This window comes from Lacerta agilis, chromosome 6 (assembly GCF_009819535.1).
Source record: "Lacerta agilis isolate rLacAgi1 chromosome 6, rLacAgi1.pri, whole genome shotgun sequence".
NCBI lineage: Eukaryota > Metazoa > Chordata > Lepidosauria > Squamata > Lacertidae > Lacerta > Lacerta agilis.
Window position 1 is genome coordinate 92,478,701 of NC_046317.1, and position 130,752 is coordinate 92,609,452.

The window sequence follows — 130,752 nt, forward strand, 5'->3', positions numbered from 1 at the left end:
ACTTTGATGTGCTTTCGAACTGCTAGGTGGGCAGGAGCTGGGACTGAGCAACGGGAGCTCACCCCTTTGCGGGGATTCGAACCGCTGACCTTCTGATCAGCAAGCCCTAGGCTCAGTGGTTTAACCCACAGCGCCACCCTTCAACCCCATGTAATCACAGCTAAAGACTCCCTCACAGTTGCCCCCCCCAACCTCTGTTTAAAAATCTCCAGTTTAAAGGAGAGTTAAGTCTGCTCTGCTGCTGAACAGTTCTTTCCATCAGAAAGGTCTTGCTAAGGTTTGATCCGAATCTCCTTTCTTGTAACTTGAAGTCATTAGTTCGGGTGCCCCCCTGTGGACCAGGAGAAAGCTAGTTTGCTCCATCTTCCGTGTGACAGCCCTTCAGATACTTAAAGATGGTTATCCTGTCTCTTCTCAGTCTCCTCTTTTCCAGGCTAAACATACCCAACTCCCTCAACCGTTCCTCATAATCAATCAATTTATTTATTGCATTAGCCAGATGGCCATAGCACATAGTAAAAGACCAGGCAGTGGCCTGGCGCGATTATACAAGGAATACTACAGATACAGTTAAAACATTGGATGTAAAATCGTGCTGGATAATACAGATAAAATAGAGAACAACCCCAGCGTCATCCGTGACTGGACCTAATGGTCAGGGGTCCCTTTACCTTTACCTTTTACATGGGGTTGAAAGGAGAGAAAGAGAGAGAGAGAGAGAGAGAGAGAGAGAGAGAGAGAGAGAGAGAGAGATGGGGGTTATGTTCTTTCGTTCTATTGCCTAGTGTTTGTGCAGGTAATACTATGAACTGGGATTCAGACACAGACTGCTTCAGAATCACATGAAAGCTGTTCACGCCTCTTGCTTACCTGGCATCGAGAGTTTCATTTTGTCACTCACCACAATTGAGATGCCTTCAAGGTGAAGGAGCACTGGGATGGGGGTGGGGAATGTACTCTGCACATGATCAGAGGAACTCCCCCAAGACTGAGGCGAACAGGCATTGAACTGGCCCGGCAAGTCCCAGGACTCAGCCCTAGCTCATCTCGAGCCTTGCACAATCTTTTCACGAGAAGCGAATGTTCTTGCAGTTCTTTGGGAATCGAGGAGCGGGAGGCAACGATGTCTTCTCCCCCGTCCTGCCCATATCCTGAGCAGATGGGCCTGGGGGGCATTTCCCCACCCTGTCACGGATCCAGCACCATCCGAAGCCTCTGGGGATACACTTCCCCTCCAGCTGCCCAAGGCGAAGCCCAGCTGGCGGCCTGGGCTCCTGGCCGAGAAAACAGCAGCAGCCGATCCCGAGACCAGCATGTTAAATTGGTTTGCTTGGGCATCACCTATGGGGCAAAGCAAAGGCAGTTTTTGGGTGCCTGAAGCAGGTGTTCTCAATCCCCCCCCCCCGCCGCCTCCTCTCTAACTGTCTAGACTCTAGAGGCCTCCTGATCCGTCATAAGGTTTTCCAGTTCAATCCCCACAGAAACGAACAGGAGTGGCAGAAGATCCCACATCAGTGAGATTTTTGCACGGGAAAATTTCCCCAGGGGTGTGTGTCATCTCTCCAAACCCCCGCAGCTGAAGGATCCATCCACCTCACTTTGTGGCCAGGTGACCTGTTGATGGAGAATTCATCCTGATTTGTTTGCAGGGAGACTGGGTAACACCGGCTGTTTAATGAACATGCATTTGCGATTTCTATCTTAATGCAGTGGTTCCCAAACTTTTTTGAGCTGCCTCCCCCTTGGCTCCATAATTGCTGTGGACCCCTGTGCCCTCCACCCTATAGAAAGCATCAGCCAGAATAGTGGTTTGCATGTCCCGCTAAGAAAGACAATAACACAATGAAATTCAAAGCAGTGACAATTAATTGCACAAAATCCAATTGAAACAATTAAATTCAATTAAATCTGATGATTTCGAAGTCTGATAGTCAATGACCTCTAGTGTCCCCTGCCTCTATGTGTCCCCCACTGCCCCCCAGGAGTCGCTACTACCCCCCTGAGGAAACCACGGGCTCCTTTTAAGGAAAGGGATGGTGCTGTGATGTTTTTTGTGGGAATGTTCTGGGATGCAGGAGAGGATATATTATTTAACTATATCCTATTCCAACTTGCGTTAACAAGTTTCACAATTTAGCAGAGTTACATTCCCCTTTTAAACTTACACAGCGGATGCGTTTGCTCAGGCTCGCTAAAGCCTCTATAATAACTGTCCTGGTATTTCCCCCTTTATTCCCTCCTAAAAGATAAGACACGACACAGTCTTCTATAAAAGTATAAAAAGAGTTTACTTACAAACATCTGTTCACAATAGGATCCCAGAAGGCAGACTTAGCTTAGGAAAAGTTACATACACGTGGAGACTATTCCATAAGGAGATAGTTCCTTTGTCCTCTCTTGGCTGAGCATCTTTGGCTAAGTATGTGATGCTTCCTCGTCGAGTGTAGTCAAAAGAAGAAGGGAGATCGCGGCCAGCCCTATGCCTTTTGTTACCTGCACAGGTGAGGCCACACCCACCTCTAGTCACATGTAGAGGAAGTCTGTCCCAGCCCAGGAGAAACAGGAAGTTCCGACTGGCTGGTCCAGGCATCCCCTTCTATGTCCACTCTAGGGATGTTGTACTTGACTGCTCCCGTGTTTCACATCCCACATTTTTATGATGATCTGATCTGTATGTTTCAATAGATTATAGATATAGATAAATTATATTAAGGTTTAATTGTTGCCTGGGAAGCATGGGGCAAATGGTAAATGTGGATGAGCCCTTAATGTGTGTAACTGGGTGAGATTAGCTGGAAACTAGGCAAAACCTCTGGAGAGAGGAAGGGCCTACCTATTTGCTTTCTGGGAATGTGAGAGGAGGGTCTGTGCGGGGTGACAGAAGCTAGGCTTCCTTGCCCAATGTCATTTCTTCTTCCTTCCTGTTGATTGCTGTAGCAGGAGCAAAGATAAATAATGCAAAATATAGGCAATGATATGCAAATTGCATTCAATTAGGCTGCAGGCTTTTTATTTCCTTGATACAGAACTTAATTTGGCCTTCTGGCAGAGAGCGCGCTCAGAGCCATCTGCATTCATCACGGAGTCTGGACGAAGCCACGGAATCATAGGGTTGGAAGGGACCCCCAAGGGTCATCTAATCCAACCCCCTGCAATGCAGGAATTTCAGCCAAAGCATCCGTGACAGATGGCCATCCAACCTCTGCTTGAAAACCTCCACCACCTTCTGAGTGAATCCGCTCCACAGTCCACGGTCAAACAGCTCCTAGTGTCAGAGAGTTATTCTTAATGTTTAGTCGGAATCTCCTTTCTTGTCATTTGGATCCATTGATTCAACCCTTACCTTCTGCAGCAGCAGAGAACAAGCTTGCACTATTTTCCATGTGATTGCCCGTCAAATATTTGAAGATGGCTATGTCTCCTCTTCTCTAGGCTAACCATACCCAGGTCCTTCAACCGTTCCTCATCAGGCTTGGTTTCCAGACCCTTGATCATCTCGGTCGCCCTCCTCTGCACACCTTCCAGCTTGATCTAAAGACCAGGGTTTCCCAAACTTGGGTCTCCAACTGTTTTGGGACTATAGTTCCCACCACCCCTGACCACTGGTCCTGTTAGCTAGGGATGATGGGAGTTGTAGTCAAACAACAGCTGGAGACCCAAGTTTGGGTAATCCTGGACCAGGCACTAGACTTCTGTTTATGCAGCCTGGGATTGCATCGGTTTCTTTTGCTGCTGCATCGCAGTGTTGGCTCGTGCTTGCAACGAGGGCACCTGCCAGCATCGGGGCCACCTGCAGCCCGTTCTCCATCACCCTCCTGTTGTGACTTCACTGATGGGGCCTCCCCTTCTGCCTGCTTCCCCAACAGGGCTTGGTGTCACCCATCAAGAGGCTAGTCTTCCCAAAGGCAGCCCGAAGGCAGGCCCTCAAGAGCAGCCTCTGCCGCCGCCCTCTTCACTCTGTCCCGCTCTACCCTCCCGACTATCTCATCGACCCTCAGATCCTCCTGCACGACTACGTGGAAAAGGAAGTGAAGGTGAGGGCGCCCAAGGGGTCTGAGTGCGAAACTTGCTGGTGTCAATGCAGCATCTGAGGGCCATGTGACAATATTTTCTGCCGGTGTGGATTTTTGAGCCCGGGTTTTTTTTTCCTTGGTTCCGCATTTGTGAGAATTCAAGCTTTTAGTGTGCTATACTGTTGTTGTATTGATATTGGGTCATAAAACCTTTGACCCAAGTGGTGCTGCTGGCCGGCACTGCAATCAATCACCTTTATGATCGTCTCCGACATCAATGGCGCCCAGGCACACTTCTCGCTGCGCCCTGAGCGTGCTTCAGTAGCAGAGTGAATCGCAGCGACGAGATGGCTTGCTGAGGTCTGCTCCGTGGCGTCTTGAAATAACTTGACAGACGCCAGTGCTACTCAACTAAACTAGGCTTTATTTAGTAGCATATACACAAGTCCTACAGACCCGAGCTGCATGCTTGCAGCAAACAAAGAACTCACATTCAGCAGTAACACAAAGCAAGGCACGCTGAACACAGAGTAAGGCGAAGGGGAAAGTGAAACCAAACCTCCCCTTTTCTAGACAAAGGAAAAGTGCCCGTATTACAGTGGGCAAGGCTCCCAGGATCAGAACGCCTCTTGCATCATTAACTCTAAGATGCCCAGAAAACCTGACACCCCCTCTCGTTCGCAATCCTGGGTAAATACATATATACATTTCATCCAACATTTAACCCATCACAGAAAACTTCGTGTTTCTGGAAACTTAAGGGCTTTGTGAATCCACCGGCAAGATTCATTTCGCTAGGACAATATTTCAGCTTGACCACATTTGTCCTAACGCTCTCATGCACATTTTTGAACCGAATATCCAGATGTTTGGTTCGTGCGTTGAATTGACCGAATTCAGCCAACTTCAGGCATGGCTGGTTATCCTCCCATATGATGATGGGTAGGTAACACTTCTCACACACTTCCTGCACTAGGCACTTGTAGAATTCAAGCTCTCGACAAATTTCTGAAAGAGCACTGAACTCTGCCTCAGTTGACGATAGAGCAATTAAACTCTGCTTTTTGGACCTCCAGCCAATTACAGAACCTCCAAATTTTATCACAATTTCAGAAATTGATTTTCTGTCTGAGCCGCTAGCCCAATCAGCATCAACCCAACATTGAAGCTGAATACCTTATGTTCCTATGCAATTAAAACTTCCAAATCATTTGACAGCCTAAATTACGAAAACATCCCAAAATGACGCAAAGTGTGTTCTGGATCTGCGCAATCTGTCCTCCTCGCCACAGATCCATCCAGATAGACTCCTCTGTTTTCAGTGTGGAACCATCACTTAGGACCATCTCCCAAAGATTGGGTGATATTGAGCTGCAGCGCAATATTATGCTGGGCGGGGGGACATGCTCACCAAGATCTCTGGGCATTGTACCCCCACTTCAGACACCTGCCTATCTATCAACTCTTTCTATTGCTAGTCACTGTTTCGCTTTTATTAAAGCACGGTTCAATGTCTTCCCTTCAAATGTTCTTTTACACAGTTTTTATGGGGGCCAAGTTTCAGTCTTATGTGCTGTGATAACCGCTCAATTGAATCCTTACACCATATAGCGTTTGTCTGCCCCTTGTATTCTGATGCCCGAAAGACTTTACTACTTCCATTAATTCAAAAATCACCGGGGTATTTGGAAGAGACTTACCTTGCTCTTCTGTTGCAAGATACAGACCCAATTGTAACTTTACATATGGCAAAATTTCTGACCTCGGTCCTGACACTTAAGAAACGCAATGGTTTGCTATATACAGCTTGAAAATTTAATTTAACTTTTATCATATTCTACACAGCTGAGTATTTTTTAAGCTATTTTAGTGTTAGTAATTGTAAACCAGTCTGTGATGTTCTGTTTCTGTTTTTGGTTGTTATGTTTATGGACTTAAAGCCGAAATAAAATGAGTTGAGTTGAGGTACCATCACTTAGGAGATCCCTGCCTCAGCCTCGTCCCACTTTATTGTGGCTTCTTATCTCTTTCTCTCCAGTTTTTAGGTCACCTGACTTGGGTAACAACTTCCTTGAACCCCTCCAGCCGCGACGAACTGTTGCAGCTACTGGACACCGCAAGGGTAACCTTCCCAATGTGCTTCAATGCGCTTTGGTGCTGTTCAATTAGCAGTCATATGCTTGGAACGGAAACTGCCTGCTTGGGAGGGCGCAAAGGGATGCAGAGGTGCTGAAGAGACTCACGACAGGTGCCACTAGGGAGAACCACTAGGATGAAGAATTTATGTCCTCATGTCTCGGATGCCAAAATAACGATTATATATATCCCAGGTGCTCCACCCCAGGTGACAAAACATCTTGGGCCAGTCCTTCTAATCCCTTTCTGAAGCTACCTATCTGGTGGTCATCATCAGCACATCATGCGGCAGTGAAGCATGTATGTTTAGGCTCAGAGAGTGTTCTGCCTTTCCCTGTGGTGTGTGGCTTGGCTGACTTGCCTGAGTTATCTCAGTCAATTTCATGGAAGTGTGGAGTTGGGAGGAACCCCAAGAATAATAGAATCATAGAATCGTAGAGTTGGAAGGGACTCCAAGGCTCATTTAGTCCAACCCCCTGCAATACCTACCTGTGCTTTCCTGCATTGATGGGATAGTCCAGTTTCCCCCAACTTGGAGTCCTCCAGGGGCTGATGGGAATTGTGGTCCAGAGCAGCTGGCCTGGAGGACTACAGCTTGGGGAAGGCTGAGTCCTCCCCAGGGATGCGAAACTGGGCACCATTTAATGGTCTCCTCCCACCCCCTTTTTTGCTCCACCTTTCCTGCAGCAATTGAAGGAGCTTCCTCTGAAGACAACCCCAGAGCAGGATAGCATCTTGAGCCTTTCGGCCCGCTGCCTGCTTCTTACCTGGAGGGACAATGAGGAGCTCATCCTGAGGATCCCCACACATGAAATCGCAGCTGCCTCCTACCTGCGGGACGATGCCCTGCACCTCCTGGTGCTCAAAACAGGTAACCTGGAGGATCCCCGACTAGAGAATTCCCACCTGGTTGAAAATGGATCCGGCCACTTCCAAACCATGGGCCTCAGGGCAGAATGCGTGTTTCTGCATTTGCTGGCTCAGTCGGTGCACACTATTTGCAATATCTTTCCCCCTTTTCTCTTGCAATAATTTTTATTGGGATTTTTATGGAATTGGTGCAAGAGCAAGTACCAAGAACAGGACAAAAAGTTAAATAATAAACAACAGTCAAACCAGATAGGATCAGGGTGGAGACTCAAAGTAACCAGTGGGGGAAATTATATCAGGTAAACTATATATTATGCAAATTAATCTTTTTTTGTTTTTTTGGAAGCTGTATTGAAAAGCAAAAGCAAAGTCAGTAAAGGGTTGAAAAGGCAAGTGACTCGAAAGCTTTTCCAGATGTCAAGCGAGGTTGACGGAAAAGATTGGCACAAGTGTTCAAAATCTTTCCTTTTTCTTCGCTGCTGCTTCTTCTGCTATGAAAACATTTCCCTCTAATTTCTCCTGAGTTCCGATGTTCAGCCAGGATAACTGACTCTCCTCTGCTGTAATGTGTGAATGCGCAGGATTTGCTCACCTGGTCAATTATAGCAGCATGGGTCTTCCATTGCCAAAACGCAGCCTTACAGTATTTTGCAATGAGTGTGCCCTCTTGTTGCCAACTTGAAAGCAAATGAGCATTGCTATCTCTCAGCTTCACAAGTCAAAACAAAATAAAAAATAAAAAAATCCTTCCAGTAGCACCTTAGAGACCAAGTTTGTTCTTGGTATGAGCTTTCATGTGTATATAAGGGTCTGGTGACTTCTGTTTCAGTGTATCTGAAGAAGTGTGCATGCACACAAAAGCTCATACCAAGAACAAACTTAGTTGGTCTCTAAGGTGCTACTGGAAGGAATTTTTTATTTTTTATTTTGTTTTGACTATGGCAGACCAACATGGCTACCTACCTGTAACTGCTTCACAAGGTTGTTCTGAGGTTAGACCAAGAGAAACCCATTCACTGTTATCCTGTCAGGTTAGAGATAAGCAAATACAGCCTCTTCTCCATTGGAGTTCCCAAAGCACCACCACTTGCTGTGCATAAAATTAGAAAATTGCAGAGGCGGAAGGGACCCTGAGGGTCATCTAGTTCAACCCCCCCTGCAATGCAGGAATCACAACTAAAGAATCCCTCTGCTTAAGGAAAGAGAGTCCACCACCTTCCAAGGGAGTCTGTGATAGAGTTGTTCCCTGATCTGGACCTTGCGTACAAATGATGCGTCTCCACTGCAATAAAGTGCTTCAAAGTTTGACTGAGGTTCAGTAAACCTTCCTCGCTCTGGTCCCAAAGGGAGACCCCAAGCTTGTTCTTCCTTGCAGAAGTTCTCTGCAACTAGCTTCTGCTTCTGCTACAGTGGAACCTCGGTTTTCGAACGTAATTTGTTCCGGAAGACCGTCCGACACCTGAAATGTTCAAAAACCGAGGCACAAAGAGCTGTTGGCAAATTAAATTGAGAAAACTGAAAAACACGCAGCGGAAGCCGTCAGACTTCCGAGGCGCGTTCGGAAACGGAAGCATCTACTTCCGGGTTTTTGGCGTTCGGGTTCCAAAACGTTCGTCAACGGAGACGTTCGAGAACCAAGGTTCCACTGTACTAGCTGTCATGGACTGGCTGGACGCAGAGGAGGGGTGCAAGGCACGAGCTGGGGAACCCCCAAGGGAAGAAAACTCAGAGCCAGGGGTTTGGTGGTGGGACGGTGATGAGCGGTCAAAGGGAGAAGAGGGAGAAGACTGAGAGGAGGAGGTTTTAGCAGCATTTAGTGAGCTTTTCTTGGACACTGCACTTCGGCTGATGCAGCTTAGAATAGCATGGGCCTTTTTTGCTGCTGCATCACAACGCTGGCGCAGGTTAAGCTTGTGTTGTTGTTGTTGTTATTATTTCCAGGCTTGGGTGTGGACCCGGTCCCTGCAGGAGGTAGCTTGGATGTTTATCCTGGAAGCACCCAGGAGAAGAAATTCCCCGGAGGGCCAGCTGAGAAGAGACCGGCAGAGCCCCGGCAACTGGGGGGCACGATGGAGCGACGCCACACCATCTGCAGCCTGGACTGGAAGATGGCCCGGGGCGGGCTGGAGGGCAGGCCCAGCGGAGGGGGGAGCCTGGAGCGGAAGCAGGGCACGGGCAGCTGGGAGAAGAGGCAGTGTCCCTCAGGAGGAAGGCCCTTCGGCAGCTGGGAGCGCAGGCAGACCTACAGCGGCAGCTGGGAGCGCCGCCCCACGGGCAAAGCTGGGAGCAGCTGGGAGAGGAGGCGGCAGGCCTACAGCGGGAGCTGGGAGAGGGGCAAGACCTGGGGCAGCTGGGAGCGCCGGTGGCACACCGGGAACAACCCCCTGGACCCCAAGGAGCCCAGCCCTGAAGCCTACTGCAATCTCATCATCCTGGCTGTGGCTAACAGGGTGAGTGGCCAGAAGTCCAGTCTCGTCATCCCTTCAAAATAGACAATCTCTCTCTCTCTCTCTCTCATATTTTCAAAAGCTTTTTTTATGAATCAACAAGAAAAAAAATGATCTGTATAAAAACAAAAGCGGAAAAAGAAGAGGGGGAGAGTGTGTATATGAAAACAAAAAAGGAGAAAAAAAGAAAGAGGCAGCCCTGGATAGGGAAGTTACAGGTGGGTAGCCGTGTTGGTCTGCCATAGTCAAAACAAAATCGAAAATTCTTTCTAGTAGCACCTTAGAGACCAACTGAGTTTGTTCCTGGTATGAGCTTTCGTGTGCATGCACACTTCTTCAGATACACTGGAAGAAGTGTGCATGCACACGAAAGCTCATACCAGGAACAAACTCAGTTGGTCTCTAAGGTGCTACTAGAAAGAATTTTCGATTTTGTTCTGGATAGGGAAGTTTTTAAATGTTTAATGTTTTATTGTGTTTTTATATATGTTAGAAGCCACCCAGAGTGCCTGGGGCAACCCAGTCAGGTGGGCGGGTTAATAATAATAATAATAATAATAATAATAATAATAATAATAATGGAATAGGACATCCCTATTTTCATCGGAGGAATGTTGGAGGGTATGATAAAAGGTAAAGGTAAAGGGACCCCTGACCATTAGGTCCAGTCACAGACGACTCTGGGGTTGCAGTGCTCATATTGCGCTATAGGCCAAGGGAGGTGGGGTTTGTCCGCAGATAGCTTCCGGGTCATGTGGCCAGCATGACTAAGCCACTTCTTGCAAACCAGAGCAGCGCACAAAACGGCGTTTACCTTCCCGCCGGAGCGGTACCTATTTATCTACTTGCACTTTGACATGCTTTCCAACTGCTAGGTGGGCAGGAACTGGGACCGAGCAACGGGAGCTCACCCCATCGCAGGGATTCGAACCACCAACCTTCTGATTGGCAAGCCCTAGGCTCTGTGGTTTAGACCACAATGCCACCCGCGTCCACCCATGGAGGAATGTTGGAGGGTATGATATACCACCTAAATAACCACGTCCTCTAGACCTGGTCACAAATGATCAAGCAACTCTGGAATGTGGACCTGACTTCCCTTTCTCTCTCGGGTGCAGGACATGGCAGAGGAATCGTGTGCTCTCATCTGCCAGGTTTTCCAGATAATCTACGGGGACCAAACCATTGAGTGTGTGGACCGGGCTGGCTATCACTACACGTCCACCATGAAGCGTCCTTGGCTGTCTAGCCGGAGTGAGTACATACGCAACCGCCTTAGACAGAGTCTGCTCATTTATTTGTTATTTGAACAATTTATATACCACATAGCGGCAATCGTCTTTAAACAGATTATGAAGTTGCAATGGGGAGGGGGGCAGGGAATCAGTAAAAACTATACAAACAAATTTAAACACATGCTGGAATGAATGAAGAACAATGAGAGGGGATGTGTCTGACCTCAACTGGAAAGGAGTTCCATAAAATTGGGTACATGATACTTTTGCTTTCTGTTTCTTTGGCGATCCCTCGTAGCCAAGTAAAATTGACTTCCATGAACACGGTCTTAACCGTGAGTCCGTAAGTGGCTGTGGAGGCCAATTCTGGACCCACACGTCCTTCCACAGTGGGGACATTGGTTCCCGGGCAGGAGTCGATCACGGTGTGGATTTGCCAAGCATTCCTTCCTCTTAGCACGTTTCTCCCTTGCGTCCTGAGTTCGAGTGTCTTCAAAGCCCATGACACCTTTGGTAAAGGCTGTTCTCCAATTGGAGCGCTCGCAGGCCAGTGTTTCCCGGTTGTCGGTGTTTATACTACATTTTTAAAGATTTGCCCTGAAAGAGTCTTTGATCCTCTTTTGTTGACCACCAGCATTACGCTTTCCATTTTTAAGTTCGGAATAGAGTAGTTGCTTTGGAAGACGATAATCAGGCATCCGATTATCCAACGAAGTTGATGTTGAAGAATCAATACTCCCTCAGTACTGTATTGTCTGCTGTGACCAGCAGTGACTGAACTGTTGTGCCCAAAACTAGGCATGGGTCTTCAGATGAGTAGAACAGTGCCATTGGTTCCTGAATCGCATTGCAAGCAAACATTTTTTAGCATTGCAAACACCCTTTGGTTAGTGAGAAAAAACTGGTGGAAATAGGTTTATGGGTGCCTTCCATATGCTTCAGGCTATGACTTGCCTCATCCCTGACCATTGGGCTTGGCTGACTGTGGATAATGGGATTTGTAGTCCAAAAAATCAGCCGAGTACTGCATGGGCTGCCCCGGGCCACCTGGTGGTTGCAAAGTGATGAGCCACAGATTTGCAGCGGACAGGATGGAGGGTTGAGGTCTGGCAGCGCAGAAACCTGTTTTCCTATACCCCGTATCACCCCTTGTGTTGTCTGCTTCCAGGTGAGAGCTGTCGGACAGATGGGACATACGGCTATGATGCTGATTTCAGCTGCTGTAGCTCTTTGTGAGTCCTGCCCCCCCCCCACACACACACATACTGGTAACAAACGGGATATTTGGCTGGGGCTGATGGGAGTTGTAGTCCAAAATGGCTGCACCAACTGGGGCTGATGGGAGTTGACATCGGAACAGTACCTGGTTGTCGAAGGCTGGCCTGATTTGTCATTTAATTGGTTATGTTAACCAATTAAGCACCTTTTCATCTGCTAAAAAGGTACCCCCACTTAATCCGCCGTGGGATTCTTTAATAAATCATTTCTAAATTTAGTGCAGATAAGATAGCAGGTACCATTTGGGAAGAGCACTTTTCTCCAAAGGCATCTGCCTTGGGCAGCTAGAAAGTGCCCTGCTAGGTGTATGCATAGTCTGAGGTCACTTCCTGTTCTATGATCCCAAGGCAGATTTCGTCAACCTGGTGCCCTGCAGATATTTTGGACGACAACTTCCACTAGCCCCCGTGCTCACTGAGGGGGCTGGTTGGAGTCGTCGTCCAAAATGTCTATTGACAGGAGCGAGTCAGCAGTAAATTGCACTGAGCAAGTTAGAGTTAAATCTTGACTAGCAAAAGCAGGATCTGCACAGGAGCGTCAGGCCTAATGAGAACAGCAACTATTCTCCGGCAGATCTTGCCCCCAAGAAGCATTTGCTGAGACTAAAGGTCCCTGCCCCTCCCCACAGCTGCCTAAGTCCCCACCTCTCCAGGGTTTTCCCCAAGCAATCTGAGACTGCGACTGCATGAAACTAACTTCTCCTCCGCCCTCTTCATGCCTCTCCTGGTTCTGGAAGACCAGAGCAAAGGGGAACTCTCTTTCTCTTGGCGTCCCTCCCTCCCGCTTCAGCTTTTGCCTCTGGTTCTGCACTTCTCTCTGCCACAGAATCTCCCTGCTCACCAAGCCCTGTTAACTCTTCAGCTTCCAACACCTCTTTCCTCCCATTCTTCCCCCTCTGACGACTCATCGCCGTCCCACAACCAGTCCCCTGACTCTGAGCCTTCTTCCCTTGGCAGTTCCCCAGCAGGTGCCACCTAACATTCCTCTGCGTCCATCCAGTCCGCGACAGCTATGTTGGCTGAGGGGACTGATGGGAGTTGTAGTCCAGAATGGCTGCGCCGGCTGGGGGCTGATGGGAGTTGTAGTCCAGAATGGCTGCGCCGGCTGGGGACTGCTGGGAGTTGTAGTCCAGAATGGCTGTGCCGGCTGGGGACTGATGGGAGTCATAGTCCACAATGGCTGTGCTGGCTGCAGGTGCTGATGGGAGTTGTAGTCCCAGGGCACAAGACTGGGGAACGCTGACCTCATCCAACGCCTCCCCTGCTCTCGGCAATTGGGGAGCGGGGAGGAGAGCAGACCTTCTTGACAGCATGAGACGGGAAGGGTTACTGATCCGCTTCCTCCCTCCCTCAGCGACGGTTCCCACGACACCTTTGAGGCCTGTTGCAGCGACACCTCGTCCCCCTCCTTCCATCAGTCCCATCAAAGTCTGGCCACGGCCTGCAGTGGCAGCGATCAGAGCAACGCTGGCCTGGAGCAACTGCAGGATTACATGATCACAGTGAGTTGGGCTTGCGGGGGTGGCCTGGGGGGGGGGAATGCACTTTGGTTGTCCTGAATCCATGAGCCTTGCAGTCACCGGGTGCTTCTGAAACCTCCCCTGGGAACTGTCAATTAGCATTATTATTGCAAAAATTAAAATCACTACAAAACAAACTACCGGAATTTCACCTATAGATGTAAACGGAGGCAGCATGATAGAAGTTCATAGCATTAAGATACACAAACACACACACACACACACACACACACACAAACACTGCTTTGGGGGGGGATGCAGGGGTACACATACCCCTAAACATTTTGTGAATCTTAAGTTTGGCCTCATTGAGGTGCAGTATTTCAATATGAGTAGGAAAATGAGAGTACCCCTAAACATTTTTTTAAAGAAAAAAAGCAGTGTGTGTGTGTGTATTACTAAATTTTCTGTTTTACAATTTACAATTCTCATTTTGCGTCCTAAAGATATCAATGACTTCCCTTCTTCTCTTTCCATGGTTCATTTTTCATATCATAAATCCCTGCATATTTTACAAAAACTATACCAATCAGTATTCCATTATTGCATCCATCAAAACTTATTTACACCGTTGAATTTATCTTTTTTTTTTAAATTAATCTTTATTGAAAATTATAACATTCATACATTAAAAACAAAACACAACAAAACAGACAACAACACAAAAAAACCTAAACATAAAAGTAAATATCAAACATAACAAAACACACCAAAAAAATACAACCAAGACAAATCATGCATATTCATTCATTCTTTTAGTAACAAATCAATATTCACTACTTCCGTTAAATAAATCATAACAAATCAAAATTAATCATAACTCATAATACCTGATTGTAGACTTTTTTGTAGAAAGCCGTTGAATTTATCTTAATGCTGCCAGCGTTTTCAGGTGTACACAGTTATTTCCCCTATAAACGTTTTTCAATCTTCTTTAAACGTATGTTCTTCTTGTTCTCTTGTTCTATATGTTAAGAAGAAGAAAGTTTCTCTCCGTCTCTAGAAACCTTGAACTCACGGTCTTCCAATGAAGCTGAAGATTCGAGGCAGATGAAAGGAAGGGCTTCTAAGGAATTCCTTCCCCCAGGAGGCAGTGATGGCCACAATTGGGATGGTTTTGAAATAGGAGTCCATGGAGCAGAAGACTATTGATGGCTCCTAGCCAGGATGGCTCTGCTCTGCCCTCCACAGTTGGGGGCAGCAAGGATTCTGGATCCCAGTTGTTGGAAACCACAAGAAGGGGAGAGTTGATGTTGTGCTTGAATCCTGCTTGTGGGTTTGCCACTGGCATCTGGTTGGACCCCGTGAGAACAGGATGCTAGCTGGACCAGGTGTGCCAACATCCAAACACAAGAAGTCCAGGTGTGCCAACATCCAAACACAAGAAGTCAACCTTGGTTTAAAGAGCGTTGTAATGCTCTTACTTGGGACACGGGTGGCGCTGTGGGTTAAACCACAGAGCCTAGGGCTTGCTGATCAGAAGGTCGGCGGTTCGAATCCCCACGACGGGATGACCTCCCGTTGCTCGGTCCCTGCTCCTGCCCACCTAGCAGTTCCAAAGCACGTCAAAAGTGCAAGTAGATAAATAGGTACCGCTCTAGCGGGAAGGTAAACGGCGTTTCCGTGCGCTGCTCTGGTTTGCCAGAAGCGGCTTTGTCATGCTGGCCACATGACCCGGAAGCTGTACGCCGGCTCCTTCGGCCAGTAAAGCGAGATGAGCGCCGCAACCCAGAGTCAGACACGACTGGACCTGATGGTCAGGGGTCCCTTTACCTTTACCTTTAATGTTCTTATTAGGTGTCTGCGGTTGCTATTATATTTTAAGCAGAACATCAGAGTATTTGAATAAAAAATAATACATAAGCTTGAACACTGGTCTTGAAATTTACATTCCATTAGCAAGCAGACTCCATTTTCTCAATGAATTTGTTTGGAGTACATCCTTCAATAGATCTTTGCAAGACATAATTAGGTTTGCCAACAAAGCTGTATCTTGCGTGTTTTTATGATGTTCCAAGATGTCAGCTGGTTTCATTTCTTGCTGTGACTATTCTGAATAGAAGCAGAGTCTGCTGGATTGGGCCAATGGCCCATGTAGCTCAGCCTCCTGTTCTCACAGTGGCCCACAGTTGGAAAAATGCAAGCAGGATCCTAGCACAAGAGCCCTCTCCCCTCCCCTGGCTTATTTTCCTACCAGTAATTTTATTTATAATCCTCATCACCTGCTGCCAAAAGGACAAGCCCGAAAGAGGTGCAAGACGTCTGTTTTTACAGTTCGCTCCTTGCAAATGATAAATGTTCGTCGTTGCAACGTTTGGCGTGACTGTCCTGCCTCTTTGCCTCTCTCTCTCTCTCCCCCCCCCCCCCCCGACAGCTCAGGAACAAGCTGACCCCGCAGGAGATCCAACAGTTTGCCTTCTTGCTGAGAGAGTACCGGATGGGTCTGGCGGTGGAGGGGTACTGTGCCGGCCTCCTCCAGCTCTATGGAGAAAAGCGGAAGTTCCTTCTGCTGGGTAAATGAAAAATCTCTGCTTTTGGTGGGGCAGAAGAGGGGAAGAGATGGGGAAATCACCACTGGGGGAGGTATCATGGGAAGTAACAGAGGACGTCAGCAGGGGCGTAGCAAGGGGGGGTGAGGGGGGCGGGCCGCCCCGTGTTCCATAATGGAGGGGGTGACAAATTATCAAGAATTTTATTTTTGTAAAAAAAAACTTTTTGATTTTTCTTTGAATTATTATTTTTGAAAATGCCTGCTCCGAAGGTCTTATCTTGCTATACTAGGGATTATATAGCTATATATGAAATTTCATGCATATCGGTTAATATCTTGACCCTCCTCCACCAAAATAGCTGTTCACTTGGCTGTTTTCCTATGTCGTGAAGGCTGAAATTTCAGTTCAGTGGAGCACTTACTGTTCCCAACCCTAACCCTGTGGAAAGCCATCTAATTAGACTTAAATTTGATTTAGAGGTGGTTTTAGGAGGTAATTGAATTGTTGTTTGATTTTATACCAATGTTATGTATCTGATGTTAGCCACCCTGAGCCCGACTTCAGCCGGGGAGGGAGGGATATAAATAAAAGTTTTTTTTATTATTACTTGTTATTATTCCTTTGTAAGAAAATATGAAATAACGTAAAACAATTTTTGTGGTGTGTGTGTGTGTGGAATCAATAGGGGGGTTGACAAGAAATTTTCTGCACCGGGTACCACCTGACCTTCCCATGCTTGGGGGGGGGGGGGTGACAAACAATTTTTTGCCCCCGGGTACCAATTTACCTTGCTACGCCCCTGGACGTCAGGTCAGGTTGTCTGATCATTTAGCTGTGATTCCTGCATTTCAGGGACACGGGTGGCGCTGTGGGTTAAACCACAGAGCCTAGGGCTTGCTGATCAGAAGGTCAGCGGTTCGAATCCCCGCAACGGGGTGAGCTCCCGTTGCTCGGTCCCTGCTCCTGCCCACGTACCCGGAAGCTGTACGCCAGGTCCCGCAGCCAGTAATGCGAGATTGCAGGGACGGGCTCCTGGTGCCCCGATGGGCCAGGGAGCCTTTGCCCAATCTCCCTCGCCACCTTTCTCTGTCCCGCCTCCCCAGGGATGCGCCCCTTCATTCCCGACCAGGACATCGGTTACTTCGAGGGCTTCCTGGAGAACATCGGCATCCGCGAAGGGGGGATCTTGACTGACAGCTTCGGGCGCATCAAGAAGAGCATGAGCAACACCTCGGCCTCCGCCGTGCGCAGCTACGACAGCTGGTCCTTGCGCTCGGAGTCAGAGTCCTTCAACCGCATGATCACAGACATCACCCACGACATCGAAGCCCTGGCGAGGGATGGGGACGAAGAGGAGGAAGGCGACAACAACAACAGCAGCAGCAGCAGCGGTGACAATGGCGGTGAAGACAACTACCTGTGAGGAGGGGGGGACCACCTGGGCCTGAAAGGAGAGCCAGGAACAATGAAAGCTCTTTGATATGAAGTCAGGCAATCGGTCCACCTGGCTCAATACGGTCTGTACTGACTGACAGCAGCTTTTTAGGATTTCAGATGGGGGTGGGGTCTCTCCGCACCCTACCTGGAGATGCTGGGGGTTGAATTTGGATCTTTCTGCAATTAAAGCAGATGCTCTACCATTGGGCTGCAGCCCTTTCTTTTTAGTGGAGGGGCAGCCAATCCTTATTTGAGCCTTCTACTCAGCGAATATCTGGATCCGGCACACCCTCCAATTGCCCCTATTTGCCAGGGACAGTCCCAGATTTACAGAAGCCATCCTGGTTTCTGATTTGATCCCAGAATGTCCTGCTTATCCTTATTTTCATCGGAAAGATGGAGAATAAGTACCGAACCAAGGAAATAAGTGATAGCCTTTAGAAGACACTTGAAGGCAGCCCTGTAGAGGCAAGTGTTTTTTAATGTTTAATGTTCGATTATGTTTTTATATATGTTGGAAGCCTCACAGAGTGGCTGGAACAGCCCAGTGTGATGGACAGGGTATAAATATTATTATTATTATTATTATTATTATTATTATTATTATTGAATAAGACATCCCTATTTTCATCGGAGAAATGTTGGAGGGCATGGATCCTGGCGAGCAAAGGTGAGCCACATCTTTCTCTCCCCACCTGCTCCCCAGTTGTGAAACCGATCTGCGTTGGAACATCCATGTTCGGAGGCAGTCTACCATTCAATATCATTTGCTGAGTGGTGGGGTTGGGAGAAACCTGTGGAGCTCATGTCCTGCCTTTGAATATCCCAGAAGGATCTGGTTGCGCAATGTGAGAAGCAGGATGCTGGACTAGATGGACTTCTGGCCTGTTCCACCAGAGATCACAGAATTATAGAATTGTAGAGTTGGAAGGGACCCCGAGGGTCATCTAGTCCAACCCCCTGCAATGCAGGAATTCTGCCTTTGTTCTTGCACCTGTCCCACCCATGGTTTGCTCTCTGCAGCTCGAGTTCATCCCGCTGGTCTGCTGGGTTCAGGAGAGTCCCCCTCGGATGGACTTCCGATGTCTTCTCCTCTTGGCTTCTGCCTTGTGAAGTTGGTCAAGCGCCAAGCAGTTTTTAATAGAGCAAGGTTGCCCTCTGCTGGTCTCTTGGAGAACCTATGCAGTGAGCTTCTAAAGTGATCCCAGGACAAGTATCAATCACATTGCACCCTCATTTGCAAGTTCTGTTTCCAGACTCAAGCTTTTACAATTGGTGCAACGGCAGGGCTTTTATTTTGTTTTTGAAATGAGGTTAGAACTTCTTTTAGGAATTGCAATATTTATTTGTTTTCATACTAACAGAAGCTTTTCTGGACTGGTTCTCAGCCCTATGCAGTGGCCCCCCCACAATAAAATCATTAAAAACTTAGGCAGAACCCAACATTTCTGCAAGTGGACCCCCACTCCTGCAATGGGGCTTCATCCATCCTATCCTTCCCTATTGCCCTACCTCTAACGCAGGGAGCGGAAACTGGGGTCCCTGAAACATTGCTACACTCCAAATCCCATCATCCCTGCCCACTGGGCCATTCTGGCAGGGGCAGATGGGAGATGGAGTCCGACAACATCTGGAAGCCCCTGGGCTCACCATTCCTGTTTTGCAGCTCTGTGGATAGTCCTTAGTTTAGCAAGAGAGTCCTCTAAGCCAGAGTTCTTCAATCTTGGACCTCCTGGTGTCGTTGGACTATATCTCCCATCATCCCAAGCCAACTAGTTGGGGATGATGGGAGTTGTAGTAGCCCAACAAAACCTGGGGACCAAAGGTTTTCTCTGACCTGCAGCAAAGCAGAGTGGATTCAGTATGAGTCCGTTTGGTGGTGCTTTGAGGAACCACGAGAGGGTGCTGTCCTCTCTTTGTAATACTCTTCCCTTTTAAGGTTTGTGTAGGGCAGAATGGTTTTCCCTCGTGGAGCTACAATTCCCAGCGCCCTTAGCAAACTACAATTCCCGGGATTTTTTTGCTGGGTAAGTCATGTGCTTTCAGTGAGTGGCTTGTGTGCTACTACCTGTGTTTCTTGGCTCAGCAGTGGCCCTTATAACCCGTGAAAATCATTCCTGGAAGGTGTTTTCCACATCAAGGTCTGTCCCTGGAAAATGTGAAGGGCAGGAGAAAAGCCCTGCGGCTGGATCAGGCCGAAGGGGGTCCACCTTGTCCAGCACAGATGCTGGGGGCAACAATGATCTCTGGTGGCTAAGTACTTTCCCTCTGTCTCCTTCTTCCTCAATTCTCGGGTTGACTGAGCAGCGAAAGAAAGATTCGTGGGTTGCATCAAAGTGTAAACATGGAGCAATTTGCATTTCAGAAAAGGAAGTCCCCTCTCTTGCAATTTCCGAGAAGAAGCCCAGGCCTCCTGCCAGCTGGGTGGGGCTAAGGTTGCTTCTCGTTTGGTACCTGCTGGCCCTGCAGATGCCCCTGACCAGGCTGGAGGGTGAGTCACCAGGAGGACGCAGTTGTGACATCATTCCGGAATCTGCACCAACTTCCTCTCACCACTTCGGGCAAAGCTTTGCATTTTTGCAACGTGGCAAAAACCACGTTTTGCAGGGAAACTCCGTAGAAATACTTAACAATATATTCGTAAAAGAAAAGTCCCAGGTTTTGAACTCTGGTTCCATTGGATCACCACCCCACTGTCCACTCCCCTAACCAAAGTCTTAAATCCCCCTTTTCATAGAATAGAATCCTAGAGTTGGAAGAGACCCCAAGGGCCATCCAGTCCAACCCCCTGCCAAGCAGGAAACACCATCAAAGCAGTCCTGACAGATGGCTGTCAAGCCTCCGCTTAAAGACCTCCAAAGAAGGAGACTCCACCACACTCCTTGGCAGCAAATTTTAAATTTATATTGTTAAATATAGCTCAGTCAGTAGAGCAATTAATCTAAAAGTTGTGGGTTCAAACCCCACGTCAGGTGAAAGGATCCTACATTGCAGGGCATTGGACTAAGATGACCCTCATGGTCCCTTCCAACTCTGTGATTCTATGAAATCCTAGGTTAAACTGGTCTGGCTAAGCCTAGCCTAGCAGATCTCCTTTGTGACTCGATCCCTGGCTTTTTGAGTGTTTTGGGGTGGCTAAGAGACCATTGTGTTTGGCGTGGCTAAGAGACCATTTGGCCACTTCATGAGAAGAGAAGACTCCCTGGAAAAGACCCTGATGTTGGGAAAGATGGAGGGCACAAGGAGAAGGGGACGACAGAGGACGAGATGGTTGGACAGTGTTCTCAAAGCGACTGGCATGAGTTTGGCCAAACTGCGGGAGGCAGTGAAAGATAGGCGTGCCTGGCGTGCTCTGGTCCATGGGGTCACGAAGAGTCGGACACGACTGAATGACTGAACAACAACAAGAGACCATTGAGTGTTTTGGGATGGCTAAGAGACTGGACCTAATGGTCAGGGGTCCCTCTACCTTTACCTTTAAGAGACCATTCATCCACACTGATTCCCAGCCGAAGACATCTGTAAATCCCAGTGTCTGTGGAAAAGAACTGCAGACTCGCAGTTTTGAGTCAGAAATTGAGGACCGGGACATAGCTGAGTTCTTGAGCTCTGCAAGCAGAGTGGAGGTGCTGGCTGGTCCTGTCAATCAGGGACGGGAAGCTTGCTTGCCTCCATCAGATGTTGCTGGACTCCAGCTCCCATAAACCCCAGCTTGCATGGCCAATAGACAGGAAAGACGGGAGTTGTAGTCCTGCAGCCCCTGCCCTAGAAGACCTGATGTCGGACCAGTGGACTTCAGGTGTCTGTTGAGTTCTTCGGCCGCATTCCTCCAACTATGCTCAACCTGTGTTAAAGGCAATGTTGCAAAACATCAGTACTATTATTATTATTATTATTATTATTATTATTATTATTATTAGTGCCCCGCCCATCTGGCTAGGTCCCCCAAGCCACGCTGGGCAGCTTCCAACAAATATTAAAATACATTAAAATGTCACAGATTAAAAACTTCCCTAAACAGGGCTACCTTCAGGTATTTTCTGAATTTCAAGTAGTTGCTTATCTCTTTGACCTCTGATGGGAGGGCATTCCACGGGGCGGGTGCCACTCAGTGCTGTCAAGTATCCCGTTTTCCCCGGGATTCTCCGTTATTTTAAGCAGTTTTCCGCTGCTCTCCCTTATTTTTTATTTCCCTTAAATTTCCCGTTTTTAATGGAAGCAGCTCCTCCCCTGCTGGCCAGGGACTGGGTGGGAAGACCTCACCTACTTGGAGAGAAAAGCCTCAGCCCTCAAAGCAAGTGGGAGCCCTTTCCCGTGCTTACAGGGGGGTGTATTCCTCCCCCTGCATCAGCCCCTATCTGTTGCCACCGAGCCCCTCAGCCGGCCAATAGGGTTAGCTGGCAGTCGGAGCCTGGCTGCCTTTGAGCAGCTACTGCTTCCTGTCCTGTTTTGATGGGATCAGACAAGAAGACGATGGGGCTCCATTGCGTGGAGCACATGGCTGCCCTCCTCTTTGCTACGCTCCGAGCTCAAGCCCGCTTGGAGTTTACATTGCTGCTCCGCCCACTTTTGCTTCTGGCTCCACCCACCGCTGACATGTGAGTGTCCCCAGGATAGGTGAGACTGCTGATCCCTTATTTTCAAATCTGAAACTTGACAGCTATGGTGCCACTACCAAGAAGGCCCTCTGCCTGGTTCTCTGTAGCTTTGCTTCTTGCAGTGAGGGAACCACCAAAAGGCCCTTGGCGTTGGATCTCAGTGTTCGGGCTGAATGATGGGGGTGGAGATGCTCCTTCAGGTATACAGGACTGAGGCCATTTAGGGTTTTCAAGGTCAGCACCAACACTTTGAATTGTGCTTGGAAACGTACTGGGAACCAATGCAGATCTCTCAGGACCGGCGTAATATGGTCTCGGCAGCCGCCCCCAGTCACCAGTCTGGCTGCTGCATTCTGGATTAATTGCAGTTTCCGGGTCACCTTCAAAGGTAGCCCCACGTAGAGCCCATTGCAGTAGTCCAAGCGGGAGATAACCAGAGCATGCACCACTCTGGCGAGACAGTCCGGGGGCAGGTAGGGTCTCAGCCTGCGTACCAGATGGAGCTGGTAGACAGCCGCCCTGGACACAGAATTGACCTGCGCCTCCATGGACAGATGTGAGTCCAAAATGACTCCCAGGCTGCGCACTTGGTCCTTCAGGGGCACAGTTACCCCATTCAGGACGAGGGAGTCCCCACACCTGCCCACCCCCTGTCCCCCAAAAACAGTACTTCTGTCTTGTCAGGATTCAACCTCAATCTGTTAACCACTATCCATCATCCAACCGCCTCCAGGCACTCACACAGGACCTTCACCGCCTTCACTGGTTCTGATTTGAAAGAGAGGTAGAGCTGGTTATCATCCGCATACTGTAAGCCTCCAGTGACCTCCTCCCAAAGGAAAGAAAAGCTGAGTGAGCGCTGCACTTTTGTAGCATTTCACAGGAGAAGTGGGCTGTGCAAAACGGCACGTTAGGTCGATGGGGCGGGTGGATGTAGGGTTCAGCGAAGAGAGAAAAATCTGTCACCTCATTTTCTGCAGAAGAGCAAAGGCTTTCTGTTTAAACCTTGTATTCAGAGGCTTTGCTAGTTCCTTCTTTTAAACAGAAGAAGGTGTGGGTACGTGTGTGGGGGTGTATTTATATAAGTAGTCCATGAAAATAATAACCAGATTTCAGCAAGAAGGGCTTGACAGGGCCTCTCTTGCAGTGGGGAAGTGCATGTGGTTTGCATGGCGCCAACCTCAGCTGAGTTCTTGCAGGGAACTGATGACCTCCTCTTGTTGGATCGCAGGCAGGAAGGGTATCAGGCACAAGGGATGGGGAAGAAATCTGGGTTTTGCAGCACAGCTCTCCGACGAAGTTGAGTTGAGTTAACCTCTGTCTGTCTTCGGAGACAATTGAGTGCACCTTCCGGCATGAAGTGAAACCGCTGTGTTAGCAACGCCAAAGTGACATCCCCAGGGCATGAACACACCGCCAAGCCAAACCCCATGTTAAAGGTTACTTCTTTGGCAATCCCAAAGCCAAGTAAGATTGTCTTGCATGAACATGGTCTTAACAGTGAGTCCATAAGTGACTGTGGAGGCCAATTCTGGATCCACACGTCCTTCCACAGTGGGGACATAGGTTTCCGGTCAGGAGTTGATCATGGTGAGGGTCTGCCAAACATGACTTCCTCTTATTATGTTTCTCCCTTGCGTCCTGAGTTCACAGAATCCTCAAATCCTAGAGTTGGAAGGGCCATCCAGTCCAACCACCTGCCAAGCAGGAAACACCATCAAAGTATTCCTGACAGATGGCTGTCAAGCCTCCGCTTAAAGACCTCCAAAGAAGGAGACTCCACCACACTCCTTGGCAGCAAATTCCACTGTCAAACAGCTCTTACTGTCAGGAAGTTCTTCCTAATGTTTGGGTGGAATCTTCTTTCTTGTAGTTTGAATCCATTGCCCTGTGTTCGCTTCTCTGAAGCAGCAGAAAACAACCTTTCTCCCTCCTCTATATGACATCCTTTTATATATTTGAACATAGCTATCATATCACCCCTTAACCTTCTCTTCTCCAGGCTAAACATACCCAGCTCCCTAAGCCGTTCCTCCTAAGGCATCGTTTCCAGGCCTTTGACCATTTTGGTTGCCCTCCTCTGGACACGTTCCATCTTGTCAGTATCCTTCTTGAACTGTGGTGCCCAGAACTGGACACAGTATTCCAGGTGAGGTCTGACCAGAGCAGAATATAGTGGTACTATTACTTTCCTTGATCTAGACGCTATACTCCTATTGATGCAGCCCAGAATTGCATTGGCTTTTTTAGCTGCTGCATCACACTGTTGACTCATGTCAAGTTTATGGTCTACCAAGACTCCTAGATCCTTTTAGTTTGAGCATCTTCAAAATCCATGACACCTTTGGTAAAGGCTGTTCTGCAATTGGAGCGCTCGCAGGCCAGTGTTTCCCAATTGTCGGTGTTTATACGACAATTTTTAATATATGCCCTGAAAGAGTCTTTGGACCTGTTTTGTTGACCACCAGCATTACGCTTTCCATTTTTAGGTTTGGAATAGAGTAGTTGCTTTGGAAAGACGATAATCAGGCATCCACACAACACGACCAGTCCAACGAAGTTGACATTGAAGAATCATTGCTTCCACACTGGTGATCTTTGCTTCTTCCAGTGCACTGGTGTTAGTTTGCCCGTCTTCCCAAGTGATGTGTAAAAAATTTTGAAGACACCGGTGATGGAATCTTTCGAGGAGTTGGAGGTGGCATTTAAAAGTGGACCATGTTTCACAAAGGTTGCTACCACCTAAGAGCTATGCAATGTTTGCAGGTTGGAGAGAATTGGACAACATTCCAAAACTGCTAATAAAAATATGGTGCTGAGTTTGCCCCACGGCATAATTGAGATGAGATTGAGTAGATTTAATATTTCCCAAGTGGCTCACAAGAACCCTAGAAATGTAGATTTGGAAGCACACTGTGATCACTGTAATATCAAACACAATAGCATATAAAGCAGACGACAACAACACATTCATCGACACAATCAGTACAATTCAATAAAGTCAAAGTAACTCATAGTATTGCCAGGATACCTCCCCCAGAACAACAAAGAAGTGGACTAGCTGTTGGTTATCAGACGCATTCACTGTACATGAATTATAGACACTTACAAAGATTTTTAAAAAAACATTTCAGGTGGGCAGGCAAATTCACTGGATCCATGGTGGCTGATCAGCTTCAGATGTGGTTGTAGGAAAAGGATTATTCTGGGCCTATTTCAGTCTGGTTTGCCGATGTAGCAACATGTTAGAGATCTCAAGGAAGCACCACATGGACTGAGCTTTCACTGAGAAACCTTGAACCAGTTGCAGTCTCATCACCTGGCCCACCTCACCAGATTGTTGTGAAGTTAAAATGGGTCAGGGTGGAGAATTGTGTGTGCTACTCAGAGGAAAAGATGAATATAAATTATAAATTGACGTAGAAGTCTGTGATAGAACGAAGGACCCTTCCTCTCGTCTTACACCTTCGTCCTCTCACTTATTGAAAGAACTAACAGGGCTTTCTTAGTTAAAACTAAACTCCCCACTTATCCCTTTAGCCTTTCTGTAAACCTTTCTCTTTTGAAATAAAAGAGAGTCCCTTTCCAGCACCAACGTGGCCAGGTATCCTTTTAAACTCTAGGCCAAATATGAGACTATCCCTTGTGTCCACAATATAAGGGGTTCAGCCACTAGAAATCCTCTAATGTAAAAGCTTGCCTCTTCCCTGAGGTAACTTTGTGACCCCCCTGGGTCCTTCTGCCTATTTCGCCCTCACAGTGCACCTCGAAGACACACCCTCACAGTTCCACTCTTGAAGGAAGTTTTGTCTTTTTAATGAGTGTCCACACAAATGAGTTTCGTGTACCTTTGCTGGAAAATAACTCGGACAACTTTCTGACTGGCACTTTAACGATGGAAATTTATTTGCTTAAGATCGTAATGGTTGCATTAAGGTTTCTTTGTGTACAAGCTTAGTTTCCGTGGTAATATCTTTGTTAATCATATAATAGATTCCATGATCACTGCAGATGGTGACAGCAGTCACGAAATTAGAAGACGCCTGCTTCTTGGGAGAAAAGCAATGACAAACCTAGACAGCATCTTAAAAAGCAGAGACATCACCTTGCCGACAAAGGTCCGTATACTTAAAGCTATGGTTTTCCCAGTAGTAATGTACGGAAGTGAGAGCTGGACCATAAAGAAGACTGGTCACCAAAGAATTGATGCTTTTGAATTATGGTGCTGGAGGAGACTCTTGAGAGTCCCATGGACTGCAAAAAGATCAAACCTATCCATTCTTAAAGAAATCAGCCCTGAGTGCTCACTGGAAGGACAGATCCTGAAGTTGAGGCTCCAGTACTTTGGCCACCTCATGAGAAGAGAAGACTCCCTAGAAAAGACCCTGATGTTGGGAAAGATGGAGGGCGCAAGGAGAAGGGGACGACAGAGGATGAGATGGTTGGACAGTGTTCTCGAAGCGACTGGCATGAGTTTGGCCAAACTGTGGGAGGCAGTGGAGGATAGGGGTGCCTGGCGTGCTCTGGTCCATGAGGTCATGAAGAGTCGGACACGACTGAACGACTGAACAACAACTACTACTACCTAACCTAAACCTACTCTCACAGACCTTCTTTTCAACCACCCCACACTCCCTCACCCAAGCACCCTCTCCACTGACAAAAAAACGGCTGCCCATTCACTCTCTTTAGCCCCGCCCCTCATGGAATGTTCAGTCAGTTCAATCTGGAGTCTGCGTTAACCCTTGATGGGCCGGGTTGAAAAGGATAGAACAAACAGTGCAAAAACCGTCACAAAGTCCAAGTCAGTTTCTTAACCTTTTGGAATGCCAGGAGTCTCAGCTCCGTTATCTGAAGTAATAATCAAGTGAGCGCCTCTGAGCATGTGTGAAATGCCTTTCCCTCATCTCCAAGCAACCACAAACAATTGTGTGTGATTTGCAGACAACCTCTTGAGTGACTTCCCTTCTAGGAATCGAGGGCATGACTCTGGTCCAACTGGACTGGCTCTCAATTTTTAAGAGAAACTTGAGAGCTAAAGGCAGCCCTGTTTAGGGAAGTTTTTAATGTTTGATGTTTTATCGTGCTTTTAATAATCTGCTGGGATCCGCCCAGGGTATAAATGAATTATTATTATTACTACTACTACTACTACTACTACTAAGGTACTACTAAAGCTGAACAAGTTCCTTATCATCTTGGAAAAAAGTGACAAGTGGGGTGACTCAGGGTTCTGTCCTGGGCCCATTTTTGGAGAACTGGGCCAGAACTAATAAAATGAATTTCAACAGGGACAAACATAAGGCTGGAAGAACCAGCCACACAAATATAAGGTGAGGGACACCTGAATTGCCCATAGTATTTGTGAAAATGATACAAGTGTCTTAGTAGACCACAAGCTGAACATGAGGCAACAGTGTGATGCAGCAGCAAAAAAAGCTAATGCTATTCTAGGCTGCGTCAACAGAAGTCTAGAAAGTCCAGAAAAGAAGAGGCTGAGAGGAGATATGAGAGCCATCTTCAAATATCTAAAGGGCTGTCACATGGAAGGGGGAACAAGCTTGTTTTCTCCCACTCTGGTGGGTAGGACTCGAACCCTTGGCTTCAAGTTACAAGAAAGGAGATTCCCACTAAACATCAGGAAGAACTTTCTGACTGTGAGAGCAGTTTGACAGTGGAAGGGACTCCCTCGGGAGGTGGTGGACTCTCCTCCCTTGAAAGTTTTCTAAACAGAGGTTGGGTGGCCCTCTCTCATGGATGCTTGAGTGGAGCTTCCTGCATTGCAGGGGGTTGGACTAGATGATCCCTGGGGGTCCCTTCCAACTCTACCATTCTATGATTGTAAAGAAAAATACTTGCGGCCAGTGGGCAGCTATTTCACATCAGTGAAGTGGCAGAGTTTGTGTCGGGAACCTTCTTCAGCTCGCCGCAATCAGGGCAGTGACTGCATAGAGGCGTGGAGGAACTGAGAAGATAAGAAAATTGGAGAAGTGCCTTTTTCCCATGCCAGTGCCTTGTCAAGAGGCGAAAATGACTCATGGTGCTCTTAGATGATGACCCCCATACCGTCCTGTTATGAAGTGCAGGAACTTGAAATAATAGAATCCCAAACTTTTTCTAGCTACCACCCCCTTGGTTCCATAAACTCATCTGCATGCAGTGCCCCTTACACGTTTATTCAAAACAAAATAGAAAATTCTTTCCAGTAGCACCTCAGTTGGTCTCTAAGGTGCTACTGGAAAGAATTTTCTATTTTGTTTCGACTATGGCAGGCCAACACGGCTACCCACCTGTAACGTTTATTCAAAATTCAATTTAAACCATTTGTTGTTGTTCAGTCATTCAGTCGTGTCCGACTCTTTGTGACCCCATGGACCAGAGCACGCCAGGCACTCCTGTCTTCCACAGCCTCCCGCAGTTTGGTCAGAATCATGTTGGCAGCTTCGAGAACACTGTCCAACCGTCTCCTCCTCTGTCGTCCCCTTCTCCTTGTGCCCTCCATCTTTCCCAACATCAGGGTCTTTTCCAGGGAGTCTTCTCTTAGAATCATAGAATCCTAGAGTTGGAAGAGACCACCAGGGCCCTCCAGTCCAACCCCCTGCCAAGCAGGAAACACCATCAAAGCATTCCTGACAGATGGCTGTCAAGCCTCCGCTTAAAGACCTCCAAAGAAGGAGACTCCACCACACTCCTTGGCAGCAAATTCCACTGTCCAACAGCTCTCACTGTCAGGAAGTTCTTCCTAATGTTTAGGTGGAATCTCCTTTCTTGTAGTTTGAATCCATTGCTCTGTGTCCGCTTCTCTGGAGCAGCAGAAAACAACCTTTCTCCCTCCTCTATATGACATCCTTTGATATATTTGAACATGGCTATCATATCACCCCTTAACCTTCTCTTCTCCAGGCTAAACATACCCAGCTCCCTAAGCCGTTCCTCATAAGGCATCGTTTCCAGGCCTTTGAGCATTTTGGTTGCCCTCCTCTGGACACGTTCCAGCTTGTCAGTATCCTTCTTGAACTGTGGTGCCCAGAACTCTTCTCATGAGGTGGCCAAAGTCTTGGAGCCTCAGCTTCAGGTTCTGTCCTGAGCACTCAGGGCTGATTTCCTTCAGAAAGGATAGGTTTGATCTTCTTGCAGTCCATGGGACTCTAAACCATACCCTCCAACCTTTAAACCATACCCTCCAACCTTTAAACCATACCCTCCAACATTTCTCTGATGAAAATTGGGGCATCCTATTCAATATTAATAATAATAATAATAATAATAATAATAATAATAATAATAATAATACCTCACCCATCTGACTGTGTTGCCCCAGCCACTCTAGGCACCTTCCAACATATATGAAAACATAACATCAAACATTAAACATTAAAAACTTCCCTATACAGGGCTGCATTCAGATTTCTTCTAAAGTTTGCATGGTTACTTATCTCCGGGTCACATAAATCCATACCTTCCAACATTTCTCTGATTAAAATAGGGATGTCCTAAGGAAAATAGGGGGACGCGGGTGGCGCTGTGGGTTAAACCACAGAGCCTAGGGCTTGCTGATCAGAAGGTTGGCAGTTCGAATCCCTGCAACAGGGTAAGCTCCCGTTGCTCGGTCCCAGCTCCTGCCCACCTAGCAGTTCGAAAGCACGTCAAAAGTGCAAGTAGATAAATAGGTACCACTCCGGCGGGAAGGTAAACGGCGTTTCCGTGTGCTGCTCTGGTTCGCCAGAAGCGGCTTTGTCATGCTGGCCACATAGCCCAGAAGCTGGACGCCGGCTCCCTCGCCCAGTAAAGCGAGATGAGCGCCGCAACCCCAGAGTCGTCCGCGACTGAACCTAATGGTCAGGGGTCCCTTTACCTTTAAGGAAAAGAGGGACATTCCATTATCAAATCAGAAAATGGGAAGACTTATGTAAATCTGGGGCTGACCCTGGAAAATGGAGGCACTTGGAGGGTCCATTGAAACTACTTAGTTCGATTAATTCAACCATGTTAATGAACTTGATCCAGGGATGCCAGCTTTTCAGAGATTGATTGTCATTTACACCTCCAACAGCCCTTGAAACTCTCTTGCCTCTTTGCCCCCCTAGGAATTCTTAGGCCCCCATAGCTATGAATATATATCCTTTGGGCCACAGCAGAGAGGCTGGGGGGGGGGGGAGGTCGTCGTCTGGGTAGCCCAGGAGCCCCAGACTCCCTGCCCAGTTTTGCACCCGGGGAGATCATGTCAGTGCAGCAACCCCCCCCCCCAGAGGTGCACTCCATGATCTCTTGAGACGGACAGATGCCAACATTCGTAGCTGCATAAATGTAAGCGAAATTGCATTGAGATCACGTGTTTTGGGCCACCCAGCCAGGAGCTGCCGTTATGCACTGGTGCGATACTTCAACCACAATCTGGGTTTCAGTCAGTTAAAAAAGTAATGTTTATGTAACCCTTTGTAAGGTTCAACTCAGAGCAAGACAAGCCTCTGTGTCTCCAGCCATAATACTACTACTAATAATAATTAGTATTATTTATTTATTTATTTATTTATTTGAACCCCCGCCCATCTGGCTGGGTTTCCCCAGCCACTCTGGGTGGCTTCCAACAAAATATTAAAATACAGTAGTCCATCAAACATTAAAAGCTTCCCTACGCAAGCCAGTGTGGTGTAGTGGTTAAGAGTGGTAGACTCGTAATCTGGGGAACCGGGTTCGCCTCTCCGCTCCTCCACATGCAGCTGCTGGGTGACCTTGCGCTAGTCACTCTTCTCTGAAGTCTCTCAGCCCCACTCACATCACAGAGTGTTTGTTGTGAGGGAGGAAGGGAAAGGAGAATGTGAGCCGCTTTGAGACGCCTTCGGGTAGTGAAAAGCAGGATATCAAATCCAAACTCTTCTTCTTCTTCACACATTGCTCCTCCTTGGCCTATTGCTCCCCATTCTAGGATGAGTTGTGAAAAGTCCCGTCCATTTGCCTCTATGGCAACAGAGCTCATTCTTTGGCCCTGTAAACTTCCGTCTGTGCTTACCTGACCAGCTAAGGCCATTATCTTACCAATAAACCAGTCTGACCGATTCACCGTGCTTCCTCTTGTGGAATCACAATAGCAGGATCATCACCGGTGTGCAAAGGAGTCACGGGTTATGAGCCGTGACTGACCAGTCGCCCACAACCTATAACACTATTCTCAATGTGCATTTCCTTGTGCATTTCCTTTCTGTAAAGGGTGTTGTTGTTGCACAGTTAGGTGAGAGATGCTTGTGGTTTTTTCATTCGCTTTTTGTTTTGTAAACCACGTACCCTGGGGCTTATTTTGGTATAATCAGCACATAAGGAACAAATAATGAGCCCTTAAAAATGCAGTGCATTTTGGTGGAGAGGTGGTTTGCAGGACAGCAAGAAGCCCAGGCTTTGCTGTAGCTTCTAATGCTACTCCAGAGTAGTTCTGCTTCAAAGTGCATCAGCCCTTAAGAGCAGCCTCCTTTTCTCCACGTTCCTGTTTTAAACTTTTAACAGAGAAGCAAGCCAGCAAGACTCCCTTCCTCTTGACCCTAGTAGATGAAACTCCCAGGGGTGGGGGTGGGGGGTGGGTTGGGCTCCAGAGTTGTCATGCTTTTTTGAGCTAGAGAGGGAAGTACGGGGGAGAGGGATATTTCCTCTTTTCTTCTCCCCAGAGAGTGCAAGGTTACTTATTTATGCAGTAGAAATACAGTAGACTGAAAGAGCATCTCCACCCCCATCATTCAGCCCGGAAACCGAGGTCCAGCTGCGAGGGCCTTCTGGTGGTTCCCTCACAGCAGGAAGTGAAGCTACAGGGGAACCAGGGAGAGGGCCTTCTCGGTGGTGGCACCTGCCCTGTGGAACGCACTCCCATCAGATGTGAAGGAAATAAACAACTCTATTACTTTCAGAAGACATCTGAAAGCAGCCCTGTACAGGGAAGATTTTAATGTTTGAGGTTTTATTGTGCTTCAAATATTTTGTTGGGAGCCATCCAGAGCAGCTGGGGAAATGCAGTCCAGTGGGTGGCATATAAATAGTAAAACAGAAATCAACATATAGATGGTCATTAAATGAAGGATTATTAAAGAAGCCGGAGATATTGGGGAAAGGAATGAAATACTTTGAAATAAATTTAAGCAAAGGAGCAGACTTAAATATGTATCTGAAGAAGTGTGCATGCACACGAAAGCTCATACCAAGAACAAACTTACTTGGTCTCTAAGGTGCTACTGGAAGGAATTTATTTATTTTTTAGACTTAAATGTGGTATAGGATACTGGTAAGGCAGCAGTAAGAGGCTTCTTTAAATACAACAAAACGCTTTCCAAAAGAAATCAGGAGAAGCCAAGAAGCAAGAGATAATAAAAGAACTTACTATGAATGAAAATAAATGAACTGAAGAACTGGGAAACACGGTTGCAATGCAGACTATTAAAATGCTACAAACACGGTTATCAATTCTGACTCCACATGAAATGGATCAGAAATTAAAATATCCTAAACGGAAGCAGTCTGAATTTGCAAACAAACCTGGAAGATTGTTGGTGTGGCAATTAAAGAAAGAAAAGAAATCTAATGCGATTAACCCACCCACCAGCCACGGACACTCTGGAGGGAGAAAAGAAAGTGACATTTTGGTTTAAAGTGACTAACAAAGCAAAAATTGCAACACTGAACTGGGTATTTGGTGGCTGGATTGTCCGACCACAGGTGGCCCATCTAGCACAACATCCTGCTCCCAGAGCGGTGAACCTGATGCTCCAAAGGGAAGCCCGTGAGCAGGATCCGGCCGCAAGAGCAGTCTCTGCTCACATTCAGAAGCAAACTGCCTCCAGCTGTGGAGGGAGGTAGGAGCCAATGGTGGCCTTATCCTGCGTGATTTTGGGGTGTTCATAAGGGGCAGAGCACATTTTTGGGAGGAGAAACCTAGACAGCATCTTAAAAAGCAGAGACATCACCTTGCTGACAAAGGTCCGTATAGTTAAAGCTATGGTTTTCCCAGTAGTAATGTACGGAAGTGAGAGCTGGACCATAAAGAAGGCTGATCGCCGTAGAATTGATGCTTTTGAATTATGGTGCTGGAGGAGACTCTTGAGAGTCCCATGGACTGCAAGAAGATCAAACCTATCCATTCTCAAAGAAATCAGCCCTGAGTGCTCACTAGAAGGACAGATCCTGAAGTTGAGGCTCCAGTACTTTGGCCACCTCATGAGAAGAGAAGACTCCCTAGAAAAGACCCTGATGTTGGGAAAGATGGAGGGCACAAGGAGAAGGGGACGACAGAGGATGAGATGGTTGGACAGTGTTCTCGAAGCGACTGGCATGAGTTTGGCCAAACTGCGAGAGGCAGTGAAGGATAGGCGTGCCTGGCGTGCTCTGGTCCATGGGGTCACGAAGAGTCGGACACGACTGAACGACTGAACAACAACAACAACAACAACAACAACCACCCCACATTTCTGAAAGATGAACAGTAGCACATTCCACACAAACATCTGGCGCTTATTTTCTCCGAAGGAAGCCCTGTTGGTTTTTTCAGGAGTTAATGTTCCATTAAGTCTGGTTATGGCGGCACCCTTATTTGAATTTGCAGTTTGTGATTTGGATACGAGCAGTGAAAGTAACAGCAGGGGTCCAGTTGTGGGGTGGGGCAAGCAGAGAAATAAGCTGCTTGCCAGGGAGGGAAAGCACCGTTCCCTCCTCTCTCCCCCCCCCCACCTGCCGCAACCCTTTAACCTCTGGGGAACCTCTATGCAGGGTTCACATTTCCATATTGCAAGGTAAAAACATAATAAGAGCTTACTGGGTCAGATGCCCCCATGGGAAGCGCACAAGCAGGACCTGAACACAAGACCCCCCCTCCCCTCCTGTGGTTTCCAGCAACTGGGATTCAGAAACATTTCTGCCTCCATCGTGACTGATAGCCATCAAAACCCATTTCCTCCACGAATATGTTTAGTCCTTTTTAAATGAATATGTCTAATCCCTTTTTAAAGCCATCTAAGTTAGTGGCCCTGTCTCCTGTGGGAGGGAGTCCCACAGATTTAATTCTGCCTTGCATGAACACGTCCTTCCTTTTCTCTGTCCTGATTCGTCCAACCTTCAGCTTCATTAGATGCCATAGAATTCTAGAATTGTAGATCTGGGAGGGACGCCCCCCCCCCAGGGTCATCTAATCCAACCCCCTGCAATGCAGGAATCTTTCGGCCACCAGGACCCTGAGATTGAGAGTCTCATGCTCCTCCACCGACTGAGCTAAAGAGTTCTAGTGTTAGGAGAGAGGAAGGAAAACTCTTCTATCCAACTTAGCCATGAATTTGCCTAGTCTCCATCCAAAGTGGTGACCGCCCTTTGCGTCTTGCGAGAGTGAAAGGTAAGTATTTGCTGAGAGAGAGCCCTCTTTTTAAAAAGTGGAAGGGCTGGGGAAGACGAAGAGGCTGGGGGGCGAGGCCTTCGGGAAAGAGGCGAGGCCGCCGTGGGGCTGGGCGGTTCTTAAGCGCGCGGCTTCCCCATCGCGGGTGCGTCGGCTTCTGCTTCTGCTTCTGCTCGCGGACCGCGAAGCCGTCGGGGAGCCGCAACAGCTGCTGTTTCCCTGCTTTACTGCAGCAACTGCACGGGGCAGAGACCTTCCCCCTCCCTTGCCGGGCATTTTTGTGGGGTGCGTCCCGCCCGAGGACTGCGTACAGGCGACGAGAGCCACTCTGGAGATGCTCCTGGCCCCCGAAGAGGCACCAGCGAGCGCGCAGGAGCGGCCGGGCTGCTGAGAACGCGCCGTCGAGGGAACGTCGGAAGGCAGCAGGCAGGTGAATCCGGGGAGAGACGGCGGGGACAGGGGGCAGCCGCGACCCTTCGCTCCCCCGGGAATGTCAGGAAGGAGATGGGTCGTACGAGGGAAGCGTAAGGATTGCTTATCCCGGAGTCTTGTCTGTGTGTTTAAGGCCCTGGAGCCAGTGAAATGATAAGGCAGCGGAGAGCGTGCTCTAGAGCATGTGCAGAGTTTGTTTTACTCTTTCCCCGTGTCATCACTCACCTACGCTTTCGGCTCATCTGGGCAGTTGTGAGCCCCGGTACTTCTGTTGCGAAGGCTCTGGGTAATTTGATCAGACGTCTCCCTTTTCAGGGGGGTTTGTAGGGGACATGCCAAAAAACAACAACAACAACCCTCTATTGTTTGCACTGTATAGCTCATAAGTCACTCCGCTGAATTTCAGCGGCGGCCGCGGCAGGAGCTGGACCTTGCAGCAGAGTGTTCCCCCTGTTGCTGATGGAGAGTTGTAGTCCAAAACGTCTGGAGCCTGGAGGGCACCAAGTTGGAGAAGGCTGCTGGAATATGTAGCCAGGTGGTGAAAGAAAGTAGTTTCACAATGACTCAACTCTCCCTTTCAACTAAATGTTTAGCCCTCATCCATGCTATTCAGTGTGCACATGAGAATGTGCTGTACACTGCAGTTGAACTGGAGTTAAGTCGCGCAAGCTCTGGTGCCCCAAGGCTTTTCAGCACATCATAGTTTCTAGAGTGAAGATATTCTAAGGGAGGGAACAATGGAGGAAATCTATCATCTTGATTCTGTTTTAGTCTGTATCACAGCTCTGGGGGAGGGATGTCCAGCTCTGTTCCCTTGGTTGTTTATACACACCTCCCCCCCTGCAAAAGCTGCAATCCACTGCTCACCCAGTGGGGGGGGGGGACAAGTACCTGTATTTTTCTTCCAATAGTTGTGTGAGGAAAGATTAACCATTGGCCTGGCCGCCTCAGAATGTTAAACCTTGGTTTATTAAAATCACACACACAAACTTTGTCCAGAGGTATAACTATGGTTTCTAACAAACCATGGTTTGTTATTGGTTTATGAACCTTGGTTTGTTTTAACTGTGACTTGTCATCATGCTTGAATTCGACATCCCTCCTGAACCAAGGTTTGTTTGGCCACACCACCTCAGTTGCAGGAGCAACTGGAAAAACAACAACAAACAAACAAACTTTGGAGAAATAAAATTTTAAAAAATTCCTTCGTGAAAACTCATACCATTAACAAACTTAGTTGGTCTCTAAGGTGCTACCGGAAGGATTTTTTTTTAAATTTTGTTTTGACTATAGGAGACCAACACAGCTACCTACCTGTAATTTGGAGAAATAAGCCATTGTTTGTCTGATTGTCTGTGCAGCATCTCATGGTGACCTTGTAGTTTGTTAAACCACGGTGTAGTGTTACATGCAAACCAAACAATTTTCTCCTCCCACACTGCTGCTTTTGGGGGTAAAAAACTGACCCCACATCTCTATGCAGGTTTCCAAGCAGTTTGCACTGGAATGTGCACCTAATATTTTTTATTGTTTCCTTAGTTTTGGTATATTTGAAAATCATCTCTCTTCCTCTCTCATAAATAAAATGAAATATTGGCTTGCTTCTGTTACCCAGATGGCACGTCACAGTAAACCATAGTTGATGGCGGGTTGTGTTAGGAGTTATTCTGCAAAGAAACAGAAAAGATGATTGTAACTTTAAGAACTGTTTCTGTGAGTTCTGGGCTGATTAGATACAGCTGGTGATGAGTACAAAAGGAGGAGAAGTTGCAGTTTGAATTTGCCTGCAAAAGAAAACACCCACATGCTTTGTGTCTGTAAGGTTGTAGGGACGTGGGTGGCACTGTGGGTTAAACCACAGAGCCTAGGGCTTGCCGATCAGAAGTTCGGCGGTTCGAATCCCTGCCACGGGGTGAGCTTCCGTTGTTCGGTCCCTGCTCCTGCCCACCTAGCAGTTCAAAAGCACGTCAAAGTGCAAGTAGATAAATAGGTACCACTCCGGTGGGAAGGTAAAAGGCGTTTCCGTGCGCTGCTCTGGTTCACCAGAAGCGGCTTAGTCATGCTGGCCACATGACCCGGAAGCTGTACACCGGCTCCCTCGGCCAGTAATGCAAGATGAGCGCTGCAACCCCAGAGTCGGACACGACTGGACCTAATGATCAGGGTTGTAAATAAAACTCTTGCTTGAGTATTTTACACCTGTCTCATGGTTCTGTCATCTGCTGCCAGGAAGATACAGCTCCAATAGGTTGTCCTGTCCCCTCAACGCACAGAGGAAACAAACCACGGTTCCTAGTGTCAGGCACATTGCACATGGGTCTAGGGCACAAATTTACATTAGCTGTTGCATATGTATGAATGCTTCTGAGCAAATTGTGCAGAGTGTGTTGTGTGTGTCATATATATATCTCCACTGGGCTACCCCCTAACAACTCTCCTGCTGGGTGAAGTGTGTCCATTGTGGTTGGTTTTGCTCCAACAGAGCACAAGGTCTCTTAGAGGCCAAGGGAAGCTCAGCGCATGGGCTCCAGGAGGCCAGGGATTCTCATATGAGATCTTGCGGGAACTTGGACGGCCCAGCCAGATCTGAAGAAGTGTGCATGCACACGAAAGCTCATACCAAGAACAAACTCAGTTGGTCTCTAAGGTGCTACTGGAAAGAATTTTCTATTTTGTTTCAGCCAGATCTTGTAAGAGCATCTCGGAACTGGTGCACCAAGAGGGCTTTGTCGTCGTCGTCCCCCCATCCCCACCCCCCAAGCAAGGCAGATTGCTTAAGAGCTCTGACCACGCTGTTTCTGCTTGGGTTATGTGGTGCTTGCATTTAACTTGCAGAATTCCAACCAGCCGGCCCCATACCGCATATGGTTGAAACTGCGCGATCTAAATGGCCAAAAGATTCCATTGTACTGTAGCACATTCTCTCTGCAAATGCAGGCAGCTTTAGCGTGACTCGGCAGGTTCGATATATCAGGCAGGTGAGCCCTGCTGACGCTCCTCAACTTCAGCACACCTTGAAAATATTCCCCGTCCTGTCAGCAACTTTTTATTTGAATTGATCTCATAATTTGTACTTGCACACACTTTTGCCAATTAAAAAAAATATTTGTGCAGTGGTGCTTAAGTGGAAAAACGTGTTGGTGCAGGTTTAAAAACAGATTTCCTTTTTTTCTTTTTAGAAAATAGCAACATGCACCATTTCCAACTTGGGACAATTTCAGGCCACATTCATGCCATACTTAAAGTTCTGTGATACCACTTTTTAGACAGCCCTAGCTTCCCCCAAAGAATTTTGGGAGCTGTAGTTTGTGAAGCTTGCTAAGAGACACCCCCCCATTACCCTCACAGAACTACAATTATCTCACCGTGTGGCAGTGAATGCAAACAATTAATTCCCCACCTTTTTGAGCCAGCGCACCCATTTGGAAACTTCAGAAGGAAACTTCAGAAAGAACTTCCTGACAGTAAGAGCTGTTCGGCAGTGGAATTTGCTGCCAAGGAGGGTGGTGGAGTCTCCTTCTTTGGAGGTCTTTAAGTGGAGGCTTGACAGCCATCTGTCAGGAATGCTTTGATGGTGTTTCCTGCTTGGCAGGGGGTTGGACTGGATGGCCCTTGGGGTCTCTTCCAACTCTAGGATTCTAAGGTTCTGTGGGTGCCAGCCAGAAAAATGGCTGCCGTTAGGCAGGAGCGTAACACCTAATACCTGCCACATCTAAAAGATCAGAAAAAAGAGATTGGGGGGGACCCAAAATGGAGCAAGCATCCCCTACCCCCCTGTCTTGGGCATTGTAGTTTTTTGAGGGTATATTTACTAAGACACTTGTGGCCACCATAGGAAAGAGGTGCTGGCCTTTTGGGCCACTTCCACAGTGCTGGCAGGGCCCCTGAATCAAATTATGCACCGTGGGGGAAAGCCTTAATTTCATGAGAAAGTTCTCCTTCCTCATGCAAAAGCATGATCAGTGCACAGGGCCGGCCTTGTCTGCAGATCTGATGAGCCAAAAGACAACTTCTCTTTTTAAATTATTTTTAAACCACTGCTAGGAACCAAAGGTTGACCTGGCTCTCTTGAGACAGGAACACTGTTTAGCGGAAGAATGAAAGTATGGCTGTAGAAAGGAAGCTGCCTTATACAGAGGGAAACTATCTATCTATTTAGCATACCCTCCAACATTTATCCAATGAAAATAGACTTATTATTATTATCCTTTTATTTATACCCCACCCATTGCTAAAGTACTACACTTGGGCAAAAAAAATGAAAGGCACAAATACAGGATGGGTGACACCTGGCTTAGGAGCAGTACATGTGAAAAGGATCTAGGAGTCTTGGTAGACCATAAACTTGACATGAGTCAACAGTGTGATGCAGCAGCTAAAAAAGCCAATGCAGTTCTGGGCTGCATCAATAGGAGTATAGCATCTAGATTAAGGGAAGTAATAGTACCACTGTATTCCGCTCTGGTCAGACCTCACCTGGAATACCGTGTCCAGTTCTGGGCACCACAGTTCAAGAAGGATACTGACAAGCTGGAACGTGTCCAGAGGAGGACAACCAAAATGGTCCAAGGCCTGGAAACGATGCCTTATGAGGAACGGCTTAGGGAGCTGGGTATGTTTAGCCTGGAGAAGAGAAGGTTAAGGGGTGATATGACAGCTATGTTCAAATATATCAAAGAATGTCATATAGAGGAGGGTGAAAGGTTGTTTTCTGCTGCTCCAGAGAAGCAGACACGGGGCAATGGATTCAAACTACAAGAAAGAAGATTCCACCTAAACATTAGGAAGAACTTCCTGACAGTAAGAGCTGTTCGGCAGTGGAATTTGCTGCCAAGGAGTGTGGTGGAGTCTCCTTCTTTGGAGGTCTTTAAGCAGAGGCTTGACAGCCACCTGTCAGGAATGCTTTGATGGTGTTTCCTGCTTGGCAGGGGGTTGGACTGGATGGCCCTTGGGGTCTCTTCCAACTCTAGGATTCTATGATCTCACTGGGTTGCCCCAGCCACTCTTGGCACCTTCCAACATATATAGAAACAAAATAAAACATTAAGCATTGAAAACTTCCCTATTCAGGGCTGCCTTCAGATGTCGTCTAAAGGTTGTATAGTTACTTGTCTCCTCGGCTTGGGAGTTGCATAGCTCCATACACTCCAACATTTCTCTGATGAAAATAGGGACGTCCTAAGGAAAAGGAGGAAATTCCGGAATCAAATCAAATCAATTCATGGTTTCTGTAAATCTGGGGCTGTCCCTGCAAAATAGGGACACTTGCAGGGTCTGATGTAGCTTAGTTTGGTCTACATACTGACAGCTGACAGCTCAGGTAGGCCCACCTGGAGATGCCGAGGATTAAGCCTGGGACCTCCTCTCCATACAAAGCTGCTGGCCCTACATTTGCAAATGTGCAATACATTAAAATGCTTAATATCGCACTGTTGTCAGTTTTTTTGGGGGGGTCAGTCTGGAGTCCTGAGTTCCTTCCAGTTCTTGGGGTCCAGGGAGGGTTAGTTAGAATCTAACAGATGAGTTCACCAAACTAGTCAGACAATTCTCTTAGGACAATGACCTCCACAAGCCACTTAAGCGTCCTGGTCAGCACCCCCAAAAAATGAGCTAGGTTGCAAGAACCTACAAGAAACTACAACTGAGTGTTGGTGCCATCTGGGCAGATGGGTTCCCCTCATCTCCTAGCTGCTAGGTAGAACAACAGCCAGAGTTTGGGGGTGTGAGCTGAGCTAGAAGCAGGCAGGAAGCTGGATACACAGAGACCTGCTTGCTCTGTGCTGGATCCAAAGCAGCGACTCATGGAGAAGGAAGATCCTTTGGAGTATTCATGCTGTCAGCCCCTCTTATCTTATGCTCAGGTTGTAGATACAGTTGTACCCTGGTTGTTGAATGCCTTGGTACTCGGACGTTTTGGGTCCCGAATGCCGCAAACCCAGAAGTGAGTGTTCCGGTTTGCGAACATTTTTTGGAAGCCAAATGTCTGTTGCAGCTTCTGCGGCTTCCGATTGAGTGCAGGAAGCTCCTGCAGCCAATCGGAGTCGTGCCTTGGTTTTCGAACTATTCTGGGAGTCGAACGGACTCCCGGAACGGATTAAGTTTGACAACCATGGTACCACTGTATGTGTAAATAAAGCCTTATATGCAAAAGACTAGGGACACAGGTGGTGCTGTGGTCTCAACCACTGAGCCTCTTGGGCTTGTTGATCGGAAGGTCGGCGGTTCGAATCCCCGTGACGGGGTCAGCTCCCGTTGCTCTGTCCCAGCTCCTGCCAACCTAGCAGTTTGAAAGCACACCAGTGCAAGTAGATAAATAGGTACCACTGTGGCAGGAAGGTAAACGGTGTTTCCATGCACTGCTCTGGTTTCTGTCACAGTGTTGCATTGCGCCAGAAGCGGTTTTAGTCCTGCTGGCCACATGACCTGGAAAGCTGTCTGTGGACAAATGCCACATGACCCGGAAGCTGTATGCCGGCTCCCTCGGCCAGTAAAGCAGGATGAGCGCCGCAACCCCATAGTCGCCTTTGACTGGATTTAACCACCCAGGGGTCCTTTAAGGTAAAGGTAAAGGGACCCCTGACCATTAAGTCCAGTCGCGGACGACTCTGGGGTTGCGGCGCTCATCTCGCTTTACTGGCCGAGGGAACTGGCGTACAACTTCCGGGTCATGTGGCCAGCATGACTAAGCCGCTTCTGGCAAACCAGAGCAGCGCACGGAAATGCTGTTTACCTTCCCACCGGAGCGGTACCTATTTATCTACTCGCCCTTTGACGTGCTTTCGAACTGCTAGGTTGGCAGGAGCAAGGAGCGAGCAACAGGAGCTCACCCTGTCACGGGGATTCGAACTGCCGACCTTCTGATCGGCAAGCCCTAGGCTCTGTGGTTTGACCCACGGCGCCACCCGCATCCCTTTACCTTTTACCTATTTACAAAAAGGCACTGCAGTCTCTGCTGACCTCTATTCCAAGGAAATTGAACCCTGGGTAAGTGCCCAGAAACCCTTGGAGTTTCCCTGCTTGGAGATTGAGGTGGCGTGAAACAGCACTTTATAGCAAAAAAAAACTTCACGTTTTGAAGTTCTGCTAGTGCGAACCCCTGCAAAGTGGCAGGCTGAGCTAGATGGACCAGTGGTCTCTGGCTCTATGTGTGGAGCAGTTTATGATGGTGCTGCAAACAGGGCTTAATTGCCCCAAAACACACAGTTCCACCCCAGCAGTGGCTTGGTCTATTGCTTCAAGTATGTTCAGAGGCACTTTTGGCCTGTTGTTGCATGTCACCCTTCCCCAGCTTCTGACCAGCATTCGAAATTAGCCAGGCGCCAGGAATTGTCCGATTGCAAGCAGTTTGAGAAGTCTCGGCGACTGAGACTCAAGATTAAAATTGCTGCCACTGGCACTGAAGGCGCAAGAGGAGAAATGCCTCGCTGATGCTTTTGGGGGCAACTTGCAGCCGTGCTGGCCGGAGCCGGCACGAGTTGTCATCCAAACGCCTGGAGGCCGCCATTGCAACAAATGCAATGTGTGAAGATCGAAACCCAAAATACTGGCAGGCAGAGGCCAATTGAAACCGGTAGCTTGTGTGTGTGTGCTTCTTCCTGTGTCCGGAGAGAGAGAGAGAACTTTCTCTTCCTCCTAACCAACTTCCGCTGCGCCGAGGAAAGCTTATCTCGTATCCTTGTGGCCCAAATTCTGTTCCCTGTGTGCCATGCCTCTTGATGCACTGAGTTCACAGGCTGAGAGGGGATGTCAAATGTCTACAGGGAATCATGTCAGTGGGGAAGGAAATGCCACTTGCCTCCTATCACAGCTCTGTGGTTGTTGTGGTGGCCATGGTTCGTAAGGAGATAATGCTCCAGGGCGAGTGTTTTTTCCTGAGAGCGTAAGGTATTAAGAATAGTCTGCTGGATCAGGCCAATGGCTTATCCGGTCCAGAGTCCAATTGTGTAAGCTGGATTCGAGCGCAAGGGTGTAGCACCCCATGAGTGAACGCCTCCACCTGAACTTTAAAAACAAACCGTAAGCACACAGCCAACACTTCCCTGCACACGGAAAAGACATTGGGAAAAGTTGGAGGCAAGATCATCTTCCCGAAGGGCTTGCTTTCTGCATGCAGGGAACTCAATTTCCACTCCCAAATTTTTCACCTGCTGGGCAGCCTCACAACTCTGACCATCTGTGAGGGAAAAAATCCTGTTCCTGATAGCAGCAGGAGCACCGCCGCTGGGTTACCCTTTTAAATATCGCTTTGCCTATATCAATAATGATGGACAGGCTGCGTGAATAGCTTGAAGCCTCCAGAAATATGTTGGCTTTAGTTACAAGGACAGAAGAAGAAAGGGTCTGTTTGGGATGCAAATTGGATGCAAAATAAAAAATATATAAAAAATCCTTCCAGTAGCACCTTAGAGACCAGCTAAGTTTGTTCTTGGTATGAGCTTTCGTGTGCATGCACACTTCTTCAGATATTCTTAAGTATCTGAAGAAGTGTGCATGCACACGAAAGCTCATACCAAGAACAAACTTAGCTGGTCTCTAAGGTGCTACTGGAAGTGTTACTATTAGCTTGTAAAGCCCTTAACAGCTTGGGACCAGTTTACTTGTGTGGGATATGCCCTCTTGACTGCTTTGTGGAGCTAGCACTGGCACGACATCATACTTGTTCTGCATTTGCAAGAAACCAATCTTTTAGTGTGGCAGCACCTGCACTTTGGAACTCCCTGCCTCTTGACGCCCTTGGCTGTACTTTTTGACCGTTGCCTTAAAACATTTTTATTTAGGCAAGCCTACACAGATGTGTAGAAGTTACACGTGTTTTATTTCTTCTTAGCTGCTGTTGATTTTAACAATCTCTTGACTATTTTAACCACCTGCTTTTCATTGTTTTAATCAGCAATGTTAATGTTTTGTTTTGTTTTTCTGTAACCGCTTGGAGATTTCCTTACAATCAAGCGGTACATAAATTTTATTAGATAAAGAAAAATGCGTATTTCGTCTATAGCCTGGGCTTAGAATCTTCTTCTTCTCTCTCTCTCCCCCTCTCCCTTCTCCCAGAATGGGCTGCATGAAATCTAAAGAAATCAACCTCAATGAAAAAGTCTCAGAAACTCGTCCGAGCTGGGTGATCAGAATAATTACATGCCAGATCCCACGTCCATTGCCAACAGCGTAAGTCTAAATTGCTTGCCGGTCTCAAAGAGAAAGTCAGGAGAGATATTTTACGAAGTTTAAGGGTTTTTAAGGAGTGTTAAGAACTTTCTGGTGGTATGGTGGGTATCACCATTAGAAGTACAGGTGAAACTCGAAAAATTAGAATATCATGGAAAGGTTCGTTTCTTTCAGTAATTCAACTTAAAAGGTGAAACTAATAAATGAGATAGACTCATGACATGCAAAGCGAGATATGCCAAGCCTTTATTTGTTATAATTGTGATGATTGTGGCGTACAGCTGATGAAAACCCCAAATTAACAATTTCAACTTTGGGGTTTTCATCAGCTGTATGCCATAATCATCACAATTGTAACAAATAAAGGCTTGACATACCTCGCTTTGCATGTCATGAGTCTATCTCATATATTAAACTCCAGTAGCTAATGAAAACAATTGCTTACATAAATGGACTTTTCCACGATATTCTAATTTTTCGAGTTTCACCTGTATTGTCAGTAAAAAGAGTAAATACGAAGAAGGGCTGGCCAACATATGAACAGTTATAACTAATAAAAGAGCACGGTGAGGTAAAAATAAGACCCTATGAAGAGGTTGCTGGGATGTGGGTGGCGCTCTGGGTTAAACCACAGAGCCTAGGGCTTGCCGATCAGAAGGTTGGTGGTTCGAATCCCCGCGACGGGGTGAGCTCCCGTTGCTCGGTCCCTGCTCCTGCCACTCTAGCAGCTAGAAAGCATGTCAAAGTAGATAAATAGGTACCGCTCCAGCGGGAAGGTAAACGACATTTCCGTGTGCTGCTCTGGTTCGCCAGAAGCGGCTTAGTCAAAAATGTAAAAGTCGCAAGGAGACACGATAATAGTATATTGAGGAGGGAATAGTAAACAAAGTGAGTAACGCAACAATAACAAAAAAAATTATAGGCAAAAGGAGATCGCACACAGGTGAAGCTATTTTGGGATAAGCTTTTGGGGGTGTTAGAGATCACCATTAGAGGAAGCAGTCTCTAACCCATAAGACCTGATGCCATCTTCCGTAAGGCCGGCAGTGATGTGACTTGTCTCCTGAAACAGCTGGAGGGCACCAGTTTGGCAAAGCGTGCTGCAGAGACTGTGGAGCAGAAGACTGAGGATTAGAAATGCTGTATTGTTGAGGTACTGTTTTCCTGTTCATAAATTATTTCTGTTCTCTTGCATCCCAGCTTGGCGCAGCACCCAGCAAGAAAAAGCCTTCCGGAACCGATGGTACGTAGGCCTGCCTCTATGGTCCGTCTTGGCGGGAGGGAGGCCCAAATATCTATAGCCCCCAGCCGACACCAGAGAGCTGTGTGCTGCAAAGACATCCTTTCCCTCGTCAGCCACGGGCTCTGTCAAGGAGCCCAGCTTTCCACATTCGTACCTGCCTGTCGACCAGCTGGTTTTGTTTTATTTCGTAACGTTTAGATACCGATTGCAAAAGCAAAAATAAAAAAAATCAGAGTGGTTTACAAAAAAAAAGATAGAACAATAAAATTATCAATAAGGAAATTCAGCAACAATAACTTAGCAATAATTTAGCTGCCGGCGAAGTGGAAGTTTTTAAACTGTGATATTTTAAATGTATTTTAATGTTTGGTAGAAGCCGCCCAGAGTGGCTGGGGAGACCCGGCCAGATGGGCGGGGTACAAATAAATTATTATTAATTATTAATTATTAATTATTAATTATTAATTATTAATTATTAATTATTAATTATTAATTATTAATTATTAATTATTAATTATTACTTATTAATTATTACTTATTACTTATTAATTATTAATTATTAATTATATTATGCGTGCAGAGTAAACGCTGAGTTTGTGTGAATACAACCCTTGCTCATTCTCTCAGGAACAGAGGAGTTTATCGTTCTGGCTCTTTACGACTATGAAGCCATCCACAAGGAAGACCTGAACTTCCAGAAGGGCGATCACCTCAAAGTCCTAGAGAAGTAAGTACAAGACCCCCTCTGGTTCAGCTGTTTCTTGAGCGAAGGGAGGGGATCCAATCTGGGAGTAAGTGGTGGGGGGCTCTGATCTGCTGCCTGCTTTCTTTGGGAATCTGGTTGACCCCATTTGTTATTTCCTGTCTACTCTGGACCCCCCTAAGTGTTAGGGCAGCTCTGCAGGGGTGGGGTGTTTTTTTTGCCTGCTTTCAGTTTGATGTGGCAAATCCACCCCCGCCCCTCGCACAGTGAGGAGTAAGGGTTATCTATTCGTTCGTTCGTGTTCTTGCTAAAAAGCATCAAAATATGTTTAATATACAATACAGTACGTCTGCTGGAGCCGCACACATTACTCAGTGAGAAGCGAAGGAGCATAATTGTTAAAAGTGTTATGCACACATTCGTTCCGTTGAGACACCTTCACAAACACAATGACACAAGAAGCTGAGTGAGAGTCTGTTGTTGTTGTTGTTTAGTCGTGGCAGGATTCCTTTTCACTTATGTTTCCTCTAAGGCCCACAAGGAGGGGAACATGGTTCTCCTCACTTCGCCATTTTACCCTTACAGTTACAACAACCTTGTAAGGTGAGGTTGAGAAATCATGGGGTGGTTGATAAATAACACCTTCTCTTCCCACAGTGCAGTCATGAGTACTTCTAAAGCTTCAGTCAACTGCAGCTTGCTGTACCTTCCAAACCCCAAAGAACTATGTTCATTCTCAGCTATGGCCAGAGCCAAATAAGCAAACTCCAAACCCAGAAAGTTGGGGTCACGAAGAGTCGGACACGACTGAACGACTGAACAACAACAAAAACCCAGAAACAGCATTATGAACCCAGTTGAAACTACTCGTACCCGAATATGCCAGTAGTAGATTTGAAAAGGATTTAGGGGTCTTAGTAGACCACAAGCTTAGCAAGAGTCAACAGTGGGATGCAGCAGCAAAAAAATGCCAATGCTATTTTACAAGAGTATAGTGTCCAGGTCATGGGAAGTAATAGTACCACTGTATATTGCCTTGGTCAGAGCACACCTGGAATACTGTGTCCAATTCTGGGCACCACAGTTCGAGAAGGATACTGACAAGCTGAACGAGTGCAGAGGACAGCAACCATGATCGAGGGTCTGGAAACCAAGCCTTATAAGGAACAGTTGAGGGAGTTGGGTATGCTTAGTCTGGAAAAGAGGAGACTGAGAGCCGATATGATGTTGTTGTTGTTGTTGTTGTTGTTTAGTTGTTTATTTGTGTCTGACTCTTCGTGACCCCATGGACCAGAGCACGCCAGGCACGCCTATCCTTCACTGCCTCTCGCAGTTTGGCCAAACTCATGTTAGTAGCTTCGAGAACACTGTCCAACCATCTCATCCTCTGTCGTGCCCTTCTCCTTGTGCCCTCCATCTTCCCCAACATCAGGGTCTTTTCTAGGGAGTCTTCTCTTCTCATGAGGTGGCCAAAGTACTGGAGCCTCAACTTCAGGATCTGTCCTTCCAGTGAGCACTCAGGGCTGACTTCCTTCAGAATGGATAGGTTTGATCTTCTTGCAGTCCATGGGACTCTCAAGAGTCTCCTCCAGCACCAGAATTCAAAAGCATCAATTCTTCGGTGATCAGCCTTCTTTATGGTCCAGCTCTCACTTCCATACATCACTACTGGGAAAACCATAGCTTTAACTATACGGACTATAGTGAGAGTCTAGAGGAGAGCAAACTTGGCCTTCTACCAGATCTTAGCTGGAACCTGTTAGACTGAAGACCAGGGCTGGAGAATGATGTCTTGTAAGGAATGATGCTGCCAATTCATGGTCACTGAGTCCATGGAAGGGGAGGGGGTCACAGTCATACTTGTTGCTCCCATCCCCTATGCTAACATGTCCACGATTTGACCTTCCCTTCAATGCAACCTTCTGAGGACCATATTCCCAGAGGACTACATTTAAGATTGGGGAAATGAGAAAGGAGGAGAACCGAAATGGACAGACCCTCCCACCCTTAGTTTGGGATCCAAGTACCAGTGCCATCAAACCGCCAGCGTTGCTCTTAAAATGTTTTATCTGTCACCGTCTTAGTTATTCACTTAGAAATCAACGTGCAGTTTGAAAAGCAGGAGTTGGCAGCAGGAGGATATCAAAGGAACATGCTACAACTCTAAGACACAGAGAGCATGTAGAGGCATTCATATCCTTATTGTGCATACTATTTACAGTGCAGAGCTACAAGTTCATGTCTGTATCAGTCACTCACAGAATCCGGGAGTGGCCCCTTCCGGCTGTGACCCCAACATAAGAGCTTCAGTATATGAAATCTCTGCCTCCCCTCCTTACGTTTCACCCCTCTGCGCACTTGGGGTGACAGAAATGGCGTGTCTCCCCTCTTGTCCGCTGGGCGAAGGGAGTGCAAGGTCTCTCCAACATCCCCAGAGCCTCTGCTCTCCCGCCTCTGAGCTGCCTGTCCCTCCCCACTGGATACATCGCTGCTTTCTCTCATATAATTTTTATTATTTTTACACTATACTACTACAATATAACATTCAATCCAACATTTTCATACATTTTCCATTTTGGCTTACAAAGCCGTGACTTCCCTCAATCCCTCCACATGGCTTTCAAAGTTATATCTTGATATTATATTTCTTTAATCAACCATTGCTTACATTATCGTAAAATTCCTTCTTACTTTTACTATCATACTTACAATAATAATTCTACACATTAACTACAAAACTTCTTGAAATCCTATTAGCGTATTCAGTTGTAAATTGTCTTTTAGATAGTTCGTAAACTTTAACCAGTCTTTGATGAATTTCTGGTCCCGCTGTTCCCGGATTCTTCCCGTCATTTTGTACATTTCTGCATATTCAGTCAATTTCACTGTCCATTCTTCTTTCGTCGGTAGTTCTTCTGGGCGGCTTCCAACAGAATATTAAAATACAATAATCTATTAAACATTAACAGAGACCAGGGCCCTGCGGGATTTGGCATCTTTCTGCAGGGCCTGCAAGACGGAGTTGTTCCACCTAGCCTTTGGGTTGGTTTCAGTTTAATCCTGATGTTTCGTTCTTTTGGTGTGATTGGTGGGCTACTTTAAAATAAGGCTGCAGTTTAGATTTAATTTTAAATTGTATTTTAATCTGTATTTTAATGAACTGTTTTATGTTTTTGTTGTGATTTTATTGGTGTTAGCCGCCCTGAGCCCGGTTTGGCGGGGAAGGGCGGGGTATAAATAAAAATTTATTATTATTATTATTATTATTTATTATTATTATTAAAAGCTTCCCTAAACAGGGCTGCCTTCAGATGTCTTCTAAAAGTCTGGTAGTTGTTTTTGACATCTGGTGAGAGGGCGTTCCACAGGGCGGGTGCCACCACCGAGAAGGCCCTCTGCCTGGTTCCTTGTAACTTGGCTTCTCGCAGTGAGGGAACCGCCAGAAGGCCCTTGGCACTGGACCTCAGTGTCTGGGCAGAACGATGGGGGTGGAGACGCTCCATCAGGTATACTGGACGTATGCCTAGAATACGTTTTGGCCTTTGGCAAACCTCAGCAGCAAGCAGCCTGCATTGCAGGGGCGTCGCTGCTGGGAATGCTCCTCTGGGCACCTGTTTTTGAACTTGCCGTTTGGAGTGTGTGATTGCTACCCCTCAGTGACAGAAGACTGATATTCTCTACCTCTTTCCCCCCTCTTTCTTTCTCTCTGCAGCTCGGGCGAGTGGTGGAGAGCAAAAGCCCTCTCGACAGGCCAAGAGGGTTATATCCCCAGCAACTATGTCGCCAGAGTCAACTCCCTGGAGACGGAGGAGTGAGTCTGCTCTGTGGCTGGGGCGGGCAGGCAAGGGGGTCTTCTCTGCATGGTGCTTATCTAGGACTGCAATTAAAGTGCCCTTTGTGCTGGGGGGGGCGGGTATAGTGAACAGGGGCAAGAGTCTCTCCGCCTAGCCGTGCCACCTTCCACCAGCGTAGAATTCCCTAGTATCAACCCAAACGTTGATGAATTTTCACGAGGACTTTAAAAAACAATAATAATACAAAATTGCAAACTGATGTGGAAATGTGGAGAACCAAACTAAAGTATGTGAAAATGAGAAACTGAAATGGACCGATTCGCCCCTGCCTGCTTGGGAAGGTGCGCAGCGCATGCAAAGCCAGATCTGGCTTGCTCACCCTCCTGTTTTGTGACTGTTGCCCCCCCCCAGGTGGTTTTTCAGAGGCGTCAGCAGGAAGGACGCTGAGCGGCAGCTGCTTAGCCCTGGCAACGTGATAGGCTCCTTCATGATCCGAGACAGCGAGACAACCAAGGGTGAGTGGCGCTGGTTCGTGTGTGCATGTGCCAGGTCAGCTCTTCCCCACGAACAGCTGGACCCACTGGAGAACAGATGCCCTGTTGTTCAGAGAGGCATAGAAAGAGCCTGCTGGGAAACCTACAAGTGGGGCAGAGCGAATGTTGCCCTTGTTCGGTTTGCTTTCCTCTCCCACCATCTTGATACACCAGCTTCCTTTCCTCTCTCTTCCCGCAGGGCATTCCCAGAGGCCCCATAAACCCAATACATAACACCCCACTTGTTGTGTGAGCCTCTCCAGTGCAGGGGGTCGACATTGGATTGGGGAGGAAGGGTTGGCGACCTAGTGGCACTTCCCAATTCTTCCTCCAGCTGCTGCTGCTGCAGGACAGCTTGACCCACCCACCTCTGCTTCCTGCAAGCTTTTCCCTGTGTATGACTTGCAGGAGGAGGAGGAGGAGCAACTGACAGCCACAGGGAGGTTAGAAGGCCAGGTCCCTGCCTGGTGCTTGAGGAGGACAGGTCCTGCCCGGCGCTTGAGGACAGGTCCTGCCCTGCCATCTGTATCTCTTGCTTGAGCAGGATGTTCTTCAGCAAGGACCACAGGAGAACCCAAACGGCCACTTGCAATCTTCCCCAACCCCTGGGTGAGTCAAGGCAATAATAGGGCGGGGGTCAGTAGGCTGACTTGTGAGGGTGGGGCTTGAACATATGAAAGACCGACTCTGGCCTGGTTTGTGTGTAACACAGAGTTTAGGAAAGCATTTTTTCGTTGTTCAAACGCTGCCTAGTGGTTTAACTGTGGTTTGTTTCCTGCCAGCAAACCACAATGGGGCTTGCTGGTTTACAAACCTTGGTTTGTCTTAACTTATGGCTTGGCATTGCATGTGAACCATGGTTTGCTTGGCCAGCCCACCGGAGACATATGGCCAAGCAAAACAGGCATGAGGTGAGAGCAGCTGGTAGAAGAAGAAGAAGAAGAAGAGTTTGGATTTGATATCCCGCTTTATCACTACCCGAAGGAGTCTCAAAGCAGCTAACATTCTCCTCCCCCACAACAAACACTCTGTGAGGTGAGTGGGGCTGAGAGACTTCAAAGAAGTGTGACTAGCCCAAGGTCACCCAGCAGCTGCATGTGGAGGAGCGGAGACGCGAACCCGGTTCCCCATTACGAGTCTACCGCTCTTAACCACTACACCACACTGGCTCTGGTAAACAAACCATGGCTAACTTGTGGTTTGCTAAACAAACCATGGCTTGAACCAGCCTCCCCCAGCCTGGTGCCCTCCAAACATTGTGCACAACTCCCATCAGCTGTGTGGCTGGGGCTGATGGGAGTTGTAGTCCAAAACTTCAAGAGGGCATACCAGGTTGGGTGAGGCTGCCTTACACAAACCATGGTGTAGTGTTACATGCAAACCAGGTCACTGTGCCCAGCCTGAGGCAATGTCCATACGGCAGATATCATCAGTAGTTTGATTTGTTTCTGGTTGAAGCCGGCTCCTTAGAAACAATCCCCTCCTCCCATTTATAATGGACTGGATCCAAAACCCCAAGAGCAGGTGTGGCAGAACTGGTGAAAGGATCGCGTGAGCACCCTTTCTCAGTTTGCATTCCTCCCTCTTGGCCCAGGTTCCTACTCCTTGTCCGTGCGAGATTTCGACAACCAGAACAAAGTGGAGACAGTGAAGCATTACAAGATTCGGACGCTGGACAGCGGCGGCTTCTACATTTCTGCTCGGAACACCTTCAGCACCCTGCAGGAGCTGGTCGGCCATTATAAGGGTGAGCCTGTTCTGGGTGCTCCCTGATTTCCATTGGGGGAACGCCTCCATCTCTTTGTGACTGGCTCACGGTCACCCGGTGCGTTTTACAGCCGAGGGGGGACTTGAACCCTGGTCTCCAAGGTCTCTGGTCCAGAACTCTAACCACTACTCCACGCCACTCTCTCACGTATCTGCGATGGGTTCATATGAAGGCTTCTCCATGGCGGCACAAGTGCTGCTCTTCTCGGTGTAACAAAATTAGTGGTCCGTTTGGGGCCTTGTTTCCAAAAGCACCAGCCTGCAGCCTTACCTTGGGATCCTGCAGGGTAGAACAACCTGTGTTCTCTTCCAGGGCAAAGTGATGGTCTGTGTCAAAAGCTGACTTACCCGTGTATCGCTCCGAAACCTCAGCAGCCCTGGGAGAAAGATGCCTGGGAAATCTCCCGCAGCTCTCTGAAGCTGGAGAAGAAACTGGGAGCTGGGCAATTTGGAGAAGTCTGGATGGGTAAGAATATCGGAACCGGCCTGTCAAGTGAGGAGACTGAGTGTTCCTCTAGTCGTCTATGTTAGTTCCCTGTAATGGCCAGCCAGATGGTTCTTCTGGGAAGCAGAGTTATACTGCCTCTGAACATGGAGGCTCCATTTGGTAACCATCCATTGCAGCCAATTCCATATGTTCATGAAGAAACCCCAGGAACCGTGCTGCCTGATGTGCTAGCTTTCTAGATGCAGGATGTTTCTGACACTGGGTCTTGCCAAATAATGCCCGTAGGCTTTATGGGCCTGTTGTTTTAGTCTAGAAACTGTTCTTAGCTAAAGCTGAAGAATTCCATAGCCCATTCCACATTCTGCTTTTACCCCTCAAATCCAGTGCTTGCCTGGAAATCACAGACTGCACAACATCCCTGCCTCTGTAGGGCAGGGCGTGAGCTAGCATAGTGTTTTGGGTCTCATATGGTCCCCCTGGGTATGATGATGGATGGCTCCTTTTCCCATGATGGATAGCTCACTTGGTAAAGCATTAGACCCTTGACCTCAGGGCAAAAGGATTCCTGCATTGCAGGGTATTGGAATGGATGATGCTCTGTGATTCTGTCGCTCTGAAACAGCTCCTTCTCTCCTCTCCAGCCACCTACAACATGCACACAAAAGTGGCCGTCAAAACTATGAAGCCAGGGAGCATGTCTGTGGAAGCTTTCCTGGAAGAGGCCAACATCATGAAGACCCTGCAGCACGACAAGCTGGTCAAGCTGCATGCCGTCGTGACCAAGGAGGAGCCCATTTACATCATCACCGAATACATGGAGAAAGGTGAGACGCAGGAAGAAGCGGAAGGTTCCGCGGCAGCCTTTGCCAACCTGGTGCTCTCCAGATGTTTGGGGCTACAGACTCAGCCGGCACATCTGGAGGGTGCCAGGTTGGTGAAGCCTATTCTACACTATAGCAAGCTTCTATCCCCAAAAGGAGGTTTTTGCAAAAGTTACCTGCCCAGCAATAACTTTTTTGCTCATCCTTCGCTCTCTGTTTTCAGCCTTCTCATCATAATCAAGAAGGCTAGAAACTGGAAACGTTTTTTTTAAAAAACAACATGAAACCCGAGTTCCTTAAGAATCGGGGCTATTGCCTTGTTCTCGGCAGCAGGCAGCCTTCCTTGCTGTCGCCCGGTATCCACAGGGCTGGTACAACTTAGCAGCATTCTGTGGAGGCGCTGCCAGCTCCTAGGACACGAGTGCCACGTGCCACGGAGGTTGCGCAGGATGCAGCACACAGCTGGGAGGAAGAGATAGCTGGGTGGGGACGTCCGATACTGCATGGGAAGGAGGAGGAAGAAGGTAATAGAATTGCAGAGTTGAAAGGGACCCCGAGGGTCTTTCAGTCCAACCCCCTGCAATACAGGAATCGCAGCTAAAGCATCTCTGACAGGTGGCCACCCAACCTCTGCTTAGAAATCTCCAAGGAAGGAGAGTCTATCGCCTTCCGAAGGAGTCCGTTCCGCTGTCTGACGGCTCTTGCCATCAGAAAGTCCTTTCTGATGCTTAGTCAGAAACTCCTTTCTTGTAACTTGAATGCATTGGTTCAGGTCCTGCCCTCTGGAGCAGCAGAAAACAAGCTTTCTCCATCTTCCATGCAACAGTCCTTAAGGTATTCGAAGATGGCTGTCAGATATTATGAATGTGCCTTTATCTCTAAGGTAGGAGTAAGAGCCTCCGGAACAGAGGAGATTATTCCGGAGTCCAGATGCAGAAGACTAGGCTGCATAATTGAGAGGCCACCTTACCAGGTGCCCCTGCAAAACTCTTTGGTGCTAATTATGATATAGGGCAGCCTTTCCCAACCTGGTGCCCTCCAGCCGTTTTGGACTACAACTCCCATCAGCCCCTGGGAAAGGCTGATTATAGGGAGACAGGGTGGGATAAGCCAGTGTCTCTGAGCATCCAGACAGCCCATGTCTACGTGAGCCTGGGAACATAGTATGTGCTGCCCCACTGAGCAATGGGTCCCTTCCTAATGGAAGATCTGGCCCCCTCTGAAGAACACAATGGACTGTGCCCTGACTGAGTTTCTTTCCTCTCCTCAGGTAGTTTGCTGGATTTCCTGAAGAGTGATGAGGGTCACAAGCAGCGGCTCCCTGTATTGATAGACTTCTCTGCCCAGGTGAGTGTGACCTGAAGAAGAGACCGGCTGCTGGATCAGGCCAAGAGGAGCTCATCTAGTCTAGCACCCTCTTCTCACAGTGGCCAACCAATGCTTGTGACAAAAGCACAAGTAGTACTTGGAGACAGGAACATCTCTCTCCTCCAGGCGGCCAGAACTGTGCAGAGGATTCCAAATGCAGTCGTACCATAGATTCTCACGACGGCAATATGTTTTGCTCACTGCCCAAAACAGCTCTATGAGGATTGTTCCAGCTCTGCAGGGCCAAAGAAGCTGCCCAACAGGTCTTTAGGTGTGTGTGGGTCATTGGGACATGCCAGCTGCAATGGCTGCTGGGAGTTGGAGTCCTACGACTTCTGAAGGGCCACAGGTTCCTTCCTCTGTCCCTGCATGAGCAACCCTGCAGGTGTGAGAGTTCCTAAGCTTAGAGACCCACCAGTGACCAAGAGTTGGGTTCCTAACAGCTAGGCACCTCTTCTTTTGTGGGGTTCCATTGCGTTTAATCTCTAGGGATGTGAGAGGGTTGGGCCATGGCTGTGAGAACACATTGTTCCCCCGCAGCGATGCAGATTTGAATATGCAAATCTGCCTAGTGTGCTTTGTTTGTTTGCATTGACTCCTAAGGAAGTAGGAAACCTGGAACGGGTCCAAGGGCATTTCCTTCCTTTGGGTCTCCCTCCACTGCGGAACAAGGAGGCCTCTGTCACTGTGGTCCGTGCTCTCCCTCCCTCCACCAAAACCAGTCCATCAAAAGAGCAGGTGTGCCCAGGGTGTCATCCGTCTTACTTAGGTTGGTGGGGCTGACAGTTAACCCCTTGGCTTCAAGTCTCCGCAGAGCCCCAGAGACATGTCGACTGATAATCGCTCAACGTGAATCTCCGGACCAGGAAGTTTTGAGTCAGAATCTCGCCTCACCCGTGACATTACATGGTTTTTGACAAGCCACTCTCGGGGCATAGAATCATAGAATTGTAGAGTTGGGACCCCGAGTGTCATCTAGTCCCACCCCCTACAGTGCAGGAATCTCCACTCCAGCATCCATGACAGATGGCCATCCAACCTCTGCTTAAAAACCTCCAAGGAAGGAAAGTCCACAACCTTCCAAGGGAGACCGTTCCACTGTCCAACAGCTCTTAAAGCCAGAAAGTTCTTCCTGATGTTGAGTCGGAATCTCCTTTCTTGTAACTTGAAGCCATTGGTTCGAGTCCTACCCTCCAGAGCAGGAGAAAACAAGATTGCTCCTTCTTCCATGTGACAACCCTTACAATATTTGAAGATGGCTATCCTATTGGCTCTCAGTCTCCTCTTTTCCAGACTAAGCATACCCAACTCCCTCAACTGTTCCTTATAAGGCTTGGTTTCCAGACCCTCGATCATGGTTGCTGTCCTCTGCACTCGTTCAGCTTGTCAGTATCCTTCTCGAACTGTGGTGCCCAGAATTGGACACAGTATTCCAGGTGTGGTCTGACCAAGGCAATATACAGTGGTACTATTACTTCCCATGACCTGGACACTATACTTTTGTAAAATAGCATTGGCATTTTTTGCTGCTGCATCCCACTGTTGACTCTTGCTAAGCTTGTGTTCTACTAAGACCCCTAAATCCTTTTCACATCTACTACTGGCATCTTCGGGTACGAGTAGTTTCAACTGGGTTCATAATGCTGTTTCTGGGTTTGGAGTTGGCTTATTTGGCTCTGGCCATAGCTGAGAATGAACATAGTTCTTTGGGGTTTGGAAGGTACATCAAGCTGCAGTTGACTGAAGCTTTAGAGGTACTCATGACTGCACTGTGGGAAGAGAAGGTGTTACTTATCAACCACCCCATGATTTCTCAACCTCACCTTACAGGAACAAAATAGAAAATTCTTTTCAGTAGCACCTTAGAGACCAACTGAGTTTGTTCTTGGTATGAGCTTTCGTGTGCATGCACACTTCTTCAAATACACTGAAACAGAAGTCACCAGATCCTTAAATATAGTGAGGGAGTGGGGAGGGGTATTACTCAGAAGGGTTGTGGGAATGGGTGATCAGCTGATAGGTGTGGAAAACCTGTTGAGTCTTGCAGGGAAAGGCAAGGGGTGAGATGGCTAAAGATAGCTTTGTTATGTATAATGAGATAAGAATCCAATGTCTTTGTTCAGACCAGGTTTCTCCATGGTTTTAAGTTTGGTGATCAGTTGCAATTCAGCCACTTCTCTTTCCAGTCTATTTCTGAAATTTCTTTATATTAAGACAGCTACTTTGAGATCTTTTATAGAATGTCCTGGGAGATTGAAGTGTTCTCCTACTGGTTTCTCTGTCTTGTGATTCCTGATATCAGATTTATGTCCATTTATCCTTTGGCGTAGGGTTTGGCCTGTTTGTCCAATATAGAGAGCTGAAGGGCACTGTTGGCATTTGATTGCATACACAATGTTGGAAGATTAGCAATTAAATAGTCCTGAGATGGTATGTTTGATGTTGTTGGGACCAGTAATGGTGTTGTCCGGGTTTATGTGGCAGCAAAGTTGGCATCTGGGTTTATTGCAGGCTCTGGTTTATTGCAACAACCTTACAGGGTTGTTATAACTGTAAGGGTAAAATGGCAAAGTGAGAAGAACCATGTTCTCCTCCTTGTGTACCTTAGAGGAAACATGTGAAAAGGAATCCTGCCTGCCGCAATGCTCATCAGCATCACAAATCCTTCACTTGCCCTTCTGTAAAGTATTATTTATTTCATTTATTAACCGGCTTCTCATGAGGCATCCCAAAGCAATTTAATATAGCAACGTATATACAAATGTTGCATACTAGAAGGGTCAGCCGGTGTCTTGGTTTGCTGTTCTGTTGTGGAGGCTGCATTGGTTTGCGTTTGGGGAGTGTGACATGAGACTTTTTTCCATCAACATAGTCTGGAAGCAAATTCCTCCTCCCAAAGTGGGGAATTCCGTGCACCTGCAAGAAAACTTGTTTAAGGAAAGCTCCAGACTTTGCAGGTCACCCTAGATTTCATTTCACAGAACATACTTGCCAGAGGCTGCTGCAAAGATTTACTGGTGCCGAGGAGGGATCTGAACCCAGGTCTAAGGGTGTGTCTAGTGAACCCCAGTGGTACTCTCAGCACACCAGTCATTTATGTTGCCCCAACCTCCCCAGGTGCTGCACTATCGCTCCCCTTACAATAGATCTCTCTGTCTTTACTGCAGATTGCAGAAGGCATGGCTTTCATTGAGAAGCGAAACTACATCCACCGGGACTTGAGAGCTGCCAACATCTTGGTCTCGGCCATGCTGGTGTGCAAGATTGCCGATTTTGGCTTGGCTCGGGTGATTGACGACAACGAATACACAGCCCGGGAAGGTGCAAAGAGAGGCTTTTTGTATGCTGGTTGCACAAGCCAGCCCCTCCTGCTTTTGTCCTCTTAATCTTTTCTGTGTACAGTATGCATGCATTAGGGTTTAGACACTTAATAAGGATGGAGGCCAGAGAAATTTCAATCCAATTTGCACTGAAAGGCAGACCTACTCAATCTGCACTTTCTGAAGCAACACGCGAACCAAAATTCACACTTCTCCAAATTTTGCAAGGCGGTTCTCCGGAGTACTCTGAGCAATCACAGGCAACACGCGGCTAATAATGTTTTAACAAAATATTTGTAACATGTATTATTTCACAATAATTCTTAAACAGAAAAAATGTAATGAGAGTCACAAATAATAGAAGTCAATCAATGTTGCATGAACAAAATTAGAAAATGTAGCCAATCAGTAACAAAGAGGCAAACAAGCCTTTCAACAGTCACAATCCTGTAATCACAATTACGTGTGGTAATGGATGCTCCAAACGTAGAACAGTTTTTCCGGATGCCAAACTGTTTCAATAGTCACTCTTCATCAGCGAAGAAATGGTCCTAACAGGTACATCAAGTAGCCAAGGATCAGTACTCACTTAGAAGTGTAGTAAGCTGATGTGCTATGGAATAAACACACATAGCTTATCACTTGCTTTTTCTCTAAACTAAAAAGTCCCAAACACTGCATCCAGAGGAAGAATCGCTTCATCCCCTTTAGGATGCAGCTTCATGAACCTTTAGGAGCCAGATTTCCTTGCAGTAAAAGACCAGTAGTGCAGGCCCGGCCTGTGTGCACAATGCAGTTTGGGAAGCAAACCTGTTATCTGCTGATAAGCCACTTCTTGCTGCGGATACCATGCCATCTTTCTGAGCCTCACCTTCTTTGTTTTGATCATTCTGGGCAGGTGCCAAGTTTCCCATCAAGTGGACTGCGCCCGAAGCCATCAACTACGGCTCCTTCACAATAAAGTCTGACATCTGGTCTTTCGGGATCCTCCTGATGGAGATAATTACCTATGGGCGGACCCCATACCCAGGTGCGTAATAAGGAAAGTCTCTTTGCAGACAACCCACACCAAACATTTAAGGCATATGGATTTTCCTCGGAACTGTACTTTGTTAAGAGCGAGTTTGAGGAGTAAGCTGCAATTCTCAAGATTCTTGGGGGGAAGCTGTGACTGTTAAAGTGGTGTCAATGTTCTTTAGATACAGTGGTACCTCTAGTTATGAACTTAATTCGTTCCACAAATCCGTCCTTAACCTGAAACTGTTCTTAACTAGAGGCGTGCTTTCGCTAATGGGGACTCTTGTTGCCGCTGTGCCGCCAGCACACAATTTCCGTTCTCATCCTGGGGCAAAGTTCTCAACTTGAGGTAACTCTTCCAGGTGTGTATCTGAAGAAGTGTGCATGCATACGAAAGCTCATACCAGGAACAAACTCAGTTGGTCTCTAAGGTGCTACTGGAAAGAATTTTTGATTTTGTTCTTCCAGGTTAGCGGACTTTGTAACCTGAAGTGTTTGTAACCTGAGGTGTTTGTAACTCGACGTACCACTGTATATGGTGTGGTTTTGATGTTCAAGTCTCCAGATTTTTTTGGCTCATGGCTGTGAAGAGTAGGGATACTTAGTGGAAAGGAGGAGCAGGGGGTGCTGATGGTCGCAGAGAACCCCACAAGAACTTTTTGGGTTGGGGCAGCTAGTTATCCACCCTTGGTAGAAACAAACATCCAAATAGCTCCACCAAGAGATCTTAGTTTAATAAGAGCATCCTGGTCGACCTTCCAAGAGGAATCAGCTAGGAAATAAAATGCTAGGTAAGAAAACGATTTAACCTCTTGGATAGGGCTATTTTAAACTGCCTGATTAAATATGGGAGATTGTTTACCAAATACAACCGTGTGCCCTCAAATATCTCTTTCTGGCATATTTGTATGTTCATATTTGCATGCAGTGTTCCAACTTTTCTGGTTTCAGAAGGGATGTTATTTGGTGAGCAGATGGGTCCAATTTTACTTCATTTTTTAGTGGGCGATATCCAATGCACTTGTTTCCATTAGCAGGAGGACTGCACTAGCACATCCAAAATCCACCCCCACACACACACACCCTGCATGTGGGCTGTGCCTGTTGACATTCAGACAGAGTTGGGAGGGCAGCTGGCTAGCCCCCAGCTGTATCAGGCCCTTCCCGGCCAAACTGCCGGTCGAACTCCAAACCCTGGTGCAATGAAAATAGCATCCTCTGAGACCTGAGCACACTCTAACTAGCAGATTGCACTGAGCAGACAGAAGTAGCACAAGAGGCTTGTAGGAGCATATTTACAAGCAGTTTATTAAGCATAAGTCAGGACAAAGACATGGCGTCTCTCCTTCTTCTCCTCAGAGAGACAGACTAAAAGCAAAAGCTACACACAAATGGAAGTTCCCAGCAATCTGTGCTGGTGTGTGGCAGACATGTGACACATGTAAAAGCCCCATGCCTGCAGCTTAAGGTGGAATGGAATCTTAACATTGCCCTCCTCAAATCTGCTCCAAAGGGTTGGGGGCAACTCCTAGAACAGATTTAGGGGGCACTCAGGGGAAGGAGAGGAGAAAGGTTCAAGTGCACAAGGAGAAATCCTTGTGCTGATGGGATGAAGAAGAAGAAGAAGAGTTTGGATTTGATATCCCGCTTTATCACTACCCGAAGGAGTCTCAAAGCGGCTCACATTCTCCTTTCCCTTCCTCCCCCACAACAAACACTCTGTGAGGTGAGTGGGGCTGAGAGACTTCAAAGAAGTGTGACTAGCCCAAGGTCACCCAGCAGCTGCATGTGGAGGAGCGGAGACGCGAACCCGGTTCCCCAGATTACGAGTCTACTGCTCCTAACCACTACACCACACTGGATGAGTCACACAGCTCTACTTTGGATGCAACCCTTAGCTTCTACAAGCCCATAGGAACATAGGAAGCTGCCTTATACTGAGCCCAAACCATTGGTCTATCTAGCTTAGCATTGCCTACAATTGACTGGCAGCTTCTCTCCAAGATTTCAAGGGTGGGACCTCTCTCAGCCCAACCTGGAGGTGCTGGGGATTGAACCTAGGACCCTCCGTGTGTGCAATGCAGGTACACAACCACTGAGCTATGGTTTCTCTCCCTTCCGTTTGAATTCAGGGATGTCGCACCAGGAAGTGATCCGTGCCCTAGAGCGTGGCTATCGGATGCCACGCACGGAGGGCTGCCCAGAGGAGCTCTATGAAGTGATGGTGCAGTGCTGGAAACGCAAGCCCGAGGACCGCCCGACGTTCGAGTACAATCAGAGCATCCTGGAGGATTTCTTCACTGCCACCGAAAGCCAGTACCAGCAACAGCCTTAAAGTAGATGGAGGACCTGACAGCAGAGTGGGGCAGTCCATGCAGTACGATGCTTGAGAGAGACCCAGTGTTTTGATGTCAAGATCCTCCTGTGGCTTAGGCAAAAGTAGCTGCCTCCATCTGGGGAGCTTACAAGGAACATTTTATTGACTGCTGTTGGGAGACGGGACTGTACTTGATGGACCCTCCAACATAAGCAATTGTTGTGCTCATAGCTAAAATGCCTTTAAAAAACTGCATTCAGTAGGTGCCATTTCTGCTGAAGCATGCCATGCACTTTTTGTCTCAAGGTTTTGGTGCCTGCTGGAAAACCACTGGCTGTTGCTCTAGAAGTGTTGTGTGTGTGTGTGTGTGTGTGTGTGTGTGTGTGTGTGTCAGAGAGAGAGTGTGTGTGTTTGTCATTTGACTGAGGGGCGGGGTGGATCTGACTAATTGACCAGGCAAATAATAATATAAATATACAGCACCACTAATTACAGGCAAGCTAAGCTCGCCACCTCTTTCTTAATGCAAGGGATGGCTGCTTATTTAGCAATATGAAATTTTAATTCTGAATAGGAAACTGTTCCCTGGAATAAACCACAGATGGTGAGCCTAATTGGCTTATATTGATCGCAGGACCCCTAGTAGCAATGAGATTAAATCCTAAACTATTCTAATCAATGTATTATTTATAGGGTATAATATTATAGCAGTATCAGTGTGTGCCAACAATATTCAAAGGAACAAACTGTTATTCCTGGTTTTTACTTGGAGTGCCAGGGGAGGTCTGACTGTTACAGATGAAATGCACGAAGCAATGAGAAGCAGGTTTATTTTTTAATTATGGTTGCAGTTGTGTGTGTTTGTGAATCTATATTCTTGAAGTAGGAAGGAGTTGCTGAGAGTATTCTATCCTATCTTTCAACTTGAATAATGCCATGATGGCATTAAAAGGGCACTGAAAAGCTATCCTTAGATTCATGGAATACCTGACTGCAGTCAAATATCAGGCAACTCTGCTGCCAGTCTGAGTAAACAATATGCAGCTGGGTAGAGAAACAGTCTTCCCTGGTATAAGGTGACTTCCTACAACAGGTGGACTGGACATTTGTATGGTCTTTCTTGTGCTGAATCAGAAGTTTGCAAGACTCTTGTGGTTTACGCACCCTTTGATCCTCGTGCAAGAGAAAGGGCACTAAGACCACATCTGTTCACAAGAGCAGGACAGCACTGTTTTCACAATTGCATTTCAGGTTTGGAGCGTATGTATTTTATAGAAAATTCCCAAACCAGGTAACAAAAAACAACAACATAGAAAACAGAACTGCCAAATTGCAGAATCCTAAAACATAAGATTGAAAGAATGAGATTTAAAAAAAAAATATGGCAGAGAAGTAGCATAAGGAGCAATTCCCAGAGACGACCCACCTCCTCCTCAGGGCTGTCCCCACTGCTCATTCCCTTGCCCCTCCCAGACCCAATCCAAACGGAGGCAGAGTGGCATTCCTTCACTTGCCCTACTATTCTCTCTCTCTCTCTGGACCAGAGGGAGAATGGAAAACCAGTCAAGGCTGCTGTCCCATCTACATGATTTTACATGCTCAGAGGAGTGGTGGAGCCAGGAAGCTCTGGAGGTCAACAATGCTCCCCCCCCAAAAAAAGTGTGGATAATGAAAGTTGGCCAACAGTGCTGACCCCTGCCGCCGACTCTGTATCAGATAAAACAGCAGATTAAAGTAATTCGAAAAAATTAGCCAGTTAAATATCCATATTTCCAGGTTCTATCTTTTCAGATTCAAGGTAGGTATTGCTCACATTTCATGCCAAATTATACATTTTCACAGTTGTGATTTAAAAGGGGGGAGGGGAGCTGTCAAAGGGTTATTTCAGAAAAAGGGCTATATCAGTTTCCTCTTTCCTCCACCCATCTGCTCTGCAATTTTGTTAATGTTTTTCTTTAAAAGTTAATTAAAACTTTAACCTCACACATGAGGTGTAAATATACAGATATTTTATCTAGTGTAGAAGGGAGGAAGAGGAGAACCTTGCACTTTTCACACATCCTTCGTGTCTGTCCATTTTGTTAGTATCTTTGTGACGTCATCCGGTGAGCTGTCCACAGGCTGGACCCAGAGAAGGTGAAATCCAGAACCTCCACGGCTTGGGAGGTTTGCATTTTTAATGCCAGTGAAAGTTGATGAAATACTTTCCACAGATAAACTGAAGCACCCTTACAGCCAGCCTCTGCCTTGTCCTCTTTTTTGTGCCTGATCTTAACAGCTCTGCAAAACTCGGATGCTCCATAATAAATGAAACAGGATTTGTTTCAGGATATTTTGTCTATATTTTGAAATGTTTGGATGTAAACTTTTTTGCATGTTTTATAATGATAAAAATGTTAAGTCAAACGTGTGTGTGTGTGTGTGTTGGACACAGGTTGTGATAATTTTGGAACAGTGCATTTGGAAGCCAGTTTATATTGTTGTTGTTGTTGTTCAGTCATTCAGTCGTGTCCGACTCTTCATGACCCCATGGACCAGAGCACGCCAGGCACGCCTATCCTTCACTGCCTCTAGGATCTAATTAAAGTTAGATCCTATGATGTCCATGCATTCAGAAGCAACTCACCGAATTCAGTGTGGGATACACCCCCATGTAAATGTGCCTACAATTCTCTTTTTAAGGAAATGCAGTCCCAACAACCCTAAACGTCAACAGGACACCCTCTTACTTTTTCTAAAGGTTTCCAGGCCTTAAAATACTATAGATTCCACACAAGTATGAGCAATGTGTGTATCTGAAGAAGTGTGCATGCACACAAAAGCTCATACCAATAACAAACTTAGTTGGTCTCTAAGGTGCTACTGGAAGGATTTTTTTGAAATTTTGTTTCAACTATGAGCAATGTCCAGCATAACACTAAAAGACAGCAAAGTGTGTCCTTTAACACAGTGTTTTTCAACCTTTTTTGGGCAAAGGCACACTTGTTTCATGAAAAAAATCACGAGGCACACCACCATTAGAAAATGTTAAAAAAATTAACTCTGTGCCTATATTGACTATATATAAAGTAATTATCTTGAATTTTTCAATTTTCCCCACGGCACACCAGGCAACATCTCGCGGCACACTAGTGTGCCACGGAACAGTGGTTGAAAAACACTGCTTTAACATGTACTAGATCGAGCTGTCATCCCCCTTAAAGATCAGGTCAGCAGCTATGTATATACCCTATGCCCTTTTAAAATAGGGATTTGGGGGGGGGGTTATTGGGTTGTTGTTTTTATTTTGATTATATATTTTGTGGTTTTATATTTTGATCTTGTTCAGTGAACTGCCCTGAGAGCCAGTGTGGTGTAGTGGTTAAGAGCGGTAGACTCCTAATCTGGTGAACTGGGTTCGCGTCTCTGCTCCTCCACATGCAGCTGCTGGGTGACCTTGGGCTAGTCACACTTCTCAAATCCAAACTTCTTCATCTTCTGAGACCTCCGGGTATAGGGCGGTACCTAAATTCAGTAAATAAAATAATAATGTGTTTAGAGGTCTAGATGCTTGGAATTCTCTGGTGCTTTCCCAGTGAACTGCTGTCACTCCTAACAAATAATAATAATTGCACATGGCGTCTGAAGTGCCCAGGGAAGATCAAGGAACTAATGTTCTTTCAACTGAGTCGAGCATCCTTCGGGAGAAACGGCGCCCCAAAGACACCTGCCCTTTGCAGCGCACACCCGCCGCCCTTACCAAAGATGGCGACTATGCTTCGACGAGTAAGGTCACGGTGGGGGTAAAACGCCCTCAGCAGCCAATGACGCTCCACGGTCTAAACAGCGAGCGTTTGCCAGCACTAAAGATGACGTTCCGGTCAAACCGCCGCATCTTACCCACGAAAAAGATGGCTGCCTCACTTATCGCCTCCATTGCCCCTAGTAAAGATGGCGAGGAGAGGGTGGGTAGCCGTACTGCCAATACCCAAAATGGAGACGCGGAAAGGAGGTCCGCTTATTTCCTCCCCCTCTCAACAACAAAAAAAACCCCCACGGCTAAACTGTTCTCGCGAGCTGAGACTCCTTTCGCGGACGCCGAACGGCTTCCCGCCTTTTCCAGCAGGGCGAGCGGGAGAGAACGACTCCGCCGGGCAGAAGCGGAAGGCAGAAGGCCCTTCCCCTCAGCGGCGACGGCCTGCTTCCGTCTCCATGGCGACGAGCCGCCTCGGCCAACCGCGAGCCGCTTCCGCTGACGTCGGCGCCGACACGTGGATCCAAGATGGCGGCGTCTGGGGTGCTGGTGAGTGTGGAGGCCGGGGACCCTCCTTCCCCTGGCGCTCCCTCGCGGCCGACGGGGGCTCCTCGGGCCCCTTTCTGGGGCGGGGGTCGCTTCACATCGCGGGCCCAGACCCCTCCCCGGCCCTTTTCGGAGGGGGAGCGGTGGGAGGGGCATGGGGTGGTGGAGATGAGGGGGCCGCTCGGGGGGGGGGCTGCCTTGTTTGCGCGCCTGACGGGACCCTCCTGAGGTGACACACACACCCCAAAGAAACCCCTCACCAAACCCCCGAAGAAGCCGCCGAAGGCGCCCCTCTCCCCCGTGTACAGCGCCGGGCGCTCCCTCCGAAGGTCTCCCCGGGAGACGGGAGCGGAGCGAGGCCGGGAGGGAGCCCGGCAGAGGCGTCCCCGGCTGCTGCTGCTCTCGCTTTGGGACACGCGCGCGCCGGCCACCCGATGAGCAGCAAGCCCTGAGGGCTCGACTCGGTGTTTGCGTCCCGATTCCCCGGCATCCGGCGCGTCCCTTCCTTGTAGGGGGTTGGGCTGGATGACCCTCGGGGCCCCGTGCCCCCAAGGTCCGCGGTTCTGAGACAGGCAACAACGGCTCGTCCGCTTTTTGTTGCTCCGGAGTAAGGTCCCGCGTGGCGATCCTGCGACTTTATTGAATTGCCTTAGATTGTCTTGATGAATTGAAAAACCAACAAGACATTGCGATCTCTGTAACGTCAAACACGTTAGCATACAAATGAAGCCAATGGGAATGAATTCCTCAAAAAAAAAGGCCTAGTGATTCGAAACGATATTCTGTTGCAACTGTTTCAAAAACGATGAGTAGCAATGCTTTGTCACCTGTTTTGTGAGGTCTGCCTGAAAAGCAGTGTGTGAAAATTGGTGCTGATGGCACTAACAGACGCAACAAAACCGAAAAGGTGGAAACTACAACAGGAACCAGATGTCAGCTACTGATGGGACATCATCTTTTCCCATCCTTGCTAGCTGTATTTCATAACATGCCTTGCTGGTTCACTCTGTTCTGTGTGCAACTGGATTCCAGTCTCAAATCTCACATTCCCCATAGAGCTCTTGTTTTACATAGCCAGATTGGGCCAGGAATGATGCTGTAGTGCATTGGTAGGCAAACTAAGGCCCGGGGGCTGGATCCGGCCCAATTGCCTTCTAAATCCGGCCTGCGGATGGTCTGGGAATGAGCGTGTTTTTACATGAGTAGAATGTGTGCTTTTATTTAAAATGCATCCCTGAGTTATTTGTGGGGCATAGGAATTCGTTCATTTTTTTTTTCAAAATATAGTCTGCCCCCCCCCACAAGGTCTGAGGGACAGTGAACCGCCTCTTGCTGAAAAAGTTTGCTGACCCCTGCTGTAGTGCTTCGAAAGAGGTTGCCATTTTCAAGGACTCCTGCTGTGTTTAGACAGCTGTGGTCCTGCTTGCAGGAAGTTAGAATCATAGTTGTTGGGGGGTGGGTGACCAACCTGAGATTGTGTTCCTGTCTCGAGGAAGAGTACTGGTGGACTTGCTCTGAATCGAGATTGTGTTCTGGATCCCATGTTGCAGGAACTCCTTGCACACCCTGAAACGAAGTTTGTGTTCTTTGTCAACCTTGTGTTTGCATTCAGAACTTTCTTGCAACATGCCTGGAGGCAGAGAGTAGCATCACTTCCTTTTCTGCACGCTAACAACCAGAAGCAGCGAGTTTCGGTGCACTGCACACCAAAGCTCTGCCATAAACTTGATAAGCTGCTCCAGCTCAAGCCTGTGTGATTCTTAACAGGCTCTGTCATGGCAGTGGAATTTTGTTGGGCAGGGCACCTTGTGGTCACTTGATGATCTCAAGGTTGAGTCCACATGTCTAAAGACTAACAGTTTTGTGTAACAGTTTTTTCTAGCGCTGGTGCTTGTCTTCTGTACTGTTAACTTGCAGAACATGTTGTTTCTGCAAGGAGGAGGATAAGTCAGTAATGATGTGAGAAGGTATAGAGAGTTCTTATCTCATCCCCTTTCTACAGAGGATTATCTCTGTGGGAAGGAGGAGGGGAGGCCTTATTCCTATTAATGCAAGGCCAGAGGTCCATGTGCTCCAGCACCCTTTTCACCACAGAGACCAGCCATATACCGTACTTTGGGAAAGACAGCAGCTCTCTCTTGCTGTTGCTGCCCAGCAGCTGGTATTCAGTGATATATTTGCTTAGAACATGGGAGTTTCCTGATTGGTTGATCAGTCTATCCATTTCCACGAACATGCCTAATTCACTTTTGAAGCCATTCAAACTATTCATTATTATTTTTATTATTTACAGAATTTCTGTACTGCCCTTCATCTGAAGATCATCAGGCGATTCGCAACATAAAAATTAAAAAATGAGAACACAAAATACATAACAAAAGCAAACAAAAGTGACAACCCCACTCCCACAAACACATTTAAAAGGTCATAGAATGGTTCATCAGCCAAAGGCCTGGTTACAGAGAAACTTTTTTACCTGGCCTCTAAAGATATGTAATGATGGCACCGGGCGAGCCTCCCACCAGGGAGAGCCACTGCAGAAAGCCCCGTTCTTGTGTTGCCACCCTCCAGACCTCTTGTGGAAGAGGCACACAGAGAAGTGCCTCAGAAGATGGGCTCAGGGTCCAAGTTGGTTCATATGGGGAGATGCGGTCCATGAGGTATTGCGGTCCTGAGCCGTTTAAGGCTTTATAGGTCAAAACCAACACTTTTAGTTGGGCCTGGAAAATAATTGGCAGCCAGTGCAATCCAGCCATGATCTTGTGACCATCTCCTCACCTTGTGACAGCAGATGCTATAAATTAACTATGCATGGTGTGAAAAGGCACTCTTTTATCTGCCCTGCATCTCCTGCCAGTTTCATTAAGTTACCTCTGCCCACCTTCTCCACACAATGCTTGCTGGTGTCCAGCTTTTGTGAACTTGCCACGAGGAGGTGAGGACAAGAAGAAATTGCCAAGGGAGATTCTGTTCCTCAGTTTTCGCAACAGTTTAGAAATCCCCATTGGATGCAGTGGAACTTGCATCTCAGTAAACATGCCTAGGATTGCCTTTGCTTCAGAGAGCAGGACAATATGTGGAAACGGTGAGGAGGCAGATATAGGTTTAAATGAAACAGTAAAAACTGTTTGGCAGTGGAACCTTTGGGTAGGTGTGGGTCTCTCTTGCTGGAAATGTAAACAGAGGCTGGATATCAGTCAGTGAGACTGTAGATGCAATATTTTTTGTATTGAGCCAGGAATTGGACTATATCCCCTTTGAGGCTTCTCCCAACTCTGAAATTATATTACAGTATTCTGATGAGACTTGAGTCTCGTCTCCTCCTTCCCTACCACACCATCAAATTTTCTTACCTAGTTACATTAGCTTCTTGAGTTGTGATGTTTGCATAGTTTTTAACTGTCCTGGTTTTGGAGAAGTGCGGGTTTACCGTATTTTTCCGTCTATAAGACGCCCCCATGTATAAGATGCCCCCTGTTTTGGGGACTCAGATTTAAGAAAATGTGGGAAGATGGCCCCGTGTATAAGTTGCCCCATAATTTTTGACATTATTTTAAAGGAAAAAACCCTAGTCTTATACATGGAAAAATACGGTATATTATTTTTTAAAAATTCATATAGCCTAAAAATGCTATATATGGTTGAGACTTTTAGGGCGTTATTTGTAAAACAAGTGACTGCTCTACAGCACCAGCTTGAGGCTCACCTCTGTTGTCTTGCTTCCACTGCTGTTCCCCTGCCTCCCCCTTGTCTTTGGTTTTTGTATATATAGAATTTTTGAACCCTGTTTTTGTTTTGAGCCATGCGTTTACATTGGACACAATCAGTGAGGAACTTTGCCTCACATTCTGTTGAATCAATGTGACTTGAGCAAGAGCTTGCTTCTGCTTCAAATGCAGCTGTTTCTCACACTTGCTGAAAAGCTCCTTAATTCTGACACTTGCTCAACAATCCCAAGTGTGGCCTAGAAAGGTTGCTGACCCTGGTAATAGATAGGCTGATTGGTTAGGAACATAAGAAGAACACAGGAAACAGAGTCAGACTGGTGTTTCATCTAGCTCAGTATTGCCTACACTGACTGGCAGTGGTTCTCCAGGGTTTCAGGCAGGGAATTATTCCCAGCCCTACCTGAAGATGCTGAGAATTGAACCAGGCATCTTCTGCATGCAAGGCCAGTGCTTTTCCAGTAAGCTGCTGCCCTTCTCAGTTACGGTTGTAGTTGATTTATAGAAGTGGCTGCCAGTATGTTTTGTAAAAAGGGTATTTTGCTACTCTTGCTTGGTTAGGATTTCTAAAGTTTTGGACAAGAGTTGCTATCTATCCTCTGCTGCTTTTCAAGACTCTGTGTGTTTGTGTACACAGTGCACCACTTGATGTGTCAATAACTCTTTAATTACTTTTTTATTTAGCTTCATTCAGTTACACATTTTAACACTCTTTACAATACATTCAAATTATAACTGTTTTCAATACCATGTTTGTGTGTGTTCCTTTTTCTTATCCTTGTGACTTTCCTCCACCACATTGTAGCTTCTTCTACTTACATTTCTATTGTGTTGTGAATATTGTTTTTATTTTTATCCATAAAACATCTATCCATATTTTACCTTTACGAAATTTAATCAATGCATATCAATGGTTTTGTTTTGGAGCAATGTTTTGTCATATATTCTTCCACACACTCCCATTCTTTCCTAAATTTCTGATTTGATTGATATCTAATAGCTGCTGTCATTCTGGCCAATTTTACGAATTCACATACCTTATTTTGCCAATCCGCTTTTGATGGGACTATGTCCCCTTTCCAATTTTTAGCTATTAGTATTCTGGCAGCAGCTGTGGCATATAAAAACACCTTTTCCCCTTGTCGTTAGGGATATCTATTGATAAGATACCTAATAGGAACGCTTCTGGGTTTTTTCCAAATGATGTTTTGAACATCTTTTTCAGTTCCAGAATTTTTTAGTTTTTTCACATCCCCACCATACATGACACATCGTTCCTTCTACCATATTGCTTCTCCAGCAAGTGTTAGATTTTAATTTATAGATCTTAGCTCGTTTAGTAGGAGTCATGTACCACCTGTACACCATCTTCATGAGATTTTCTCTTACTGTGTAACAGGCAGTGAATCTTATGTCTTGTTTCCACAGTTTTCCCCATTGCTCCATCTGGGTGGGGTGTCCAATATCTTGGGCTCACTTGTGTCAAGATCTGTGAGGGTAGCTGAGCGACTGTTCTTTAGTGCAATGTCTGAAGATATGAGTCATGTTGTTTATGGATACATGTCAACTTTGCCTTCTTTGTATTAGAGGAATTAGTTACTAGATCAGTCATCTGGGTCCTCTCCTCCCCTAGTCATCCTGGAGTTGAAATTGTGAAGAAATTGACTTTTGTAAGAATGGTGGTGTGTCACTTAGAAGCAGGAGTTTGAAACTAAGGCCTTAGGGGACTTGTAGGCCACAAACCCTTTCTCCGGATGACACCCTTCAGCTGGACCTGTGATGATGCCTCTTGCTTGCCTGGATGGTGGCAGGTGAGATGTTTGTGCTTCCAGAAGCTTCCAACTTTTGCGTGGCTGAAATCCAGCCAACTGTACAAAGGCAAGAGCCCACCCTGGCTCATGGCCCCTTGAAAGTTGCCCACAGGGGAATGTGGCCCTTGGTTTTCTCTTGCTTGCTTTAAAGTCTGTAGTTTGAGATGCTGACCTATGTTGTGGATTTGTTTCTGTACCATTTGAGCCTGCAGGTGGGTGAACAAAATGTTGGAAAGTGTGTGTGAAATGCTGTAGTCCAATGACACGTAATCACATGGTTCTTCCACTTCTCTGCTTTAGCTCACAGTTATAAGTAATAGTCATTCCGCAAGTGTGTATGAGAGAGAAGATACTCGGGGAAGGGGGTTTAAGGCAGCAGTGGGGAATCTCCACCCTAAAGGCTTACTTAGGCCCACGAGGTCATTTCTCCCAAACCTCAGCTGGCTGCCCAACACATGAGATATGGGACTTGCTGTTGCCAGGGGAAATGCAGCAAGTGGATCCTGGAGAGGAGGCCTTCTCAGTGGTGGCACCCAGTTACGGAATAGCCTACTCAGAGAGGCTCACCTGGTGCCCTCTGCATGGTCTTTTCAGCATCTTGTTATTACCTAGGCATTTTAAAACAAACCCTGGGTTTCTTAAATAAACTGTGTGTTCTTGGTCCTCGAGTATGCTTTGTAGCTGAGCTGAAAATATGTTTTGTTCTAAATTTTTACTGATTTTTTTCAATTGTTTTCAATTACTGTACTTCTAAATACTATTTGCTTTTTGTCTTGTAAGCTATAGAATTTTAGTGATTTTAATGATGGATGAATGTATAATTTGAATAAAGGATGTTGAAATGGCTCATCTTGAATGGGTAGACTGGATTCCTGCCCCCAGAGAGAGTGGTGGTAGATGAGAGAGCTACACACTGACTTCGATACCCTGCATTTCTTAAGGGTTTCTCTTTCCTTAAGAATGGAAAGTTTTCTGTCTCTATTAAAGACAGGGTCCAGCTTCCTGACCTGGCCTACATCTGAGAGGCTTAGATTTGTTGCCTACTGCGTGAGGCCTCACGATTGGTCTCTGTTTCTCAGCTAGAATTCCCTCTTTCTTTTAAACAAGTCTTTCAGGGTTTTAGTGGCAGCAAGTAGATTAGGTATCACTCTTGGTTTTCCCCCTGTCTGCGACTTCTGCAGTTCTTGCAGATTTACGGTACCCAAAATTACTGAGCCAGCTTTGTGGCTCAGTTTTGTGTTCAGACTTAAAAGCAAACAAACAGCCAACCAGTGTTGGGAATTGCTTGCATCTCCCTGAATGCCTTTGGCTCTGGAGACAAAATCTCCTTTCTCGTTGCAGGAGAAGCTCACGTGTCCACTGGCGCTACTGCTCTTGTGCCATGGGGTGAGCAGCTTCTACGTGCCGGGGGTGGCACCCATCAACTTCCACCAAAAGGACCCTGTAGAAATAAAGGTAGGTTGGTGATGTGGAATATACACACACACCAAATACATATATGTGTGTGTGTGTGTGTGTGTGTGTGTGTGTTTGTGAAATAATAATTAACAGTGGTACTTATGCCAACCTGGAAAACCATTAGTTAGCTGTATTTGCAAAACAGTAATAATGCACTCTTTAAAAAAAGGATGAATCATTACGTTAAACATTTTGTACAGCTACTTTCCTTCCCCCATAAGAGCTCAGAGTGAAATACATAGCTTTATTATTACTTATTATTTTATTTTTATTACATTTATATCCTGCCCTTCCTCCCAAAGTTGCCTGTGAGGTGTGTCTCATAAACATCCTCCTGCTCTCGTGTTGGGCTGAGTGTCTGTGAGACTGGCTTGATGCCATCTAATGAGTGAGGGTTGCCTTCCAGTTTGGAGATGCTTGTAGCTCTAGCCAGCAGGAGGAACGTCTGCTGTGCATCTAAGTTGGCCCCAGCTGCCGTAGGGCTAGCGAGCAAGCTGCCCTTAGGAAAGAAGAAGAAGAGTTTGGATTTGATATCCCGCTTTATCACTACCCGAAGGAGTCTCAAAGCGGCTCACATTCTCCTTTCCCCTCCTTCCTGCCCCACAACAAACACTCTGTGAGGTGAGTGGGGCTGAGAGACTTCAGAGAAGTGTGACTAGCCCAAGGTCACCCAGCAGCTGCATGTGGAGGAGCGGAGACGCGAACCCGGTTCCCCAGATTACGAGTCTACCGCTCTTAACCACTACACCACACTGGCTCTCAAGGAAAGGAAAGGGCTCGCTAATGATATTGTAAGGAGAAAAGGTACCTATGACCACGATCAAACAATAGATGATCAGCCGGCAATATCTGACAGTTCGGCTGGGCCATTTGTGAACCATGGTGGGAGTCTTGAAGGAGCTGAGAGCGCTTTGCAAAGTGGTGACAGCATTCCCAAGGGACATTTTCTTGAGCTGTGGCTTCTGGACACGAATACATCTCTCACGCCCTGTAACATGAGCTGCTAACATGGCACCCACGGGTGCATGGGTGGTGCAGGGTCTGATCCCCCAAGCCTGTTAGTGGTGTGGGGGTACAGCTGATCAGGGGAGAGTCGACCCCCTGACCATTGGCCATGGTGGTTGGGGCTGATGGGAATTGGAGTCCCACAACATCCAAAGGGCCACCACGCTGATTTCCCTTCCTCTAAAGCGTAGGTCTGTGTAGATAGGCCTGGCAAAAGAGAGAGTGCAAGAGAAAGGGCAAAGGGACATTTACTTAAAAATAATAATAAAAACTGGGAATCGTGTTGCAATAAAACTGCATCCCAAACCTGAAAATGTTGAAGTCTGTTCTAAAGTGTTGTAGAAATGCTGAATGCTCTGTGAATCCTTTTAAAGAATTGTAGGTTCCATTCCCATAATGTTTTCCTTGCAGCTATAGCAAGCTGAAAACCACAGTGGTTTCCTCTGTCTGTGCTTCAGCATTTTTGAGGGGTGTGGGTAGGATCAAGTGCTACAGGAAGTTAAGTTCTCCAAGACCATTAATACATGCTTCTGGGGTTGTTTGCAGCCTCTTGGGGGTGCGTCAGACATAGGCTAAAACCTTCTGTGGCCTCTTTGTTTTATTTTTTTACTAAAGCTGTGGGCTTTATCTTGCCATGTAAGCTTCCACACCGATGCCAGCAAGGTTTGGCAAGTCCTGCTGAGTGTAAAAACATTTTTATGGGGCCAAGCCCTGGTGTCTCTGTGGCCATATCCTGTCTTGTATGTTTCCTCTGTGTTACATAATTTATCTCAGTGGAAGGGGTAGAGGGGCCTTGGTCCTATTGTAAAGGTGGATACTAGGGAACTTCCTTCCCTCCTGGTAGAGCTGGAACAATGAATCTGATATCCCACCCCCACCCCTTGTTTTTCCAGGCTGTGAAGCTCACCAGTTCACGAACGCAGCTACCTTACGAGTATTACTCCTTACCTTTCTGCCATCCTCAGACAGTCACATATAAAGCTGAAAATCTAGGTAAGGGCACAGAGTCCTCCATTTTTCTTTGTGTACTTTGGTGTCTGTGGTTGACTGCAGGATCCGTGCACTGTGTACATGAAGTAGGGGCACCCATTCCAGCCCTTTTTCCAAGGCCCTGGTTCCTGCATATTGCAGTCTCCACTTGCTCTACTATTGCCTGTAGTCTAGAATGCAATGGGCAATCATTTATTCATTTGGGCTGATGCTCTTTGACTCTCCTTGCATGGAATGCTTTAATCATGGGGGGTGGATCTCTCTAGGGAAACTGGTAGTTTCTAAAGGGAGGGATGAGATGCCAGTTCCGCCCAGAATGCCTGGTAAAGAAGAATAAAGTAAGCACATTGTCCTCCCAATAACACGGATGGTATATTCCAGTGGTTCCCAAACTGTTTTGCGCCACCGCCCCTTGGTTCCATAAAGTGATCCCCGTGCCCTCTACCCTATGAAAAGCATTATGCAGAATGGCCGTTTGCATGACCCGCTAAGGAAGATAATAACACTATAAAATTCAAAACAGTAACAGTTAATTGCACATTTATTCCAAATCCAGTTGAAACTATTTAGCTGAGTTAATTCAACAATAGCAATGAACTGAATTTGGTGATACCAGCTTTTCAGAATATGATTGCCATTCATACCTCTAGCGCCCTCCTGCTACTCCCTTGCCTCTTAGTGCTCCCCCCCCCCCCGTAATCCCCCCGCAGGGGTGGTCCCGTCCCCTATGGGAACCACTGGTTTGTTTGAGTGATTTAACCTATAAATCTGCCCTGTCCTGAATCTGACCATTGGCCCATCTAGAAGAGCGATGGGGAACCTGTGTCTTTCCTGAAGTTGCTGGAGGGCAACTCCCATCATCCCTGACCATTAACCAAGGTGACTGTGGCTGATGGGAGTCATTGAAATCCAAAAACTTTTGCAAGGCCACAGGCTCCTAGCTCCTGATCTTGCCCAGTAGAGTCTGCTCCAGCTGTCAGCTTGATACTTGAGGTGTTTACTGCAGGAGATGCCAAAGTTTGAAGGCTGCGGGTTTGCTCTGCCACTCAGTGCTGTGATCTCTCTCTCTCTCTCTCTCTCTCATTCCCATTCTCCTTCTCCCTGCCTGCCTTTCATTTGCAGGCGAGGTCCTTAGAGGGGACCGGATCGTCAACACTCCATTCCAGGTTTTCATGAATGTTGAGAAGAAGTGCGAGGTCTTGTGCGAATCCCCCAGCAAGCCTGTAACCCTGACCAAGGAAGCGAGCAAGCTGATCGCCGAACGGATCCAGGAGGAATACTATGTCCATCTGTGAGTCTCTGTCCTCTGAGCATGAGACAGAGCAACTCAGCAGGAGCCCTCCTTACTTATGATGGGGCAAGGAGGGGCCCTCTGGGTGGCAGCAGTGGGCAAGTAGCTCTGACTCGAGGGCTTATCTTTGCAGCATCGCCGACAACCTGCCTGTGGCCACGCGGCTGGAGTTCTACTCGAACCGTGAGGAGGAAGAGAAGAACAAGGAGAAAGACATACAGTTTGAGCATGGTTATCGGCTCGGGTTCATGGACAGCCATAAGGTAAGGGTGCCTGTCCTTTTGCCTGGGGAAGGGAGGGGATGGTTCAGCTGTTTCAGTTGTTGTGGAAAATAAAGCAGTCAGCACAGAAGCTCCCTTTAAAGCACATTTTATTTTGCATTGTAATATTCAATGTACCAACCACAGGCCTTTGAACTTTGCTGTGAACGTTGTTTGGAAACCTGAATGCGCATGTGCACAGATACCAGAAACTGAAAGGTGGCAGTGAGGAAAATTCAGGCTGTGTTTACCACAAACTTGCATGCTGCTCTCCCAAAGTGTGTATTTGAGCTGCCTGGACTCTAAGCCTGCCCTCTCCTTCCTGCCCTCTGGAGATCAAGCTCAGGTGACACACAGGCTGGTAAATGATAAGCTGGAAGGTGTCCAGAGGAGGGCAACCAAAATGGTCAAAGGCCTGGAAACGATGCCTTATGAGGAACGGCTTATGTTTAGCCTGGAGAAGAGAAGGTTAAGGGGTGATATGATAGCCATGTTCAAATATATCAAAGGATGTCATATAGAGGAGGGAGAAAGGTTGTTTTCTGCTGCTCCAGAGAAGCTGACACGGGGCAATGGATTCAAACTACAAGAAAGAAGATTCCACCTAAACATTAGGAAGAACTTCCTGACAGTAAGAGCTGTTTGACAGTGGAATTTGCTGCCAAGGAGTGTGGTGGAGTCTCCTTCTTTGGAGGTCTTTAAGCGGAGGCTTGACAGCCATCTGTCAGGAATGCTTTGATGGTGTTTCCTGCTTGGCAGGGGGTTGGACTGGATGGCCCTTGTGGTCTCTTCCAACTCTATGATTCTATGAAATGTGTGAGAGCTGGGAATTACTATTTATTTGTCAGGCACCTAAAGTTTTTCCTTCTGTGCTATACAAAGATTTTCGTGCTGTACAGGGATTTTTAAAAGCCAAATGCCAACAGGCTTGCAGTCTAATTGGCCGCATACAAAAGAGGAAGCCTGGATTGTGAGAGCCAAGTAAATATTAGCCCAATGGTTTGATATGGGCAATTTATTCTGATTTCCAAATTCTGAATTATCTTCTGCCGGGGGAGTGAGGGCAGCTTCCTAAATGGGTTATTTAACTTGCACGATCACAGCTTAACACGCTGGGCGGCTGGCCAGCTGCGATTGCACAAATTAAATGCACACAAGATGGATTTTCCATGCTGGGTTTTTCCTGCTGTGGAAAGCACTTTTAAGCTCTCTGGCTTGCTTTTGGGGCTCTGGGAGGCTCTTGCATGAGACCTAGCAGGAGCCTCCCGGAGCCTGATAAGCAAGCCAGAAAGCTTAAAGGCTCTCCGCCTTGCATGGTGGGCAAGGCTCATTCAGTGTGTTGGCTCTGGAATGGTAGGTGTGGTTGCACAAGGGGTTGTTCTGGCTATATGTGATATCAGCTTTACACACAATCCCTGGACCCTTCCCCCCTCAAGGGCAAGTTGTGAGTCTATATTTTGATGTATCTTCTAATCTGTACTCCCTTATCGTGAAGAGTTTGAGGAGAAGTGAAACACACGAAGGAGACCTCTGAGCCTGAGGGGTCCCGGCTGCGGACCACTTGGAGAGATAGCCCACATCACCCCAATTAATTTGTATTTTCTTCCTCCAGGGCTTCTAACATCTCTCTTGATATCCCATCTGTTCTAGTTCTACCTGCACAACCACCTCTCCTTCATCCTTTACTACCACAGAGAGGACGTGGAAGAGAACCAAGAGCCGACCTACAGGGTGGTCCGCTTTGAGGTCGTTCCCCAGAGCATTAAGCTTGCTGGTAAGAGAAGATAGCAAGGCTTTGTGTTGATAGGGAGGGCCAAGCTCTGGACTTGAAGTAAGAGGGACAATTTGGAGAAGAAAGTACAGGGGGGAGAGGAGATCCCCTTGTATGATGTGTTTGGGGTGAGCTATGGGAGGGAGGGAGCAGCTCTTGCTCAATCTTGAGGGTTTCTTGCATGTTCTCTCTGGCTGGCTTTAAGCGTGGACCCACAAAGCAGGAAAAGTGCACTGAATGGGATTGGGAAACAGGAGCTGTTTGGGACCCCTGGGGATTCCTGTTGCCTGGTACTCAAAACAACTCTCTTATCAATCACAGCTCCGACTTCACTCATTGGCAAAAAGGGGGGGGGGGCAGGCAGGTGCAGCCAGCCTGATTCATTTCACAGAAATTGCTTAGAAGTGGACCTGCACATTTTGAGAGTCACTGCCGGCCAATGCAGGTGAAGGGTGGGGAACCATAAATGGTTGGGAGCCCAGTTTCCCTCGCCCCTGGCCATTGGCTACACTGCATGGGGCTGATGGGAGTCCTCTAGCACCATGGGAAGGGGGTCCGTAGGCTTCCATCCCTGGTATGGTGGGATCAAAGGTCTGACTCCATGCAAAAGCTGTTTCATGCATTGCTGCTTTTGCAGCAGGAATATGGTAGGGATACATAGCTCAGGGCCATAGCTCGGTGGCAGAGCATCAATCCTCGGCATCTCTAGCAGGGCTGGGAGACGCCCCGTGTCTGAAATTCTGGAGAGCCACTGCCAGTCAGTGTAGACCATACTGAGCAAGATGGACCAACGGTCTTACTATAAGGGCAGCTTCCTACATTCCTGTCTGCGTGTTTGTGCAACCGGAGGAACATGCGGGGCAGCGCAGCCAGAGAATTGCCACGCGAGGCTAGTTGGGGGTGAGGGGACTGCAAGCTTGTATAGGGCCTGGGTCTCTGGAGTCAGGCTGCTTCTCCTGACGCGTGAGGGGTTTTTTGCCCCCTAGATCTGAAGGCCGACGAAAAGGGTGCCTGTGTCCTGCCTGAAGCTGCCAACTCCGCTCCTCAAGAGATTGACCCCACAAAGGAAAACAAGCTGCTTTTCACCTACTCTGTGCATTGGGAGGTCAGCCTTTTTATTAGTGGGGGGAGGGGAGAAAGAGGGGAGGAGGTGGAATTGGTGTAGGGGGACTGGTCACTGTGGGGAGAAGGGCTGGGAAACCCTAATTAAAAGAAGAGTGGGAGCCAGTGTTGGAACATGGATTTAGAGGGCCTCAGCTGTCTTTAAGGGAACCGCTTTCATCTCTGGTAAAGGTAAAGGGATCCCTGACCATTAGGTCCAGTCGCAGATGACTCTGGGGTTGCGGCACTCATCTCGCTTTACTGGCCGAGGGAGCCGGTGTACAGCTTCTGGGTCATGTGGCCAGCATGACTAAGCCGCTTCTGGCGAACCAGAGCAGTGCATGGAAACGGCGTTTACCTTCCCGCCAGAGCGGTACCTATTTATCTACTTGCACTTTGATGTGCTTTCAAACTGCTAGGTTGGCAGGAGCAGGGATCGAGCAATGGGAGCTCACCCCGTCGCAGGGATTCAAACCGCCGACCTTCTGATCAGCAAGCCCAAAGCTCAGTGGTTTAGACCACAGCGCCACCCGTGTCCCTTTTCATCTCCTGTACATTTCTTTAAAAACAAGTAGGTTCCCCACCACAAGTTAAGGCTCAACAGAAGAAAGCTTGCTTCGAGTGCCACCTTCGAAGAAAAAATCATGGAGTCATGAAAACACCTTTCTCCAGGTTAGGACTACAACTCCCATCGGTCCCAGCCAGCATGCGCTGATGGAAGCTGCAGTCCAAGGCATTAGGAGGGCGCCGTCTTGAAGAAGCAGAGCTTTTTAGGTGGTGGCACCCGTCTTGTGAAAAGCCCTGCTCCATTTCAGCCTTTGGGGAACCTGTTAGGGCGTTTCTGGCTGGTGTGCCTTTTTGTCCCCATGTCTGCTGCTTTGGAATTGGGTGTGATTTGCCTTTTTGTGTCGTTCATTCCTTTATTTATGTACAAGCTTTATATCCCTCTTTTCTTTCAAGTGAATTGTAGCATGAACTTAGCAGCCTTTAGACCTCTGGCTGATGCATGGGCCCAGAGTTTGCAATCCCAGGGGATCTTGTCAGTTGGCGTTGAGTGTACATGCTAACAGGGAAGTGAGCGGAGGGGATGCCAGCTCCCTGCAGTTGCTCCTTCCCTGGTCAACAGATGGAACCGAGCTGATCTTCTCTTGATCTTTAGGATTATTGTCTTGCTTCCTTCTTGGGCAGCGGGGTGTGTGTGTGTTTGCATTTAGTGCCAGTCATGCTCTGAGTAGACCCACTGAAATCCATGGGCATGGCTAACTTGGGGCCATTAATTTCTGAGTGGAACCTGTGAGTTATTTATTTCTTCATAAAGCACTGATTTGCAGAAAAGCAAATGTTAGAGGATTGCTGGGCAAGCCACTTACCCCTTTGCCTCAACTTTCCATCTCCAGCGTGGGAATAATAGTGGACCAACTCAGTGCATAAAGATTAACCTACTAACCAGCTAAACTTCTCCTGTAGGAAAGTGACATCAAATGGGCTTCTCGTTGGGACACTTACCTCACAATGAGTGACGTGCAGATCCACTGGTTCTCCATCATTAACTCGGTCGTGGTCGTGTTCTTCCTTTCGGGTAAGAGAGAAGCCAGGAGGTTTTGTTGGGTGGGGTGGGGAAGGATTAACTTGCCGCTATACGGTAGGAATAGAGACTTCCTAGCCAAGTATAGCCTAGCCAATAGCCTAGCCTTGACTTCCTAGCCAAGCGATAAGAGTAACAAATCAGAAATAGTCCAGTGGGCTTGGGTTCGAATCTTACCCTCACCACGTGGCCAGATGATCGTGGCTGGGTCTACCCATGCAGAAGGACTTTGGAAAGACTGCCTCATAACAAAACAAAAGAGAAACCCTGTGCCAGGAAAAAACCAACGCATAAGGGCTGCAATTTCTAGCCCACCTTTTTTTTACCCTGTTGTGGTTGCAAGGAGTCCTTGGTGTAGAAACACAGTCTCAGGACTATAATGGTACGTTCCGCTCTGCCTCCTTATTCTGCTTCATAAAGATAAAGGTAAAAGACCCATGATAGTTAAGTCCAGTCGCAGAGGACTCTGGGGTTGCGGCGCTCATCTCACTTTACAGGCAGAGGGAGCTGGCGTTTGTCCGCAGACAGCTTCCAGCATGACTAAGCCGCTTCTGGCGAACCAGAGTAGCACACGGAAACGCCATTTACCTTCCCGCCAGAGCGGTACCTATTTATCTACTTGCACTTTGACGTGCTTTCGAACTGCTAGGTTGGCAGGAGCAGAGACCGAGCAACGGGAGCTCACCCTGTCGCGGGGATTCGAACCACTGACCTTCTGATCGGCAAGCCCTAGGCTCTGTGGTTTAGACCATAGCGCCACCCGCGTCCCTTCTGCTTCATAGGTAGACTCTAAAACATTGTTAGGGTATTGCAAGGATTGGAAGCTAATTGTAAATATGTACTGAATGCTTCTGGCACCCGGTCTGGTCACTGCAGTTTTCTTCGCTAGCAACTTGTGTATCCGTCAGTGTCCTTAGCTGCTTGTCTTTGCTCAGTGCTGGTGTCTGCGTCTCAGTTTTGCTGCCTGCAAATGGGGTTGAGCTGCAGCAGGGCTGGTTCGTGCATTGCTTTCCCTTCAGTTGTGGCCAAGCAGTGTAGGGGAAATGCCACAGTCCATGCTGCACCCTGCATGTGCCACTTCTCAGCATGCCTGTGTCTTTGGGCAACTCACCGGCCCTGCGCACTGGATGGGAACTGCTGCAAGCCATTGTGTGGTGCTGCATGAGGGCAGGCCAAGGCACAAGTCTTCCCTTTGACCCATTTTGGAAGGAAGGAGCGCCCCCTGGTGCACAACAAGAGCAGTGCAAGAAACGAGGGATGTAGTGGTTTGTTTTTTTTAAGGTTCGATAAAGAACATTATCTGCTTAGAATGGCATGGAATATAACGTTTAGAAGACATATGAACTCAACCCTGTATATATAGGGAAGCTTTTAATGTGTAATGTTTTATAATGTTTTAAATTATGTTAGAAACCTCCCAGAGTAGCTGGGGCAACCCAGTCAGGTGGGCAGGGTACAAATAAATTATTATTACTATTATTATTATTATTACTATTGCTATTAGTGAGGAATATATGAAATACTTCAAACAGTCTATAGATAGGACACAAGTCATTCCACTACTACACAGAGTTACTGTTTACCTGGTTAAAAAGAGGTGTAAGGGTATTAACACTGGTGTGATCATAATAAAGTTCTGGGAGTTACAGGGCTTATAACTTGATCTTGAGCTACCTTGCTTTTTCTCTCCTCCTCCCATTGGGCCCCACTGCCCAACATGGCATCCCAAGAAAGAGACACTTTTAAAACGCCTCTGAAGAAGAAAAGAATGGCTTGCACTGAAATCAACCCCCCTGCCCTCCAAGGGCCTGTCCAAGTGGCAGCTTCCTCTGCTTTTGCTGTGGCCCCATGTGCATTAGCAGAAGGCATGAGAAAATTTGAAAATGAATACACGTAGCAGCAGTAGCAGCATCTCCTTTGGTTTAGGCAACTCAAAGGTGCAATTCTTGCTGTGAGAACCCAACCTTAACCCCCCCATTGCTACTGTCTGAGGACATGGCTGAAGCTCTGTGGGCAGATGTGGACTGTGGGGGACTCTGTGTCGGCTGACGCATCACCCCTCATGACCCTCTGCTCCCGTATGCTGCCGGCTTGCGGATGCTTAGGTGCTCAGTGGAATAAACTGCAGTTCAATCATTCCAGGTTTTATTCATTTCAGGTATTCTCAGCATGATCATCATCCGGACGCTCCGGAAGGATATTGCCAACTACAACAAGGAAGATGACATTGTACGAGAAGCGTGATGTGCTTGGGGTGGGGTGGGGTGGAGAGGGAGTGGGGACCCTTCATTGCGTCTTGAGAGCGTTCCCATAATCTCCTTTTGAGAAGGGTAGAGGGGAGGTAGCCAAGGAAACGGGTAGAGAAAGTAAGAGGATCTCAGCTGGATTAAATCTGACTTTATTCAGCACTTGGTTTCCCATGTCAGCCAGGCAAATGCCTCTGGGAAGCCCATTGGAGCAAGGCTGAACCTGGAGGTAGCACATAGCTATAATGTCCAGTAGCCACCTGGTCCCTTTCTGCTGTTCACCTGACCGGTCCCCCTTTTTTTTAAAGCACTGCTGTGTCTTGTGGCATCAAATTCCATAGCTAGTGATGTGGGTAGAGAGTCCCTTGCTAGTCTAGAGTTCATACTGGGGCTAAAACACTTACGGCAGATTCTTGGCAGACCTTGCCAGGCCTGCCTTTTCAGGTGCAGGCAGTACCCAGAAGGGCTTTAAGGTTTTGTGAAGTTTGGTGACTCGCTGCAAAGAGGGGAGAGCCCTTGTGGAAGGGAGGACGTGCTCCATACATCTCTGGCAGTGGGGGGGGGGAGAAGCACACATGGCGTGGGGCTTAATTTCAATCCCCCCCCCCCCCCGTGTGTCGATTTTCCCTGCAGGAAGACACCATGGAGGAATCTGGGTGGAAACTGGTGCATGGTGACGTTTTCAGGCCGCCTCAGTATCCTATGATCCTCAGCTCCCTCTTGGGCTCCGGAATCCAGCTCTTTTGCATGATCCTGATTGTTATTTGTGAGTATCCCGCCTGGGAGTGCTTCTTTGTGAAAAGGGGGCAGGGGAGAAGAGACTCTACAGGCTAAGGAGGAAGACAGCTTGTTGAACAAGCTGGTGCCTCTGGGCCGGGAGGTGTGGCCTTACATCAAAGCCCTTATGGCAATTGCCAAGGTATCTTGTTATATTGGCTCTGTCTGCATTCTGATGCTCAGGTGTCAATTTCCTCTTGGAGCCACTTACTCACGGCCCCCACCCCCTTGAAAGACCCCTGTTAATGGTTGTTTGCTTTAAATGTGTATTGGAGCTGTTTAGGGATTGTGTCTAATTCTTTTTTCATGACTGCTCACTAACTGATGGGTCTGGAAGCCCTCCGCAAGAAATACCTCTGCTCACTCAGAGATATATTTACAGTCTTTTATTATATACATGTATACAAGTTACAGGGCATCGTTTCGCAGATCCAGGAAGTGGGGGTCTGTGACTTCGCCTCCAACATAGGAGCCTGGGAAGTCCCAACCTCCTCTTCTGATCCCGGCGTTTTAACCCCCTCCTCTCCTGTGCTGAAGGGACCGGCATCACCTCTCCATCTGTCCCTGAACTGGTCGAGCGGTGTTGATGCTAGCACCTCTTGACTTCCTTCCGCTCGCTCCCCCTCTCCCTCTCCTGTCCTTTCGTGCCTGTCTCTTTCTAAAGTCTCCTGCTCACTCTGCTCTTCCCCCTCCCTCGGCTCCAGGGCATTCCCTGGCAGTCCCGTGACACTTAACCTGTTTGAAAAAACAAGTGGGGATAGAAAAATTGAAAAACAGTGCCGTGGTGAACAAATATGCTTTGTGAATACTCAGCAAAGCACACACACCCCTCTCTGTGTGCAAGGGCTCTCTTTGAATTCCGGCGGGTTGGCTTTCTGTAGCGGAGTATTGGTTTGCGAGTGGTGGCCCTTAATCCTCCTTGCCTTGCCTTTCAGTTGTGGCCATGCTAGGGATGCTGTCTCCTTCCAGCCGAGGTGCCCTGATGACCACAGCCTGCTTCCTCTTCATGTTCATGGGGTAAGTGGTGCGGCTTGTCCCTTGCATCAGCCGCCATCCCTCTGCCTGACCTGTGATGGGAGGTAACCTTCTGTTTCTCCTCTCTGTGTCCTCTGCACTAGGGTTTTTGGTGGTTTCTCTGCTGGCCGACTCTATCGGACACTGAAGGGCCACCGGTGGAAGAAAGGGGCTTTCTGCGTAAGTGATACCGATCTTCACAAAGCCCAAGGGACTTGGGAAAGTGTGTGAGGGCAAACTGCGGAGCCTCATTTGTTTCTGGTGATGAGATAACCACTGTGGCTGTGGGAAAGGGGCCCTGGCATAACCTCAGGATAGAGTTGCTGGGGGGGTGTGATGCCTTGGAATCTGACCTCTGCATTACAACAGAAAACAGGCATAATAGAAGAAATCAGGGTTTGGGGAAGGATAAAGGGCACAGTGAAAATGATTTCTTGCTGCCACCGCCTGCTTTATTTATTGTTGGTAGGTTTTATGATATTATTTGATTTATTTTGTTCTGGATTTTTATTAGTATTTGCGATTTTAATGTTGCTTGCCACCCTGGGGCTCCAGAGTGAAGAGGGGACTACAGATTCCTTAAATAAATAAGTTTTATTTGGCTGTTTGAATAACTCGTGCAGCTTTGCAGCTCCCTGCTGTTTTTGCTTCTGACTGACTTGTCAAGGCCTGGCTGCTTCTCCACATCAAATCTTTGTTTAGTCTCTGCTCTGGGACTTCACTGTTTGCTTCTGGGATGCTTTCAGGCTTTTGCCCCATAGCATCAGGAGTGCAAACTGAGGTGAGGATGATTCCTAGCATTTTTAGGTAGGTAGGTAGGTAGGTAAAGGGACCCCTGACCATTAGGTCCAGTCGTACATGACTCTGGGGTTGCGGCGCTCATCTCGCTTTACTGGCTGAGGGATCCAGCGTACAGCTTCCGGGTCATGTGGCCAGCATGACAAAGCCGTTTCTGGCAAACCACAGCAGCACACGGAAACGCCTTTTACCTTCCCACTGGAGCGGTACCTATTTATCTACTTGCACTTTGACGTGCTTTCGAACTGCTAAGGTGGGCAGGAGCTGGGACCGAGCAACAGGAGCTCACCCCATCGCAGGGATTCGAACCGCCAACCTTCTGATAGGCAAGCCCTAGGTTCTGGTTTAACCCACAGTGCCACCCGCGTCAATTTTATGTGTTTGTTGCTGGAAGTCCCTTTTGATAAAACTGAAAGGAATTACCTTTAAGTGTGCAGAGACTTTGCACTCCTTCTCCCGTTGCAGTCTTTACAACAATCCCTTGTGGCTGGCCAATATTGTTATCACCATGTTGCAGGTGCTTCATCGGGTGCTGAAGCAGTGTGTGTTGAGAGAACGAATCTGTGGCAGATCTGGAATTTGAATTGGGGGCTTTGTGAGTCATAGCTCGGTCTGTGGACCACCGGCTCTCGCAGAGGCTCTCAGGCTGCTGCCTTCTGCGCCTGGTGCTGTGAAGTGGCGTAATAACTGCATTAGGTTCCTTTGATGAGCCTTGCTGACACCCTCTGCCACTCTCATCACTCTCAACTCCTGCTTGCTTTGCTCCTTGCAGACAGCCACCCTGTACCCAGGAGTCGTCTTTGGGATATGCTTCATCCTGAACTGTTTCATCTGGGGCAAACACTCGTCGGGAGCGGTATGTATCTTCCCACCTCTCTTTGCTCTCTCTCTGCAAACACTTGGCTTGGTCTACTCTTTTCTAACTCTTATATTCATAATTTGTGTGTGTTTATATATTCTGAGACATAAGAAATGTTGGTTACCTCCTTTTAAGCTCCTCATATGTTTTGCCTTCCCCAATATGCACATATGATGCATCATCATCATTATTATTATTATTATTATTATTATTATTATTATTATTATTATTATTTTGTTTCTTGTACCCCGCCCATCTGACTGGGTTGCCCCAGCCATTTTGGGCAGCTTCCAACAGAATATAAAAGAACATAGCAAAACATGAGAGCTTAAAAGCTTCCCGATACATTCTGTGAAAGGAAATTATCTCCCTCCCCTCAGGCCCCACCCCCAAGAGGATGTTGCCATTTCTGTAGCTATTAAAAAAGACATTTAAGAATAATTTTCTAAATCTTTAATTTTCCAAAATATTCTGTGAAATACCCAAGCAGGACACATATTGAACATTAGGAATTATGAAACCACGTTAGCAGCCTGGTGTTGCATTCATTCCCCCCCCCCCCCTGCCAGGCAAGTTCTCTTAGACTCACCTTCACCAATCTGGTGTCTTCCAGATCAGGGACAGGGAGCCCTTTCTGGCTGGTGGACCAAATCCTTATCTCCTGGCTGCTCCTGGGCCAAATTTGGCAGGTGTGCGGAGCCTGGGATCCAGTTGTGCAGGCCACATCGGTCTTTTCAAATGCTTTTGCCCAGCAGGGAGTGTGTCTTTGAACTGTGACAATGCCTCTTGCCTGCCAGGTCAGGGAGAGGTGTGTGTGGCTGTAACTGTGCATAAAAAATTCTGGTTTTTATGTAGGCTACTGCACACACACCCCAAAAAATTTTTCACCTGTTTCTCTAGCTTCACTGCCATTATTATGTGGTCCCCCAAAGGCTTCCCATCAGGGAATTAGGTGCTTGGACTGCGAAAGGTTCCCCACTCCTTCTCTAAAGAAATGCTAGGCAATGGTATCACTGTGTGAACCTTCTGTCTTGATGCTCTGGGGCAAAGGGGTGGCTCCAGGTACACCTTGCCTTGCCAGGTCCCGTTCAGCTATTGCCGTACCTTCTGCCCGCCACCTGTTCTAAGAGTTGGGTTGCCGTTTGCAGGTCCCTTTCCCCACCATGGTGGCTCTCCTTTGCATGTGGTTCGGCATCTCCTTGCCCCTAGTCTACCTGGGATACTACTTTGGATTTCGCAAGCAGCCTTACGACAATCCTGTGCGGACCAATCAGATTCCAAGGCAGATTCCGGAGCAGAGGTGGTACATGAATCGATTCGTCGGGTGAGTGACCCAGAAAACCCCTTTCCTGCGCAGCTGGGCCAAATGACTGTTGGGTAGCTCTTCTTCTTTTTTGGAGATCAGTGAGCAAATTGCGGCAGAAAAGCTTGGAAAGATCCTTAGGCCCTTCCACTGCCAGCTTAGGCAGTAAAGCATGAGACTTTCAGGGTCATGGGTTCAAATTCCACAGGAAAAAAAGATGGATGAGCCAGATGACCCTTGGGGTCCCTCCCAACTCTACAATTCTAGGATTTGATGATTCTAAATAGGAGCTGGAGCACTGATGTTGCTGGCTGGGTTGGGGATGATGTTCAGTTGAGCTACCCAGAATTTGATGGCTCCGTCTAAGGGCTTATTTCTAAAAGGATGTGCTGTTCCGTTGCTGGAAGGGAAGGCTTTCTAGTGAGGGCAAACAGTTCTGCCTCTCGGACGGCTTACCTTGTCATATTGCTGCCACCACCAGCACCCCAGTCAGCTGGATCATCTGCAACCAACCCGGGTGGGGCTCAGGCACTTTGAGTGGCAGAAAATGAAAAGATATAACTAGCTCAGTGCCAGATCATATGTTTTGGAGCCAGGGGATGCCAGGTTCAGTCCGGGTCATGTCCTGTTGAAAGGGTCTTGGATTACAGAGCTCAGAACGCTGCTGTCTGTCAGAGTTGTCACCAACTCTGTGCTGGGTGGCTCAAAATGCTGACAGTACGAGGGAAGCTTCTTATGCACATGCATGTCCTGTAACTTTCTTACAGCCCCAGAGCTGGAATAGATGGGACTTATAGATAGACTTATCGATGGCCACTCTCCACAGTAGCCGAATGAAATCCTAGTTTCTGGGGAAGGAAAAGCAGCCTAGAGCTGTTGCCTTCAGGCGCTGCTTGTGGGCTTCCTGGAAGTAGCTGGCTGGCTGTTGTCAGAAAGGGTGCTTGACCAGATGGCCTTGGATCTTGTCCAGCTGGCCTGCTCTTAGGTTTGCAATGTGTGCAGCCCTAACTAGCATCACTGGATCTAAACCTGTTCCTACAGTAACCAAATTCTGTCTCTCATCTTTAGGATCCTTATGGCTGGAATTCTGCCTTTCGGAGCCATGTTCATTGAACTTTTCTTCATCTTCAGCGTAAGCGCCATTGCTGCCCTCTTATTTTCTGACGTGGGCTTCCCAGAGAGGTGCACCATATGCCTTTTAAAGAATGGTGTTGGGATGGGGTCTATCAGAACAAGCAGGGCTTTTTATTCAGCTCAGCTCTGGCACCTCTCAAGTGGCTGCCGTTGCTATTCTAAGAGAACCAGGGAGAAGTTCGTGTTGAGTTCCAGCCCCTCTTTTTCTAGAAAAATAGCACTGAGAACAAGAGTGTTTTTTTGGTGGGTGTGCGCAGGATGAAGGATGCCTTCTCTCCCTTGTCTAGTCTTCTGGGCTTTGCACTCTAGGTTAAGATGTGGCCCTGCACAGCCTTCCAGTATTGGTCGTGGCCTCCCCAGAGATTGAGCTGCAGCATTTTGCTTCTTTTAACTGTCTCCTATTGGAGAATGCCTTGCCAGAAGGGATGGGTTCTGGCTGCTGTGCAAGACAGAGATGCCTTTCACGAGCATAGAAAGGATCCAGGATCCCTTACAATTTTCCTGAGGAAATGGTCCAGCAGAATAGAAAATGCAACTTAGTTCTGGGAGACCTGTCTAGAGCAGAGCTGTCAACCTTCCTTTTTTTTTTTTTTTTTTTTGCATTGGGAAACGGCCATAGCTGTCAACTTTCCCTTTTTTTGCAATGGGAAACGGCACTGGAATAAGGGAATTTCCCACAAAAAAGGGAAAGTTGACAGCTATGGTCTAGAGCCAACTCGGTTACACAAGCAATTGAAGAATCCCCCAATTCTTTGAGGAAAGCCATGGTTAAAGTGGAGAGAATTGGATAGAGGTTTGTGGTGTTTGCTTCGCTGCCTTTTTCTGTGAAGCAATAAGCTTCTTGTGTATCAAGAGCTGTCCCATCATATTCATGTCTCCTCTTTTGTGCACATCATCTTCTCTTGCATCCAGGCAATTTGGGAGAACCAGTTCTACTACCTCTTTGGCTTCCTCTTCTTGGTGTTCATCATCCTCGTGGTCTCTTGCTCCCAGATCAGCATCGTCATGGTGTACTTCCAGCTCTGTGCAGAGGTAATAGAGCAGATTAATCTTGGGGTTGTCGTTGGGGGTTTGCAGAGAATGGAGCCCAGTTCTGCAAGGTGCCTCAAAAGGAAACATGGATCAGATTTAGGCAGGGAGACAGAGCTCCTGTCCTCAAGTATACAAGCCAGTTAATATATTCAGCTGAATTGATTGGTAATGCTTTTCCAGAACTGCACAAGAAAGCCAGCATGTCCTGGAGGAAAGTCGGCTTTTCCCCTGGCATGCTAATTTTCTGTGTGCAAGGAGGGTTTTTGGCTTGGGTTTATGTGATGAAGAATTTACCTAGTTTGAAGAGAACCGCAGGGATGAAAGCAACCTGGCTCTCCCCCTGTCCTGTGCTGCAGATCCACTGCCCACCATACCTGAAGATATCAAACCTGCATGCTCGATAAGTCACAGCATGCCACTCGCAGAGCTTGTGTGGGCAAAACAGTGGGTGCCCAAACATGACTGGGCGCCTGCGAGGGTTGTTGAGAGTGTTGGCAGAATGATGCCGTGTGTCTTTCCTCCGTTTGCCAGGATTACCGGTGGTGGTGGAGGACTTTCCTAGTGTCCGGAGGTTCTGCCTTCTATGTGTTGATTTACGCAATCTTCTACTTCGTGAACAAGGTACTGCTGCTATTTACACCAGATCTGAATCCTACACTCAGTAACTATTGAATGGGCTGCAATATCTGGTCAGGGAGGCTGTCGAGCGGCAAAACTTGCTGCTCTTGAGCACTTCAGGTGGGAGATGTTCCATGATACACAACATGGTTGAGGTGGGAGGCCAAGGGAGGTTCCCACCCTGCTTTTCCTTGGGTTAGGAGGGCCACTACAGAGGCTTTAGCGCATGCTTCCTCTGCCCTGACCTCCCTTTTGGTTCTCTCTTGCAGCTGGACATTGTCGAGTTCATTCCTTCCTTGCTGTACTTCGGCTACACAGCTCTCATGGTGCTGTCCTTCTGGCTCTTGACGGGGACCATTGGCTTCTATGCAGCCTACATGTTTGTCCGCAAGATTTACGCTGCTGTGAAAATAGACTGAAGATGCTCTGGCGCCACGTGGCACAAAGCAGCTGGTCCCTTCTGTTTCCTCCTAGGAAGGAAGTGGGGAACTCTCCCCCCTCCCTCTCTCCTGTTTCTCCCAAGGAAACAAAACCCGGCTGGAGTGGGGGACACAAGGAATAAAAATAGTTCAATTTTTTGGAATGTAACCTTTGGCACAGCGTCCGTGGAATCGGGTTTCTTGGTGGGGAGGGGTGTGTAGATACTTTGCATTTTAACTTTTATCCTATTCTGGTTATAAGGGATTTATTTTCTCTCTTCTTCTTTTTTAGCCGAGACACATTCCCCTCAATGAATAATCTTTCTCCCCCCGCCCCCTTCGTCTAATTCATTTTCTGTAATGACAATAATAGGAGATTGCAACGGTTACAAATTCACGAATGAGTTTGGGGAGATTCATCCTTTGGTGATTGCACAGTGTAGCCTTTTGCTGTGCCTTTGCTTGGAGCAAGACGGTAGGAAGAAGGTTGGAAATGGGTCTGCTGCCACCTCATCATGCTCCAGTTCCGGCGAGTGCAGTTTTCTCTCTTGGAGGGCTCTCAGACTGCCTCCCCCGGGCTGCTTGATGCTGGGAGTGTCACAGTGCAGACGGTGGCAGACACCTATTGTCTTAGGACACTCACTTGCTTTGAACCACGATGAACTGATGATGTGGAACCACTGCCTGCTGAAAAATGGAACAGGCCTGCAAACTGAAGGAAGGCTACTTGGAAATCCTGGGGGAACCCCAGGGGATTTCTCAACCCTCCCCAGTAACACTGGGATTTGGGTGAGGTTTAGAGACTGAAAAACGTGCTCTGTTGTTCATGTGCCAAGGAATCCATGGCTCAGATGTTGGGAACTGCTGCTGTAATGTGCAAGAGAGGGGAGGGAACTGGGAGAGTTCTGTTCCCCTGATCCCTGACCCCAATGTCAAAAGAAAGGAATTGCTCTCCCTCCCTACCCCACTCCCCTGCAGATTTGGCCGACCCCCTTTTCTCACTTGTTCAGTTCTGTCTCTCCCTCCAGAAATTGAAGTGCATTGGCAGATTTACTCTTGACTTCTATGTGAACTAGGTTACGTAGTCACAAGACCAAGGTTAAACTATCAAATTATATTTTAGCCAAGCACAATGGATCTCGGTCTCCCTTCTCAGAGACAGGAGCACCCCACTCTCTCCTGCTCGTAGTGCGCTGTGCATCGCAAATGAGCCTGAATCAATTTACTGGGAGATGGTTGTAAACACTTCCTTTGATAAACAGAAACTTGCTTATTTGTAATCAGAATTACAATACTGGATTATTATTTTTTAATTGCTGAAAATTAGGTCTAATTGTGGAATGGTCTAGTTGCAGTTTTCTGCTTTATGAACGAGCTATTCTGGCAAAAGTGGGTATGCCATGGGTGGGGTGGGGAAGGGAGGCATGCACTGGGGATGGAAAATTAATCTCTTTGGGAACACATATTTAAGATCGTTAAGCATGCTTTTGTCATCAATGATGATGCCTCTTATGTGTGTCCTAATTTACCTGCCCTGTGGTAACTGCAGGAAACTACTGGGGTGAGCCTGCAGACTAGCCTGCAGGCTCACAGGGAATGAGGGGCTTGCTCCTGCATTGCTCCTCTGCCCACCCATTGCTTCCTTGCCCCCCCCCCCAATGCCAAAGCCACACCAGCCACAAATCAAGGTCTGACAAAGGGGGAGCCGTGGCACTTAATACTTTTGCTATGGATCCCTTGGTGAACTCTGATCTGAGCTACCATTAGGATACTTGACTAGGGCCTGGAGTCTACTAATTCTGCGCACTAGCAGAAGCCGAGGTATGGAAGAGCTCCAGCTAGTGCGACAGGTGCCCAATGCGCCCTTGCAGTTCCCTCCGGTGAATTGGGAGAAACCCCAGAACAGCAGGGCAGGGAGGAGGGTGGGTTGTTCCATGTGGGAAGTAGGAAGGCTTGCGCTGACATAATGATCAGAAGAGTGCAATGTTGATTTCTTCCCCAAGTCTTTTCTCCCCCTCCCTGTGATTTTCTTTTTCCAACCAGAACTGCTCTATCCCTGCCTTCCACTATGTTTCTTGTATTTTTTTAATGTATTGTTTGAGCCCAACTGTAAATAAATATGCTGTTGTTGTCATTGTGTCTTTGATTGTGCAACTTCAGCCATGGGTGACCTGTCTTAGTATTCCAAGTTGCAGGTGACATAACTCACATTTGCTCTGCTGTTAATCATTCTGATCACATCATTTGCCCAAAACTGTTATGTTCTGTAAGAAGGGAAACTTTGCCATGGATGTCTGAGCTGGCAAGAGGAAGAATGCCCATCTTCTCCCTGCAGGACAGCCATTCTAAAAGCTACACGATGGCTTCATTCCGTTTCCGGGGTGGGTGTGTCTCCTTCCCACCAGAGTCCCTACTGCTTCTAGCCTTGAAGGGGTGAGGTTCTGAGTAGGCCGTGTCTCGTTGAAACCATATGGAGTGTTGGGTTTACCATTTAGTTTCTTAAATATTGCCTTTAAATGTATGGAATAATTTTGACCATGCCACAGCCGCCAGTACAAACTTGAAAAGGTATTATGTCATTCAAGGTGGTATTTCAAAGCCCAAAAAGAGATCAAGACTTGGGGAATATCTCTTTTATCCAGACTTCTTGAATTCTGAGCAAGGGAGAGAAGTCTTCTCAACAGTAATTGTATTAGTCTCTTATATTCCAGGTCACTAGCATTTAAACAAGTAGGACCAAAAACAAAATGTTGCCATATGTCCTCTAAGCACTCCAACCCTTCTAAGCATTCGTTTGTTCAGGGCTGAAGCAGCAAGTTACTTCCTCCACTCTTGTTCAATCAATCCCGCCCCCGTCTTAGACTTTTCCAGCTGACACTCTACAAAGGCTTCTTAAGCCCACTAAGTATGTTCAATCTACATAAGAGTCTCTCTAGGAACCACTATTTCATTTGCAGGTGTTTAAACTTCTTGTGGCTGGCGAGCACACCTCTGGGGGCAAGTCAAACCGCTGGAGAATCACAGCACCTGCTGTGGCTGCTACCTTCCCACATTGTTTTTGTTGTTAGCAGCACTAAAGTGACCTCCCCAGGGTGCAAGCCTGGACAGTGTGTATGGAGGTTCTGGGCTGCCCAGACAACAGGAATTAGATGCTGACTCGTGAAGGGACTAGTGGGACGCGGGTGGCGCTGTGGGTTAAGCCACAGAGGGCTTGCCGATCAGAAGGTTGGCGGTTCAAATCCCCGTGATGGGGTGAGCTCCTGTTGTTTGGTCCCAGCTCCTGCCCACCTAGCAGTTCAAAAGCACAAGTAGATAAATAGGTACAGCTCCGTCTGGAAGGTAAACGGCTTTCCGTGTGCTGGCCTGGAAGCTGTACGCCGGCTCCCTCGGCCAATAAAGTGAGATGAGCGCCGCAACTCCAGAGTCGTCCGCGACTAGACCTAACGGTCAGGGGTCCCTTTACCTTTAGTGAAGGGACTAACATGCAACATTTGCCTCACCCCGGGCAGCAGCAACCCATGCCACACCCCGGAATAGGTTTCTAGGGAAGAGCCATAGGCTCCAGCAGGATGATGTAGAATATGGATCCTGGGTATATACAACCTGCGTGCATAGGTGCTCCCACTCCCACAGACAGACAGCATAGCTTATACTTCAAACATTTTTAATAAGCATTTTCATTTTTAAAAAAACAAAACACACCCTTTCATTTTGGACTTAATTCTGTAAGACAAAGAAAAGCTAACTGAACAATGATGAACTGTACACTTCCTAATGGCACTTCAATCTTTAGTTTTAAAAACCTGGACTTGTAAGAAGTCCTACAATACTTTTCATCAGAGGAGGTTATTTGCTGTATTTAGAAAAAGTGCTAGATTTGTTTGAGAAGTCCCAGCTTCAGGCCTAGAGGGCCTTGGTGGCTCTTGTGGAGAGCAGGCAGGCGGGCAGGCTTGGGAGACGAGGCAGGTACGGCTCAAGTGAGCCAAAGAGGTCAGCTCCCTCTTGCAAGGTGCAAGGTAGGAGAAATTCCAAATGAGCCCTTGAAAGTTCAGCTGTTAGACCACAGCCCTGAGCAGGAGAGCACAAACACAGGACAGACACTCTCAGGCAGAGGAGCCACCTGTGAGTTCAAGCCATCAGTTCTGGTGCTGTTCAGAGGAACAGGGAACTTTCCCATGAAAAATGATTCGAGGAATACAGCATTCCTAGATGCTGTCCCAAATCTCAAATTCCAAAGCAAGAATCATGCCTCACTGAAGGCAGATTATGTTGTCCTCTGCCCATGTTCCCTGCCCCCCACCCTGCCCAGTACAAAGCACATCAGAGTCACAGCGTATGCTATTAAGGCTTTTGCAGGTGCAACCAGAGCTCAGCTGTCTGGCCCAGGGCACATGCCATGCCAAGTGCAGACGCCCACAGGCTTTAGTTCCTCTCTGGGGAGGTGCAGGCCACTAAGTCTTGTTTTCTTCCAGCAATGCCTCCATCACCCCCTTTTTCTCATGGGTGACAGCAGTTGCCCTGTTCCCTTACCATCCTTTATATGCACACAGAAGTACAATGAGTAACATGGCCACCATCGCAAGCAGCAGCAGGTACATGGGAGTGATGGCCATTGCCTTGAGGTGGCAGATCACAAAGTGTGTGTGTGGCGGGGGGGGGGTATAGCCCCACAGCCTGCTCTAAGGCAAAAGCATCCTGTTTAGCAGGTAGGGTAAAACCTTGGTTAAAACACATTACAAAGCATTCATTTTTTAAAAAACAAACAAAACAAACCACAGCTCTTAATTATTAAGACTAAGCAAAAACCCAGAGTTTTAATGAGATGCTCACTAGAGGTTGAGAACACACTAAAACTGGAAAGGCGAAGGGCAGCCATTCCAGACTACCTAGTTTTTTTTGGGGGGGGGGGTCATGAACAGCCATGAATAACAGCGGAGAGATACTTAGTTCATTGACACAACACATAACATTTCTTTCTTTGGGTGGATGGTGAGAGGAAGCACTCTTGAGATGTCCCAAGGAAACAGCTGTTGCAAAATAATGCAGAAAGACACAAACCAAGCCAGAATCACAGAGGGTTCAACAACATACGTACTCTCTCGGCCACAAAACTCCCATTTTTTGATCACATACCATTTTTGTTAAGATCTGGCAGTCTAGGGGACCTTTCCGCTAGGACCACCAATGCAGAGGGGAGGGGAGCATGCAGTGCAAATGTAGACACACACTGTAAGTGAAACTCTTTGCACAGTCATTCATTTTATCTGGCATAACTATTTAAGCAAAGATTCCTATGTAACACTAATCCGAAAAATGTTAACTTTTCCTCTTCCTTTTAATCCCAGGAGGCCGCACAACTTTTTGCTTTCGCCCTTTCTAATGGGCAAGTTTAGAAATAGTGGTATTCTAAAATTTAATTCCACTGCTGTGAAGGACACATTCTTCTTGGGGGACAGTTAATCCCACAAAACAAGGCAAGAAACAAAAGAACTTAAAAAGGCATAATCTGAAACAAAAGGACAGGAGAGCAAATCGTTCAGGGACAGAAGGGCGTGTTAAGATTTTATCTGCAAATTTCAAGCAACTTGACACCTTAGTAAGAAAATAAAATTAGTTATGAGTTTTAAGATGTGCCAGTGAAAGGAAGGAACGGTACAACCCTCCCTGCCTCCTGATGAGTTTACTATTTACAGAGAAGAGGTCAATGTTGGTTTTTTTTTTTTTAAAAAAAAGCGCCATTGGGCTTATTGCTAACTAAAAGGGAACTAAACAGCTTGGAAAGAGTCCAACACATCAAGTCCAACACAGAGAGCTGTGATGTTGTAGCATTCGGCATAAGACAGGTGGCTAACTGGTACAGGAAGAAACCACAAAGCTAAATGGGAGACAAACTTATGGCCAAAAGAGCCCTGTTTGGGGTGCTGTAACCAGCTTCCTCAAGGGAGAGGCTAAAAAGGTACACCAAAGGTGATCAAATGGCCAAAAGGATCCAACTAATTTCAGCCATTTTAGCCAATCCCCCCTTTGACATGGTAGAAATCTCCAACAAGTGATCCTACCAGTCTTTGCGCCACATGAACTGGCACCTGCCACACCAGAAAGAGAGAAAAACCTTTTGCCTTCAATAGTTCATGAAAGGGTGGTAAATACCAGGTTGGACTACACAAGAATACAAGCGGCATTTAACAAGAGTACAGCTGTGGCAAGATCACCTCATCGTGACCTGAATCAATCGTAAGCTCTGGGAAAATAGGGGAGGGGGGAGATGAAGGAATGGTCTTGGTTAAAGCTGAATGCTCTCTGCGAGGAGGAATGAAACCTCTTTAACTCCAAGACCCAATTCTACTTCACAACAGGCATCACACTATGAAACAAACCATGCGAAATTAAGTCCCTATAAATATGCCACATTTAGGAACAAAAGGAAGGAAACAAAGGAAGTATTTTTTTAAAAAAAACCCACATGCCAGTTGGAAAGGGTGAATACACACCAGTTGTTTACCTATCCAAATAATATGGGTACCTATCCAAATAATATGGGCCTCAAAGAAATTAACTTACAGTAGCTTAACACAAAAAAATATCCTTATTTCCACTGGCTATAAGTTTGTAGAACTAGTTGTGATTAAGTGTAATAATGGGATAAGGATAAACAGTTACTAGGTAAGATCATCAGCTCATCTTAACTTTTTATGGTAACCTGAAAGCTGTGTCCTGATGAGCAGCGAGAATGATGGACCCTTTCCGTTTACTGTAGCATTATCCCTGGGCTAGGCACCAAGGGGAGGAACCTGCTAATTCCTATCTTAAGTGTTGCCTCCTTCCCACTGCCTAGTTGTGACAATGACTAGGCTACCTGCCAAGCAGATTCGGATTCGGACAATTTCACTCCTGAGTAAAGCTAAGGGGGTGGAGGAAGTACCCCCCCCCCAAAAAAAAAACTTCAGTGAAAACTTGGTTCTGCACACAGAATGCCTTGGTAGTGGGACAGAAGATTCTGCAACATTCTTCCTCCTCCTCACCCCAGTTTGAGCTGGTGTGTGCTTTTTCCTCCTGCAAAATGCATCCTGGCTGAAGAACATGGGGACATGATGGCAAATCTTACATATGTAACATGTGAACATGGCTTCAGTGGATGGTTCTCACACAAGTTCTTACCCCACTCCAAATTATTAGCAGAGTAATATTTTGGTATAAATGTGAATATTAAGCTTGGGGTCCAAGACGGCTCTGAATTACTAGGCGGGGTTGGGGGGGGGGGCAGAGACTTAGCTATATCTTCGGTTAGGTAATAGAACAAAGAGACACAGGTAATGGAGACATATTCAACGGAACAAGGGCTAGAGCCTGAAATATTGCCCTTAGTCAGACTTTTGTCAAAACTCAAGGCTGGAAGCAGTAAAGCAGGCAACAGACAAGGCAGGAATTGCCAAAAATTGGCAATTCAACCTGGGAAAATCTTGGATCAGTTACGTTCAAAAGTCTGAAGAAGGTAGAAGTATGGAGATTTATCACGAGTGTCGAGGTAGGGATGTGGTGAGGATTGCATAAGAGACTGTGCAGCAATTTCTAGAAAAAGAGAGGAACAGGAAACACAATTGAGGTATTTAAAAATACTGAATGATAAGGAGAAGCCCAGACACTCTCCTATTTACCCAGCGCAAGGCACTCGCTGAAATTAGAAAGGCAACGTCTTAAAAACAGATCAAGAAGCATGGCTTGTGGAACTCACTTTCACATGCTGTTGTTGAGGTAAGTATAATGCAAAATACTAAAACTGATATGAAATAATTCCTGCTAGAGAAGGGCTAGCTAAGCCTACAAAGCCTGTCCTTCCAGCAGGAGGTGGAATCCTGTACAGAAAGCATCTAAACACTGAAAGGCAATGGGAGAAAAACCCAGACCTTAAAAGCAAACTGGAACTAACTTGAACTAGTAGAAAACAAACTTCCTATGTATCTGCTGAAGCAGAAGGGGCTCCAAAGAGACCACTGACTACATCTTAGGATGAAGGCAGAGGTAGGCTTATCATACCCAGGCAGTGAGAAACAGATCCTACTGTCGTAACCCCTACTCCAAACCATATATCTATTTATTTATTTATATGTATATATCTGAGGTATGAAGAAGTGAACATCTGGGGCTCATGAAGATACCCTGAAGTGCCACACAGGCAGACGGACCCCAAACGAGGTTACCAAGTGCGAGTTCGTGAGGACAGGGAAGAAGGGAACCTACATCATGAGGTATTTGCTGTGATACAGACAGAATAGTCCAGGAAAGCAGCTTGCTGAAACGGCAAGGGAAAAAGGAAGCGGAATCTAAGCAAGAGGGAGAAAAGAAGCAGCAAACACAGCACGCAAATGCATGATGGAGAAACAGAAACCCAGGAGCAGCTGGTAAGCACCAATGGGCCCAGTTCATCAACTTGCCTTGGAAGACAAAGCACGCAGGGACCCTGAACTGTCGCAGCAGAAGCAGACAGCAACCCGGACAGCCACTGCACTCTTTGCATGTCCCAACCCTTTGGTTTACTGTATGGGTGCAAGATCGCAGAAAACACTACGAAGCAGCCCTCATTTTAACTGGGTAACACATTCCTGGAACACAGGGGAAACACTAGGAACAGGCTGTGCAAGAGAGGGGGGACAGAAAAGCCCAGGGGCTCTTACAAAGGAATGCAAGGTCCCAAGGAGACAAAGGAGCACAGGAAGTTGTGGGGAGCACAGCCATAGCGCAGGAACAAGGGTACGAAGGCGTATTGAGAACATGACACAGCTTGGTCAAAGTTGCCACCCACAAATGCTACCAAACTTCCTTCAAGAGGCAAGTGGCACAAGTCTTGCTGAGCCACTGGGAAAGCAAGACTGTGGCCCTATTCCTTTGGGCAAAGGAACGGTTTGGGCAAGCCCACTCCAACGCCTGAGAGGCTGAAATATTAAGCTCTGTGGGCAGGGCTTATCAAGAGTGGAGTGGCTACTGCTAAGCACAGCCCAATGGCTTCCTCCAACAAGCAGTGGGGAGAGGTAGAAGGAAGCTTCTTCTCAGGACTTGTTGCTACTGGGCTGAAGCGTTGGCTCCTCTCAGCAAGCTCCTTTGTGCTTCAAAGCCAAGGACCAAGTGTCAATTTCAAGGCATTGTGGCAGACCTCAGTGATGGAGAAGCCCTCAAGCAACGAGCTTCCATTAACAGGTGAGGCCGTGGTCCACTCCCCTCCATCCCTGCGTATGCTTTGCGAAAGAGTGCTCACAAACACAGAAAAGCAAGCCGGGCTGTTTGGGCTGCAGGATCCTTCTGACCCACGCTGAGATTTAAGGGAACATGACCTACAAAGCAGTCAGCTAAATTGGCAAAAGCAATCCATAGTCAGTTTTGCTTTCCCCACAGGGGAAGAAATGGAAGTAGTGAAGTGAAATCAGGGCGACCCGATTCCATTGTGTAAACAGTGTGTGAGCTGCGCCAGAAACAAGGACGGTGTTCCTGGCACTTCCTGATTTGCAATGGTGGGTGTGGGTGGGAAGACTTTTTATGGGTGCGTAAACACGATTCGGTTGGAATGAGTCTTAATGAAGCGGCTCTGAAGAAAGGAAGTGTTGACTCTGCCCACACTCAGTACTGTGTGGGCGCAATCAGCAGAGGTGATGTGGGAGGGGCAGCAGGTGACAACAGGCTCTTCCAGCCTTCCCCGTGGACTGAGGCGCTGAAATGCAGAAGAAATGTTGTGCCCTAATGTGAGGCAGACCCCCGATTCAATCACCTCCTAAAGTGGAATGAGGACGGAAGCCCCAAGGAAGGTCAGTGTGATGCCTGATTTACCAAACAAACAAGGTTGGGGAAATACCTGAATTTCTATTTGCTGCAACCTACTCACTGTCTGGGACTGAGGCGCACATCAAAGTCCGCATGGCAGTTCCAGTCCACGCAGGCACTCCTCCCCTCAAGCCTTCCCAACCTACGGTAGGAAGGAGAACAAATCTGGGCACCTTTGCCGTACCCAATCCACACGCCGAAGGAAAGTCCCGTTCTTTCCCCAGCTGCCTCACTGGAACGCTTGGTGAAAACGTGGCAAGGTGGTTGCACCCAAGCCAGGAGAGAACATGGAGGGCAGCGAGTGAAGTGCTCCAAAGCCAAGGGAGGTCGCAGCTCCTGGCGTCTCTTGCGGTGGCAAAGTGGTGAGGAGTGACTGGGTCTCTGCCTGTGAATAGCCCATGACTAGACCCGCCGAGGACACGGGAGGGTTGCATGATGGGAGGTTCAAGGGGAGGAAGCCCAGGAGATGGGAGAAGTCCATGTTAGCAGCACAGAGAGCCTCAGAAAGCAGAGCGGGGCTCTTGGAGAGCAGAGTCTCCTCCAGGGTGATAGGCTGAGGAGAGGATGAGGATGGCTCACCAGGCACAAGGGACAGGCCTCCAGGGAGCTCGGCCAAACAGCTGTCCACCTCTGTTTTGGGGAGCTTGTCAGGCAAGTATGAGGTAGATCCAAACTGGTACTTTGGGGGAGGTTGTGGTGGGGAGGACGACTCCAGGGGGTAGCTCATTCCCATTGGCAGAGGATTGGGGACTAAAGAATGGGGCAATCCTGAGCTGGACATGGTGGGGACATGTGCCCCATACATGCCCATTGGCAGCATCCCAGGGAAGCTCTTACTGTTCATCACATCCCGGGATGCCATGCACAAGACGGGGCTCAGTTCCTCTTTCACTGCAACGGCTGAGCTGCAGCTGAGAAGGCCTAGCATGTCCACTGGCTCCGTCTTGATCTTCAGCAGTTCTTGGGAGTGGCTCTTCTTCATGTGTCTGGTCAGGTGGTCTTTGCGGCCAAATCGCTGGGCGCAGTACTGGCACAGGAAGTCCTTCCGGCCCGTGTGCACGACCAGGTGCCTCCTCACATCTTTGCGAGTGTAGAAGCGGCGGTCGCAGTGGTCACAAGGGTGCTTCTTCTCCTTCACGCTGCCCGACGGCCTCCGGGAGTGGGCCTTGAGGTGCTCCAGCAGGACCTGGGTGCTCTCAAACATCTGCAAGCACACTTTGCAGCTGAGATCGCCACTGGCGGCAGCGTGCATGGCCAGATGACGCCGGTACCCGAGCTTGGTGTTGTAGTTCTTGCCGCACTCTGGGCAGTGGAGAGCTTCTTTGTTGGGGTCATGTGTCTGCAGGTGGTTGCGAAGGTGGTCCTTGCGGTGGAACATCTTCTCACAGTACATGCATTGGTGGGGCTTCTGGGCAGAATGGGTGGCCAAATGCCTTGCAAGGGAAAAAAAGCAGAGATTATAAGCAGCTTACTTGTCCCGCCCCCCCTCCCAAGCACCACAAAAGTTGGGCAGGTTAGCTTGGGCAAGGAGATTCTCCTCTGCCCGGTTTTAAGAGGTACAGGAGTGAAGGAGAGCAAAGAATTTGACACTTGCCACACCCATCCACACATCTTACACCATTCAGATCATAAATGGGACCTGGGGGGAGAACAAGGCCGGCGCGTCCATTAAGGCGAACTAGGCAATTGCCTAGGGCGCCAAAATGGAGGGGGCGCTGGCCAGGCTGGGGCGGGGGGGGGGGCTAGCAGCAGCTTCTCTGCTGCAGTGGAGAGGTGCTGCTTGCCCCCTACACCACCCCCCGGCTCCTGCTAAAGCAGGCTTTGGCGGGTGGCGGCAGAAGGTGGTCTCGCCTAGGGCACAAGAAACCGTAGCACCGGTCCTGGGGCAGAATGCTGTGGAGCCTTGTGTGCCGAGGTCTGTTGCCTTTCACCAGCAGCCCCAAACTTTTCATCTATGGCCGCATAGTGTAAGTTATCCTTCCTACGCTTAACCAACCTCTCCCCCAGAAAAATCTGCTCCTCTTCTTCTATTATTGCCCATTTTTTTGTTTAGTCGTGTCCGACTCTTCGTGACCCCATGGACCAGAGCACGCCAGGCACTCCTGTATTCCACTGCCTCCTGCAGTTTGGTCAGACTCATGTTGCTAGCTTCGAGAACACTGTCCAACCATCTCGTCCTCTGTCGTCCCCTTCTCCTTGTGCCCTCCATCTTTCCCAACATCATGGTCTTTCCCAGGGAGTCTTCTGTTCTCATGAGGTGAGAGCCTCAGCTTCAGGATCTGTCCTTCCAGTGAGCACTCAGCACTCATAATAATAGGCAATAACTACATTTAGTTACAAAAGCTGCATTTGCACTGGTGTTTACTGGGGTGAAAGCATCCAGTGTTTGCCTATTTCTTTTTTAAATGAATGGAGTATATAAATTCTTATTCATAGCAACAACCCTTACCCTACAATGAATCTTTCCCTGGAGCATTTTAAACTGGGACTTAGCATGGTAAGCTCTGCTGGGCTGGTATATTGTTTTCTGACCACTGGAAGACATAGCCTTCAGATTGTAGGCAGTCACCTACCCCAGAAGAGGAGGCAGTTCAGAGGCAAGTGTCTCCTTGTTCACTTTCTTGGCTTTCGGGAGACCATTTTCCTCCCTCCTTCCATCCCTTGATGTCCAGCTGAAGTCAGTTTTGTGTAATTATAAAAAGAACCACAGCCTAACAGTTTGTTGCAACAGAGCTGTCATTTGCTCTTGCAGTACTAATGGCAAACTTAGGTTACATTTCAGGAAAGGTCTCACACATTACAAAATAAAGGTGGTGAGATGTTTGCACTCTCATATAGAGCTCTGTGCAGGGGAACAACCCCCCTCCCACCTCTCTCTCTCTCACACACCCACACACTCACATACAGGCTGTTTTAACATTCAAGTGTGCAGTTGCCAATGAGTGGTGTCAGACAAGGATCTAGGAGAGCTGTGTTTGAAGCAAAATTCAGAAAACAGGCTGGCACTGCAAGCCATTATTTCTCTTTCTCAATCTCAAGTTTGGTGGAGATACTACAAAGGGCTATTGTGAGGTTGAAACAGAGTACCTGCCCTGAAACATGGGGAAAGTGTAGGCTTTAGGCTTTTCAAGCAAAGATAGGGTTGATTTGAAACACTGTAAGGTTTAAAAAGCAGAGACATCACCTTGCCGACAAAGGTCCGTATAGTTAAAGGTATGGTTTTCCCAGTAGTAATGTATGGAAGTGAGAGCTGGACCATAAAGAAGACTGATCACTGAAGAATTGATGCTTTTGAATTATGGTGCTGGAGGAAACACTTGAGAGTCCCATGGACTGCAAAAAGATCAAACTTATCCATCCTTAAAGAAATCAGCCCTGAGTGCTCACTGGAAGGACAGATCCTGAAGCTGAGGCTCCAGTACTTTGGCCACCTCGTGAGAAGAGAAGACTCCCTAGAAAAGACCCTGATGTTGGGAAAGATGGAGGACACAAGAAGGGGATGGCAGATGATGAGATGATTGGACAGTGTTCTCGAAGCTATCAACATGAGTTTGGCCAAACTGTGGGAGGCAGTGAAAGATAGGCGTGCCTGGCGTGCTCTGGTCCATGGGGTCACGAAGAGTCGGACACGACTGAACGACTGAACAAAGGTTTCAACAGGCCCACAAAAGTGGCATGCTTGCATGGTCCTCCACAGTGGCTTCTAAAACACTGTTCCCATCCACCATGCCTTCTTATAGAACTGCTCATTGGTATATTTGTACTAAGGCGGTATGCCTCTGAATGCCAGTTGCCGGGAATCCCAAGTAGAGAGAGTACCGCTGTGCTCAGGTCCTCCTTGTGGGCTTCCCATAAGCATCTGGTTGGCCAGTGAAAGAAAAGGAAGCTGGACTGATGGGCCACTGGCCTAATCCAGGAGGGCTCTTCTTATGTTCTTAATATGGCAGCAAAGACCAAAGCAGCAGCTTGGCCGCCTAGGATTTGTCAAGACAGGTGTCAACCAGAACACATGTGTTTGTTTTTTAGGTTTTATATCCCGCCTTTCCTCCAAGGAGCTCAAAGGAGCCTGGTTTCCTCGCCACTTCTTTAAATCTCTAAAACATTGTTTCCCAAACTTGGGTCTCCATCTGTTTTTGGACTGCAACTGCCATCATCCCTACTTAGCAAGACCAGTGGTCAGGGGTGGTGGGAATTGTAGTCCAAAAGTAGCTGGAGACCAAAGTTTGGGAAACACTACTCTAAAACAAACCTGCTCCATGGCCAAATCTGAACCTGAGGCTGCTCCATCCTAGCCCAACCCTCTAACCCAGGGGTGTCCAAACCTTTTTCAAGGAGGGCCAGATTTGATGAAGTCAACATGCGTGAGGGCTGACCAAAGTTGTTGACCTTTTAGGATTGGGGTTGTTGGGCTTGTTTTTTTGGATTTTTCCCCCAAAGTTGTTGAGCTTTTTTTTAGGATTGAAGTTGTTGAGCTTCTTTTTGCAGTTTGCCCAAGGTGATAAACTGCAGCAGGGGCCGGATTAGACTGACCAGCAGGCTGGATTAGGCCCCCGGGCTGGACTTTGAACATGCCTGCTCTAAACACATACCCCCACATACCTGTAGAGCTTGTACTTGGAAGCAAAGGCCTTGCCACAGTGCACTTGAGGGCAGCCGTACGGTCTCTGCTCTGGGTTTGCTCTCAGCTTATCCACACTGGGGAAGGAGGCTTCTGACGGTTCGTGCTGGCATTTGCCTTGGCTCTCGTTTTCTCGGCTCTTGGGGCGGGGGACTAGTTTCCAGCCCGTCTCCTCCTCCTCCTGCTTTGCATCTTGAATCCAGTTGGGGACGCTGGTGAAGAATGCGGTCATGGCAGGCCTGGCAGAGGAGGGCCAAATGAAGCAGAAGTCCTGCCCATGGGCATCTCACTGGTATAGTCACATCCACTGACAATTTCCAAAAGCTTCAGCAAGAAGAGATTGCTACCTGGAATGATGAATTGCATGCTTAAGGGAAGTGAATGGACACGTGCACAGAGCAGGGGGGGGACAAGGCTCCACATTTTAAATCTACTTTTAGGCACCAACCCTATTCTGAGTACAGTGGTACCTCGGGTTACGTACTTAATTGGTTCCGGGTCACTATACGTAACCCAAAAAGTACGTAGCCCGAAAAATTCAGTTTGCGCATGTGCAAACCGAAAAACTCACGTCTGCGCATGCGCGAAACACGTGCGCTTCAGGTTGCGCTTCCGGGTTAGCGGAGTTACAGGAAAAGATTCAGATTCCTAGATGTCAACATCAACCTTTAAAGAGCACTTGTTACTTTTTTCAGTTTCAATATTTAAAGAAGAGATTATTACCACAATCTTAAATGCCAATGCTAGTGTACAATCATTGCAGCAACAGTGGAAATCTGTCTGCATTTTTTTAAAAAAGGCTCAGGACACAGTCCAGCTCATCTTGAGGTTTCATTACTGACAGTGTGCCTTGGATTCAGTGTATGACACTCCTTTTACTTTTGCAAATGCCTGATAAAGGAGATGGCATTTACCTTACCCAACACTTACCCACTTAATTAGCACATTGCTTTAATCAGGTGAGCTGCATGATGTAAGGGCAGGGGTGGGAACTTTTTCCAGTCTCAGGGACGCCTTGCCTTCTGGGCAACCTTCAGGAGGCAAAAGTGGAGAGAGCAACTCATGCAACTTTTACCTTTGTACGGTGGGCTAGTTGCTGCACCCCCTCTCACACTTCTTTATATGCTCTACCCAGGCCAGCAAGAGGCATAGCCAGAGTTCAATTATATATTCCAGCCAGGCAAAGCAGTGGGTGAGCAGGGAAAGCAGGACCAGTAAATTCCCACTCCGCTACAAGGCCTGGAATACTCCCACTTGGGCGATGGAAACTACATCGTTACAATCCAAATTTCAGAAGTGTTGGGGGTGACCTTTCAAAACCTGAGAATGAAGTATCTTGCCTGCTCTACCCCATTCCTCTGTTGATCTTCTAAATAGAGATGTCACTTTTTCAATTGCTATTGGGAAAATGTATTTTGGGATGAGATGAGTGATCTGGGAGCAATGGAAGCCAAGGAGGTGGGGGAAAGACCTGATAACTGCTCAGCTGGTAAGACCACATGAACACTTTCTACAGCAGCTCTGAGATTTCTGAAGTAACAACAGTATGTTAAGAACAAAAAAGTCACAGAACCTTAATATCCTCATCTTGGCCTACTAGGTACACAATTATTGTTTACATTTTACATCTGGGAAACTGAAGCATGTCCTTGTTTTTGTTTTGTCACTTACATTGGTAAATTTCAAATGCCTTTTGGGAAAGATTGGGCTATCGTACTCTGTAAAGCACCACAACAGTGATGGTCCTATGTAAACATCACATAATTATCAGAAGATGGCTGTGTCAGACTCAGAGTTCTTCATTGTACATGCCCTGGCACCTCTCGGCTGCTTTCTCATACTAAAATTACGCCCCTCAACCAGCTTCAAAAGGAGGGCCACTGAAACGAAACAGCTTAGAGGCCCCAACCTTCTGACTATAGCCTCATCCCTGCCATTTCACTTAATTCATAAAGCTTACTGTTGGTTCTTGTTCAAGTGACGTTCCTTACTCACGTCACCTGCCAGAGGGATGCCAAGATTTATTTTTAATGTGATTGTTGTGCTTTCACATCTGCCTGGGAATTTGGCAAGCCAACAGGGCAGCCTGCCATTCTGCTGGGGCCAAGTGTTTCCATCCAAGTAGGTCAAATCAGGACACGGCCATGTGACCTTCTCAGGGGAGGTGGGCACAAAGCCAGAGCTCCAGCACTTTTCTTCTCTCATGCCCTTTCCTCTCCAGGCAGAAAAGGAACTGCCCATCAGCACTCTGGACAGTGAGCATGCAGTTCTGCACATAGCCAAGGGCTCAAGTAAGACCTGAGCGGCTAAAATGCTGTTTGTGTGGCTGAAGCACATTGCTTCTACTGCATCCAAGACTCAGGGAACCCTGCAGAAAGTGCTTAACCCAGTTTTACGGAAGAAGTGAGGATTGAAGGGGGGAAGGGGAGAACAGGGCAAGCGGAGTTCATATCACTAAAATCCCATACACTCCTCTACTACAGGAAGCTCCAAGTTTTTCAGGTTTATTTTAAGGGGAGAGAAACTATGGAGTTCTCTGTGTATTTTCTCTCTTGGCAACAGAATATGGGAGTCAGCCTCATTCCAAGCCAAAATGGTGTGCTCTGATTGGCATCACCAGCTTAGGTGCATAAAGAGAGAGAGAGAAAAGGTCTTTCCCAACACCTCCCACCGGATCCTTTTCACGCCAGAGGTTGACCCTGGAGCCTCCTGCATGCCAAGTACCCGCAGCGACACCAAAAGGCACAGAGGCTGGTGCCTTCCTAGCTATGGGACCCCCCCCCTGCCCTTCTTCAGCCTCAAAGCTCCTTCCTCCAGTCCGGTCCCCGCTTCCACCTGCAACGAAGCAGAGCTGCACCTGCTCTTCCTGGCCGCCCGTTTCCCACCTCAAGCCTGGAAACTCCTCGGGGCAGGGAACTGACCTTTGTTGTTGTTGCTGCTCTGCAAACACGCGCGCACGGCGCTACTGGAATATTATGGCCGCCCTTACCTATCTGAGGGGAGGGGGGTTGTCCCACATAGCCCTAACATTGGAGCGGGGGGTGTTTATGCTGGCGCCCCGAACTCCATTAAGCCCCCCCCCCGCGCATGCGTACTTTCGAGAAACCGCCCCCCCCCCACTAATACACAACCCCTCAAGGCCGCTCGCTCGCTCACCCCCACCCCGCGAGTCGCTCCCCTCCGCTGGCTCGTTCCGGCCGGAGGAAAAGGCGAGGAAGAAGACGACGTCGAAGGTGGGCCCAGCTCTTGTTGTGGTAACTGAGCGGGCGGCGGAGGCCCCATGGCCGGAAGCTGCGGGGAAGAAGAACCGCTCCGAGAGGGGAAGGCGGCGGAGGCGGCTTAGGAGACTGAGGCGGCGGCGGCGGTTCGTTCGCCTTTATTTTCCTCTCGCGGGCTCGCTCGCGCCCCTCAAGGCCTCCATGGCGCCACATCCGGCCCAGAACGGAAGCCGCCTAGGCCCGGCCGCTCTGCCCTCACGAGCGCCGCCGCCGCGGGGCGTGCCGGGAAAAGGGGCCGGTCGCCATGGAGACGGGCGCGGCCTAGCCCGGCCTAGCGAGGCAACTTCTCTCCCGCTATACTCTACGAGCCGAAGCCGCTTCTTCCAAGCCGGAGGAAGAGACGGAGGGAGGCATGGCTGTTCCCGGGAAGGATCCGGTCGGCGTCGCGGGCCTGCAAGTGCTGCTCGTCCTGTTCCACCTGGGCAGCGGAGGCGAAGGCGGCGGCGCCTGGGACCCGTCTGGATACTTACTCTACTGCCCCTGCATGGGTGAGGCGGCGGGGGGGCGCCTCCCTTCCTCCCCTCCCCAGCTCCAGGGCTCCACTCGGGTCATCACCGTCCCCTCTCCCCCTCCCCACCTCTTTTCTCCTTCCTCTGGGAGGCAGTGGCTCTGTAGGCCGAGGGCTTTGAGAAGCCTGAGGGGGTCTTCCCGGTGCCGTTGGACTACAACTCCCGTCATCCCTCACCGCGGACCGCGCTGGCTGCTGGGAGTGGAAGTCCAGCCGTACCTGTTGTTTCAGAACTTGCTCAAAATCAAGCAAGCGTTTAAAGTGGAGATGGAGTAATAACCACACTTGCTGTCACTGAAATTCACTTGGGGTTTGTTTGTTTGTTTGTTTGTTTGTTTGTTTGTTTGTTTTGCTGCATGCGGGAATGTAAAGGGGCAGCTGATGGATATTCATTTTGACAAATGCAGGAGGATGTTAACTAGAGTTTAACTGAGAACAAAGCACAACGATAGGGGCACATCTTGGACATATCTCATGTCGAGAGTGGGAAATCTGTTTTGGAAAACTCTATTAAATTGAATTGATTTGACAATGATTTGTAATACTGTAATTCAGAAAATCAATAGAAATAATTGCCAATGAAGTCCAGTCATGCCTGGAGGCTGCAGCTTCACATCTTTTTTTCTGCTCTGTTCCTTTTACCTTTGTGTAAAAACAAACAAACAAACAATAACCAACATGTCATTTCTTCTGCTGTGCTTTTTTTGTAACTTGGGATGCTGCCATGCCCTCAAGGTGGGTCGCGGTCCATCTAGCTCAGTGTTGCTTGTGCTAACTGGCAGCAGCTTCCTTGAGTTGCAAACCAAGAGTCCTTCCCAGGCCTCTATAAGCCTTTTAAATTGTATGTGTGGAAGGCTGTTATTGTTTCGTTTATTATATTATGTATTTTTGTGTTTTTAATACTGTAAACTGCCCTGTGTTCCTTGGATGGTGGCATCTAAAATTAATTCATATTAATGATAATATTGGGGATCGAACCTGGGACCTTGTGCATGCAAAACAGGTGCTCTGCAGTCGAGTTGTGGCCTTCCACAAGGCTGTTTCCCTCTGTCTGTCAGATGATGGGTCAGAGGGACAAGCTCAGTCCTGCTGGGTGCTGCTTCGCTAGTGTGTTTTCCACAGGGCAAAGCAGACCTGTTCTGCCAGCAGGCTTGAACCTTCTGCTCATCATTTGATGAGCGGAGGGTTCCATCCTGCTGGGTGCTGCTTCACCAGCATGTTCCTGGTGGGACTGCTGCCCTGTAGGTTATTGTTAGGTTGCTGCATGCTACTATTGCATTATAGCTTAGGGAGTGACCTGCTTGTGGTTCTTGATCAACCTGCGGTGTGTTGGACTCCTATGTTACAGTTCCTCTTCTCTGCAGTGGAGTGCACCAATTAGAAGATAAATGTTAAAAGTCAAGAAAATAATACAATGGACTTAAAGTTAAGTGTGTGTGTGTGTGATTTAAAGACTGCTAAACTACAGTGGTGCCTTGCTAGACGAAAATAATTCGTTCTGCGAGTATTTTCGTCTAGCGATTTTTTCGTCTAGTGAAGCACCAATGCAAATAGCGGTTTCGCTAGACGAAAAAAAAAATTCGTCTTGCGAGGCCGCCCCATTGACAAATTCGTCTTGCGGGGCAGCCTTCCGCTAGACGAATGCCTTCGTCTAGCGAGTTTTTCGTCTAGCGAGGCATTCGTCTAGCAGGGCACCACTGTATTATAAGCTCCCTGGGCAAGCTTTCAATTAAGGTGACAGCAACTGTGATTTTTATTTCAGCCTTATAAATAGCCACTTGATTATTCACTATGGGTATAATTTGCCTCCAGGTTATCAGATGTCTCATTGTCACCTTCCTTGATACCGCTTTCTGACAGCTTTCCAAATAAATCCACAGAGGTCAGAAGTCTTGCTATCCAAGTGTACTTTCTTCTGTTAGTCCTTTGCGCAATAAATTTCTTAAACTTTCCTTTCTTGTTATTTGGAAGTAATTATTGGTTGCCATTGATTACTAGGGCTTTTTTAAAAAGTTGCTCTTTCATCCCACAGCCTGGGTAAATGTTCTTATGGGGGGGGGCGGACTTCTGCAAGCTTCTGTGGGTTGGGAATAGTTCCAGAGTCCTAGCATTTACGTGACTTGCCTTATGCTTAAGCTTTGTGAATAATTCAACATAATGAAGGAAGATCTGCAGCATTTTGAGTTTGGCAGCAATGTAGTTCTTCAGTATGAAGTTTCTCTACGTTTGTTGCTCTGCCCCAGCCTGGTGACTAAGAAACAGGTCTTTATGTTCTATTTCAAGGGAGATTTGGGAACCAAGCAGACCATTTTCTGGGTTCTTTGGCGTTTGCTAAAATGGTGAATCGGACCTTAGCTGTGCCCCCCTGGATTGAGTACCGGTATCACAGGCCTCCTTACACAAATGTGAGTAGTTCTGAGAACTTCTGAAGTATGTTTGGGTTCTGTGCTATTGGAATGCTAAGTATTTCCCCAAAGTCACACATAAGCAGGCTCAGTGAATAGGTCCTTGGAACAGATGAGTTAATTCTGCTAGTGTTGGGTGCTACCTACATTTTGTATACCTTGTACAAGCTATATAGATAGATAGATAGATAGATAGATATATATTTTTTAAACCATTAAGTTCTGGTCCCCCTCTAGTCTTTAAATAGCCAACTACAGGTCTTGAAAGCTCTCCTGGCCTCTGCTTCAAGCCGGAGTTTCATGCATAGTGAAGGAGCCAATAGTACATCAAACCTGCACATCTGACAGACCAGGGTAGACTATGCTTTGGAAATCCTTCAGCCCTTTAAGTTACGCTGCTCGCTTTTCCTCCAGATGGTTGTGGATTCACTATTGCTGGAACAATTATGTGTGTGGACAGGCTCCTAAACTGTTTTCTTTGCATTGCAGCAGCACGTTCCCTACAAAGAATACTTCAAGCTGGCGCCTCTCCTGGAGTACCACCGGGTCATCACTTTGGAGGAATTTATGGAAAAGTTGGCACCCATCCACTGGCCTCCTGGGAAACGAGTGGCATACTGCTTTGAAGCAGCAGCTCAGAGGAGTGCTGACAAAAGGACTTGCCCCATGAAGGTAAAAGTCCTTCTCATCCATGAAGGTGCCTTCTGTAACCCTGGGCTGTAGTAAAAGCTCTGCTGCTCCTATTCTTCTAGATAATGTTCTGTGGATCATTTCAGTGCTTTTGTATTTAACTTCCTTTCATCCTCTCTATACTTTCAGTGGGGGCGGGACTATGGCATATGGGTTGTGTCAGCTAGGAGCTTGCGGCTCCCGTAGCAACTGCAAAGTTGCCTGTTCCTCTGGCCTGCCTCACCTTTCGTCTGCCGCAGTGAACGAGCAGCTGCCTTTGCTTTTGCAGGATGGAAACCCCTTTGGCCCCTTTTGGGATCAGTTTGCTGTGGATTTCGATAGGTCGGAGCTGTTTGGAGGCCTCTCCTTCAGTGCCTCTTACAAGGACCACTGGATTCGAAGGTAGCAAGTGTCACTTGGGGGTGCCATTGGGCGAAGGGCATGGTTAGGGACTGGGCACATTCCTCCATGGCTGCTCTGGATTGTAAAGGGTTCTTGGAAATATTAATAATTAATAATGAACTTTTATTTGTATCCCGCCCTCCCCGGCCGAAACCGGGCTCAGGGCAGCTAACATCAAACATATAACATTGGTATAAAATCAAACAATAATTAAATTGCCTCCTAAAAAACAAGTCAGGATCAAATTAAAATTTAATTAGATGGCTTTCCGCAGGATTAGCGTTGGGAACAGTAAATGCTCATCAGGCCCAACTGTTTACACGTTCTTATATGGGCCTGTGAGAATGCTGGGAGGCCTCTTTCATACTAGTTCTTATACAAAAAGAGAAGGGGATTCAGCCTGAGCCCTGACCAAAGGCCTGGCGGAACAACTCCATCTTGCAGACCCTGCGGAAAGATGTCGAATCCACAGGGCCCTGATCTCTTGTGGCAGAGTGTTCCACCAGGCTGGGGCCGAGACCAGCCTAATCTCCCTGAGGCCCAGGATCTCCAAGGTGTTGTTTGCAGACCGTAAGAAAAGGACAAGTATCCTGCCTTTCTGCACAAATGGCAACCAAGGTGATTTAACAACAAGAAAAGCACAAAAACAGACAAAATATAACAACAGACAAAAACTGAGCAGATAAAAATGCCTTGATAATAACATTACATTTTCCATTGAGGATGGGAGAAGAAACAGTGGCTTTAAAACTAGGGTTTTCCATCAGTTTTTTTTAAAAAACAAGTTGTAGGTAATTAATTATCTGCCAGTGTGGTGTAGTTGTTAAGAGTGGTAGACTCGTAATCTGGTGAACCGAATTCGCGTCTCCGCTCCTCCACATGCAGCTGCTGGGTGACCTTGGGCTAGTCACACTTCTTTGAAGTCTCTCAGCCCCACTCACCTCACAGAATGTTTGTTGTGGGGGAGGAAGGGAAAGGAGAATGTGAGCCGCTTGGAGACTCCCTAGGGTAGTGATAAAGCGGGATATCAAATCCAAACTCTTCTTCTTCTTTCTGCCTAGATGTTAGATAATAGTCAAATCTAAATAAGTATGTATTATCAAAACCTTGCTTTAGGTGCCTGTAATGAATAAAAGCACCAGTCTGCGTTAGCTGCTGGAAACCAGGTTTTGGATGGCCAATATCTGCCATCTTTGATGTAATCTCTTTATTCTTATTCACTACAATAGAAATTCACCCTTAAGTCCACACAAGTAATCATAGCTCATAGGTCTCAGATTTCAATCCCTGGCAACTCTAGCTAGTTTGTTTGTTTTTGGTGGTAGTTCTATGCTGCTTCTTAACAGTCTTTACTTTCATTCTTTATTTCGGTCCAAAGACCCACAAAAGCATTTTCAAAAGCAAGATAAAACAGGGTTCCAAGGCGGTCACTGTATTTTATCCAGAGCATGTAGGTTTCTATTTTTTATTACTTCCAAGAGGAATTTAGCCACGGCCAGGGTAGCATCATCTGATATATCTCCAAGGAGGTACTTAAGGTAGAAGGTTTCAAATTTTCCAGTTACGTTTACCAGTAGGGGTTCAGTTAATTGACCCCTGACTTGTTTGAACTGCTCACAGTGTAGTAGGTTATGCTTCCTGGAGTCGACACTCTGAGAGCATAAGCAGAGTCTATTCTGATAGAGTATACCAGACAGTCTGCCATTTAGTACTTCTGGTGGAAATACATTTAGTCTGGCTTTGGTGAATAATCGGCAATAGGTACAGACAGATTCATGAAATACAATGGTAACTGAAAAGCACAGTCATAGTGGATTCCAGATGCAAATGGTCCACAGGCTACATAAGTTCTAGAGCAAAGATCGCTGTATGAAATATCCCATAACCTCTGCTTCAGGGATTTAAGGGCAATATCGTAGCCCAGATGATGTAAGAAGGATGGCGAAAGGCCAATCGAGGAGGCTTTTCGGGCCATAGTTTTTGACTATGAGCTGATAGACTCCTCATTGGTTAGATGTAAAAGTAATCCCTTCCTCAAGCCAAATACTCTTTAGCCAGTATTTCAAGGCAGCCCACCACACTTTGGTGGAGAATGGACATTCACCTGTTTCCAACAATAGAATTGAGTCAGGGACACAGTTTGGGACCTGAAGTAGGGGCTGTGAAAAAGAGATGGAGTATAGCAAGTTTGCTCATTTCCGCCTTCTGACAGATAGTCTGCCAGTGGCAATTCCAGGACTTTTTGTGGTGAAACAACAGCCCTAGGTACCAGAAGCATTTAGTCTGCTCCAGATTATGGCCTTCTGGTACCTATTTACAAGGGGAATATCTTTTAGCAAAGACCACAGTTTTTGATTTCTCATAGCTGATGGATAACCTGTTTACAGAACAGTAATCTGAGAACCTCCATAGTTGGTATTTCAAGCCCGGTTTGGAGCAAGAGAGGATGCCCGCATCATCCGCATATAGCAAAACGGGGGTCTTTTTGGTTCCTATTTTTTGGGAGATGACCATCTGGGTCCATTAGACTTTCCTCTAAATCATTTAAGAAAAAGCTAAACAATGTGGGGGCCAAAATACAGCCCTGTCTCACTCCCAGGGTGGATTTGATTTAAATCACTAGTCGGTAAGGCTCAGGGTGGATTTTTTTTATTTAAATCGGATTTTTTTTTATTTAAATCCACCCTGAGCCTTACTGACTAGTGATTTAAATCAAATCCACCCTGCACCTGCAATTTGCTATCATTGCACAGAGCTTTCATAAGGAAGAAGAGTCGCATAACTGTCTTTGGGTGGTATATGTTTTGTAAGAAGTTCAAGGATCGTGGGCAGCACAACTAGGAAAGACATCTCCAGCTCTGAGACCGTAAGACACTGCTGCCAGTTGGCATGCGTGGGACAAAGGTCTGTGACAGTATTAGGCAGATGCATTCATGCATAACTAAAGTCTGCTTGCTTAGTCTGTTGATTTTTCAGAGATTGCTGCCGTAGTTTAAAATACAGGGAGGTGCATTTTGCAACTTACCCCCCCCCAGCTCCAGTATGCGAATATTTGGGAGGTGATGCAAAGCGTCTGGGGAATTAGGAAGTTCTTATGAGCTGAAGAGCATGACAACAGAAATGCAAAATACAGATTAACTTTATTCGGGTTAGCATATCTTGTTAGTAATTCATCCCTTTGTTGTAGGTGTGTTAAAATTTTTTAATAAAAAAAGCATTAGCAGTAAAAGATCCTAACAGTAAAAACTGAGCAGCACCGGTGCGAGCAAACATGGCAAGTTGTAGCTCCTGTTGATCTTTTACTGCGTCTTTTACTAGGTTTCCCTCCTCTGAACATCCTGTTGTTGCTCTTCCGGGGGCACCAGCCCAGTTTCCAGTTCTGGAAGAGTACCGGTCCCTGCATCAGTACATGGTATGGTCTGATGAGATGGTGAACAAAGGCGAGTCCTATATTAATTCATTCCTGGTCAGACCCTACGTGGGAATCCATTTGCGTGTCGGTTCAGACTGGGTATGCTTCTTACATATACTTCCTCGGGGGCTGTAATGCGGGCAGGGTTGTAATAGAGTCTGGCTGGCAGCTTCTAGCTCCATATGAATAAAATAGGGAGAGGTGTAGAGGTTTGGAGCTTTTAGAGTTAACAAGCTCAACCAGATTGTCCCACCCACAGGAGGAAGAGCGTCACCGGATGCTCTGTGTGCTGTTGTGCTTTGTGATGTGATACTTTCTGTTTCTGTTGTCCGGAGAAGGGAGAAGGGAGAAGCCACCAACATGGCTTGCGACTCTCCCGGAATGTAATGATTTATGCCTTGTAAAATAAAGCTTCTAGATTAGAAAGAAGCCGGACTCTGTTGTCTGTAATATGCTGGCATGCACAACCCCGCTGCGTGAGAGAAGATAAGAAGATAACTCTGCTGATAGCACAGGAGACGGCAGCAAGGAAAGGCGCTTCAGTAAGGTACGCGCAGAGGAAACGTGCCGGGCTCCAAGAAGTGCAGAAGTTGGTTTGAAGCGTTTCCAACAATCAAAAACACTTCAGGTTATGGATCCAAGCTTTTCCCGATTCTGGATTGATTCTGGAGCAGTTCCAAGGATCCAGAACGTGTGTGCCAAGCTGAGAAGTGCCTCCCTGTGTTTGGACTGTGATGGAGCATCCAGGGAAGTTTGCTTTGCCAGCAGGAGCATTCAGCAGTCTGCTGAATGGCTGAGGAGCCTAAAACCTGCTGCCAGAGGTTGGAAGGCAGCAGGGAAGCCCAGATCGAGGGCTGCAAAAGCAGTTGTACCTCTCTGGTGAAACCCCCATCTGTGGAGCCGGGTGAGAAGCTACAGATTCGTAAGTACGCTACCCCTGGGCAAGATGGAGGGAGCCATAGCATTCCCAGCAAGGAGGAGGGAAGCTTTTGTTTGCAAGCACCTCCAGCCTCACAGCTTCAATGCAGAGGGCTGTTCCCTGAGAGCGTTGATGTTTTGGCCAACGCCTGTGAGGAGGAAGGTCTGGCCAGTGCTTGTGAAGCCTGGAAGAAGACCCTAGCCCAGTTTCACGGGGCTGAGGGACTGGCTGAAGTGGCTTTGGAAAGCTCGCCCCCAGCTCGGCTTATGGCTGTTGAGAAGCAACAGTGCCATGGAAAGCAGGAGGGGGGCCAGATCGCCGTGGGCTTTGCTCCCAGAAAGGGAGGGGCTGTTTCCAAGTCTGAAGCCAGCGTAAAGGCATTGATTGTGGAGCTGTATTTTGGCACGTAGCCTGCACCTGGTCTTTTGTTGACGTGCATGGCTGAAGATAAGGCCAAGGACATGGCGTGTGGTACTGGCCATGAGAATCGCAATAGCTCTACCACAGCCCAGGCGGAAGAAGATAAGCCCTACTGTTGTGATGCAGTCACCGAGGCAACGCTGAGAGAGGCCAACCCTGGTGGGCTGCGTGTGATGGTTGCCGTCGTCGTTTTCGTTCCTCCTGGTGGACTTGTGAGGAACTGCGAGTCTCCTTCTACAGAGCAGTTCAACGTACTGGCTGCTGCAGTCGAGAGGCAGTTTGTGACTGTTGGAGGCAAGAAAAGGCTTGACTTTTTGCTAACAGTCAAGGGACAGATCCAAGGGACAGAACTGGCGTTTTCTTTGGTTGCTGATGTGGCTGTGTATTTGTTTATATCAAACCTTCTGTCCAATGTTTGTGCTGTTTGTTTTGTGATTATCACCTGTTCTGATTGCAGGGGCCAGAAGATGCTTCTACACATGGAATGCAGCCAGGACGGGCTGTTTGCTGTCAAGGGGCCTCAAGCAAGAACAGCGGAATGTGGTAGCGCTGCTGGAATGCTTGCTCAGCGCACCAGTGTGCCCGTGCACCACTTATGTTTGTGTCAGTGGTACCAAAGGCTGGCAAGTCGCCACTGGGACAGTGTGCTGAAGCAGCCTGAGTTCTCTGAAGGGTGCAAGTTAAGGGCATGTAACTGCTTTCTTGATTGCAGGGTTTGCAAGGTCGAGGAGTCGACATCCTGCTACCCCACGTCTGAAAGGGAAACCACGCGTCCCTTTTCCCTGGTTCATGTGGCTGTTTCTGAAGGGATGCCAGAAGCTAACCTGGGGGGAGCGTGTTGTTCTGAGTGTTTGGCTGATGTTTTCTCTCACCACATGTGGTCTGCGTTGCTCAAGGAGGCAACTGAGGCAGCACCACTGGTTGCAGTGGAACAGCAGGTTTCTACTGGAGTAGGCTGTTCCCAGGTCCTCAGTGAGAGGGGGAGTAAGCACAGTGTGACTAACCTGCTTTCTTCACAGGTATATGGTCTTGCAGAGAGGCAGCAAAGGATGCTGCATGCTGCCACTGAAGACATGTTCTTGGATGCAGAGCTTCCACAAGGGTTCCGGGTGGAACTGGGTGGTACCAAGGTTCTGAAAGTGTCTTTCTGTGGGTACGAACCCAGCTTGCGTAGCTGGAGGTTAGTTAACCCAGATAGTGACCAGACCCAGGTTCTAGTCAGCAGGAGTGCTGAATTCTTTGAGCAGAATGGATTGGAACACATCCCTAGAAGCCCTGATGTTTTGGATGGTCCTGTCAGTGCTGGACAGGATGCGCCACCTGCTGGCGGTGGTGGTCCAGGTGGATCAGCCCCAAGAGGGGGTATTGCTGTGGTTTTGGCACCTGCTGGTGTCTCGGGCCGAGTTCCCGGCCATCACCAGGGTGCAGCGCAGCTAGGGGCAACTCCAAGGCAGCAGTCTGGGAGTGCACCCGCAACTCCTATGTCACGGACTAGGAGGCAGGCCACGCTTGGCGACTCTTTGTGTGGCAACTCTTCTCCAGGAGAGCCTGGCGCAGGTCTCGTCCCGGAGCAAGAGCGGGGTTCTTTGGCAGTGAAGCAGGAGCCCAAAGGCGCGCCAACGTCATCCTTGGGTGGTTCAGTTAGGATGCACAGGCGCAGCAAGTCTGTAGGTGAGATGCCTGACGTCAAGGACGTGCAGGTGGAGTCCAGTGCAACTGGAGCAGAGGGAGAACCTGACGTGGTATCACAGCAGTTTGCACGATCCACTGAAGGGATTCTGCCCGAGAGGTTCATGGCCACTAGCGTGAGTGCTTGTTTGGTTCAGTGTGAACCGGAGAGCCTCGTGGAGGTTCAATGGGTATCTCAAGGTGAGGCCCAGAAATGGCAGGATGCCATGGTAGAGCAGGTAAGCTCAATGAGGTCTTTGGGTGTGTGCACAACCACGACGCTGTCAGAAGGTCGTTGGGTGTGCAGACTCAAGACGGCAGCAACTGGCGAGTTGCAGTGCAAGGCTAGGTCAGTAGCCAGAGGTTTCACTCAGGAGGAGGAGGTCCATTGTTACGAGCTACTGGACGCGCCCTCTCTCAGAAGCGAAACCACGCGCATGCTGTTAGCGGTCGCAACTCAAAGCAGCTTTGAGGCAAGCCACTTTGGTTTGGATGCCTGTTTGGATTCCGACCTGGATGAGGAGAGGTACGAGGTACCTCCGCCAGGGTTCGAGGACAACGGGCCAAATCAGGTGTGGAGTTTGCACGAGGCAATCACTGGCTTGAAGGAGTCAGCCAGAGATTGGTCTTCAGGCGTGCAAGAAGCTTTGAGAAAGCTAGGTGTCAGCCAGAGTTGTGCTGATAGCTGCCTGTTTCTGGCAGGAGTAAGTCCAGAGCAGGAGCTAGTTCTGCAGTCCGGTGCGGACATGCTTTACCTGGTGGAGACCAGGGGACAGGTGCAACGGTTCGCAGAGGAGCTTGGTCAGTCTTTCCAGCTCAGGAACCTAAGCCCTGTTGGTGGCTACCTAGGTGTGCAGGTAGACAGAGCCGAAGACGGTAGTGTCTTGCTCAATCAGACTGGCAAGGTAGTGCAGTCGTTGAAGAAGTTCAGAGTGTCTGAATGTGCTAGTGTCAGAACACCCATGGAGACGTGTCTAGGTGAGGACAGTCAGACCGGGGAACGCTCTGAGTTCGAGAGCCCCGAGGTGTTTAGGTCAGCTCCTGGGAGGATGTTGTTTCCTCCATGGTTGAGCAAAACTGACATAGCAGTTGCTGTGGATCTGTTCAGCAAGGAGGCTGCAAATCCCAGCGTGCATGCCTGGAATGGCATGGTGAGAGTGCTCCAGAGTTTGCAGGAGATTAAGGAGTTTTGCCCGGAGTTGTCAGCTACCGGTGAGCCCCAGCTCACGCGCTGGTGCGACGGCGGTTGGGCGAATTCCGAGGACAGGAAATCTGTGTCTGAAATGGTTGTACAGTGTGGAGGAGCTCTAGGCGGGCTGAAGTCCCGGTGCCAGAGCCTCATTGCTCGTTCTCGTGCAGAAGCCAGGTACAGTGCATTGTCAGTGCTTTGCAGGGAACTGGAGTTCTACAGGTGTTTGGTCCAAGAGATCTGAGTTCAGAGTTGCCTGCCCGTGATGGTTTGGGAGGACAACCAACTCTGTTTGTTGGCGGCAGAGTCTGGACAAGTCAAGGCCAGACCCAAACACCTAGACGTTCTCTTTCGAGACGTGTGCGTTCAGACCGGCTTGGAGAAGCTGAAGTACTGTCCTGGTCAGGTGAACCAGAGGGTTGGGTTCACGAAGCCCCTGAGCTTCCAACGTCATGGGGAGTTCTGTGAGGGTTTGTGTGAGGTAAGCTGCAAGCTTACGACGCCCCTGTGTGCGGGACAAGAGGGGGTGTAGAGGTTTGGAGCTTTTAGAGTTAACAAGCTCAACCAGATTGTCCCACCCACAGGAGGAAGAGCGTCACCGGATGCTCTGTGTGCTGTTGTGCTTTGTGATGTGATACTTTCTGTTTCTGTTGTCCGGAGAAGGGAGAAGGGAGAAGCCACCAACATGGCTTGCGACTCTCCCGGAATGTAATGATTTATGCCTTGTAAAATAAAGCTTCTAGATTAGAAAGAAGCCGGACTCTGTTGTCTGTAATATGCTGGCATGCACAACCCCGCTGCGTGAGAGAAGATAAGAAGATAACTCTGCTGATAGCACAGGAGACGGCAGCAAGGAAAGGCGCTTCAGTAAGGTACGCGCAGAGGAAACGTGCCGGGCTCCAAGAAGTGCAGAAGTTGGTTTGAAGCGTTTCCAACAATCAAAAACACTTCAAGAGGTGTGACCGTTAAGAACATATGCTGGTTCAGAACAAAATACTACCTAGCTCAGCATCCTGTTGCCTACCTAGGGTCATCCTTTGCCAGCTGGGTGCTTTTGGGAAGCCCACAAGCAGGAGCTGAGATCAGGTACCCTCTCTCTGTTTTCTTCCCCAGCAGCTGGTGATATTCAGAGGCATGCTGCCTCTGATCCTGAAGGGGTGTACATATTGTGACTTGCAGTTATTGACAGCTTCGTGCATAGTTGAACTAGACTGTTTGGGGATGGGAATGTAACTGAAGCAAACCATCCATTAGCAATGTTTTTTTGCCTGCTTTGGCTAGCTGTTTGGAATTCTCCTTCTCCAATCGCTATGAAGTCCTCCTACCTTTGTATGATGCCCTGTTTCTTACCGCTTCTACCTGTGTGTGATGCCCTGTTTTTCTCCTCCCCCCGCCTTAGAAAAATGCATGCAATATGTTGAAAGACGGCACCGCTGGGTCTCATTTAATGGCTTCGCCACAGTGTGTGGGCTATGATCGGAACACTGCTGCACCCCTTACCATGGATATGTGTCTGCCAGGCCTGAAGGAGATAAAACGAGCACTAAGACTCTGGGTGAAGAAGACAGATGCAAAAGCTGTGTACATCGCCAGTGACTCTGAACCTTATACGAGGGAAATACAGCAGCTTTTTAAACAAAAGGTAATGTCCTGCTGCAGCTGGAGCAATGAGTAGTTATTGGTGCAAACTTCACTCCTTTTCTCTCTCTGGGTGTATCCATTGGAAACATTCATATCTTGCCTTTCTTCTCAGACGGAGGAATCGGGGGGGGGGGGGCTTACAGCAGGGATGGGCAGAAGAAAGTTTGGGCTCTACTGGGTCTTTGAGTGATTTGACAGATCTTTTGGCAACACGGTTCTTTTGCTCAGAATATATGGTGCGGTTGCATTAGATATAGAGGTAGCTGAACATTCAGGTGACTTTGCACATGGTAAACCAGAGGTAAGACATTGTGGTGGTTCTTGAACCAAGGATTGTAAGACAGAACGGCATTCAACAGACTCTGGGAACCTGAAGGCGCTATAAAAAGGTGCAGCTTGATGAAGCAAGTTTAGGTGGGAGGTATAGAGTGAGTAGAGTGAGATAGAGAGAGTAGCTTATGGCAAACGCCACGTCTGCTTGTGTGTGTTCACTTTCAATAACTGGGCTCTGCTTGTTTTCCCCTTTTCAGATAAAAGTGGTGTACCTTCAGCCTGAAGTGCCCCAGGTAGATTTGTACATTCTCAGCAAGTCTGACCATTTCATTGGAAACTGTGTTTCTTCCTTTACTGCCTTTGTGAAACGAGAACGCGATGTGCATGGGAGACCCTCGTCCTTTTTTGGCATGGACCACCCACCCACATCGAAGGACGAATTGTAGCCCCTAGAGGAAGAGATGCCTTTGGACCCACTATTTACATACAGTTCTCATAAATGCAAGCTCTCTCTCAAAGCAAACACTGGATATATCTCGATTCTGCAGGTTCATCCCACATGGCATTCCTTGAATATTACTAGAATGTGACCTGAAAGGAGAAGAGGATTACTTCCAGGAAACATTCCCTTCTCCCACGGTTGTGGTTCAAATCAGCCAATCCACTCTGTTCATCTCTTCCCCTTTCTGCGCTGCCTTGCTACCTCTTCTGGAATTAATGGCTCGTCTGGTGCTTCCTTAATGGACAGTATTCTCAAGACAGCTTAATCACTGACAAGAAATGTTCTGACATTAAGAACTGGGAATAGGCAGATACATTCTCAGTTCTGCAACTGACTGACATTTGCCTTGTGTGCTTTTGTTTTCTGAGCTGCCAAATGGATTTAATTCCCATTCCCCCTTGCTGGGAGTGGGCAGACTATAAGCAAATGATTTTGCTATCAGCTGTGACACGTTATGGGACTTTCAGATGAGTTTTAGTCCTAAAAACACTGGTGTCCTTTGGACCAGCAGTTCTGTTTGCGGCAATTCCCAGGTAGCATAGAAATACTTTTTTAAAAAAATCCTATTACATGAGAGTCTTTTAGAGCAGTTTTGTATTTTACAAAATTGGCAGTCTAAGCACTGTACACAGTATAAAATAGAAGTTAAGAAATAATCTCCTTTTTGAAACACCATAATAATTTGTAAATCAAATATTATGCACCTTTTATTGGTCCCATTTGCAACTTCGCTGAGAGCTCAGTGCATCAATTACATTTTAATGGCTTGTGGTGGGTCAGCAATCATGTCTTTCTGAGCTCTCTGTTCTGAAAACAGAGCCTGGCTACCATCATGAAACTATTTTGTTGCATTGAGCAGGGGGTTGGACTAGGAGACTTCCAAGATTCCTTCCAACTCTTGATTATAGGAGCCATCAGAATAGATAGTCTTTTTAGTGTCCACTCATTCTTTGAGCATCCTTTTTATGTTTAGAAGCTGTGACCTTTTAAAAGTCTCTGAAAGGAATAACCACTTGGTCCTCTTTGAATTTCAGATAATTTACTTTGAGTCGCTTGAAAAGAGGAGCCAACAGATAGTGGATCTTGATTTTTTCTTTGTTTGTTTTAAAGTGTTTATGCACTTTTCTCTGCATAATTGCTCTGAAATCATGATTCAGATTTCTCGATGTACATCTGAACTATGCTCACTAATTTACCTATAGAGTTTTCCCACAGAAAAATCCTCAGGCAGGAGATCTGCAAACTGTCAGGTTACTTAGTTCTTGTTATGTTTCCTCATCACACCAGTAGTAGCTTTCTGTGGTGACAGCACAGCATCTTACCCTCTGATAATTACCTGCTCCTGTGCATTCTGAACATCAGTTGACAAATTGTCCTGGCTGCTGACTGCACGCCTGAACAATGTCAAAGTCTCTGCACTCTATATTAAGACTGAATATGTTGTGCTGGGGGAAGAGAACTTTCTGCCACTTTCTACTTGCTTTATTGGGCTTGAATTGCACAGACAGCATTGTTAAGCCTCTGTATCTTCCTTTTAGGTGTTGATGAAACACTGCTGCAATAGCAGGATTGAATTGCAGATGAACTTAACTAGGTTTGGTTGCTTGTGGTAGCAGCAGTGCCTCCCGTTTCTTTTCTGTCTTCCTCTGCCATCTTCTGAAAAGACCCTGGTTCATAAATGCTAACAGTTTCAGCTGACCAGTAAACACTTTTATAAGCAGCAACTTTGCAAGTTCATTAATTTAATCACTACCTTGCATCACTTATTTCAGGGGTGGGCAACTCCTAAGAGACTGCGATCTATTCACAGAGTTAAAAACTGACAGTGATCTACCCCCTTTATTGGAATTCAGGTGAAAGTTGTTGAGTTTTTTCAGGGAGGAGATAAAATGTTGAGCTTTTTTTTAGGGGAGCCAGTGATCTACCAGTGATCTACCGCAGACGTCCAGTGATCTACCGGTAGATCACAATCTACCTGTTGGACATGCCTGACTTATTTGATTGATAGTGAATTATCACTGATAAGCTACAAATCTGAAACCAGCATTGTATTTGCTGGAAACGTCTTTGCTCATCTTTATGAAGTACTGAAGAACTTTGTTTAAAAGTTCAGTCTTAAAAGGTGTAGAGAATCACAAGGCTTGGAAAAGAAATGCAATTCCTATGTACTAGTTTTGGTAGATTCTGCAGTGAAACCACATGTTCCTAAGCTACCTGTAATATGGATGATGATAATGATGGTGATGATCGAATGAAAAAAAGACTCTCAATAAATTGTCCAGGAATGTTTATGAAAAACTAAAAGAAAAAGGAAAGCTGAGGCTGTGACAGCACATGGAGATGATCTGACTTCATCTGTTAAATGGGATCTTCCCTTCTGCTTGCTTGAGCTTCTGAAAGAATACAGTATTTTGATTCCAAAGATCAGTAAGTGCCACAATATTTCCATCTGGAGCAGCAAGAACAAACAGTTACTCTTCTGCAATTTGTCAATAAGCATAAGAATATAGGAATTTCCTTGATGGATCAGGCAAAGGTCCATCTTAACCCAACCTTTTGTTCCCAACAGCAGCCATCCAGAAGACAATGGCAGGGCCTTGGAGGCAGCAGTTTTCCTCACCAGCTTGCCTCCATCGTGTATATCAAGTTATATTGCCATATGGAGTTTCTGATTAGCTGTTATGGCTAATGGCCATTTGTAGATTTCACCTCCAAGAATCTGGAAAAAAACACACTGTTTTACTGCCTGATAAATCCATGGATATCTCCACATATTGTCAAAGGAAGTTCCATAGGTTCAATTATGTCCTGTGACAAAACTTACTTTTTTTGTCTGCCTGGCAGTAGGTGGTTAGACAAATCTGGGTTTCCAGTATTATGAGAGGTAAGGGGAATCTCCCCTTTTGCTCTCTACACTATTCATAGTTTTGTAAACTCTTTATCATTCATGTATGCGAAGTTACTCTGTAGTTCATATATTTATATATAAAGCCCACTGTCTCTTAGCCAGCACTGAAGCACCAACATTCATATCTGGAGGCTTCCTAATGGGCATGAGAATCCTCTGTGCCATACCTCCAATATATCTTGCCTCTTTGTGGGAGGAAATGCCAACCTCTGGTTTTAAATGCAGCTAATGATTTATTTATTTTTAAGGTGGCAAGCCTGTACACCAGGCTTCCTCAACCTCAGTCCTCCAGATGATTTGAGACTACAATTCCCATCATCCCTGCCCACTGGTCCTGCTAGCTAGGGACCATGGGAGTTGTAGGCCAAAAACATCTGGAGGGCCGAGGTTGAGGAAGCCTGCTGTACACCATTATCTGGAAGTAAGTCCCAGTGAACTCTGTGGATACTCCTAGGGCTGTGCTGTTAATGATGTTGACCATATGGAATTTGCAGGGGTGCAGCTACACCATGCCATGAGGAGGAGGCAATTCATCTGTGGGGTGCAGTCTCACCAGCATTTGTGTACAGTGGTACCTCGGGTTACAAACACTTCGGGTTACAGACTCCAGTAACCCAGAAGTAGTACCTCAGGTTAAGAATGGTTTCAGGTTAAGAACAGACCTCCAGAACGAATTAAGTTCGTAACCAGAGGTACCACTGTAAACTCCATTTATGTGGCTGGCTCAGAATGGAGGACATCTGGGGTATTTGTGTGCTGTGCACAATATCGGAAACCATGTTTTCATTTTTTTAAAAAAATTAACTAATGTACAGAGGATAACTTTTTGATTTTCTTTTTCATAATAAAACATTAATCTTTCTCTCGAGTGTTTTTATGACTTGAAACATTCCTCCTAGCTTTGGCTATGGTTGACATCCACCTGGTGAAACCACATGCTGATGTTTTCTCCTTTTAGAAAAAAGGAAGTTGTTGGCCCAGATGGCTGCCTTTCACCCTTCAATTTAGGGATCTCCAAACATAGAATCTCGCTGCCATGGAGATGATTAGGCTTACGCCATTGGCAGAAGGACCCAGCTTAGGAGTGAGGTCATGGGCTCTCTCTTTCCACACAAGCTGTGCGCACTTCTAAGCATCTGTTTTTAAAAGCAACAGATTCTTGTGCAGAGTGGATTAACCAAGTGCTTATTTGCACAGTTGAAGATTTTATCTGACTGCCCAAGAACTGCTTTTCTTCCATTGCATTTAGTAGTGGTAATAATTATAATCGCCTCAAACAATTTGATTTTTCCAGACAGGTGATCAAATTCTAAATGCACTAAATGGAATGAAGTTCTATTGATTTCTGTTACTTGCAAGTCAGCAGTTTAGGGCAGCAGCTTGGGCACTGTTGACTTTGACACATTGGGCAATTCACCTGTTAAATAGTGTCAGTTGACCACCTACTATTTGAGTGTAGTAAATGTTCTTAGAATGTCATTATGTAGAGGGCAGCACACCACCTTACTTCATTCAAGTGTAAATTTGTTAGCTGGGGCACAAAGGCAGCTTGACCCCTCGGCCAGGAAGTGGTGAGTGTAAACCTTGCAGAGAACCAAAGCTTCCCTCCTTGAACACCTCTTATATGTAGGCATTTCTGTACAGGAAGCAAGCAGCCATCAGTGGTAAAAGCCATTGCCTGGCCTTAGCCTATAGATGAGCCTCTTCCGTTTTGAGAGGAGGCGGCGCCATTAGGGATGGAGTCTGGTGGTTTCCAGCTGGCATAGCTGGTACTTCTGTTGAATGTGGTGACGACTTGGATGGTTGGCATGACTGGGTCCTCTCCTGTGGTACAACACCAAGTTAGCTCTCTACTTCACTAGGCAGGTTGAGAAATGGCCAGGATGCAGATGGATAACCTGTGAAGAGCTAACAGCTCATTATCAAGCCTACTCTTTAACAATGAAGAAACCCTGTGGGGATGGAGAGTCTTAACAATCCTTTCACCTGTATCAAGCGAGGCACTGGTAATGTGTTGGATGAGGGCCAACAAGGAAGCTCAGAAACTGAGGCTCAACTTCATCTGAAGAAGTGTGCATGCACACGAAAGCTCATACCAAGAACAAACTTAGTAAGGTGCTGCTAGAAGGAATTTTTTTATTTTTTATTTTGTTTTGACTGAGGCTCAACTGTTTGAGGAGAATGATGCTCGGTGAGTTTGGGGTGTGGTCCACTCCCCCTGAATGTTCAGGCTCCTTGTTTAAGGATGCTGTTAGGTCCAGCTTTGTCCATTGGTTCCTAGTTCTAAGAACATAAGAACATGTTCCTAAGAACATAAGAAGTGCCTGCTGGATCAGGCCAGTGGCCCCATCTAGTCCAGTATCCAGTGTTCTCATGGTGACCAGCCAGATGCCTGTGGGAAACCAGCAAGCAGGATCCAACCACAAGAGAGCCCTCTGCCCACCTGTGATTCTCAGCAGCTGGCATTCAGAGGCATACAGCACAGAGGCAAAGTTCAAATATTGTCATTTCCAAGCCCCATGCAAGGTGTGAAGTTCCGTGCAGCTCCTATCTTGAGTTGGGGCCAGTGGCATCTGGGGAGAGGTGAGCACCCCTCTTTTAAATGCTGCTCTTTGTTTATGCTGTATGGTGTTCTGCCCCCTTTTCAACCATGCTGGAAACTGAAGTTGAAGGGAAGTATAAATTAACGTTGTGGTAGCTTAACCAAAAAGCATCTCTGCTTCCCTTTTTTTCCGTTGTCTCCCCTTCCCTAATGGGGCTTCACACACTCTCTTTCAAGAATCGGGGACAGAGAAATTGTGCACAGCAAGATAGCAAAGTAATGGAGAAATTGCATCCAGCAAGCATAAGGCTGTGGGCAACAGGCCAAGATCTGGAACACTGAAGGCTTTATAGCCTCAGATGCAATTTCCCTGGTCTCTTCCAGAAAGTCCCGTAAAACACATTAATCACAATTAATTTTTTTTTCATCAATACACTCCTCCAGTGGGCACTTGTGCTTCCATTCACTTGATGTTTTCTCTGCCAGAACTCCCATAAATTATGTTCCTTCCCCCACTTCCATTCTACCAGAATTGCTTCACTGGGCGCCAGTGCCAAATTTGAATTCCTACAGAAGTCTTTAGGACTGTGATCAGATGGCATTCCTAGCTGTAAAACAAATAACAAAGATCATCTGCTGTGCAGAGAAGTTGAATTAGGATCGTAAAGCTTTTAAAACAGTTTTAAGAACAATAATTATATAGTAGCTTTGTTGAGGAAGGGGCTTGGGTGAGCCTGAACAAAAATTACTTGCATTGGACTTGACCACGGATTGAATTCTGATGGACACAACATATGTGTGTAGATGGCAAACTAGTAGTGTGTGCTGAGGGGCAGAGGGGACCCCATTTTCAACAGCTCAGTTCAGAAAGTCATTCAAATCACATAACTTCTCACACTTCTTCAATCCCATGTGAACCAATGGTTTGGAGGTAGCACTAACCATAGTTTCTTGATGTGGGCGGCATGGGAAGCAGCAATCACAACGCAAAAATGGAGGAGGGCACCTAGTAACGAAATAGGAAGGAGAAAGCAACACCTTCCTCACCCTCCAAACCATGGCTGAATGATTGTACAAATGGAAATTACTGGTTTGGACTGGTTTGGTTAATATAATGTGCAAACCATCAACAGGTTAAGCTGAAGAGACTAAACTTATTTTTCCCCAAGAAAAGCATTTCAATGCGGTCTACCACACATCAAAACATCAAATCAAACAATCCAGAGCAAAACATTACTGACAAAAGTCAGATATAAAATATACGTTCAAGGCAACATCATTAGCATGAAACTAAAATATTAAAGATTTCAAAAGAGAACATTACAAAAGAAGTCAACTACAGAATGAACATTGAACGCCGTGAATTTAACCAAAAAATCCAAACCATTATTTCGAAAGAAAACATTACTAAAGGAAATCAGATATAAAACGATCTTTTAAAACAGCATAATTAGCAAGAGGAGCGGGGCTGCTCTTTTGGGGAGGGAGGAAGCCCCTTGATGACACCCCAATCCTTGTCTTCCACAGGGAGCTGCCCCATTGCTGTGGGGTTTTGGGGGGCGACTTTGCCTGTCCCAAGCTGCAGGAGCTGACCCAAAGCCCAGGCTTGCCTCCGCAGAGTCGGGCCAATTTCCTGCCAAGGTCCCACCTCACTGCACTTATCCAAATTGCATCCCATCAGCCATTTTCTTGCCCAATCACCTGTTTTCACGAGATGATTTGGCAGCTCTCCCATCCTTGCTCCCGACTGGACCACTCTGAATAAATTTCCATTGCCTACAGGTTTTTTTTTTATCACTTCACCACTTGCGCTTCCTTTATGCCCACATCTTCTCCCAGCTCCCTTCCTACTCCTGGCAGTGAAGCTGCCTCTCCCGTTGCCCCCCGGGGGCTGCTCTGCTCTCTTTCTGCTTCTTTTCCTCCTTGCCCTTATGGGATGGTTTTTAACAGGTAGGAGAGTATATTAATTGCAATTTATCCTTCCAGGCCCGCCACGTGTGACTGTTAAACAGAGTTTTAAAATCCCGTCCTTGGCAGCAAATTTGAAAGCATAGGAATTAGGCTGCAAAGCCTCCTTTTGAGCAAGTCCAACTAACAAAGGAAGCTGACTTCCTTCCCTCTTTGGAAGGAACCTGGCAACAGCTTGTAAAGTAAGTTTAAATATAAGATTTACTTACCGGTACTTTATAATCCAGCATTGGTTCACAGCAAAGGCAGCACTAAAAACTATGCGCACTATATATATATAAACCCTGTTAACGAAGCGGCAACTACGCTAAACATTCCAGTTACAGGGAGAGAGGGGCTATTGGTTTGTTTTTGTTTTATTATGTATTTTTTATATTGTTACGGAAATTACAGGGGGCACCTAAGCAAAGTCTCCTCCCAAGTAAACTCGTTGGGGTACGGAGCGATGGCCTTAAAGGCCAGACCGTGACTCCCTTTTGCCCACCACACTGTTGCACAGCTCTGGTCAAAGACCCACAAACCACTAGGTCCCCCCATGATCCTGTAAGCGAGAGACCATGTACACAGGAGAAGGAGACCTGTGTTAAATGCTGCTAAATACTTCCCTCCTGATCTCCCCAGGTGACAATATATGCAAAGGAGGTTTCATTGTTCTCTCCCGGTGAACACTCAAGATGTTCCAGCCGATACTTATTTGGTATTTACACTCTACCCTGAAGTGTTACCTCTATGTTAATCTCATGTAACCCTCTTCTTTCCTCCCCTTCACTGACATTTCACTGATGTAGCTGATGTGGTGATGATGCCTACTGAATTGTATCCTGGGATGCGGT

At 47.4% G+C, this 130,752-nt stretch overlaps 5 protein-coding genes across 8 annotated transcripts in view; 4 read left to right on the forward strand and 1 right to left on the reverse strand.

Moving 5' to 3' along the window:
* Positions 1 to 17,576, forward strand: part of CCM2L (CCM2 like scaffold protein) — an 18,167-nt gene extending 591 nt beyond the window's left edge. Inside the window, exons 2-10 of one of the 2 annotated variants that reach the window (XM_033153864.1) lie at positions 3,867 to 4,034; positions 6,052 to 6,135; positions 6,837 to 7,020; positions 8,961 to 9,469; positions 10,585 to 10,720; positions 11,870 to 11,933; positions 13,333 to 13,480; positions 15,873 to 16,011; positions 17,094 to 17,574. In XM_033153864.1, coding sequence (XP_033009755.1) covers positions 3,867 to 4,034; positions 6,052 to 6,135; positions 6,837 to 7,020; positions 8,961 to 9,469; positions 10,585 to 10,720; positions 11,870 to 11,933; positions 13,333 to 13,480; positions 15,873 to 16,011; positions 17,094 to 17,413 — 1,752 coding nt within the window. In that variant the 3' untranslated portion in view covers positions 17,414 to 17,574. Of the gene's footprint in view, positions 1 to 3,866; positions 4,035 to 6,051; positions 6,136 to 6,836; positions 7,021 to 8,960; positions 9,470 to 10,584; positions 10,721 to 11,869; positions 11,934 to 13,332; positions 13,481 to 15,872; positions 16,012 to 17,093 lie in introns of both variants that reach the window. The other variant, XM_033153865.1, reaches the window with a different exon arrangement.
* Positions 17,577 to 34,551: 16,975 nt separating this feature from the next.
* Positions 34,552 to 61,689, forward strand: HCK (HCK proto-oncogene, Src family tyrosine kinase). Its single transcript, XM_033153866.1, has 13 exons — positions 34,552 to 34,813; positions 43,867 to 43,980; positions 45,181 to 45,223; positions 45,851 to 45,950; positions 49,639 to 49,737; positions 50,132 to 50,235; positions 51,848 to 52,000; positions 52,334 to 52,486; positions 53,110 to 53,292; positions 54,560 to 54,636; positions 57,825 to 57,978; positions 58,876 to 59,007; positions 61,127 to 61,689. Exons 2-13 carry the CDS (start codon positions 43,951 to 43,953, stop codon positions 61,327 to 61,329), a joined length of 1,431 nt encoding a protein of 476 aa, XP_033009757.1. The 5' UTR covers positions 34,552 to 34,813; positions 43,867 to 43,950; the 3' UTR covers positions 61,330 to 61,689.
* A 3,777-nt stretch (positions 61,690 to 65,466) lies between these two features.
* Positions 65,467 to 92,921, forward strand: TM9SF4 (transmembrane 9 superfamily member 4). The gene is made up of 18 exons (XM_033153867.1): positions 65,467 to 65,593; positions 72,468 to 72,581; positions 74,483 to 74,582; positions 75,702 to 75,870; positions 76,004 to 76,133; positions 77,781 to 77,904; positions 78,888 to 79,006; positions 80,470 to 80,581; positions 82,746 to 82,816; positions 83,467 to 83,599; positions 84,546 to 84,627; positions 84,729 to 84,804; positions 86,195 to 86,278; positions 87,430 to 87,605; positions 88,653 to 88,716; positions 89,631 to 89,750; positions 90,282 to 90,371; positions 90,638 to 92,921. The coding sequence occupies exons 1-18, from the start codon at positions 65,573 to 65,575 to the stop codon at positions 90,785 to 90,787; spliced, it is 1,935 nt and encodes a 644-aa protein (XP_033009758.1). The 5' UTR covers positions 65,467 to 65,572; the 3' UTR covers positions 90,788 to 92,921.
* Positions 92,922 to 99,371: 6,450 nt separating this feature from the next.
* PLAGL2 (PLAG1 like zinc finger 2) lies at positions 99,372 to 105,583 on the reverse strand. The gene is made up of 2 exons (XM_033153868.1): positions 105,197 to 105,583; positions 99,372 to 102,030 (listed from the first exon to the last, which is right to left on the reverse strand). The coding sequence occupies exons 1-2, from the start codon at positions 105,445 to 105,447 to the stop codon at positions 100,827 to 100,829; spliced, it is 1,455 nt and encodes a 484-aa protein (XP_033009759.1). The 5' UTR covers positions 105,448 to 105,583; the 3' UTR covers positions 99,372 to 100,826.
* Positions 105,584 to 108,619: 3,036 nt separating this feature from the next.
* On the forward strand, positions 108,620 to 123,029 carry POFUT1 (protein O-fucosyltransferase 1). 3 transcript variants are annotated; one of them, XM_033153869.1, is made up of 7 exons: positions 108,620 to 108,981; positions 111,289 to 111,406; positions 111,896 to 112,078; positions 112,365 to 112,477; positions 115,796 to 115,988; positions 121,485 to 121,727; positions 122,257 to 123,029. In XM_033153869.1, the coding sequence occupies exons 1-7, from the start codon at positions 108,635 to 108,637 to the stop codon at positions 122,443 to 122,445; spliced, it is 1,386 nt and encodes a 461-aa protein (XP_033009760.1). In that variant the 5' UTR covers positions 108,620 to 108,634; the 3' UTR covers positions 122,446 to 123,029. The 3 variants fall into 3 exon arrangements, with proteins under 3 accessions (XP_033009760.1, XP_033009761.1, XP_033009763.1); XM_033153870.1 differs by having other exon boundaries at positions 108,731 to 108,981; positions 111,285 to 111,406; positions 122,257 to 122,537; XM_033153872.1 differs by lacking the exon at positions 108,620 to 108,981 and adding an exon at positions 110,788 to 110,883 and having other exon boundaries at positions 111,285 to 111,406; positions 122,257 to 122,535.
* Positions 123,030 to 130,752: the final 7,723 nt, after the last annotated feature.

Coding starts and splice junctions, on each gene's coding strand:
- TM9SF4 (XM_033153867.1), top strand. CDS start 65,573: ATGGCGGCGTCTGGGGTGCTG. Junction 65,594..72,467: donor TGGCGGCGTCTGGGGTGCTG/GTGAGTGTGGAG, acceptor TTCTCGTTGCAG/GAGAAGCTCACGTGTCCACT. Junction 75,871..76,003: donor GAGGAATACTATGTCCATCT/GTGAGTCTCTGT, acceptor TTATCTTTGCAG/CATCGCCGACAACCTGCCTG.
- PLAGL2 (XM_033153868.1), bottom strand. CDS start 105,447: ATGACCGCATTCTTCACCAGCGTCCCCAACTGGATTCAAGATGCAAAG. Junction 102,031..105,196: donor TCCAAGTACAAGCTCTACAG/GTATGTGGGGGT, acceptor TTCCCTTGCAAG/GCATTTGGCCACCCATTCTG.
- POFUT1 (XM_033153869.1), top strand. CDS start 108,635: ATGGCGCCACATCCGGCCCAGAACGGAAGCCGCCTAGGCCCGGCCGCT. Junction 111,407..111,895: donor ACAGGCCTCCTTACACAAAT/GTGAGTAGTTCT, acceptor TTTGCATTGCAG/CAGCACGTTCCCTACAAAGA. Junction 115,989..121,484: donor TGCGTGTCGGTTCAGACTGG/GTATGCTTCTTA, acceptor CCCCCGCCTTAG/AAAAATGCATGCAATATGTT.
- HCK (XM_033153866.1), top strand. CDS start 43,951: ATGCCAGATCCCACGTCCATTGCCAACAGC. Junction 45,951..49,638: donor CACCTCAAAGTCCTAGAGAA/GTAAGTACAAGA, acceptor TTCTCTCTGCAG/CTCGGGCGAGTGGTGGAGAG. Junction 52,487..53,109: donor ATTTGGAGAAGTCTGGATGG/GTAAGAATATCG, acceptor TCTCCTCTCCAG/CCACCTACAACATGCACACA.